At 41.4% G+C, this 143,148-nt stretch overlaps 5 protein-coding genes across 31 annotated transcripts in view; 4 read left to right on the top strand and 1 right to left on the bottom strand.

Annotated features, from left to right (window-relative positions):
• The window catches only part of LOC122179314 (epidermal retinol dehydrogenase 2-like), a 7,776-nt gene extending 417 nt beyond the window's left edge, over window positions 1-7,359 (top strand). The window contains exons 2-6 of the mRNA XM_042870093.1: window positions 2,447-2,578; window positions 3,923-4,022; window positions 5,516-5,660; window positions 6,609-6,731; window positions 7,242-7,359. Coding sequence (XP_042726027.1) covers window positions 2,447-2,578; window positions 3,923-4,022; window positions 5,516-5,660; window positions 6,609-6,731; window positions 7,242-7,335 — 594 coding nt within the window. The 3' untranslated portion in view covers window positions 7,336-7,359. The remainder of the gene's footprint in view (window positions 1-2,446; window positions 2,579-3,922; window positions 4,023-5,515; window positions 5,661-6,608; window positions 6,732-7,241) is intronic.
• Window positions 7,360-41,397: 34,038 nt separating this feature from the next.
• Window positions 41,398-54,439, top strand: LOC122178723 (epidermal retinol dehydrogenase 2-like). The gene is made up of 7 exons (XM_042869067.1): window positions 41,398-41,546; window positions 44,261-44,604; window positions 49,274-49,405; window positions 50,394-50,493; window positions 51,539-51,683; window positions 52,240-52,365; window positions 52,859-54,439. Exons 2-7 carry the CDS (start codon window positions 44,284-44,286, stop codon window positions 52,950-52,952), a joined length of 918 nt encoding a protein of 305 aa, XP_042725001.1. The 5' UTR covers window positions 41,398-41,546; window positions 44,261-44,283; the 3' UTR covers window positions 52,953-54,439.
• An 863-nt stretch (window positions 54,440-55,302) lies between these two features.
• CHCHD7 (coiled-coil-helix-coiled-coil-helix domain containing 7) lies at window positions 55,303-76,511 on the bottom strand. 11 transcript variants are annotated; one of them, XR_006178438.1, is made up of 6 exons: window positions 76,418-76,511; window positions 74,130-74,203; window positions 73,473-73,571; window positions 72,411-72,620; window positions 56,726-56,945; window positions 55,303-56,272 (listed from the first exon to the last, which is right to left on the bottom strand). XR_006178438.1 is itself a non-coding variant. In XM_042869068.1 (4 exons), the coding sequence occupies exons 2-4, from the start codon at window positions 74,181-74,183 to the stop codon at window positions 72,519-72,521; spliced, it is 255 nt and encodes an 84-aa protein (XP_042725002.1). In that variant the 5' UTR covers window positions 74,184-74,203; window positions 76,418-76,500; the 3' UTR covers window positions 72,391-72,518. The 11 variants fall into 11 exon arrangements, 1 of the variants encoding a protein (XP_042725002.1); XR_006178439.1 differs by lacking the exons at window positions 73,473-73,571; window positions 74,130-74,203; window positions 76,418-76,511 and adding exons at window positions 58,495-58,602; window positions 69,590-69,676; window positions 70,027-70,235 and having other exon boundaries at window positions 72,411-72,512; XR_006178443.1 differs by lacking the exons at window positions 73,473-73,571; window positions 74,130-74,203; window positions 76,418-76,511 and adding exons at window positions 58,495-58,571; window positions 69,590-69,676; window positions 70,027-70,235 and having other exon boundaries at window positions 72,411-72,512.
• Window positions 76,512-76,773: 262 nt separating this feature from the next.
• On the top strand, window positions 76,774-132,740 carry PLAG1 (PLAG1 zinc finger). 17 transcript variants are annotated; one of them, XR_006178456.1, is made up of 7 exons: window positions 76,774-76,968; window positions 103,199-103,378; window positions 105,485-105,707; window positions 117,260-117,359; window positions 121,108-121,466; window positions 122,042-126,251; window positions 128,631-132,732. XR_006178456.1 is itself a non-coding variant. In XM_042869158.1 (5 exons), the coding sequence occupies exons 4-5, from the start codon at window positions 121,225-121,227 to the stop codon at window positions 123,303-123,305; spliced, it is 1,506 nt and encodes a 501-aa protein (XP_042725092.1). In that variant the 5' UTR covers window positions 102,902-103,378; window positions 105,485-105,707; window positions 117,260-117,359; window positions 121,108-121,224; the 3' UTR covers window positions 123,306-128,621. The 17 variants fall into 17 exon arrangements, 1 of the variants encoding a protein (XP_042725092.1); XR_006178468.1 differs by lacking the exon at window positions 76,774-76,968 and having other exon boundaries at window positions 102,902-103,378; window positions 128,631-128,792; window positions 129,394-132,733; XR_006178467.1 differs by lacking the exon at window positions 76,774-76,968 and having other exon boundaries at window positions 102,902-103,378; window positions 128,631-129,058; window positions 129,394-132,733.
• A 4,745-nt stretch (window positions 132,741-137,485) lies between these two features.
• On the top strand, window positions 137,486-140,365 carry MOS (MOS proto-oncogene, serine/threonine kinase). Its single transcript, XM_042869659.1, has 2 exons — window positions 137,486-138,602; window positions 139,664-140,365. The coding sequence occupies exon 1, from the start codon at window positions 137,536-137,538 to the stop codon at window positions 138,583-138,585; it is 1,050 nt and encodes a 349-aa protein (XP_042725593.1). The 5' UTR covers window positions 137,486-137,535; the 3' UTR covers window positions 138,586-138,602; window positions 139,664-140,365.
• Window positions 140,366-143,148: the final 2,783 nt, after the last annotated feature.

Here is a 143,148-nt window from a genome sequence, read left to right as displayed (position 1 = left end):
AGGGAGGTAATCATGTACGATGATGACTGTTCTCTTATCGACAAGTAACTTCTAGATTGAACTTAAACTATTTTGTTGTAAAGTAACTGGGTTTAATCTGTTCTGTTGAGACTTACACATTTCCAGTATTCCTTGTAAGGTGGCAACTTCTTTTATATTAGAAGTGTGGTATATGGCAGAGATTAATGCTATGAATGAATTTACTAGCCTTCTAAATTTCTGTAAGATGTCAAGAAACAACAACAAAAAAGGAATAGAACATTGTAAGGGGGGAGGTCCCTTTGTAGCAAACTGCAAACACCTTACCTCATTCAACCTGTTCTATCTCCTCCCCTGAGCAGGACAGGGGAAGAGGGAATGTGAGTTGTGGTCAATCCCTAATGCTTTGTTTCCGCCATTCCTTCATGGTCACTCCCTTCCCCTGCCCTGCATGTATCCGGAACTGCAGCCCTCATGCTCAAAGTACTCTTTTAGTTGTACTTGCTAGCAGCACTCAGGGGCACACATGACCAGCTTTACATGGAAAAATAATTTCTGTTGGAGCAGTTGGTGGTAGAGGTTAAGAACCACAAGTGGCTTCAAAATACAACTTGCACAGTGTGATCAAGGACGTATCTATCATAATAACACACCTGCAGAGATGAACACACTCTGGCCTCTGCTGATCCACAGTGCTCAAGGAAAAAGATCTTTGCAAATTATTTCAGTATTACAGGTCAGGTTATCCTCACCATATGTGTCTCTTATTATTACTCCTACAATTGCAGTCCATAAAAAGAATTCCAATTATTTCAACATTCTTAATATCAAGATCTTAACATTATCATCTCCCAGCAAGTTGCAGGATCAGTCGAGCAACTTGTGATCAGCACTTCAAATGTGATACTTGATCCTTATTCAAAATGATACTAAAATCAAACTGCCATTCTTCCAGAATGCTCTTCTTGAAAGAAAAAAGAAAAACAAACAAACAAACAAAAAACACTTAAGAGTTCACCAAGATCAAATATCTTTTAAAAAATAACATTTTAAATTGGCTTTAATTCCCTGTTGCCATAAATGCTGACTGCTTCCTGGAATGACATGCATCAGAATGATCAATTTAAGTTCATGTAAGTAATATCTCTGCTGGAATTTTCCATTGATGGTGTATATTTTGAAGTAAGTGATCTCTGTTCTCAGTTTAACAGAGACTCAAATTGTTCTGTGCATTCAGACGGTTCTCAGCCTCCAGACACATTAAAAAGGGCTCAAGCTGCAGAACTTGTTGTGTCCATACTAGTGGTGAGAACTCTGACATGCACAGACTGACCTACAAGTAGAAGCTCAAAGAGCTTTTTCAGAGTCCTGAATTGATGTGAAGGTGTTGAATTATTATTAATTCTACCAACATCTTTTCAGGTATTGTTGTGAATTGAACAGTCATATAGGGGCCAGAATTTTATCTTCTTGAAGTAAGATCTATTCAGCCAGGAGCATCCTCTACCACTGGAAATACATGTAACTTTTTATTAGTAATATGAAAAGACTTCAGCTTGGAAACAGGAGATAAACCAATAGCAGAAAAGTTAATTTATTTGGTTTTGTTTGAGAAATTCACTGCAGAATAACTTAGGTATGTTCCTATAATGGAATATTCCTATAATGGAAGCTTTATTTCTAGCAAGCAAATCAGTGTACTGAAGGAAGAGAACTTAGAAAAAAACTGATAAAAAAAATATTAGCAGATTTTTGGAGTCAGAAGTTTCGACCTGGGAACTCTGAGGGAAATCTGATATACATTTCATGAGTTACAAATGCATAGGTGATGTGTTGCTTACAACAGGTTTCAAACCCAAGAGCAAAAATAGCAAATATGCCAGTTTTAAGTGAGAGGACACTAAGAAACTACGAACCTGTCATACAGAAAAAAGCTGATAGAAATGATAATGATAATTTTAAAAAATAAATAAATAAGAATAGACACCTGAATAAATACACAGCGAAGAATAATCAGCTTGAGTTTTGTTCCTGCAGGCTCCTGTGAAAATCAGAAATATTTCGGAGTTCAGAAAGCAATCAGACAAATTCGGAGGTATGGGGAAGGAGGAAATAATCATCAGCATATATTAAATATATTAAATAGAAAGATACAGGCACCATATCTGGCTCAGAAAGATCCTAAGTTGCAGAATGCAAAAACCTGTGGAGTGCACTGGAGGAGACCTTAGTGTCCTTGTCCTTTCTTACTGCTTTCCCTCATGAGCCAAGGGCTGAGAGCCTACAAAGACCTTTGATCTGGCACACTAAAACAGTTCCTATGTGCCTATGTTTCCAGTACAAGCATAAATAATTGTAACTGTCACTAGACTTCCATCATAAATGAAGCACAGAAGGCAAGTACACTTTCTAATATTTTTGTTCATCTTTTTTTTTCTTTCTTTCTTTATTTTTTTTTTTAATTCAGGTTAGAAGAGAAGTTGGGGATGTTACTATTCTAATCAATGATGCTGGCATACTGCACACCACAAAGTTTCTTGACACTCCAGATGATGTTTTTGAAAAAACCTTGAAAGTCAACTTCCTGTCTCAAGCTTGGGTAATGTATATTTTTCTTTCCCAAGGGCCTGAAATGCACAGCCAAATATTTCAGGCAGATTGGAACGCCCGGTTTGGAAACGGGTGGGAAGGGCCTTGACTGGGGAGAATTCATTTTTTTAATCATCCTGTCATTGGATACACATCACATTGACAGTTTGTCCCAACGTCTCTCAGTAACGTTCACAAAAACCTACCTGTTCAGTGTGCTAAACACAAAGTCTTTGTGCACCTCCACTGTGAAACATGTTCTTTCTGTATCAGCTGTGGCTGAAAATACTGCTATGGCTGCTAACTTTTCTACTCCTGATGCTTGCAGACATAAGACAGCACTGTCTAGCATTAAGGACACATACCCATGCTGTTTGTGTTGTGTCAGACTTCAGGTTGTTCTTTCATTCCTAGTCAGCGTCCTCTTGATGTACGTAGAAAACTGATCTAAATAGTATGTGTTTGCTTTGCTTTGTTCTCTTTCCTCTGGGGGAATTTGATGCTATCTGGGGTCTCAGTTGTCCCTTACGTGTCTCTGTGAGGGAGTGCTACCCTTGACCCTCTTGCAGTTGTACTTCACACGCCTGAGCGCGCAGCCTGCATCAAGGAAGAACACAGTGCTGCAAAATGCCTCACCAAATGGCACTCCTCAGTGGAAAATCATTGCAGGCAAAATCCTCTAATCATTTTCCAGCCCACAGCGCCTCATTTTTCCACATACCGGAGACAAAGGTGCTGGGAGAGATGTTCTTCTTGGCAGGTCTGAAGAGACACAGAGCAGGAGGACAGAGACTGTGGGCCCCCTCACTGGAAAAGTGCGTGCCAGGCACGTATCTGCAGTGGAGAACACACTGCAGTACAACTCAGCTATTGAAAAAAAACCTGTAACTGCTCCCATCTTTTTTCATCTCTTCTGTCTCGTAAAACACTGGTGTCCTCCTTAGATAATTAGTACTAACCATCACGGCAGTTTGAAGTAGTGGAAGTAGCCAGGAAGTAGTTTACAAACAGGGCTTGTAGCCAGCTGAAGTGTGCATTGATGTGTTGGCTTCTAGCTCCCTCTGGTGTACACATCTTTACTAATAGTCAAAATACTCGAGCTGTGAGGATCCACGCGCAGAGAGAACAAAAACTTCGTCATTTTTTAATAATACAACTTTAATGCTGACAGATCTTCAGCTGGGGACCTGTCATTCAAAGAAATGTTGCCTCTCCTTTATGAATTCTTACTGCAGGTCACTTTGGTGCCTTGCAGAATTACGTTCCAGAAAGTAAATCAAATTGTAAAATCTAATTTGGAATGCAATACTTTTAATGCATCTATCTGTTATGGTATTTTTTATGTGTCTCTCAGACTTGCAAGGCCTTTCTTCCTGCCATGATCGCCTGCAATCATGGACACCTGGTCACCATGGCTAGTGCAGCAGGACTCTTTGGAACCTACAGATTGGCAGGTTAGTGTCAACAAATGCTGTTAAAAATTATGTCTTTGTGACAATACCTTCTCCTAACGATCTCAGAAATGCTTGGCTTAAGCTGTTTGTACTGACATATTAGCACTCAGGAAGAGCATGGAGATAGAAAGGTGTATCAGCAGGTAGTGGTATATAGAAGAGGAATACGGTGATGTGTTGCCCATTTGGCATGGGAGTCACTGCTGATTTTACTAGCTAACTGCAGCCTGTCTTATCTCTGCAGAAGAAGCTTGTACACGTGCAGCAGGAGGGAGCCCTGCCTACAGGCTGTCTAACAACTTCTGTTACTAGTTTTTCTGCTGATGGATGTTTAGAGTCCTGAAAATATGTGGGTTATACCTGGAACTACACACCTAGCTGGAAAATGTTTTTCAGATTCAGAAGACACTTGGCAGAATTTGCAATAAATTCTTTCAAATTAATTCTTTCAAATTAACTGTGTTTTAAGCTATGTAACAGCTCTGTATTCTCAGCTGTTTCCTTCAGGAGAGCTGGCTGCTACATCCTGCCTATTTCATCAGCATGTGTGTATTGCTCAGACTCTCTCAAGCCTTTCTGACTGTAGCTCTGAAGTTGCTCTGTGAGAATGTGAATTTCACATCAATAAGTGTATTTTCTTTCTTCTCCTAGTTGATGGTGTTGTTTTGGTGTATATTTGCCACCTATTATCATTGGGTCAGATTCTGCGTTGAGAATGGGACAAGTCTAGTTTTTATCATTTAACCATAAGGCCTATGACGTAGGCCTATGACTTGCCCATCCAAATGTTATAACGTTATACACAGCAGCTATGCATATTTAGATTGTTTGTTTCCACCTCCTGTAGGCAAGTTCTGAAGAAGAACAAACCCCCTGATAAAATCAGGCCCAATGTAGGTCACACTACACAGGACCTTGCATGTTCAAGTTTTTATTGTCTCAAAGGAAGGAGATTCAATGTGTTCATCAAGCAGTAAAAATTAGACAGGATTCAGTCTTCCCAGGCAAATAAAATAGTATTTATAGTTGCAAGGCAATATCAGAAGGAGAAATAATGTGTTGAAGCAGTATTTGTGAGTAGGGTATTTAGGTTGTACCACGAGAAATAATTTTTACTGGCACATAATATGTGATATCAAAGAGTGAAGACCATTCTGAACTAAAGCAATGCCTGGCTTGCATATGAGTGTCTGGGAGTGGATATAAAATGTTAAGTAAGGCCATCTTATATCCCTCTACAGTTCACTGGAAAAGTCTTCAGGAAATTATTAATCTTATCCTTAGACACATCTACACCAGTCATGGTCAGGACCATTGACATTAAGAGTTAGTATCATCAACATGTGTAGCGTCCCTAAAACACTAATTCAAATCTTCTAAGTCATAACAAATTAGTACAAGGTTGTAAGTAGTATTACAAAGCATTAAATTCAGTATATAATACTATGGTGTTTTTGAGATATTTGGTATGTTTCTTTGTTTCTCTGCTTCAGATTATTCTTCTAGTAAATTTGCAATCATTGGAATGATGGAAGCCATTGATTCAGAACTGGATGAGGCAGGAATACATGGCATTAAAACTACAATTGTTTGCCCCTTTTTTGTGAATACCGAATTAATTAGAGGTATTGAAACTGAGTAAGTAAAACTTACATTATATATTGTTTCATAAGTAAAAAGTCATCACTATTCTTATAAGGTTGACTTGTTTTTAATTTAGTATTTGGCACACACACAACTGTATCTCTTTGCTAAGAAATCCAAAGTTTTCCTGTAATTAATAGCTGACATGCGTCAGAGACTGTGCAATGACCTTGAAATCAGGGAATGGTTAGGGATACGTGGCAGTATTTTAGGCAAATTCACTTTCCAGCAGAATGGGCACTGCTGATGTTCTTTGCCTCATGTAATTTTGGTACTGTCACTACTATTATGGCTGCTAGGATATTTGTCACCTGTCAGAAACAGTTCTCCAGTATTAGCAGATATTGTACTCCTCTGAGAACAGCTGTGGTATAAGTATCTATGCTGCTGTATTGTTCTAGTGACAGGACAGGCTGCAGGCACTGATTCAGACATTGCAGCAGTGAATAGCAAGCATCCTTGTTTTTTCAGCACTCTGTTCCTGCACCCACCACTCATCATCCTGTAGAGGCATGTATTATGCAGAGCTCCTGCCTGGAAACAGGCCCAATCCTGTTTATTTAGCTGCCAACCCAAAATCTAAAATAAGAAAGAGGTGTGCAGAGGGCTGAAATCTTATGCATAGAACATCATAAACCACAGATGAGCTGGAATTTTTCAATGCCACAGCAATGTGGGCATTAACTTCACTAGGGTCTGAGCTGGCCTTGCACAAAAGTTATTCATCTGTCATTAAAATTTGCAACATCACCAAACTTTTTTCTATTTGCTATGATTATAGAAGCAGGATTGAACAAGCAGAACAAGCAGGATTGGACACTGCTTTCCAGGGCTATTTAAAGAGCAGGAGAGAAATTCTTGCATTAAATGATTTCTGTGTTAGAATACATCTCAAAAGTAAAATATTACAATTCCATAATACTGTATTTCTTGTTTCACTAGGCACCCAATTTTACTTCCTATTTACGAGCCAGAGTATGTAGCCTGCAGGATCATAGATGCAATTCGAAAGGAAAGGATGTATCTGTTTATGCCTCCAACTTTACACCTTTCTGGTTTGAGAACGTAAGAACATGTTTCCCATCTTCTATCATTTCCTTCTTTCCTTTTCCATATGCCTCCAAAATCAGCAAGGTGGTTTAGTTAAAATCTTCCTTTACTTAGCATCCTTGCAGTCAAACCAGCTATAGGTAATCAGTTACAAAGAAACAGTTTTGATAGTTTTTAATGATTTAATGGACTGGTATTCCTCTGACACCTTCTGTCTCAAATATACTTCTTAAGCTACAGTTCAATGTAGAAATCAAAAATGTCCATGGGATGGTACGCTGGGAGCACTGCCTGGACTAGAACTGTCTGCTTACAGTAACTACCCCCACCAATGCTGGGCTTTCCACAAAAGTGCTTGTTTTGTATTTATTTTCCGCATTTCTAATATGGGAGTACCAAATGCATTATTGCCAAACGTGAGAAGTAATGTGCATGTGTTATGAATTTATATTAGTACAGTGCATTTTTATTTCACTTTATTATTATCTTTTTTAAGCGAGGCTAACTTGGTGTTTGTCTCATCAGTTTAATTCCCAGAAAAATCATACTGCTCCTGCAATCTTACCTGGGGGTCTACAACAGCTGGGACAAGGTCATAGGTCGGAAGAAGAAAAATTGAAGCCATAGCATTTTCAAAACCTCAAGTGCCATCAAACTGTTTTTTTCGGTAAAATCAATTTTTAAGCTCGTTCATTCTTTGACAGAAAAATTGCTTCTTGTATAATCCTTGACATCACTCAGCATACAATATAATTCTAAATAATTGTCTTTTAATCACTGATTCTCAGCCACAACCCTCTCTCTCATTTTGTGACAGCACGCTGCTTACATACTTATCTGAGCTCTCAAAAATAGTCAGTAAAACCAGGCATAGATGCTTGACTTCATTTCTTACTCTTTGAATTCTCAGTTTCTGAGCATAATTTCAAAGCACAGGAAAAATACACTATTGTTCATGCATTAAGAAAAGCCATAAAAAAAGTTTAACGTCACTCACATTTTAGGAATCTTGGAAGACCTAAACAAGGTTTAGTGAATGCCCCCTCCCTGGAAGCATCCAAGGCCAGGCTGGATGGGACTTTGAGCAACCTGATCTAGAGGGAGACGTCCTTGCTCACAACAGGGGGTTGGAACTACATGATCTTAAAGATTTCTCCCAAACCATTCTATGATTCTGTATCATCAGTTAGAATAAACAAACCATACAAAATTGTTCTCAGTAGCCCCAGTGTGCTTTATCTTATATTAAGCAACCAAGACACCTTTCATGGACTATATTGCTTTCAGAGACTGAAACTTCAAGGAGATAACCTGTTTGTTAGTGTGAAATTTGTGAATCCTAAAAGAGAAAAAAAGTTCAGGTAGAAGGATTGGTGCAGTTATGGGCTGACTCTTGAGAAAATCTCTTCTTGCAACTGAATGGAAGTCACTCCATCTCCTTCAGCCATCTCTCCGTGTAAATGAAGCCAGAACAAAACAGTCACAGGGGAAAAAACATTCAAGGAGAAGAAGATATGGAATTAGTTATGCCAAAGTATGCTGGTACTTAATAGCTAAAAATCAGGTCTTATACAAGCTTTTGGAAAATGCTAACAGAGTTTACATGACAGAAGATAAATTTCCAGCCCCAAAGAAGCACAACTGTACGAAGCACAGTTATAGAATTCCACACTGAGGAACTAAAGACCCCCCTAATTAATTACGTACTGCCTGGGTTTGTCACCATATTTGTACTTATCTAACCCCATGCTCAAGTGCTTCCTTTCAGCTGCAGGTTTCTATTAAAGGACACACTTTCACTAAACTGTACTTTCTGAAATCTCGCATTTTTCAAATCACACATTCATTCAATACATCCTTTGAAACACCCTGTGGATATTTCCCCTATGAACATTTTGTCTGAGAGCAGCAGAAAGCTGTCTGAAATTTGGCTCTTTGGAATACTAGGTTCATTGATTTGAAAAACTCCCCATCGTTAAGATAAATGTCCTTTTCTTCTGACTAATGAGACAGGAACAAAGTCTAAATTGCTGCCTGTGAATAATGATCCTATTTCCTCAGCTGAAAATAAGTACGTGAATATTGGGATTCCTTTAATCTGAATGAGTGTTGTAATTTAGTTCTCAGTCTATGACTTTGTTTCAGTAACAGTATGAAATAGCATGATGTGTTGCTTGTGAACTTATTGTGAGCCTGCACATGTTTGATATATAAATTCATTTCTTGCATGGAGAGCATGAATGGGGTTTGCAAGGTGAGAGGCAAACAGATGAAAACCTTCTGTAAAATGAGGCTCCCACTTGAAGTAGTGTTCTGTTAGGGACATTGAGATTTGGTGGACTGATGCTCATTAAAAATCTGATGTGTCAGAATTAAATGCTTGCAGCCAAAGAATACATTGGACACAATAAGAATGAAGAATAAGGTATAGGAAACAATGCTTTATTTTCTAAGCTGCATTCCACCCACTCTGCACAGCCACTCTGCAGAGCCCTGTCCTCCATGGCTGCACTCTGAGCCAAGAGCTCTCTTTGGCTCCATTTCTCCTGGCTAATCAGCTTGGCTCAAGAAGGAATTTATAAAGCTTATGCTTTCTAAGGCTCACAGTGATTTGTTAGATCTTCTTATCGGCCTTAGAAATCAGTAACTCATTCTTTTCTGTGAAAATATTTCATTACATATTTGTACAGAAAAGAGATGTGATAGATGATGTCATACAACCATAAAACTGCAAGCCAAAACCTTTCTATTAATGTCCAGAAGACACAATGGGATGCTGTTCTGGGCTTTTAATAAAAAATTATCAGTTTGTGTTTTGAAACACAGTCTCATGCTTGAGAAGCATCTCTGAGATATTGGCAACTCATCAGAAACGTATGCTTTCCCCTTTGAGGCTTTTGCCTGGTTCACTCCACGCTCAAAGAACGTCGCCGGGGAAATGCTGCTGTTACTGAAGCTGCAGCTGGGACTGGAAGGCAGCTCATCCTGCTCTTTTTCTCCCTGGGGAACAATCCTGGTGAAACTGTCGACGAAGAAACAAACACAGCACCCATAGCAGCCCTAGACTGAATCAACCTATGTAGCTGCATCAACAGAGAGGTGATTTGTTATATCAGATAAGATACTGCTTTTCTCTTTTACTTCATAACCCTTAGTGAAATATTCTTTCTTAGTGCGTATTTTGTGTATAGAGACTGTTGTAGAATCATGTTTCTTATAAATATCAGCCATATTCTAATTACAACCTTTCTGAGCAAAGTAGTATTTAAATGTAGGTCATTGTGTAATGTTAGAAATCCTTAAATAAACCTTAGTAGCATCCAAACACAAATGTAATTGTGATCTTTTGGATATTTTACTGTCACTGAAACATCTGACACTGCCTGTGACACTGCCTCAGACATGGCTCAGCTCTCCTGGCCGCACACAGCCTGCTATCAGAAGCTTGCAGTCATTTCAAATAGTACATTATTTTGCCTTCTTAGAAAGGCCTCAGGTGACACTGTACCCCCAAACAACATAGTGCTGGACAGAAGTATTCTGTTAAAATGGCTAACTCCGTGATTATATCCATTTCCATTTAAGCTAAAAGGGTCCCCATAGTTCTGACACATTCCCAACCTCTTGCTGATGGCCAGCTGACTTTTCCCAGTATAATCCTGAGGGAAAGGGACCAAGGGATCCAGAAAAAAAGAGAAGTCCATCTGAAGTTGCCTGCTGCCATCCTTAGCACAACTAAGTTAAAATTGTTGCTTTTGTTTGGAAGCAAAGACTCCTTCCCTGAAAAATGCTGCTTAGTGAGCTGCTTGATCACATTAAGAGGCAGCCTTCTCATATCGCTGCAAGATTCCCTGACTGGACCCAAGGTTGGAGAAATGCAGGGAGTTCTGCTGCAGTTTGTGCACATTTTAATAAGTAATAGAAGTCTATGAGTGTTTGGCACTTATTCCTACGTATCTCAGAATCACAGACTGATAGGGATTGGAACAGACCTTGGATGATTGGACTGGATGATGTTGGAGGTCTTGTCCAACCTTGGTGATTCTATAATTCTATGATCTGTGGGGATCACCTAGTCTGATCTCCTGTTACAGCAGCTTCCCTACAGTGAGTTCCTCACAAAACAGAATGAAGAATACCACCTAAAGTAATTAGAGCCTTTCCCAGTTTTCCCTTCTAAATATTATGAGGCTGTGTGTTTATTAACACACCAATATAATAAGTTCTTTACAGAGAGAGTGGTGAGGTGCTGGAACAGGCTGCCCAGAGAGGTTGTGGATGCCTCGTCCCTGGAGGTGTTCAAGGCCAGGTTGGATGGGGCCTTGGGCAGCCTGGTCTGGTATTAAATATGGAGGTTGGTGTCCCTGCATGTGGCAGGGGGTTGGAGATTCATGATCCTTGAGGTCCCTTCCAACCCTGGCCATTCTGTGATTCTGTGATATTCCTTTTCACCACCAGCTACAATCAAAGTGCTTTCCTGAGCTTAAACAGCAGGAGTACTTCTCGATGGCACTTGTTTAAATTCAAGGTGTGTGACAGAGAATTATGGCACATGTTGCTAAAAATCTGACTGCACAGCACTTGTTTTTATTGATGTGTATTCTCTCACCTGAGTCCCACAGCACTCAGTGCTTTTAGTCTCACTTGGGCTTGGCCAAGTGAAGGCAAAGTGGCAGACTCAGTCTATTGGCTTGGTTGCCCCACTGTTTTATGGTGGCATGAATTATAGAATCATAGAATCCTTAGAGTTGGAAGGCACCTGTGAAGGCCATCTACTGCAACTCCCCTGCGATGAACAAGGACACCGCAGCTACATCATGTTGTCCAGGGCCTTATCCAGCCTCAACTCTAATTCTAGAGAATCCCTTTAAAGCAATTTATTTCTGTGAGCAAATGAGGAAATTTGAATGAATTCCCTATACTGAATGTCTGCTAAAATGCCTAAAAATGGACTGCGGAGCCCGTGGCCGCCTGCAGGTGGCAGCCCCGTCCGCAGCGGGGTTCGGCGCGCTGCAGGTGGCTGCAGCAGCCGTGCCAGGGGCTGAATCCGCGTTAATGCTGCATTAACGGCATCAGCTTTCTATTCATTACAAACGCACCAGTTGCATATATGATTCTATTAAACCGGTATTTTCCACTAACGTAATCTCTTCACGCAACATCGGACAGGCACGTACTCCTCTTCTCCCATCTGTGCAGCGCATAACTGCCGGGATGCACGCACAGCGCCACGGACACAGGCGCGAGCCGCCCGCGGCCGCCTCCTTCACTTCGCTTCGGGCAGGCGGCGGTCCCTGCAGCCGGGGGGGGGATATAGAACTGCTGCCCCGGGCGCAGCGGGGCTTACGGCAGCCAGCGAGGAGCGGGTGTCTTTTATCCCTTTTTTCCTCTATTCTACTTTTTTTTTTTTTTTCTCTCTCTTTTCCTCTTTTTCCTTTTAACTTCTTCCTTTTCCCCCTTTTCCTTTTTCTTCTCTCCATTTCGTTTTCTTTTTTTTTCTCCTCTTCTTCTCTTTCCCTCTTCTTTCTTCTTGCATTTTTCCTTTTTCCTCTTTTTCTCTTCCCCCCTATTTTTTTCTTTTTTCCTTTTTGTTTTCATTTTTCTTTTTCCCTTTTTTCACTTCTTCTCCTTTTCTCTTTTCCATTTTTTTCTTCTTTTCCTCTATTTCTCTTCCTCCCTTTTTCCTCTCTTTTTCCTCTCCTCTCCTCTCCTCTCCTCTCCTCTCCTCTCCTCTCCTCTCCTCTCCTCTCCTCTCCTCTCCTCTCCTCTCCTCTCCTCTCCTCTCCTCTCATCTCCTCTCCTCTCCTCTCCTCTCCTCTTTTCCAGCTGTCAGTGGTTTCTATTTCCCTTTCCAACTGAGGCACTCATTTTTACCATGCAAGTACTCACCACTGGAAAACACTGAGGGGGCAGTTATAAAATGCAGTATAGATCTGTACAGCAAGAAAGCAATTTAAAGTAAACGTATTTCTCTTGGACTATTACAACCCTGTAAGATCACAAACACAGCTGTTGCTTCAATGGTCTTGCCTGAGTGTCACTATAAACTTGCCTGAGTGTGCCATATAAACAGTGTGCAGAAGGGAGCTGCTCTCTATTGAATGAAAACATCTTTACCTTGAAAGCAACACCTCTTTGTGAATATTCAGAGTTTCAGTGAATTTTTTTTTTTTTTTTTTTTTTTTTTTTTTTTTGTGGGCCGAAAGAATTTGGAAATCTGTTCTGTGTGTCAGGAAACTCATGCAGACCTTATAAAGTAACTCATAGCCATTCGTGTTCCTGGCACTGTTCCTCCCCTGATGTGTTTGAGGGCAGCCTTAATAATACCCCCAATAAACTGCCAGCCTGGCAAAAAGATAAGACTGAGCACAGCAGTGGAATCAGATGGGCAAATTGTTACAAAAGCCATGTTTGAAGTGCAGTAAGACATTTAAAAAGATATGCCCAGAATGCTAGGGAATCTACAAGATTAGACGCAGTTCAGAGTCAGGTTTGGAAGTCCTTGGAGACATGAAATACCAGGAGCAGATGAGGCTGCTTGGCACATGCAGAGAAAAGAGAAGGATGAGCACAGAAGAATATAAGGAGAGCTCTGAGCATCAGCTGTGCTAACAGTGAAGGTACAGTCATGAACACATAACATAGTGTCCTCCAAGACATGCTCAAAAAGCAAATCACTGCACTGTAATGTCGTGTGTGTAGGCTCTACTGCAACAGACAGTTCCTATCATGCTTATTCCAATGCAAGTACCCGTTGGATTACACACTGAGGTATCCTGATGTGAGATTTTCACCTGCTGCAAACACGAGGACATCCAGGACAGGGAGCAGTGCTGAAAGATAATGATGTCCCTGTGGTCCATATTCCAGTGCTCAGGAAAGCTTTGTTCTTGCTTCTCCTGATGCAGATGAAGCTTGTGGAGAAGAGCTACTTTACCAAATCCTCAGAAACAGAAGGAATCCTCATGCAGTTAACAGTGCTTTGGTACACCTGCCTGAGGTCGGACACTGAGACAGATGCAGTCATCTGTAGGCTCCAAAACTCTCTGTACAGTATGTGGATATATTTTACTGTCAGATCCAAGCCACAACAACCATGCAGATAGCCTGGAACTAATGTGCAGCTCTCCAGGGCAGAGATACCCACTGTGTGCCTGTGACCATAGGCAATGAAATCTTTGTACACTACCTATCTGCTCCAGTCTTGAAGAATAAGCACTTTCTCCCAACCAAATTAGATCCAGTTTGAACACCCCATCAAATAGCTTTGCGATTCTTCATGCTTTTACTTCAATTTCCAGTTGAAGGCATGAGGATTTCACAGCGCGTTACAGCTCCTGATGCGCATCATGTAGCACAACAAAGAGAAAGGGCTTTCCCAGAAACTCTGGCATCCTTTGCAGTTGCCCAGTCAGGTAATACTGATATGGACCAGGTGTTGTCAGACTGTCCCAGCAGTACTTCTCATCAGCCACAAGCTTTAGCATGTTGGATTTAATGAATTTGCTCAGCACTGTCAATCACAATTGGAGGAATGTATTCCCTACGCAGCCAGAGATAAGCCCGAGGAAAAGGAGCTCGAAGAAGGCAGACAGACCGAAGTGAGACTGCTGAGACTTTGAGCCCTCCCTGTGTATGTGAGTGCACGAACCGTCTGCCTTCCCAGCACAGCGTCTGTATCGCTGCAGGAAACATCACGGAGAGCCGCCTTCAGCTGGCGCGCATTAGGCATGCACTTACAAAAGCAGAAGTCGGGATATTTATACATAGCATGAGTTAGTAAACTCCTGAACAAGTCGGTTACTGTGGGAAAAAGTCATATAAATTTCATCGGGCTCTGGTAGTAGCGCTGCAGAAGTGTTATTTATTCATTGTTAAAGTCTCACAATGTCTGCAGCTGTTCTTACATATTTTATTGAGAGGAAACTGCGAGACTGGAGAATCAATACGGAAATAACTTCTTTTAAAGGAACGAACTCCAACGACAAACTTCGCGCTCGTCTGAGATCCACATCTCTTGTTTTATCAGCAGCTCCCTTTCATTTGCTATTTTAGACATAGAGCACACCACCAGAAAGATCACAGTTGAAGTTTAAGTGGAAAAACGCGTGCACATTTTTACTTAAACGCTTAAGAATGTGTCCTTTCTCTTCACGGTCTCTTTCTTCTCTCTGCCAAGCATCAACCAGCAAATATTGATTGCTACAAATCTAGTAAAAATGTGCAAGAAGACAGGCTGTGAAGTCCACAGTCATTTTCAATCTGATTCACAAGAAGTGTTTTTAAATCTTGTTATGTTTTAGGTGAATAGGATTCCTATAGAAACACACGCTTCGTATATATTTTTCCAGTCCCATGCATGCATACATTTAGTCCAAGAATTTCCATGAGTCTCAAGCAGAATTCTCTGGCAAAATGCCCTCAGAGTGAGAAAACAACAATTCCCCGTTTCTGAAGCCTTTATTGCTGCCTGCTCTGCCTACTCAATGCCTCACTTTAAGTGAAGGCTTCTTCATTTGCAGCATGAGAATGTGAAATACATCATGAAGAACTGTGTCAAAAATACAAAAGCATCATTAAATCTATTGCTCAACAGAGAGCATTAGAGAATATCTAAAGAGAATATTGCAACAACTTTATATTAATAAAGGTATTGTCAAATTTTGTTTTGGTTTATTTTTTTAGAAATAATTAAGGGTTTTTTTTAGATACTGTTAGTGATGGGAACATTATGTACTCAAGGCTGTGTAACAATGGCTCGTCAGCCTGGCACCTTCAGAAGCAATGCTAATCTTCCATTTGCCTTGCAATCTTCCATTGAGTGAGATTTTTGTTGAAGATTCATTCAATGAATGAGAAAAGACTGAAAGCAAATGGCTCTGCAGATCTTCAATGCCAACAATTTATCAATTTCCATTACTTCCACAGCTTGTTTTCTTGGTCATATGATTCCATCTACTTTTGCTGCTTCCTGTGCCACCTTGCAAGCATAAAATGAAAACAAACTCAGAGATATAAAGAAGCACTCGCGAGGTAGGACTTAACCATTTTGATTTGAAATTGAATTGCAGGGGATAAGGAAGGAGACAGTAACTTCTACAAGTTTGAGCTAACAGAAATTCTGTATTTATTTACCTCTGCAGTTTTGCGCCTGGGAAAACAATTATGCTCATTCTGACTTACTTTGGGATTTTCAATCAGCTAAATAACAACAGTGTTCAGAAAGGAAAGGACTTGGAACTGCACAGCTTTAGAAAGCTGTATACCAGGAATCTGATCTTCCCAAGTTACTATCAGAATTACACAGTAATTTAGGTTTACTCCTTCTTTAGGTAATATTCTGTGTGTGATATTCAACATTTTCTAGCTGTTCTTCTTGATATCTGTTAAACAAAATGTTACTGTGAAAATTGCTCTTTTTTCTTTCACATATGCAGTTCTATTCATTATTTTTCAAGAAGTACATAATTCACATTGTGCCCGGCATCAAAACTAGCTGGGCTCTTAGCTCATGCTTACAAGACAGTAAAATAAAACACATGATTTTAGAATGTATTTACACGTTGTGTGTAAAACAGTCAAAAATACTTTCAGACAAGGTTCTTTTTAATTAATCTTTTACAAGTTGTGCAAACCATGTATTCTATTTGTCAGTAAATAATACAGATTTTTTCCTGTTGTAATTGCTTGCCTTCTGTTTGATGAGGTATGCAGCTGTGTACTTTTTTAGACACTGCCTTCAAACAATGTGCTATGAAAATATTTGAATGCAGTTAAATAAAGAATTGAAAAATGAACAAAGACATTAAAATATGCTATTTGGGAGTAATTATGATTTCTTTCTTCTCTTATAAATAATTTTCTTGTTTGATTTTAATATAAATAAGAAATAAAACGCATATTCTCAGAAAGGATTCGGTGCTTTAGAACTTTCCCTATATAATCAGTTATCTTTTTTAAAATTCCTTTTCAAGTATTCTAAACATTTGTGTTTTTTCAGTGACACATAACTTCTCAAATTAGGGTGTGATGGAAAGAAATCACAAGGAGAATTCCTTGGGTTATGGCATTCAGCTGTAAATTCCATGTCATTGTGTGCAGATACACACACATTTATGCAAAGGGTCAAATAACATGCACATTAATTTCACATTTGAATACAAAGAATGTTAGTTCTGTTCACACATTATTCTAGACACAGAAAATTAACAAAAGACAACCCCAGTATGACTTACTTTTCATCCCAGAATAGAGAAACCTCACTCTGGCCAACTTCTGGAACGGATTTCCAGTGTCTCATTCTTTTATTGATCTCCAAAAACTGTAGCAGATGGATGCCTGCCTCTTGCAAAAGCAACATCTTGCCTCTAGGAAGGGCAACAGACAACAGATGAGCTGTATTTACCTCCTGCCAGCATATCTCTCTGCTTCATCATTCCAAACTGGCGCACACATGAAGAAGCGGGAGAGTCGAGATGGCATCCAAATGTGATGGTGTGGCTCCTAGAACATAAAGCAGCTGTAGGCTTCATAGTAGAATGCTCTTGGAAAGGGAAAGAACATACAAAGAACAAGAAGAGTGACAGGAAAGATGCTGTGCTGACTCTGAAATTTAGAGTAAAAAAAAAAAAAAAAAGTTGCAATTAATTGTGGTCACACTTGTTACCTTCTATACTGCCTAAGGCTCCAGCAGCACAATCTTCTGTCTTCTGTTAAGATAATTAAGCCAATGAAGCTGAGAAACTGTCAGCCAAACTGCAAATGTTATGAGGGAGAGCTCAGTAATACTTTTGTTGAGAAAAAAACTGTGTTTTTGTAGAGAAGGCATGTCAAATGTCAGTTCTGCCTCATGTTTGCATGGCAATGTCTGCAGTGGACAAAATCACAGACTCACTGAACTGTAGGGGTTGGAGAGGACCTCCAGAGACCATCGAGTCCAACTTCTTTGCAAAGCAGGCCCTCTACAGCAGGCTGCACAGGTAGGTATCCAGGTGGATCTTGAATATCTCCAGAGAAGGAGAATCCACACCCTTCCTGGGCAGCCTGTTCCAGTGCTCCGTCACCCTTACTGTGAAGAAGTTCCTTTGCATGTTGGTGCAGAACTTCCTATGCTCCAGTTTTAAAGTTTCCATTGACTTCTTAAGGGGCAGAAGTTGAAAGAAAGTGAATTCTTGTAAAAGGCAGAATGTAAAAATACGGGCACTATCTTCAATTATTTTTATTATTATTGTTGGGTTTTACAATCAATACAACATTTACTTTTCTAGTTTGTATGCTGATGTTTTTACTGAATCTGCCTCAGAGCTTCTATCACTGATAAGAAAACTGTGAGCTTGAAAAAAAAAAAAAAGGCATCTGATAGAGGGAGTGGAGTCTAGAATTCATTCAATAAAGCAGTGTTTTTTTCCAGGTCTTAGGCCTCAATCACAAAACCTTCAACAAGAAAAAAATGATGAGTATTCACAGTTTGTATGCCCCAGCCTGTAACAGCATTGCAAGTGTTCAAATGGCAGACTCAAATGTGTTTTAAGAAAAGCTGGTGTCTACTTTCTCAACTCCATTAATATATTGTTCAAAGAAGCACCTTTCTGCTCTGCTTTGCGAGAGCTCTTTGTGCCTCTGTCATTAGCACAGCATTAGAGAATCATTCCAAAGTACATTTAACAGCATGATTTCTTGCTTGCTGCACGTGCTGTTTGTTCTCTCGTCTTAGGCAGTGAAATGTTGTCTTTTGGTAGAATTGGTTTGATTATAAATATTTAAGTTGCCTCCGTGTTTTTGCTAGAGAAGGTCTGGTAGATTTGTCTTGTACTTTGCATGGAAGGTCAGATTTGTGACTGCTGTTATATCCCAAGGTATTTATCACATTTCAAAATCCCAGAGTGGTCTCCAACATTCTGTCTCCTGAATAGACAACTTTTATGACAGCATTTACCCCTACTGACGTGGAGACTGGGAGCAAAGGGGATGGTCAGCAAGGACAGATGAGTGTAGTTGTCAACACGAAGCTCTAGATGCTCTTTGGCCATTGGGGAAACCCTGCTGCGATGAGAAGGATCAAATCTTTTCACTTTTTTTTCTGGAAGGGATTGTAGACAGCTGAGGACAGGTCTGATACACTTAAAATAAACAGCATGGCTGAGGGCTTTTTATTCTAGGTGAATTGTTCTGAGTGCTGAAAAGTCTGGTGACCAAATATATCAGACTCTTGTAGTCCAGCCAGGAAGCAAGTGAAGCATGAATAACTGAGTAACATGTCACTGTCTGCCAGCATGGGATGGGGTCTTCTAGCCAATGAAAGCTCATAGAAAGCATTACTCATGGGTAATGCTATGTCCGAACTTAGCACAATCAAGGAATGCACAATCAAGGAATGCAAAAGGACTTCTAAATTATAGATTTGGTTGATCAATTACAGATGTGGATCGACTAACTCCAAAGTAGACCGCATTTTGCACTCTTCTGAAAGGCTTTCCTCACTTCATGATTCTTGCACAGGCTCTGTTTCACACAGCTGTTTTTCATCCTTGGGTTAACTTTGTCCAAGTACAGAGCCAACGAGACAAAAACAGCAGCATTGTTGTACGGAGCAACTAGCAGATAGAGCAGTGTATTACCTACCTTTTTCTAGGGCTTAAGCCTATGCCACCTGATCAGTTTAGTCTGATGGTAAAAAGATCCAAGAGAGATTGTTCTTGCACTCCACATGTGAGCAGTCTGATAGTATCTGGCAATTACTCATCACCACAAACCTGCAGAATGGACTCAAAGCAGCTTAGCATGTTCTCCAGCATCCTGCCTACCTCTTTTAGAGAAAGCAAGATATTTTTATGGTGGGACATCACAAGCGCTGTGGAAAGATGCTGCAGAATGCTAGTTCTTTACACTGACTCATTTCTATTAATGGAAGCAGCATTTAACCAGTCAAGCTAAAGGCTGTGTAGGTCAGTGGCCAGGCCTGAGTCAAGTAGTCCTATTACTTCTTCCATACAGCAGATGCTGGCTTGCTGGAACGCACAAGGGGCTGTCATACAGTCCATACTGGAGCTTTGCATTGTCTACCATATCATTTTCTACAGCGAACCGATCATAACTAACATTGAAGATTTACTGACTCCAACTGTTAAACACAATGAGCCTCTCAGGATTTACTTTTCCATTTTTTTTCAGCCATGGGTGTCCTTAACTTTCTTATTCACAGCTTACATCAAGTCAAAACAGATATCCTTTAGCATTGCTCTACATTTTGTGTATCTTCATTGCAAAGGAACAGGAAAAAGTACTATCTGTTTACTAGTGAGTAGTTGCCTCTGTGTAACTACTCAGGAATTTTTTGATGAGAAAATGTAACTTACATCAGTAATATTTCCTGACTGAGGAAACTGTGAATTATAGCTGTCCAATGTATACATTGTTGCAATTCTGTCATAGGATTATTAAAGCAAACAAAGAAGAACATTATATATTCCAGAAACATTTTTAAAAACGTGTTTCCAAGTTTCTGTTCCCACTCGTATCAATTAATATCTCTGCATACAATAAACACTGGCAATATGCTGTGAACGACTGACAACAGCAATACAGAATAAAGGTAGAAATTCTTATAGTTAAGGAAAACTCCCACACTGCCTCAGAGACAGATCATTTTGTTTTGATGAAATGAACTATCAAGTGAACAAGGGAGAAAAAATTAATCTTATCCAGATTCAAAGAAGACATCCGACAAGATCAAAGAAAGTGCTCTGATAAAGGCTAAGAGGAAAAGCCCTTGTGTCATTAACGAGTGTTTAAGAAAATAGCAGATACAGGAGCAAATGCCAACTGTCACAGACTACAAGGAGCATCTCCAGGACCTGTGCTCTCATCCAAGGTGTTCATCATATCCAAAATGAGTACAGTGCTGTGACTCAGAAGGTGATGTGATTCGCTGCGGATGCTTCTGTACGAGTAAGAATGAAGCCTGGAAATGAAACACAGAAGAGCCTCAGGAGATTGACTGACTAAGTACTAAAATAGCAGAGGAAAGTGCAGTTAAGTAAACAAACGTAGAATGATACATTAAAAAAAATATAATCCTAACTTTGCATAGAATTCTAATGGTCACATTTGTGAATTCATAATAATGAGTTATTATAATGATAATAATGAATAATAATGAAAAAGTAGTAGCTTCACATTAGCCATTACTATCAGGGAGTGAGGTGTTAAAGATGAAATAGACAGTTCTATGAAAATATCAACTCAGGGTTGAATAATGAGCAAAAAATGAAAGGAAATGCTTATGAGGAAATGAATACTAAACAAGACAAAAAATGTCATGCCACTGTGTAAAATCATTATGTGTGTTATGAATAATGAGGGTATGAAAGAAAGGGTATGGCAGGAAGGAAAATGTAGAGACAAACCCAGAAACATCACAGAGTGGCCTTCCTATAAAGTGGTAGAATAGTTAAGATGACTAAACCTGGTGAGGAGACAGCTGGGAATATGGTAAGAGGCTGAGAAATCTAAAGTGGCAGGAAGAAGGCGAATAGAAAATCTTTGCTGTTTCACCCAATAAAAGATCAAGGAGACATTGAATGGTACCAGAAATGCAGTGCACAGTGGATACAAACATGTATCACTCCACTTTGTTTTTAATCAAAGGGACAGCTGCAAGCTCTTGGTCTAATCATAGACACCGAATGAGTGGCTTTTATGGTACTTGAATCTATGAACAATACTTTGATGTTTGCCATTGACTGAATCATTTTTACTTCCAGTGACTTACCTAAGAAACTAGGTTCTTGTACTTGGTACATACTACTTTGAACATTTTTGTGTTGCAACAATCACACAAATTAGAAGTGAATCTAGTGGCTCAAATCTATACAGTTAGTGTATCTTTTTCTCAGCAATGGGGTGGCCTCAAGGAATCATTCCAGCCCTGTACTGTCCTCAAAACTATGGACACACATTCTCTGGGAAAGTACTGACTGGTGAAGACAAAAACCACATCAGGCAGGATACAAATAACTCCACGTTATAGATGGCTGTGGAAGAGTCCTCAGGCTCTGATGTTTTCTTTACTACCATGGATGCAGACACTGATGGATGAAGAGGAAAATCAAGGTATGATGCATCTTTGCACAGTGCCAGGGAGCTGGAGAAAGCAGTGGTGACTGATCACTTCCTTCTTGTGACTCACGGGATGTTTACTGAGGAATCATTTAAGAAAAACACAGGGCAGAGACTTTTCTGTTCTTATTTATGGAGCGTGTATCAGCAAGTAATCTGGGAAGAGGACTGTAAGAGCTCCATAGCCTTTTCTGTTTTAAATTTGTGCCCTGTAGACATCCATCGACAGCCAGTGATAGCAGTAATTTTTTGCAACCACTACGCGGTCCAGAGTTGTTTGAGTGATGTCACTGTATTTGGAATAATTCCCAAAACACATGAAAAATACTCACGGGCTGTACTAAGCGCAGCTGAACTTTGCCAGCTTTCTTTTCAGGCAGGCGGAGCTCTCTTTTCTTTTTCACAGAACTTATCCCAGACTCACACACATGTTGGCTGGAAGGTACTTCTGGAGGTCCGTAACCCAACTTCCAACCCAAACTGGGGCTATGTTCAATGTTACCTGATCACCACGGCTTTGGTTACTTATTGGCCTTAAAAATCAAGATATCACAGCCTCCCTGGAGTCACTCTACAGTGCTGCACTATCAAAACTAATAACTAAGTTCACCTAATGCCCATCCTAGGCCACAGTCCATGCTTACCTTGTGAATAGATCAGGACAGCAGCTTTCCACAACTTGCTGACCATGCTCCTTTTTACTGTAGCCCCCTATGTTGTTTGCTTTAATCAGCCAGAAGCCAGTCCTGACTCATATTTAAGACACATTTGTCCACTCTAACATCCAGGTCTTCTCCAGCACAGCTGCTACTCAGCCTGTACCTACACAGCCATCTACTGACATAGAAACATGTCTTTCTGTCCATAAAAATGGACAAGTTACTTTTTCCACCACAAATTCAAACAGAGTGGAATTTGTTGACAGAGTTCAGATGAAAGGAATGTGAATTAGCAGATGAGTCTGCAGTTACAATTTCATGTAGACAGGATATACATCAGGATCCCAGTCAGGGATGACTTATTGCAGACCTCATATATCCCTGCTTTTAACTAACAACTGTACGGAAAATGGTTCAGAATAAGAAACCAATAACATTTTCTTACATCTCTTGTGCAAAAAATATGTTGCTTCCTGCCAATAATATTCCTAACAATTTGATTATATTCATCCATGCTACAACCATCTTTTTAAAGAAAGAATGGATTTGCCACATAAATTGCGTGAAGACAAACATGGTATGAATAACCATCACTATAAACTGTTATTTACCTGATCCAGAATGAGAAAATCCTCTAGGTGAGCTTGTGGTTGTATTTGGTTATGCTTTATGAGACTATATGTAATATCTTTGACAGTTGGCTTCAGTAAATGCCATATGACATATACATCAAAAGTTAGATTTGCTTTTGCAAACCAGTCAAAAACCATGTATTATTTTCAGTAGGGAAAAATACAGAAAAGCTAAATAAATCCACAAACCATTCCCTTGGAACTGGAAACTTTTCTGAAAACAAACAAACAAAAATGTGTACAGAAAACCAGCAACATTTTGAAGCCAGAAAACAAAACAAAACAAAACAAAACCTGAATACATCCCCGTAACTTTGAAGCCAAGTTTACTGATAGTAAATCTGCTGCAATGAGCCTGAAAAACCATACAGCAGCCTTGATGGCACTTTTATCCATTTCTGAAGTTTCAGAATGAGCAAACACAGGGCACTGCCCAGATGCTCGCAGTGACAAATCTTGGCTCTCCCCTATCATTTGTCCAGGCTGTAAGTGTTTCACACAGATCTCTCTCCATTAGCGTAGCCATGTCTGTCCCATGCCTATGTTGCAATTTCTGATTATGGAATAAGCTTCTGAGTTCCGTATTCTCCACTTCTATTCATTTTCAAAACAACCAGAAGCAGACCTGCCAAACTTTACACCATTTTCTCCTTCACCCTCTGACACACCAAAGTCCATTTCTCATGCTTTTACAGCAGAACACCAGACCTCTTCCGTGCCATGAAGTCCCACATCAAGCAAAATGCTCACCCTACCACCCTGCTGCATCAGGACTGGGAGAGAATTGGGGCCACAACACTGCTCGTGTCAGCAGTGGGGGACATCAGCAGGACCAAGAGCTGAGCCAGGCTGAGCCTTTAGAATCTAGTGCTACCATAAGACCCAGGAACAGTTATATTTTAAAACTGAAGAATAAACACTAAATGTGCCAGTTGGAAAAACAAACTGAATTTTAACAGAGCTAAACAAATACAAATGCCTTTTCATGAAATTTAGGAAGCTTACTAATTTTATCTATAGATTCTTCTCATAGAAATTTTATCGTAAATTGCCAGTAACAAATTCAGAGAGTAAATTCATTTTAATGATAAAGATAACAGGAACCACTCAGGTACATTAGATATTATTCCTAATATCTTGACCAGATTTCATGAAATAAAAATGCACGTTTCTCTCCACACCATCATAAATAAACTCTAATAGTCAGCTTGGCTGGGAACACTTTAAAGCTTCTGAATTGGTTGTTTCAAAGTTTGTTTGCTTGTTTGTTTGTATTTAAAAAAAAATCTCCATGACAAGTTATTTCTTTTGACTGGTTCAGACAGAAAATTCAGAGTTTCCATAGCACAGACTTAATATCTTTTTTTCCTCTCTTCTTTCTATGGACTAAAATAGTGCTCTTATTTTGTTTTGCACTTTGGTCAACTGGTTATTAAATTTTTGCAACCATTTTCTCTGCTAATTCAAGAATGCCCAGTAGGTGGTCTCAGTGCATAATGCATCTCTTATTAACTCTGCTTTGCTGTTTCCAATTCTACAACTATTTTATTTTAGCTGAAATCTTCCTCTTTTAATAATTTACTTTCAATATTTCAGTGTCAGCTATTTGTTGAGGAACTATCCCTTTAAATATTAGCAAAAACAACAACAAAAATCCTTCTGTTTCTAGAGTGCAGGTAATAATTTGGGAAAAGAACAATCAAAATCCATAAAGTTCTGCTCTGATTTAGAGATATCAACCATATATTTATTGATTCCTTCTCTATCTCTCATTTTACGTTCTTTGAGGATTAGAGAAACATTTTCTTTAAGGAATACAATGTATTATTCAGGTCCAGACAGGCATAACTCGCAAGAGCTTTTACAGATCCCTGGAATCATGGAATCACAGAACGGTTTGGGTTGGAAAAGACCTTCAAGTCCGTCCAGTTCCATCCCCCTGCTGTGTTCAGGGCTGCCTCCCACCAGCTTCCCAGGGCCCCACCCAACCTGGCCTTGAGTGCCTTCAGGGATGGGCACCACAGCTTCTCTGCAACCTGTGCCAGTGCCTCACTGCACTCCAAGTAAAAACTTCTTCCTAACATCTAACCTAAATCTTCTGTCCTAGTTTAAAGCCATTCCCCTTTGTCCTATCACTAATAGATCATGTTAAAAGTCAGTCCCCGTCCTGTTTGTAAGGTCCTTTCAAGTACTGGAAGGCTGCAATGAGGTTTCCCCTGAGCTTTCTCTTTGCTACCTCTTGCTCTCCCATCAATTTCAGAACTCAATTAACTTTTGGGATACAATCGGTTCTCGCTTACAAACAAAGGTGTTGCCCATACTTGCCATCCTATAAACACGCTCCTTTCAATAAAGACAAGTAGGTCCTTTAGATATGAAAAGCGTGAAAAGCATTAACTGACTGAAGATATCAATGACTCTATTTCTTGTTCTTGCGGGAAACACATTTTTTTTAATTTCTAAGATGGAGTACCAATAGCTGTGATTGCTAGCAAAACATTTTGCAGCTTTTTGTATTTTCAAATACATGTCCAAATTAAATGCAAGTATTTAAGACACTCAAAATCATGTATTATACCTATTATAACAGAATAGGAAATGGTGAGATTCACCAATTAGTGAAGTCATTTCTATAACATTGTCTTGATGAGACTCCATATTAATTCTACCTTGTCATTCATCATACAAGAAATCCTGTAACATGAGATCAGCTGTCATTTTCACCGCGACCTTTTATACTGAAAGAAGTGCCGGTATAGCTGTGAAGCATAAGTGCCGATGAAGTATATTTGTCTACCACAGATGTCCCAGAAATCCACGACTCTGGTTTTTGAAGATAATTGATGTATAAACTCAGTCTTTGCCTATTGCCAGTAAGCTAATAAGACAGACAGTCTTATAGTTTCCGTACCATAATGAGGCCTGAAACCAATTTGGCTGGGATCAAGGAAATATGAAGCCTCCAAATATTTCTGGAATTGCCTCACTATAAACTTTTTCAAAAAGGCAGATTGAAATGTCTTATAATAGATCTGACTGTTTGCATCAAGAAGAAGATATTTTTAGGTTTAACAAGGGCTTCCTAAGGAGAATATGGTGCCTGGTCTTATCACATCCTAACAACATTCTCAGCTAAGTTTGGGATCTTTGTTGCCCAACAATGTAGTCTCAGTACAGTCTTCACTTAATGCTTCATTTACATGGGGACACTAAGGAAAATGTCTAGTCAAGACAAATTAACTAGTCAGTGTACATAAGTGAGGCTTTATTATATTCAGAAGAAAGGCAGTTTTATTGCACAGCAGGCTAAGACATAGTTACAATGTTACAGTGCATGACAGCGTCCATATAGAAGTTTAATGCAATCAAGCATATGTGCATTAGTTTATTTCATTTAACATTCCTAAGTATCTCACTGTAGGCAAGTCCTAAGAAAACAGCATTAGATGAAGTAAGAACTTGGGTTTGCTTTTGTCCCCTCCATAGCCTGCTCTGCTACCATGGAGACAAACAGCTCTGACAGAATCTAGTAATCTCATCTTCAAAGAAATAAAAACATTCTTGGTGAAAGTGCCTGCAAATCTCTGTTGGCCCTGAATGTGATCTTATGCCTTTCATTGAAATCCCACTTTAGCATGAAAGGAAAAAAACTACTCCCTGCCATCCCCGTTTTCCTCCCTCCTCTTTCTATGAATGGTGACAAGAGCTCCTAATGTATAAATTCTCCCACAGACAGCAGAACCAGTGGGCCCTGCACCATGCCCCATGCTTCTCTAGCAGCACCATCCGTGCACCTTCTATCTGTCCTATGTACCTTCTGTTCCACAGTGCAACTCTCCCAACTCCTCCCGCCAACACAGGACCCTACATCTTCACAAAACCACAGAATCACAGAATGGCCAGGGTTGGAAGGGACCTCAAGGATCATGAATCCCCAACCCCCTGCCACATGCAGGGCCACCAACCTCTGCATTTAATACCAGACCAGGCTGCCCAGGGCCCCATCCAACCTGGCCTTGAACACCTCCAGGGACGGGGCATCCACAACCTCTCTGGGCAGCCTGTTCTAGCACCTCACCACTCTCTCTGTAAAGAACTCCCCCCTGACATCCAACCTAAATCTCCCCTCCCTCAACTTAAAACTATTTCTTCAGTCCACTGCTGCATTCCTAGCTCCGGCTGTTTAGTTATTGCTTTTATTGTCTCCAGGTCTGTCCCCTCTCCACACCTCATGCCTGCCTGCCTGGACCCAACAGTACCCATCAGACAGTGCAGGAGGCCTGGCTGAGCCTTGGCTGCCTCTGGGAGCAGATAGTGACTCAATTCTTCTTGCATTTCCTTCATCTCTCCTGCAAGCATCTACAAAAATATGGAAATGTAACCTCCATCTCCCTTGCCAAATATTCCTGAGATCACCCAACAGATTATGGGCAGGGCAGCCAAAAAGACGGCCTGACTGGCAGTGTTTTGCTGTGATCAGAAACCAGGCCTGTGAGATGACAGCCCTAGGGATCCAACTCAAACTGAGAACTGGCTTTCCCTGTGCTCTCCACCAAGTAATTTCATCTCACTCCCATTCTGTTACTCTGCCTACGTAACAGAAATGTGAAACAACCTATCTAAAGCTCAGAAAGGTATTTGAGTTTTCAGACACTGGCTGCATAGTGGGAGACTGCTGTTCTTCAGCATTGAAGAAAGAACAGGGTAGGTCTTTTAACTCAAGAACTATGCTATGAAGAAATTAAAACAACATTCAAGAGTTTAGGGACATTTTTGGGGTATATTCTGAATACTGAACATAATTTAGAGGAAACTCAAACTATTTTTGAAGAAAAAAAAAGTGACACATGGAAGTTATTTGCATGGTAGCTAGAGAGACATTAAGAGAAATGCAAATTTAACCCTCAGAATGGGAAGGACAAATCTAGAGCACATTCCACTTTCATGAGATTTAAAAAAGCCTCCTCCTTGCCACAGATGTGCAAACAGAGCTTTCATAAGCCATCACAGATCTCAGCTCTGTTCCTTCCAGAAGGTCATGACCTCTTCTTCCTTCCTTTCCTCTCCTCTCTACTCCTTTCCTTTCCTTCCTTTTTTCTTTCCTGGAGCACTTTAAAACCACATGGTTATAAATGATTTGGATGACTATAGTGATCACAATCTCTTTGCTAACACACCTCTGTCATACATAAATAAGTTGTCACTGGCCTGGGCTCATGTTTCACTCAATGCACAGATCTAACCTGACTGAGGAAGTGGTTTAACCACTGGAATGCAATCTCTGTTTCTTCATTCATGTCTCAGTACAAATGCAATAGGCTTAACTCAAGAAGAATCTCATCCTTTACTATTCAAAGACAAACAAACAAGCTAATTACCCCTTCATAAAAATATGTGATCCTGAGGACAGCTGGGCCCGGCTACAACCCATTGGTACTGCAGGTAGCCTGCAACTACTGAAGTCAAAGCCAAACCGATATCAGTGGTATGTGTCCAGCAACAGAAGATGTGAGATGGAAAGCATCAGATTTTACAGACTTAGAACTTCAGTGCTTATTCATTGGGAATTAATGTTTAATGGGTACAGTTTAATGGGAATTAAAGAGAGCGATTTGTGAATGCTACCCCACATTGTGCACAATGTACCTCGGACAAACGTGAGCACACAAGTGAAAAGGAGAGGGATATCCCCAGTATACTGTCAGGATTTGGCACAAATAAATCAAGTGTTCTTATTTTCTCTCACTGACCCTAAAATATTATAGCTATTTGAAAGCATGAGCATTGTCCCAGTTCCACTATCGCAATGCCTACAGAGAGGGGAAGGATCAGACCAGGATCATTTACCAACTATACACTGTGCGCTGTGTCACTCACACTTCTGCAGTCAGGCAATATTTTGTTAAGATACACACCAAAATCACCTTAGCTCTGCTTTATTTGAGCATTGTACTTTAATTCACATAAATACATTTTGACTTTAAAGATTATGCATACTGTTCTAAAATTACATCTCTGTGTCTGATTCTATCTCATTTCTACATCTATACACGTTTACATGAGAAATATCAAACCAAAGTGTCCCACACAGTTGTGTACTCAAACATTCAAACTGGTGCCCAGAAGTAACCCTATCTCTACTAGATTTTACAACCAGATATTTTATTCTCAGTCACATTACTCTTACACAAAGCCGTACTTTCACAGGCCCACCAGGAACCCCCACAACCCACTCTTCACTGTAGAACAGCAGCTCCTACAAGACCACAGGAGTCCACAGACATACAGCATAATACTTGGCTGTGCAATACTGGATTCCACAGGGAATCATCTCATTTCCCAATAACAGCTCTCTCAGGCTGCTTCAACTAATCCCTCAACCCCTCAAATTAGCATTACCTAACACAGGGGACACAGCTGGATACCAGCAGATAATTCCAAGTGATTATTACCAGTTTCAGGAAGCAGAGCTAAGGTTGCATTAGAAAGTACCCTAATTTCTCACTCTCCGGTTCTCAGAGTGTTACTTAACTGCACATCCTGAAAGAGTATGAGACATTACGAAGCAATCTTGACAATGTGTTAACACATTTTTCTGCAGTGAAACCAGTAGGATTACAGAGCTAATGGTCAAGCTTTTCAAATCACAAGATCATCTGCTTCCTCTTCACCCTTCTGCATGCAAGCCTCTTCCTTTGTGCAGCCATTACATTCAGAAAAAAATAAGACAATTTATCTCTCATAAGACATTAATGCACTGCTGACCCTGTTTTTCTGGTTTAAGAGCTTATGCACAGTATTCTTGTTTGCTATAAAGGCAGTATGCCTAACCAGTTTACATTTTCCCTATGTGAACTACTCTGAAGAGAGTAAAATATGTACATTTTTCTCTAAAGAAGCAATATGAATGTATTAGAAATTGATGTGCAATATTGGAAAATAAACTCCCAGATAAACTTCAGGCACCTTCAGTTTTGACCTGCAACAATTCTAAGTAGTGTGAAATAGACAAAGTTAAAGACATGCAGAAATGGGAGAAGTTTTAATGGATAGCTCTATTATTCATTTTGTGTAAAACTACTTGTGCTCAGCACTTATACAGCGATCTTGAATCTTCATGAGGAACTCCTCATAGGGCTTCTTCATGCTTAGCAATGCGCCTGCTCCACTTCATACACATTTACTCATGGTAATCCTGTTTGCTACCTGTTCTCAACAAATGAAAGAATGCATCATTACATCTATGCAGGAGGTGGCAGAGCACACAAGATGAAGTTCATAGGATACATCAATGAAGAAGAAACAGGAGGAACCAAAGTAAAGAGGAAATTTCTACAACGAAGTAACAGTGATAAAATGTTGAGAACACATAGGCAACTAATGGCTCCACTGGAAAGACTAATTAACAGTCTGGACATTAGAACTGAAAACTAGACAGCACAGGTTCATCTGTTTATGACAGACGACTGCTGGCTCAGCTGCTGAGGCAGTACTATGCCCTTCACTACGTCAGTTTTCTACATGTGATTTCACAGTCATAAGAGGTTTAATTATAACACTTAAAGTATGGAGGAAATTTATCTATGCTACTATAAATAAAACTTTAAAATTAGATTGTTTTGTGAATCCCGTTATCTATGAAATCTGAAGCCTGTGTAATGCATTGAACTTCAACTGTTTCCAGGTTTAGACCTCTTATGGTCCATTCATACAAGGAAATAAGTCTAAATGTATAGATGTGAGATGAAAACTAGACTTTTCAACATAATCCTCTGTCCCTGACTTTCATTGTTTGCTGAAGTGCTGTTAATGTGCATGAAATGTGATTCATCTGCTGTTTTCTGTGCCTCCATCCAGCACGTGTTGTTGAAAGATAGTCATTTGTGACTTCCAGCAACACCTAATGACTATCCCTCTTCAAACAGCAACTACATCTGAATCACAGCACTCAGAAAGCTATGATTTCTTTTTTCCACTATAGTGCCATTAGGAAATAACACTCAGTATTATAAATGTCACTAGGGAATGTGCTAAAGGCTTCAGAGGAATTTTTTAAAAAGACAAGAGCTGGTTTCAAAGTATTTACAGTTCAGTTTTCCACATAGCAAAGCAAGAATGCCAAACACACAGGCAGGTTTCAGGGAAGCATGTGAAGTAAAACCTAATGGATTTCCTTTCCTATCACGCATGAACATCATGATGGTCCGAAAAATGTGTGGCAGATGAAGAAACATAAATCTGTTTCTCTAAAAGCACAAAGCAAGCAAAGCACTGGGTGAATTGCTCTGCAGCACTTCACCTCCTACTACCCATATGTCATTCATGTTTTTTTTACACACAGAAACAATGCTATGGAAGTGAAATAGAACAGAAACAGAAATAACGAAGACTTGGACAAAAACATCTAGCAAATTGTGTGGAGACAGATTTCAATATCTGAATGTTTGGCAGAATGCATGCAGAGTAGTGTCAGTCCTTAATTGTACAGGTTTAGAAAGAATTCAGCCTGTGGGCAAGGTGCTCCTATAGTTTCTTATTAGAGGAGCTTCACACTTAACAGTAATCTTTCAGCAACTTACAGTAACTTAACTAAATGGCTGGCACCTTTCAGGCCCTTTTCCAGTTCTAGTGATAAGAAATCAAGGACTGGTGCCAGTAAAAAGTTGCTGCTACCGTTCTTCTCCTCCCCAGATCCTGTTCGGGCCCACACAGCAGAAAGTTCTCTTGTATTGCAGTCCTGACCTGCGTAATTCAGGTTGGCAAAGATGGTTTCATTGTGCTTTGTTCTTCCTGCTTTAACTACCGCTGTTTCCCCTCCTTGCTGAGACTTGAAGGGGCTGCATGTGTTCGCAGCAGAAGTCCTTCTGTCCGTTTTCCAGTTCTAACAAAAGGAACAAAGAACGAAGCAGGCCCTGTGGGTTGTTAACAAGGGACTCTGGCATATTTTATATCTCTGACGCTTAAGAGGCTTTCTGGCTTTGCCCTACTGGAAACTGATCTGCCACCAGCCTTTTCTAATCCCACACACACTTCCTTCACCTGATACTGCAGTGTCTGCACAACCTTCTCTATAGAAAGCATTTCTTTAGATTTCTGAAGTTTCAGACGATATTTAGCAAAGCAACCGGCAAGGAAAGTGTTGATTTTAAAATTTAAAAGAGGTGAAATCAAAAAGTTGAAGGGAATAGTAAGAAATAGAAAAGCAACAGCGAAGTTAACCAAGTAGAAAGCGCTGTTAAGCTTTAGGAATGCTAGCGGTGGTAATTCACCACGCGGGAATGGTCAGAAGAGCCGAGAATCTCATCTCCACCTCTACGAGCTGCCTTCCCCTGCTCGGTTCAGCAGCTCCTCGCCGACAGGAGCGACACCCGAGCAGTAAACAAACGCGCGCCCTGAGCGCCGCCGGCCCCTCAGCCGGCACGTCCGGGCGCCCCGCGCGCACTGCATTTCCCAGCAGCGCCGGGGCTGAAAGGCGCCGCGTCCGGCGCGGAGGCCGCTGGGAGAGCCGTTAGCGGGGCGCGTCACGGCGGTCGCCCGTGAGGGGGAAGGGCGGTTGCGGGTCTGTCGCCGGGCTGTGCAGGGTGGGGTGTACGTTGGTATGTTTTCTAGAGTGGGAAGGTTCTGAGATACACTAGACAGAGGGAGGGGAGCGAGTTTTGTAAGGGTGTAGCTCAAAAACAACAAAAAACAAAAACAAAAAAACAAGCAAGAGTGCTTCCTCAGTCCCCATTCCCAAGGAGGGCAGTGCCAAGCAGTAGCTTTGATGAGGAGATTCTCCACAGCTGGCTCCCAGCGGAGGAAGCTCTGGTACAAAAGAGATCGATTTTTAGAATCGTTTCTTAAGCTTAGGATGTCTATGACCACCTCACATGCATTGGGGAGAGTAGGCTGCTAGAGAATTAGCGTGCCTGCATCCTGTGGCCATGTTTTCGGGCATTTGCTCACAGCAGGCTCAAAGTTGAGCCCTGGGGACGCAGGCATTATGGCAGTGCATGATTTTCACCATAAATCCTTGTGCAAACCACCTCCTACGTTACCTGAGATTTATGGAACATCGCACGGCTTTTTGTTTCTTGGGGCTCTTTGGTCTTCCATAGGTGAGGCATGGAACATGAGAGCGGTAGCTGGGCCATCTCTTTGACAGCATCTTGACTGCTGTTTTCTCACTCTACCTTGTGCCAAACAAAAAGGCAGGTCACCAAACCTCTGTAAACAAGCAAAGCCACACCCAGAAGTATTTGGGAGTGCAAACAAACAAATGCACACAACATGAAAACAACTGAATCTTCGGATCTCAGGTTTGGTTTTGGTTGCTTCTAACTGCAAAGCATTGGGACAAAACTGCACAAGCTGCCCTGTAGAATTTCTTCTTACAAGATGACTGTTTTCCCTAAATGACCTTTTTATTTAAAAATAATGATAATAAAGACGTCTCTGCTAAATACAGTGGGAAGCTTTTTCCACCTTTCTCACTGATCTTGCATTCCAAATGCATTTTTTTCCATCTCAGCTTCAGATACCTAGAAACTGTCCATTGAAGCTGCGTGTTAGTTTGCTGCAGCAAATTTAAGTCCAGTAAGAAGAGGTTTCCCATTTTAGTCACCTCTGTCACACGTACACATAATCCACAGGTTACACCGTCTGTGGATCACAGTTTGAAATGCAGCAAATAGGTTAATCTAAATTGCTTTTCACTTCAGTGGCAGCTGCAACAATTAGTCACTTCCTTTGATTGCTACAGTATAAATATGGTGTCTCTATACTCTCATACCTTTAAAAGAGGTAAATAAGGTAATATGGACATACTTTACATACAAAAGGTCTTATTCTCAACCCCCCCTTCCCCCCAGAAATTCGCGCAGTTTATCCAGAACTCAAAAAGCAGAGAACCAGTGTTTCAGTAATTATCCAGAAGGTGCTGCAATGTGTGAGCCTGTCAGCTGACTTTTCTCCATTTAACCACTGGGACCAATAAGTACAAAACTATTTTCTGTGGCTTCTGAAGTCCCTGAACTGAATGAGTCTGTGTGCACTGGGGAAATATCCCTTATATGTTTTGCCTGTTCGTATACTATTTTTCTAAGTTCATGCTGCAGATTACCTAAGAAGTAAAATACTAGGTTAATTAGATATTTGTCTAACACAGTATGGCTGTTTTTCCAAAAAGAAGTGTTTTGCAGACAGTACTGTGAAGAATCTGTCAAATCAACTGTGTAACTTAGCTTTATGGAAGGACATACTTCTTTCTTTAAATGGCTGCTTTGAAAAAATAAGAATATTCTCCACAGTCACTTTATAGGATGACAAATACTCATCCATCAAGTAGCCGATTGCTGAATTTCTGAAAAGAGGCTTCTGGGACTAAGCTGCTAAGTGACAGGGTGATTCCTTTTTGTTTCATTTAAAATGTGAGGATGATGATCGCTTGAAGACTACGTATTTACTGTAATTCATGTCATCCATATCATCGGAGATTTTATAATTTTCTATCACATTCATCACTTCTCAACTCTCTTTTGAGCTGTTAAAAAGTCTCTTAAGTGAAAGCTATGGCATACTTCAACCATCCTTATCAGTCTTCTGCTTACCTTTCAAGTTTTTATTAGGTCCTTCCCAAAATGCAGGGTTAGGATGCAGAGAAATTAGCATTCTCTTAGAGTTCAGGACATCCATGCACTATGGATTTAAGACATGGCCTGCTTATTGTTTTCTGTTTTGTTACCTATTTCTTCCCTGAAAAACTGCTATTTTACTTCTCCCATTTGCAGTTGCTTTGGGTTTCAAAAGTGAGCTATTAAGTCAGCCTGACAGATTTTGAAACAAAGTCCAAAGATATGCTGTAAACCAGCAGCGCTATCCAAAATCCTTACATTTTAGAAGGGATCTATAAACAGTCAGCGATCGTGTTTTGTCCAACCACAGCTTTCAAGGAAAGGGAAGCAGGCTGAGGAAAATAACGTTAGTGGAACTATCCTTCAGCTACAGGAAGTTAAATGGGCAACAGTAAAGCTTTTTAAAAATCGTTTAGTTTGGCTTTGAGGTATGGAATTAACACATTATAGATTTCAACTCTAGTACAGAAAAATATTTCAGAAATTAAATGAGCAATATGAAATGTGGGCATTTGAGAAAATGTAAGGAACACATTTCGTATTTGGATGTATGAAAAATACTACAGTGTGTACTAAGATCATATCCTGAATTCAAAAGTAACCAAAGGCAAAAATTCCTGCCTCTACTATTGAGCTCATGTGGCAGGATTCTCTGTGGGTGATGTTTCACACTTAGACAAGTGATGTCTGGAAAACAGATTGCAAAAATCAAAATCTCCCATGGCTATTCAAAACCAGCTGTAGAAAAATCTTTTCATTTAGCACTGTTCTTTAAGGTTTTCTAGTATAAAATACAATGCAAGGGAAAGGACTACCAAAGCAGCAATGAGTTATTTTCCTTAGGGTTAATGGGCAGTACAGATCTCCTGGACAAGCTTCATTTCTTCACAGACTTCATTGGTGTAGATGTATTTTAAAATGTGAGGTTCTGTGTACTGTTGCTCTTTGTTGCTGTGATACCACATGCATCTTTGTCATCTAATGACATGACATTCAGTTGCAGGCATAAAAACTGGGTATAGGCACTAAAGCCAGAAATGAAGTGTAAAAACATGGAATATTTTAAATATGAAGCTTATATATAATATATGTGAATACACCAACTTATTGCAGGAAAAAATATACTAACAAATGCAGGGGATGCATTTCAAACAAATGCAAACAAACAGATGTAACAAAATAAGGCGGAAATATTGTAATTAACATACACTGAAATGTAGTATAACTTACAAAAGTGTTGGGAAATGTGTCTAAAAGAGCTGTTGTAGATTTTTTTTCCTACCTTAATTTAATTTCTTCCTTATGATCAACATAACACTATATAGGTCAGTAGCTGTTAGAAGAGCACACGAACATCCAAGTCTTGCATGCAAATCATCCTTTCGGTTTTCATCAGAATTTTACAACATGATAGCAATACTTGCACTGCGGTAGCATCATGTATACCACGTAGTGTGCGTACCTCCAAGGCACATTCTGCATGTGAAAACCACCTGGTGGAAATCAGGCCTGAATCCTTCAGGGTGACTGGATGAGGCCAGGCTCTTCTCAGTGTTCTAATAGAAAGTTAGGGAGGTAGGGGCTGTGACAAGGAGCAGGACAAGAAGCAATGGGCTGAAACTTGAGTGTGAGATGTTCCATACTAACATGCAGAACTTCTTCATGGTAAGGATAATGGAGCACTGGATCAGGTTGCCAGAGAGGTTGTGGAATCTCCTTCTATGGAGATATTCAAGACTCATTTGGATGCCTACCTGCATGACCTGTGGTACTTCATGATCTCTTGAGGTCCCTTCCAATCCCTGTGATTATGTGATTCTGTAACTGCTCCATTCAAATGAACTGTTAAGAGGCTACAAAAATCTGAATCTGTAGAAGTGGGAAACTGACATTTTGAATTTGAACAAAAACTGGCAAATGCAAGGGTGATTTAAACTCTGCTTCCTCAGAAAACAGGTTTGGTACTCTCCAAAGTACCGAAGTACAAGAAGTAACCAGGGGTACACTGTGAAACTTCATCTGAGGCAGAATGCTCCTGTGAATGCTGTTCAGTGTTTGTTGTAATCACTATTAATGAATTGACATTTTCCCTGACAAAATGGCTTCACCACAGCTTCCTCCTGTTGATTCAGCCGAAGAGCTTAGCAATTACAAAGTGATGGGAAAAAAGAGAAGTTAAAGTCCAAAAGCAGGAATCCTGCATTTTTCTTCAATTTGCAGGCCAACAATTAAGGCAGCACCCTTTACTCCTCTCAAAACCTTTTGCAGCATTATCTCAACCTCTGGATACATGCAGTCCAAACTTGACCATCAAGATGCACAAGCATATTCTTATTTTCACAACATTTATTTGAGAGAATGAGAGGGTACATCTTATTGAAAGGCAAAAAAAACCTTAATGCTTAGTAATCACCTCAGCTGCTAAGAGATTACTTAGAAATTATTTCCTTGAGGCCAATAGAAAACAAAGAAATGAAAGGACGAGGGGGGCAAAAGGGCAAGTTAGCTTTTTAGCAGTAGCTTGCAATGGCACAAATATGGAATAAGACTGAACACTCAGAGAACTGGTGAACACCTGTTATAGAGTGCATTAGAATACATTAAAAGTTCTGTTCCTCGCTGCCTCCAGAACTTTGAAAATTCAGAAAAGCAGAGGAGTAAGGGCTAGGTTTGACACAGAATCATTACGACTTTCACCCTTCATGTTTTCTTCTCCCCTACCATTTGTGCCACACGTAGCCCCTACCTCCCTGACTTTCTGACAAAAAGCCCAGCTGAGGAACTCATCACAGCCTCACCTGGAGTTTTCCTTACAGTATGTGGAGTTTTAAATTAGCTCTTTGAGTGGTTATAGCCTGCTGCTCCCATTCCAATTTCTCCTTCAGTCCCTGCTTATTCCCTTATTAGAACACACTCTCCCACCCACTGCTTCTGTACAGACTCAATTAATTAAAAACTTGCTAACTTTTCTTCTTGTTAGCTGGCCATCAACAGCGCTGCTTCATTTCCCAGCATCACTGCAGACCTGATCTCTTTTGCTAATTCTGCTTCCCTGCTGAGCCTCTTGTATTTTCATGTCAGAAACCTTGCATTACTCTTCATTAGAAAAAAACTTTTTCAAGTCCCAAATGGTAGAAAGATGCATTATTCTATTAACCACTCAGAATTAGATTATTAGGAATTACTTTTTTTTTTTTTCTTTTTCTTTTTTTCATCATCTCCCTTTAAATCCATTCTGACAGCTTATATTGTAAATGATGTTTGGCCCAGACTTCCTAACCAACCACTCACAGTTTTTTGTTTTGTTTTTTTTTTTTTCCAGAGAGGAAAGAGAGAAGTCCCTTGTGAGATGCTTCCACTTGGAATGCAGGAAGGTTCTCTTAGAAGCAGAGGTACTATGAGGAACATACAGTGCAGACACATAGGGAAGTATGAAAAAGCAGTGAGCAGGGGGCTACATGGCAGCAATCTCTTTGCATCTGACTATGGCATGCTACTGATATCTCTGTTCTTTATGTATCAACGTTATAGCTTGTGTATTACCAAATAATATCCTAATGGATATTAGGATCAGAAATAATATCCTAATGGAAGTATCAGAAAACATAATGGTGCTAAATGAGAGCCTGGTTTACAACCCTTAGACATGTACCCAGTATTTGAGCTCATGCTTTAATACTTCTGTATCACACTGGAATTACTCACACCTCATGTTTCTTTCATTTCACGGTTCTAGTTAAAGTGAACCAGCTCTGGAGGCAGAGGGAAGCTCAGCCAATGCTACTTGCTTACTCAAGGGAGCCTTCTGCTGCCACTCCCAGCAATTGCGTGCAATAACCTCTTTGGCACCAATAATCTGAACACCTGAGTAGTCAGAGAGGACCACAGTGTGCCAATTCCATCGCCAGAGCAGTGAGTTAAATAAAGTACCGCAACCTTGGCAAATATCACTTCAAAGAGGTGATGCTACTGTCATTCATTTCTATAATGTGGAGTAGGGTGGGCAGCAGCAGGGCTAGGTACATAAGGCAAGAGGAACCCTCTTGTCCCACATCATTCAAGGCTCTGCAGATTTGATAAAGGAATTTAAAAAGGTATTTGTAGCGTTCTCCTGGGAAGGTGGGAAATGTGGTTTTAAGCCCTTTGCACCATCATTGTCATAACTCTGCATAACAGAGACTGGCACACTTTTTCATGACTAAGGGACATACAACACTTCTACCACTCACAAGAGCTGATTTATTCACCTACACCCACAGTGAGCAGCTGAACTTTGGCATTGCAGACATACACAGCAGGTATTCCTATCTGGGTGAAGGTCACATTGCTAGCATATTACACTACTTCACTTGAACAGCTGCAGTAGGTGGGGAATAATCAATGGTTTAACATCAAATATTTAGTACATTTTGAGTGCTCTTATAAAAAAAAAAAAAATAAAAGAATAAGAAGAGTGCTTTTGAAAGAGCATGGCCTGAGCAAGTCAGGTTGTTGTTCTGTGCTGAGGCAAGGCTGCGTGTCCTAGTCACTGTGCAGTTGCATTTATCTAGCTTAGGCCAACCCTTATTCGGTTTACTTAATCCTCATTTATTGTGACATACTGATAATCAAAATTAAAAGGTGAAGCCAACATTAATGTAATAAGGACTGCCACAGCTTTGCATGAGGCTCTGTGCACCTGATTATGTGGCTCCACTAGCAGCACCACTATCTACTCTACAGCAAAACCAAGAGCTTTATGGGAATTCACGTTGCCAAAATAAAGAGACACCCTTGAAAACAATCAACAGTTGCAGGACACTTAAGTAGTATGAGTATAGACAAGGCAAAGCTCTTACAAAGTCACTCCAACTTATTTCCGTGGCCTTGAGATAAACTTGGGATCCTTTGAACACGCACAGAGTGGTGTAACACACCCTGCACCAACCATACCAGTCCAGTACGGCCCTGGAGTTTTGCCAGCACTCACAATTTGGTCCAGAAATTATGTGTGGCAAAAGGGAGACATCTTCATCTGACACAGATGAAAGTAGTTCAATTTCTGGACTTGAGTCATGATTGACAATTGTACTTGGTTCTGCTCCAACCCCAAACCATGGAAAACGGTAATTTGACAGTCCTGAAAAAGGTATCTTTCAGGCTAAACTTGAACTTTTCATCATGTAGATAAGCAATCTGGAGACATTCAGACATTTCAGTGAGTTTTATTTCAGCAATTTTATTATTTACTTTACAAAATCTGGGAAAGGAGGCAAGGATCCATATTTCTAGCTTCCCACTCCTCTCACAAGGTCAGGCTCAGTGTTAAATACTACTAATTTGCAAGCATTACTACAAAGCACATATTTTATTTAAGTATTTTTGAAAATTAAATGAATGGTTTTCCACACTTCCTTGTTTCAAATGAACCACTGCAAACAATACAATCCAAAAGAAAGTCGCAGCCAAAACCAAATTTCATCGATGTTACTGTTTGGCTATCATCAGCCTCCTGGATTTACTTTATTATTACAATAAAACATTAACTCAGCAGAATATTCTAATTCAGCAGATACTTTCCCTTCTGTGAGCTGATCCTGAGGGTTCAGCACTGCCTGTACCGTCAAAAGCCTGGACCCTGACCCAGCATTATATACCTGAAAGAAAAGAACTTTTGACCCCTTTCAACAGTCCTTCAAGTAGAGCAGGTTGTGAAAGCAGGAAAGGTATTTATTTAAACAGCACAGCAGCTTCCAAACCCTGGCTCTTTGTGACCACAGGGTGCCATTTGTTCCTGAGCGGGCAAGCAAAGCAACCTGTTCGTGCCAGTGTGAATCACAGTACTCCCTGCTCTTGAAAGCAGTCCCTCGAACAGAGCTCTGAACATTTATTTGGAGACGATGGGTCACACCTCAGATTTCCAAAGTTGCCCTGAGACACGTTATTAATAGTGAACACAGCACAGCGATTAGGCAGTATAACGAACCCAGCGCTTCATAAGGGAGCGACCGCCTAACACAGCAGGCAGAAAGCGAAGGTTCAGAAAACCGTGTGCTCTGCGTTTCACAGGAGTGTAACAGCAGCGTAAACGTGCCACTCGGGAAGGAGGGACACGAAGGATCCGAGTGCAGAGGAAATGCCTCCAGGGCTATTTTTTTTCCGGCGGCATTAAGTACCCTATGTCTTACAGACCTTCTCGGAAAGTTGCGAGCGTTCAGTTTTCTTGTCTAAGTAGGAGCGAGAGGTGAAAGCAAGAGCCGCCCCAAAGCGCTGCTCTGAAGGAAGAAACCATCCAGGGCAGTAAACACAGGGCACGAGTCAGCAAACTCAGGCCATCCTAAACTCCCTTATGAGACAACTACAGCACTTTTGGGAAGCCCAGGCATCCTCCATTCACTTGAACCCGCCCGGGGATCTCTCACCCCGGCGCAGCTCACCGACGGCGCCACCTCCTCACGCTCCCCGGCGCCGTCTCCGCGCACCAGCCGCCGTCTCACAGAATGCCGCCCCTTCCTCACGCAAACTCCGCCTGACGAGCTCCCCAGGATCCCACACAGCCCCACCGCTGTGCGCGAGGCACGGAAGACCAGACTAGCCCTGCCCAGCCTTCCACGGGCTCCGACCCGGCCGGACCCGCTCCCCCCACCGCCGACCCGCGGCCCTTCCGGCCCGCCCCCCGGTATCCGGTCAGCCCCGCTCCGGGGAGGGCTGCGGTATAAAGGCCGGGATCGGCCCGCAGTCCCGTTCTCCATGTCGCGCTTCCTTCGCGGTACGCGGCCTCTCTGTTCCCTCAGGCGGAGTTGCCTTCGTTCTTCGGTCCGACAAGCGGAGGTACCCGGGGTGCTGTGGGGGGACGCTGGCGGGGGAGCACCCATGGGTGCCGGGCTCCTAGGGGTAGGCGGTGCTCAGCGTGGGGAGGGGGTGGCGAGCCGCTCCCCGCTTGCTGCTCCGAGCCGTTTGTGGGCTGGAGTCCGGTGTTAGACGGTGGACAGGGGCGGATGGGAGGCTCAGGGTAGCGCGGAATCTTCCAGGGAAGGCATTGCCTGCCAGGTGCCTCGTCTCGGCTCACGGCACCGCTGCGTGTGCCGGGATTTCCTGCCCTCTGGATGCAGTGAGTGAATGCGTACCTGCCGGCATCTGCTCAGGTGGTTGTACCATCAGTTTTTTTAACGCTTTCTCTATTAGCGGTGTATTGGAGCAACATACGGTAAAGGCAGTTTATTTAAAAAAAAAAAAAAAAAAAAAAAAAAAATGGAGGCTGATTTTTTTTTTACGCATTCTGATAGTGATATGACGGGGGGAATGGCTTTTAATTACAAGAGGGGAAACTCAGGTTAGATAGTAAGAAGAAATCCTTTACACAGTGAGACCCTGGCACAGCTGCCCTGAGAAGCTGTGGTGTCCCATCCCTGGAGATACTCAAGGCCAGGCTGGATGGAGTCCTGCATAGCTGAGTTGGTGGAGAGCAGCCCTGACTACGGCAGGACTGGATGGGCTTCCCTTCCAACTCAAGCTGCTCCATGATAGTAGTCCCAGTTCGGTCCTTGCAGCTTGTGGGCACTGGTAGTCTGCAGGGGCTGCTCAGCTGACAGCATCAGCACCTGCACATACAAGTCTGTTTTGGAAACTCTCTGTGGCTGGAAAGCAATTTGACTGATAAGCTGTTGTGAAACCTCTTGAGACTTTGCTACTGCATAGAAGCCCTTCGTACTTATGTGGGGGGGAGGCAGAGAAGTATTAAAAGCAATGTGTGTCACCAGAATGACTGGTGAGGAAATGCAGGAATCTGCTTGTCCTATGTGTGCCAAAGGTATCTATAGCTCATTCACCTGTAAATCTATTCCAACTTACGTGCTCCTATTTACTGCTGTCAGACCAGCCCTGTGCTGTGAGTTGGCAGAACAGGGCTGTGGGCCAGGCACGGGTAGGCTAAGGGAGGCACAGCAGAGGGAAGTGGTAAGCATCTCAGTGAGGGGTGTGGAGTTTGACAACCCCTATACCTAAACCAATTCTACTTCCCCAAGAGAAAACAAGTTCTCCTCTGAGCTCTAGCATGTCTCTGCCCTGTATAAGCCTGATACCTGATCATATCGCTTACTAAATTGCTGACACACTCTGGTTTTAGGAACTGGTTTTAGATCAAACAGAATATTATATTCAGAAGGCTGTTACCTCCCTTGTGTTTTCTATAGGGATTAAGGACTCTTTTGCAGCTCTCTGTAACATTCGTATGTGTTCTGGAGATACCAATCTCCTTTCATGCCAATGAAGTATGTTACTGTTCACCCTTCTAAATTAACTTGGTGAAGTTAAACTCTGTAGCTGCATCTGCTTTGAAGGCTTCCTACGTCTGTTTTAGACACAGCAAATAAACTGTAATGAAAAAATATGTTATTTTTGATACCTGTGAAGTTTAGTAACACCTCTCCCATCTAGTTCTACCTTAGCTCAGATCTGTCATAGCTCTACAAATGTGAATGTCTACTGCAGGTAAAATCATTGCAGTATCTATGAAAATATTGTGCTGTAAAAAATACTTAAATCAGTTTTACTACCCTACCTTTTCTGTGCGAGAACTTCTGTGTATACTTTGCACCGTTTGAAAGGGAATTAGGAAGAGAAAACCCAACATGTCCTTCAGAAAGACGGAACTTGTTTCCTGACCCTCTTTGCTTTTTGATGTTTTTCTGTTACCAAAATTGGTATGGAAACCATGTCCTAATGCTTGCACTGTAAAGCCTTCTGAACTAACTCACTCTCATCTTGCAGTTGTCTGTTCCTTCACAGCTATTGAGATGTTTGTCATGTACCAAAACTTGATGCTCCTGACAATGTAAATTAAAATGCTACACTTTGCAGACTTTGCTCAGAGCTGCAGAGATATAAGTAACTTATCTCTAGGCAATTGTCAAACATGAGTATGTACCTAGATACCAGCGATAATAAAGATGTGATTGAATCAGGCACTTAGTGCTAAAAGTTGAAGTGTAAGCACTGCTAAGCTGTACCTTTAGCTCAAAAAGAAAGTACTAATCTTTTGCACCATAACTAAGTCAAAGATAAAAGCCTGCCTCGACCAAGGGTGTGCTTCTTGCGTAGCATTCATATGCTGGGGAATGGACTTAAATGCCTGCTCAGAGTTACTGTGGTAAGTATGGACTGTGTAGGTACACACATACTTGTGATTCAAGCCTGTTGATTTCTAATTGCCATGCATTTTGGCTTCAGATGTAGCAAAGGGCAACTGTTGCCTTTTTTTAAGGTGTCTATATTCTGTTGGAGCGGAGGTGGAAAGCCATGATGTGAAGGGCGGAGAATTTTCAAAGCAAGTATTTCTTCCCTCTCCCAAATCACAAATCTCTTCTTGCATTTCTGGAAGAGAATAGGAACGCCCTCAAGATAATATAGAAACAGAGTAGGTGAGTCAGACATGCAGACATAAGGCCATGTACTCTCTAGGCTGCTTCTGAGTTCAAAATACTTAGAATAGATTGGAAAATGCTTTTCTGTTTGGAATTGTTCATGTTTGCATTATTTTCAATCAGATATCAGAAAAAATAGCCTCAAGATGAACTTCTTCCTGGAGCTGCTCAAAGTCATTGGACTTTCAACATATTACATGCTGGAATCACTGGTGTTTTTGTTTGTGCCTAAACGTAAGAAGAATGTGAGTGGCGAAATAGTATTAATAACAGGAGCAGGAAGTGGAATTGGAAGACTCTTATCCTTAAAGTTTGCCAAACTTGGAGCCACACTGGTTCTTTGGGACATTAATCAAGACGGACTCCAGGAGACGTGCAGATTGGCTGAAGAAAATGGAGCAGTAAGAATTCATTCTTACATCTGTGACTGCAGCAAAAGGCAGGAAGTCTACAGAGTAGCAGATCAGGTAAAGTATCTCACTTGCAGCTTTGACACTATTCTGAGGTGTTGGTGATCTATGATACACTTTAGCCATGTCAAGTCGAGAAAATGTTTCATTTGACTTACTACATATACTACCTGTTTTAAGAATACTGGTTCTTAAGAGTTGACTTTCGTACCTTTGTCCTTTAAAAATAAAAAGAGCTGGTTCTCTTTCAATGACAAATTTCAGCTGAGTGGCTTTGCATTTGTGCAGCACTTGCTGGTGAAGTACATAGAGACAACTTACTGAAATTAAAGCAGTATTTCAAGTTCTAGAAACATTTTACAAAAAGTAAACCCTGAAGATTGTACCTTGTGAGAAGGATTAATGACTTTGGTCAACTTAGGCTAGATCCCTAGCTGTGAATAGACTTTTGCAAGTGCACGTGAACAGAATTAATAAATAGAACTTGAAGGCTTTGTTAGGATGCTTTCTAAAGAGCTTTGTAAATACGGCTTGTGGCTAGATATCTTGGGCAGGACTTGTAGAAGTGCCAAAAGCTAGAACTCCCTAACAGTTTCCATTATAACCTGCTCTCATTTGCTTAAAATGTTGCTAAACTTAAGTGCAGTTCTAAGGACCTGAGGGCTGATGCTTCAGTACCATGGAGAAAAGCAGCAGAAGAACCTTTCTGGACAAGCAGAGGATGTAGCTACGTGTGTAGAATAGATTGAGGATGATAAAAATGGGGAGATGGGAGCAAGGAGGTGGTAAAGGGGTCTTGTAACCATACAGTGCAGGATTGCTCACTTTACAATATTCTGTCAGAAGTTCACTAACAGCTGAACCACAGGGAAGAAAACAGACTCCCACCACTGTTGTTTTAGATACAGCATGTCCTCCTAATGTAGAACCACACTCAAAGTGTTCTTATTAGCAGCAAGACCTTAGTATTAATCAGTGCTTGATGCTGCTGTTCATTTAGTACTGCGTAGTAGATCCTAGCTCAGTGTGCTTCCTCAGTTTTTGCAAGATGAGGCAGAACTGTTCCACTGTTTTTTTTTTTTTTTTTTTTTTTTTTTTTTTTTTTTTTTTTCCCTCTCCTGTGGTTCAGCTACACACATAGTAGCTTGGAGAGGTGCAAGATGATCGTGAAATAAATTCATGCAGGCAGTATGGAACGTTGTTTTGCATGGTGTATTTCCTGGAATCTCAATGTCAAAATGAAATGCAACTGATCCTTAACTACCTGCTCTGGGTACTTCATCAGCCACACAGAAATCAGAGAACATTTCAGTAGGAAGAAAAACAAAAAGTGCTGGGTGTGTGATGTCCTTATGAATTTCCTGTACCAACAAAGACAGCTTTTGGTGCTGAGAGCTACGGCTTAAGATGTGTTCAAAGTGTCCCTGTTGCACCACCACCCCCAAAAGGAATTTGGCCTTCTCTGACTTAACTCCTTTACTTAGAGTTTAGCTTAACATTAGGCATTTGGGGCTTTGAAAGAGGGAAGTAACTTTTATGGGCTTTTGATCTCCTATTTGGGAGGAAACAGCCTTTTTCTCAGTATGAGATTATGAATTGCATATGGGCTCACACTTGCTTCAAGATCCTCTTGTGTGTTACTGCTTTGCTTATGCTCTATTTTGATTTTTGTTGTTACTGATTGCTTGTCAACGTGACTGTTTTTACTTTTGTATGAACCTTCTTTGCTTTTGCTCCCCTGCACAGCAGAAGCAAGTTTCTCAGTGATGTTTTCTGCTCCCAAATACACATCCAGTGAACTTTTCCCACCTTGTAGGAAGTTATGGGAGATGGTCTTTGTCCATGGAAGGCAGGCACTTTGGGATGCTCTCTGTGGTTCACAGAAATACAGCCAAGTGTCTATATGTAAAGTTATAAATGAAATACAGCAACAAACAGGAAAGGGTGCTCATGCTTGATAAAGATGCTTAACCAGGTCAGCAGTTTGCATAATTTTCAGCTTACCTAGGCCTAAAACAAACACCTGAAGTATCCTTTCCTGCTCTGCATAATGGAGAGGCTTATAATTCTGGAAAGATGATATTCCCTGCCCCATTAATTAGAATACTCAGTAGAGGTGTCCTGTTCTGAGAGAAGAATGTGGGAGCCTGGTCTGAGTGTCCTGGCTCTCTGTCTTGTGTGGGGTAGCTGTGAGGAGGGAACCAGAACAGCCAGGTGTGTGAGCAAGGAGCTGTTAGTCTAGTTAGCAGTTGTTGAACAGCTGAAGTGTATGGGTTGCATCAAGGCACTCAAGTCTGCTTTGAATGCTATCCGAAGTGTGAATGTATTTTGGAAAGCTTGGTAGAGACAGCTGTTCTTAAACAGGAATAAAGGAAGAGGTCGCTTAGGTTTTTTACCCCTAGTAAGAAATCCATTGAGACTGTTATTTGCTGCCTTCTCACAGTATTTTCATCTTCACCTTATGGGAATGCCCCAGGTACCACCTTATGAACATCCCCCAGCTCTGTCCATGCTTTTGCATGCGAAAGCAGCATGACTGCTCATTCAGGTATTTATTTGCCCCAAAGGGTAGGCCGGGGGAGTGAGTCTGTGCTTCCAGGTTTGCAAAGATCATCAGATGTGAGGCAGTGCTACTGCATCATTTGCCAGTGATTCCGGGTCTCTCTGAGTTCCCACAGTTGTTAACTTGTGATGGGGCTGTGTGCTCCTGTTAGTGACTAGACCAACTTGTCCAAGGCTGCATGCAGAGATTATGTAGCCCTGCTCCAGGAATACTTGAATTGTTACCTGATGACCCTCTGGGAGGAGTATGACTGAGGTAGAAGGAGGGCTTTGGCTTATAGAGTGAAATAAAAGCTATTCCATATAATCCTAAGAAGACTGCTTTTTTTTTTTTTTTTTTTTTTTTTTTTTTTTAAATCTATGCCTTTTAACAAACATGGAAATAGTCAAATAAGTGCAGAGACAACAAGGTTGTTAAGGGGATAAGCATTACATTTAAACCCTTGCTCTCAGGCAAGCTATCCTGTGTGGTCTCCTCATGCTCTGTTCAGTTGCTGTATTTGTACAGCATAGGACATCTCATTGAGAAATGAGTTTTCTATGATCTGGAACTCAATGGCCGGGGACATAAGAAGAAGGTGCTTTTCCTAAGCTACTCACCAGCGGAGTTTTACCACTTGATCTGGAAGCTACAAATTAAACAAAAATAGGGAACTTGCCTCCTGTTTCCTGGATAGCAGAGATGAATGAACGATACTTGAAATACCACACTAAATATTTTAATTCTCCTTCTATGAAAACTGGTACAACACCTTGATGATCTCAGCTGGCCTGTAGCTGTACTGTCAGGTTAGTAGACTCTCATTCTGGAGCTGAAATGAGAACTATGCTTCCACTTACTGAGCTAAATTATTTTTTAGCCAACTAATTTTCTGGAACCATTTCAAAAGGTTTCTGGCTCAGTGTTACAATCAAAGCAAATATTCTACAAACAAACTGCTTGTCGTGTGCTGCCCCAGAAGGCTTTTGAGGCTTTTGCATTCTGTGAAAGCATGTGTTTTTCACTCCTCCACCTAAACTGTAGATACACAAATAAAAAATAATAATAATAATAATAGAATAAACACCTTCATTTGGTAAGAGAAACTGTTAAATTCCTGACCTATGAAATTGCTTGAAGCAGTCAAGCTATTTGAATAAAGGAAAAGGCTGTAATATGGAAAATAATTTTATAAGCTGTCTTTCTCACTGCTTATGCACATATGGGATATTTCTAATGAAAAATGACTTTGCCCATTCTAACCCTAATGTGCTGAGGGAGAGAACTCTGATCCTCAAGAAGGGTGCAAGGAGGTCTGGTTTAATAGGAAAGCTTTTGTTGTGTACAAGTGAAGGTATGGCTAGTGGAGAAGCTGCAATCTAATACTTGCAATTGCATAACACTGGCATTCAGAAGAAATGGAACCTGTGCTAAACAGCACAGTGAGCTTTGAAATGTCTGAAATACCATGATGCAATTAAGTAGCTGCTGTCCTGTACAATGGTAAAGATAAAATCCTGGATTGTTTGGACACGGGCAACTTGTGTTACCAGCAAGTAACCCTCTTTTCCTTCTCTTCACTAGAAGACCAGTGGTGTGAAAGCTAGTTTCAATTCTGAAGCCGTATGGCAGCACTGCTTCTGAATACAAGTAACTCTGGAATATGTAAGAGGATTTGAGTATAGAGCAAATCTCACAAGTGAGGTTAGTTTTAGCTATTAGTTCAGCTATTATGGCCCTCATGTAGGTTTTGGTGGACTGATTCCGTTTACTTGGCATGAGGACTTGCATACTGTGCTTGCAGCATGGTACAGAAATAGTCCTAAATACAGAATTGCCTGTTGGTTTTGAGATGGGTTTAATGTAGGAAAGTACTTATATTAGTAAAGGTCTCTGTAGTAGGGATTTATCTGGAACAGTCACAGTGAGAACTGTAGTTCTCTGAAAGCAGACACCTACATGGAGCCATGAGCTGCTGGGCTCCAAAGTCCAGGGGTGAGCTCAGGCCTAAATAGGCATCAAGTGGGAAAGTGTAGGAACCCATAGTATTTGGATCTGTAACAAGCACAATACATTCAGCTTGGTTGAGATGTGTGACATTTCTATTTCTTATATTCTTATGTATAAAATTCAGAAAGCGTGTTTTATATTTATTGCATAATAACTCAAGACTTTTTGTTGTAGGTTAAGAAAGAAGTTGGTGATGTCAGCATCCTAGTCAACAATGCTGGCATTGTCACTGGAAGGAGCTTTATTGAATCGCCAGATTCACTTGTGGAAAAAACTATGGAAGTGAACACAATGGCACACTTTTGGGTAATGCTGTTCTTGTACATACATACACACATAAACATCCTATCCTCCTGACATGTTTTCAGTATTAATTTTGCCATTTGGAATTGAGTAAAATATGCAGAAGTTGAGCCAGAAATGATACAAGAAATTATTTTCTATGCCTTGGAGTATGTGAAATAAAGGGTGAGGAATGGATCTTTTAGGAACTTCTAGGTAGCTAAATGGGAGAAAAACTGCTTAGTATTTAGAAATGCTTTTAAGAACTGAAGTTTGTCATTCTGTTAAATTCTTAAGCTAAGCAGATACTATATCTCTCAATATTCATTGATGTGAAACAGGTCCAGTTTAGAAGTTGCTGCTCTAGCAACAGAAGTGTTGAATTCTGTTGTTGTTTTAGTTACTTTGTGGTTATGATAGTTATTGTAAGGAATACTACATGTCCAGTCAGTGTTCTTACACTAAATAAGTGGGGCTTTTGTCCAAAATGAACAACTTAATGTGCTTTTCCTCCTTTCAGGGCAGAAGGGCCATCTATGCTGTGTTCTTACCATAAAGAATTGTAAATGAGACATTAAAACATGCTTCAGTTTCTTCATAAATAAATTTAACCACAAAGATTAAGTAAACTTAAAAGGAAGATGTGAAATTCAAACTTTTGCCATTTTACAAAATTTTGTATTGAGTCTTCAGTCTTCATTTGAAACAAAATAGTGCTGAGCTTTAAGGTAAAAGCAGTTTTACAGCTAGCTGAAGATGCGTTTTTTGCTTTCAGCAAGTTGTCATCTGTCTACAGTGTTGAGAAAATGGGACTGGTTGGACATGGAACATCCCAGCTTAGTTTAGTGTTCAAACAACAAATTCCTATTTTTTTTTCCCTCTCTTGTATAATAGGCAGGAAGTTCTCACTAAAAGTGCAGGCAGAATTTCTCTACAAATAACACCTTTGGAATATTATAGCAAGTACTTCACTTACTAAAATGTTTCATTGCAACTCTGACTTACGTTGCAGACTTATAAAGCCTTCCTTCCAGCAATGATAGCCTCTAACCACGGACACTTGGTTAGCATTGCAAGCACAGCAGGACTGATTGGAGTCAACCGTCTTGCAGGTAGGGTATTAAAGCTGATGTCTGTTTAGTTAAACCAATTAGTTTGATTTAAGCCCAGCAGTCTACACTCATGAAAGAAGTCCTAACTTTGAGTCTCTGGGTTGCTGTATATAAAGTAAAGCAAACAGTGATACTTTCAAACCAGCTGACCTTAGACATTTTGTTGAAAAAGTTTTCCGGATGCTCAGCAGTGCTGTGAAACAGGCTTTTCTAGCAAGGCAGTAAGAGGATCCAGGAGCTTCATATGGAACTTTGAAAACTGAGAACTTGTATGTTATTGAAATTGACCTACAGACATTTGGTAGCTTAGAGGCAACTTTCTTTGCAGATATGTTCTCAAGCTATGCAGCGTCCTGTATTGACTTCCCAACTCAAACTGTTACTAAAATCCAATGTAGTACAGTGGTAGTTGCACAGTATCTCATTTTGCATTCTCTTCTCCATTCACTGAGGAGAACCTACTCAGTGTTGAGATTACAGCAGACTCAGAAGGAATTCCTGCAAAGTGCATGCAAATGAGGGGAAGGAAAATGAAATACGTGGCATAAAAGAAATCTAGCTTCAAGATAGTGATAATGAAAACAAATAGAGCTGCAAGCTGAAAACACTTTGGAGAGTCTTGAAATTCTAGGTTTGAGACTGAAGAAACCGATTTAATGAAGTTATGTTTTCATGCCGGTCCTTATCATCTGCTGTTAGCAGATTAGTGACTAGGAAGGTGATACACACAGAGATGTGATGAGAAACCCTCTGTCTGCCAGTCCATACCAACAGCTGATTTAGAAGAGGGAAAGTAAAAGAATGAGTCGCATCAAAAGCAAGTTTTATTAGTAGCCTATGAAATTGCTTCTTACTCTGTTGTGTTACAGGATAGTAATTTCCTGGGAGTAGCACACGTACATCGTATCAATACCGTTCTGCAGTGCTGCTGTTTGTTTACTTACTAAAGCACAGAGTTGTCCCTGTTCTCTGTCAAAAACTGGGACTCGCTTTTTTAGTAAGGTTTCATAAATTAACTGCAATTACTGTTCTATTTGTTTTACAGATTACTGTGCAAGTAAGTTTGCGGCCGTCGGTTTTGCAGAGTCCATTAGTTACGAGATGAAAGTTCTGGGAAAGACTGGTGTTAAAACCACAACTGTGTGTCCTTACTTCATAAACACAGGGATGTTCGATGGCTGCAGTACCAAGTAAGCTTCTGTGATGTTGTTATGCAATTTGAACGTGTGGTCTTGTTTCTTTTATGACACTTAGAAGCTAGACTTTGCCCTGCTTGTGTTGTTTCAGGGCCTCTCAAGGATGATATGCTATCTAGTGACTAGGCAGTGTATGTGGCAAAGCTTTCAGTACTTCAATATTCATTTAAGCTGAAGCATAAAACGTAATTGATGTCCCTTCCCCTGTTTCATTCCTTTGTGGAAGTCAAATGCTTCAGTTGTCCTATCTGGTTTCCTTCATTCACCTCCTGAAGTCACTGGCATAGCTTTGCTCAGTACACTTATAAAAACACAAAATTCAGGAGCCAAATAAAAGGCTAGAGTGTCTTAATACATGGCTCTCTCTTGTGAGGGAGACAAAGGAAAAGTAACAACCACCCCTTTCCCTCTTTAGGCTAATATAAAAAAGGTTTGCTGCTTCATATGATTTATGGTATTTCTCTTTTAATTATCTGCAAGAATTGATACCTTCTTGAATAAAATGTCAATCTAAAGAAATCTGTATTAAAATAAACATCCTCCCTTCTAGGTGGCCGTTTCTGCTCCCCATTTTAGACCCAGACTATGTGGCTGAAAAGATAATGACTGCTATTCGACGAGACCAAGAAATTTTGGTACTACCACGCAATTTGTATTTCTTCTTTGCTTTGAAATAGTAAGTTGTGTTCTTCCTTCTTTACCTCTCTTTTTTTCTATCTAAGCTGAAAATGTTTTGACTAAAAACACCAACTAGACTACTCCTGTGCAGTGTGAATGCTCATTCAGTTTTCCACATTTCTGGAGTTTTCTTAGTTTCTAGGGGTTGGTTCTACACAAAACAATGTCAGAAATGTGTGACTGGCTTGCTGCCTCTGCTGGGGTGCAGTGTTACTGTGGGCTGTAGAAACTGGGCCTGCTCCTAAGGAAAGGCATCACTGGAATCTTTGGCCCAGCATTAGGGCATGTCTGTCTCTTGCAAGCCAGGCTGGTGAACTGATTTAAGGTAATGACTAAGGCAGCAAAATGAGTGTAACCTGTATTTTGTGAGCACTGGTGGAACTATGTAAGAGATTATAATTTCTTTGCAAGTATTAGCCATGTGAAGTGACTTCTGTGATTTCTGTATAAAGTACAAAAATCTTCTGAGATCTGTTTCTTCTACCTTGCAGTATCCTACCAGTGAAAGTAGGCGTTCTCCTTGCGGACTTTGCTGGAGCCCTCCATTTCATGGATAGCTTCAAAGGCCGCACGAAGAAGGACTGAAAATTGCACAAAACTCAGCAACTGAAAAGCAGACTTTGTTAAAGGTAGTGGTGGGAAAGGTCTGCTTCTCTAGCAGCTGTGAACTTAAGGTGCCTCACTTCTACTTAATAACATTTCTAAGGAAATTGATTTTAATTAGCTCTTAATCAACAGCTTTCACGTGAGCTTTTTTTATCCAATGCACTGATTTCTTTTTCCCTCATTATGGAAGTAGGAAAATTGAAATGCATTCCTTTGGTAATATCTGTTATAATGCCTTAAATATCATTCTGCTTCACAAACCAATAATTAGCAGTTTGAGGGGAGATAATCTCAGGACTCACAGGTGTGTCTATGGATGTCATGGGGAACAAAAGAATGTAAATGACATTTGTGCTGCTAATTGACTTCTTGTCTAATTTATTTTAAAAGCTAATACTATGCCTGCAACTTTGCAATGAAATCTTTATATCTTATGAGTGCAATATTTTAGGAACAATTTTAACTTTTCATCTCCTATGTAGAGCTTGTAGCTACAAAGCATAATACTACCAGTAGAGATGGGATGTCAAACATCTTGCCAAGCAAGACAACAGAAATACCTTTGCTACTAAAACCAAAGGTAATACATGGTGTAATTAGGGCTTCTCCTGGGACTGTTTCAGAAAGGAATGATGCTGTGTGAATAGTGAATAGGTTCACTAGAACTACAGCTTGAGTAACAGCAGAATGTTTTGCTCCTGAATTGGGAAGCAGGCTGTCTTCTATCTACAGAGACTTGTTTTATTTGCCTTTTCTCTTAGGACTATTCTCAGGTATGCTGTGGAGGAGGCCTTGTCCTTTTTGACAATGACCACTTAGAGGCTCCCTCCAACCTGACTTTCATTAAACCCTCACAAAAAAAAAAAAGGAAGATTATATATTATGCTATTTATATATATGCTGGTTAAACCAATCTCATATCACAGTATTTCACTGGCAATTGGCAATGCCTACAAACTAAGACTATATATGCTTTAGCATGAAATTAACTGCAGACAGCATGGAGAAAAGGGTGATTGGGGGTTGGACTCAATGATCTCTAAAGGTTCCTTCCAACCTCTACAATTCTGTGATTTAAAATCTGTAATTTTTTTTAAAAAAAAGAGTTGTTTTTTCCCATGATGGCCTAGAAACTATTGTCATTTTCCCTGCTTATACAATTAATGATGTTTTCACTGATTGAGAAGAGTTTAAGTTGAACTATTTTGCTAATGATGAGCAAGAAACAAGAATGTTAGAAGTAGCTTTACAGTTATGATGGATAACTGAGAGGTAGAATTCAGACTGATGAAGAAAAAAATTTGTTTCTACTGTTCTCTCAGATCTTCTTTCAGAAACTCTGCTCAGTTTGCAGCTCAATTCAGGAAGTTGAAGTTATCAGAAAATATATACCTGTAAATTCTGTGATGCGTACCTGTAAATGCTGTGATAGCTCTGCTTGCTAGTAATAAAGTCAATCACCAATATACCCGTGTGGTGTATGCACGTCTTGCAGGCTCCTCACCTCCTGATGTTAAGAAGGTCCATTTTCCCTCTTAATCTGGAGGATCCTTCCTAGGAATGTACTGAAGAAGAACATCTCCATAAGGACTTTACAGAATCACTGAGTTTGAAAGGTAGCTATACTAAGAGCAAGGTCAATCAGAGTGTTCCTCAGTACTGTTTCCATACTCCAATAGACTTTACAACCACTGTGGGATGGCCTGTTCCAGTGTGTGTGACTATGCAGTTTCAAAAAAAAAAAAAAAAAGCTTATGTGGAATGTGTGGTTTCCAGTTTTTCTCCATTGCTTCTTGTCGTTTCAATGGATGTCATTAAGAAAAGTTTGGTATAGCTATTTAAAAATTCTGAAGGAAGAGCCATCTGGAGTGGAGCTGAGGCAGCAGTAAAAATTGTATTGATCACATAAGCAAGATTTATGTCCAGAAACCAAAACTACTTCAGCTGCATGATAGCAATTAATGTTAATTTAGCTACCAAAAAAAATGCATTTAGTGTGTTTTTTCTCTTTTTTTCTATTCTTGGTCTCTTTAACAGGCAATTTCTTTAAGCAGGATTATTCCTGAGAGCAAATAGACTGAGACAGCATCCTTGATCTGTAGATGTAGGTGTAAATGGCTTCTAAAGCCATCTCATACTCTAAGTTTGCATTTTAGAGATTGGGGTCTGACGAGTCTAAGTTCCTGTTCTGTATTTGTTTTAAAATAGAAAATGATGGCCCTATTACCTGTTTGTGCAGCTGGAAGAAATGGATGTTGTCATAGTGATCTGGGCAGCTGGAGTTTACCTGTTACATTTCTGAAAAGAAACTTTCTTCATCATAGGCTTGAACAGTAGCAAGAAGTAAACAAGCTTTATTGCAAAACAACACAGGATCTTTATTGCTCAAGTGTTTAGAGTACTAGCACAAGTGTGATGGTTGCTTTGTGTGACTGGAAGATAACATCCTGTCCTGTTGGTGATTTCACCTCCGTAAATACCAAGCACATCTAATGAAATAGCATGACAGGTATGTAAAGATGTGTCTTGGTGAGAGACTTTTTCCATGTTCAGGAGAAAGTATGAGGTATGTGCTTAGGTCTTCAGCTACCATATGAACTTAAGATCACAGATGGTTCTCTACCAGCAAGTTCCTGATGCCAAGAAGTGCTCTTTCCTCCTGCACCCAGCAAGGAAAGTCCTCACAGAAAGATCTCTGTGAGACCCAAGCAAGAAGGTAGAACACAAAATGGAAATGCATCTTAGTTGTGCCAGTGTCATAGCTGACAACAGCATAGAGCTGCCTTTTGAAACACATCAGGCAACTCCCACAAAGAGTTTACTGTTTCTATGACCACTGTTTGAAACTCTTAATGCTGGGACTCAGCCATTGCATTAGAACAAAGTTGACTGGGATGGCATAGTTGGCGTGACAGTCATTGATACAGTGACTCAAAGACAGTTCAGGATGTGGTGTTGTTGTTGCCTGCTGTTACTTTCCCATGTGCAAGTTCATATTCTTGTGGTAGCAAAGATCCTACTATTCACTAATGCTTCAAAGCATGGAAAACACCATTTTCCTTGGTGCTGCCTGTGAATGAGACTGAGGAGAAAATAAAACAAAAAGCTAACAGCTGAGATATAGGCTGTGTTATTACTTATTTTGTGAATTTGGTAATCATTTCCAAGAGCAATACACAGCTGTTTGGAAGCTGGTCTTCACAGTCTGTTCTCATTTTAGGAAGGAACCGAGCAGGTATCTTTTTTTCTGGTAGCTTCTGGCAGTTGATCTTTGGAAGACAGCCATGTCTATTGTCCTGCTGCAGGGCAGGATAGAAGACCACTGTCAGCAGGTACAGCTAGCAGCAACAAACAAGGTTCTTGCAGAACAAATTTTATCTGTTGGTACTGTAAGTGTTGGTGGTATATGGGTGGTGAAACCTTGGTGATGGTGCAGCTCCATTAGGGTGAGTTTGCATTAAGTGCAAACTAAAAGAAGCTTGCTCAGAAATTAACACGGTGAGATGTGATAGCTGAGGCATCTGTTGTGTGTGCAGTCTTTGAAGAATACTGCCTGGAAGTGGGAAATCCTGGTGGAGAGCTAACAAGGTGGGTCTTCCCTAGATTAATTTTAACAAATACTCTTTGCATTACTTACTGATCTGTCTGTGTATTTCTGGCATGTTAATGGTTGTCCCTGAGGCAATGCATCATGTACACTTAAACTGAACATCTGATTCCAGTTATGCTACAGTTATTGTAAAACAGCATACCTGTGTTTTGGGAAGCTCCTAACTAACAATTTGGGTGAGAGCCGACAGTTCCAAGTAAAGGCTGCGTATCCAGAAGGAACAAATCTCAGCAGAATTGCCAGGTGAGGTGCTTGAATTATTTCCTTCAGGATATAACATGATTTCTCTGCTCTGGCATTGAGTCAGCCTGTAACAGGATGAGAGTAAGGCACCGAGTAGAAATCTTCTGTGTTACAACTCCCTAAAAAATGAACGCCAAGTTAATTTCACACACACACACAAAATTATAAGTTCTAAAAAAACATACTGAGCTTCAGGTAATGCACTGATTTTCAGCCTGAAGTTTTTCTAAGCTGTACTTGTATTTCTTTGGTATAGATAACACTGTACAGTTAAGGATTTGCTCCACATAAATGTGCATGTGATTACACTTGAACTTAAGGCTAAGATTACCTGCATCTGATACAAGGTTATTCATGTGATTCTGTCAAGAATAGCATCTGCAACTTGTGGGGAAAAAAATAGCTGGTTTGTATGATGTGCTTGAGTGTTAATTCATCCTCAGGTGTCATTCATCTGCAGATTTCTGAGTAAATTCCTTCTTAAACAATTAAGATAAGCACTTGTTTGAAACAAAAGAGAGCAAGATTAACGTAGCTGACTGGAAATTGTGATGTCCTGTGTTTTCAGTATGGCTTACATCTCTGAAGATACAGACAGTCACAACATGAGTATGTTGTTCTGTAATACAGAGAGCGAATGTAGCACAAATATTACACTATAGTGCAAGTACAGTGTAACACTTGTGGGAGTGTGAAAGGAATACTTGAAGCAGGTAGGGCTTGTGTGTAGAAGTGTTCACCATCTGCAGTAACAGTCCTGTCCCAAGCTCTCTTGTATGCACACTCTTACTGTATTCCAGAAGATAAAATCACAAGCCTTACCATGAATATTTACTCCTTATAACTTATCATTTATTCCTCCCTAAAAGTTCTCCACCTTAGTCAGATGGACCTCTGTATTTTCCTCCTTTTGATAGTGTTCTCTTAATACCAAAAAGAAGCACTAAAATTACACGTAGGTCAAGGGAACAAACAAGGAGCAATGTTCAGAAATCACACCATTCCTTGGCTGAGGATTTTGAAGGAGATGTAACAGAACAATGAGACATGCTTTTATCAACCAAATATGAGCTTTCTTCACAATGCTGAAGTCTTTTTGAAGATTCAGCCATTTTGAAATCCAGGAAATGATCCTGAGGAATCCCACGCTTACGTTCCCAAGTATGAACCATTAGAGCTTCTGAGTGGACTAACTGCAGAAGATCTGCAGCCATCAGGGCTTCACACTCATGCTTTCCACGTAATCTGCCTTAGAAGTTACCCTTCGCAACAGGACCAGTCTCTAGATGGTAAACATCTACAGATATTTTAGATAACATTTTTGCACCAATAAAACTACAATCACTAAATTGTAAAACAAATATAACCTAAACCAATGACTTGAGGTGGCAAAGAGTCTCAGAAGGGGCAGTAGCTTAAATGGTTCCACGCAGAGACCATTTGAGGGCACAGAATGCTGAAAGGTTAAGTTTGTTTGTACCAGTGGAAGTAGCTACCTTTCTTTCCCCACTGTGTAAGAAAGCTTTTACTTCTGGTGGGATGCACTGATAACAACTGCTAATCAGAGTCAGAGTTATCCTCTTACTTGACCCTGCATCTAACTTTCTTTATCCTACATCTAAGTTCCTTCAACCAACTGCTCATGGCACTGTGTCAGTAATGACTTACTCGCACTTCAAGATTTCTGGAAATTCCTTGGCTCTCCTCCTGTTACCACTCCCAAGTTGGAATACAAGGAAACTTGGCTGGAAAATATTAACAACCTTTGTGTTTTGTCTGCATAGAGAAAAGAATTGCTATAAATCGACTGCTGCTAGCTTAGATATTTTAAAGATTAGCAGAATGAATTGATTTTTAAATTCCCATAAAGAATAAGACCGTTCCACAAGATAAATTTTCTTAAAGGAAACAAGAACTTGTAAGTCTATGTTCACGTACATTGTGCCTAATTTTAAGATGAAGTTAATAAAATGCTAAATGGTTAACTTCATCAGTCTGGAGACTTCTGGCACTCGTGACTGATGGTTTGAAAAAAAATTTGAGATAGAAATAATAATAAAAAAGGCAAATCACAGTCAGTGCAGTGTCGATAATACTTGTTTGGCTCTTACGATTTGTATCTGCTGTGATCCAATAAAGATCACAACTTAGCAGTGGCTTCCCACTGAGGGACTTAAACTATACAAGATTATGTAGCACTTAGAGACACTCTGCCCTTGCTTTTTTCTGCAAGTATCTGCATTTCGCATGTGGTGACATTCTGAATATTACCTCTGCAGCTAACAATTCCAAGAATCATCAAGTCCAACATCTACTAAAGCAGGTAAATACAGTTTAATGTTGAAGATGTGGGATGTTCGTGGAAAAATATGTGAAAGAATGTCTCTGAATAAATCTCAGATCTGTTCTGCAAACAACGTGCTTATCAAAAGATGACTCTGAAGGCTTACGAGAGACAGCAAGCATGGTTAGATGAGCAAACCTGGCTTGGAATTGTGCCATGCCCTTGGACCTTCCTACACAAAAATGTTAATAACAATCACACTTGTTCTAAAAACAAGAACAGAGAGAATTGTGCACTTGTTCATTTGTATTGATCCTGCCAGATGATGAACCTTTGCTGCAATAGCATTGCTACAGTGAGAAGTTACACAGATCCATAACTTTAAATAATCCTTTTTGGCACTGCTTTTCTCTGCCCTCCAGGACTGAGAGTTTAGCCAGCAAAGTGCAGCCAGGGGCTTGCTGGAGGATTTTGTCTCAGATGACCCCAACAATGAAAATCTCTTGGGTAAGGGTGAAGAGAGGCTGAGATACTGCTGCTATCCATGTGGGAAGGAGGAGAGCTGAAAATGGGCTTCTCTTGAGGATGGAGCCAGTCCCCCAGAATATACTAAACTATACAACAGAGACCAAAGTAAACAACATCTAGCAAAAAGTATTTGCAAACGTAGATAAAGCTTAGCTCTTCCCTCCGCATGTAGTAGATTCTGTCCTCTTGACAGCGATCTGCTGAGGGTAACCGTGATGATATTTTCTTCAGGTACTGAGGGAACCATCGCTGGCTGGGCTAAGCAGTACAGATATGCACCATAGCAGGTGGAGAAGGAAACATACTGTATGTTGTCAAAGTTCTCAACAATGACTCGGAGATGTTCTCTTCTCAGTGTTTGCTTGCTTGTCAGCAGGGCAGCTGCTGTTACTGCTGCTGAGAGCAGGCTTACATTTTTTCTTCAGGTAAGAAGAAGGTATCAACACGGAAAGGAAGAGTCTAAAAGGCACTTGGACTGCATTAGTTACAACTTACTGTGGTAAACTGGGGTTGGTTTGTATCTCTCACAAAGTCTGTTTGTTTACAAAGGACACTAAGACTTGTTACACCATGGCAATAGGTTCTTCATGCTTTTTTCCTGACAGCTGATTGGACATGTGCAGTCCCTATGCGGGGGCAGAGGTTGGTGAAGTTTTCTATATGGCTTGTAGTTTTTTTTTCTCTTCTCTCTACCATCAGCAATCTGGCAAGCAGCCATTTGAAACTTCAAGATTACAGAACACTCTTCTAAACGTGACCTCTTTTGGGAGATGGTCTCTCTGGTTGGAAATATTCTATTACTTTCCAAGTTATCAACTGGAAAACAATGAAACATCCCTGACCAGTATTCCTCTAGACACACCGGTGAGAAGTCCCCTGTATGGGCAACCTGCACACAAGGAACCATTTATTAAACAGGATCTCAAAATAGATGGTTGAAGTCACAGCAAAATCTGTGCAGATGAAAGCAGCAAGCCTTAATTGCAATGACTCTAACTAGGATGGCAGGGGAATTCTCCTAGCTGCAGAACATTTTCTTGCTGGTCAGCCTTGACAGCTCACCATTGCTTGAGGAAGCAGAGCCAATCTATCACTTTTAGCACTTCAGCAGGTGATTAACCAGCAGCTGAGTCATCCCTGGCCAGGGCTAGCACATCCCAAACCAGGGGAGGGGTGGATTGCTGGGGAAAGGAAGCACAACAAATCTTCCTCTGCTAATTCATGCCATCTGGAAGTGACAGCCTGTGGGCCTGCAGCTTTATTTGCAAAATATTGTTTACGATTTTTATTACAAGGACTATAGGGAATAAGACTTAATTATATTTAACAGTTCATCATCATTACACAAACTGTTGTTCAGCATTCAGAAAACAGGAAGCAATACTCATAAGATTGGTTTCTCAGGTTTTTTTTGTTTTTTTTTTTTCCAGACTATTGTTGGTAAGATGTCAAACAATTAGATGGGAAAACTGGAATGGAACCCAGTGTCATGCAGTTGGAGTGTTTTGGTGTGAGAGGGCTTTTTGGTGAGCCACAAAGGATATGAGCTGTTGCAGTCTTGACTCATCAATTTTGCTGGTGATAATCCAAACTTATACGGGAGGTCTCTTGGCGCAAGAGTTTGTAACAGAAGGGCAACAAACACAGATGATCCACTGCAAGCAGACACTGTGCAGTGCCTGCAGCTCACGTGTTCCAGCACTTGCACAATCACTTTAAGTGCAAAATTACATAAAACCAGCATTAACCCAACCAGAACTGTTCTCCATAAGCTGCAGGGTTAGAAGGTCTAACCAAGTGAGGGAGCCCACAAGCGTGAGAACTGGCGTATGCCTGAAGGTGCATCTATGCAAAGGCAAAAGGATTGGTGAAAGGGGCAGGATCTCCACCATTTGGCAACAAGAAGTTGTCCAATAGCTCAGCTGTCTAATTTAGCTCTCAGTACAACACTCTGCTTCCAGATCTCAGCTGCAATTTTATATATATTTAAATATATATCACTATCAACTACTGTAAAAATAAGTTTCCTTGCACTACAACCAATAATCAAATACATAATGCTGCAAGATAAACATACACAGTGGATTATTCATTAACCCACAATGCAAGAAAGCCAAATTCACAAAGTAACAGTTTAGAACACTTGATTACAGTCAAAACATGTCTTGAAAATCACCTTGATTTGTTGTTTCCAGTGTAAGGGACCATCCATTGCAGTTCCACCCTGACATGGGGCTGGGTAGAATTTCTGCCGTAAAGACTGGGGTGAGCAAGTGGACAAGTTTGTTTTCTCAAAGGAAAAACAGGACAAGGGAATTGATGAGAATGAGGCTCCAGGATTCTGTAAGGGTGCATGAATGGAGGCAAGACAGTCCCACAGCCTTTCCTTTTTGCCTCCGCTTCCCCAGACAGGAAGGGGAGCTGGGAACTGAGTATGTGATGCAGGTTGTGGAGGAAGCTACATGAAAGCATAAAAACACTGGGAGTACAATATCAACAGGTGAATGTAAGGATATGAGATCAAACAGCTGTGCACATCCATACTACAACCACAGCCTGAGATATGCTAAGAGCTCAACACTCACAGGGAAGAAATACTGCCTAAGAGCACAGCTTTCCACATTCTCAGAACCTCATCTGAAGTGCACTATGTGTGCCTGGAGCTACAAATTCAAGCATCAGTAGCAGCATTGGGGATGCCCCAGGCCTACAGAAAAAGAACAGGGCACAGACTGCACCTTCCCTGTCCACATGCAACAGCTGTGACTGAGACACAGACTCCATCCACAGACTTGGAAACTCTAATACCTCAAGAGCAAGAGAAGTTCTAGGTGTTATTCAAAAAAAGTGAAGGAGCCTTGGCCTAGATATGCTTTTTTTTTTTTTTTTTTTTTTTTTAAACTAGAGAAGTCTGATTTTAGACTGGCAGTAACATTGTTTTCTGGAAAACTTTTTTTTTTTAAGATAATATTTAATAAAAACAAAATTTTAAAACAAGATATACTGTTGTAAAGTCTGCAAATACTCTCAAGCTATTCTATTTTTCCATTCAGTATCCTGTTGGCTTGAATTATCCTTATAAATGATACTAAGCTTAATAACATCCAAATAGTTTAAACAGGTCTCAAAGAAGAGGGGAAAAAGTGCTTCATCTTGAGAACTGAAATGTGATTGCCTTGACAGAGAGGAAACCAGCACACAATCATATGCATTCACTGAACACTGACAAATAAGAGTCTTGAGGGTCTGGTTTTTATAGTACCTGAGGAGGAAGAGTACCCATTATGTAAGCTGCCTGTCAGGAATAGAAAAATACTACTTTGGTTTCCTATTAGCATCTCTGCTGAATCAAAAAGTACTGCAGCTGTGCTGGGGGGCCAGAGGTGGACATTTTCACTTAATGGCAAAGCTGATCACTAGAGGCAGAATCATTAAGGCTAGAAAAGACCTCTGAAGATCATCTAGTCTGCTAGCACAACACATTAGAATAGGTTACAAGAACAAAGATGCCTTTCAATAAATCCATTACAGATATGATGATTGTGATGTCTCTGTTGGGATACAATAGGGGTAATGCTGCTAAAAGAATGAAAATTAAAATACAAACATAATTTAAAGAACAGTGAGATAACACTTGAATTTATTTTGAAATGCCCAGTTCCACACAAAGCCCAGTGCAGGAAGCCTGGAGCCACCCCCCTCCCTCCCCAACATACCCTCTCTGGGTGGGAAACCCCAAGGCCACAGCTCTGCTCCTGCCCCCAGCACACACTGTGAACACAGGTTGCTTAATAAGCAACCAATTGTACCATGCTAATAAAAATACGTTTCTTGGCAAAAGCACTTGATTTGGCTCCATCTCACTTGATGAAAAGTGGTTTATTAAATTAGGTCAATTTGCTTACCTAAAGTTCGCTGAAACTGTTCTTGCAATACCACATGTTGAGCATCCTTCTAAAGGCTCATAGAGGAACACCTGCAAGCTGCTTACGTCAGAAGCATCAATCCCTGACTAAATAGCAGATTCTGTTCCTCTCTCCCAGCAATGTGAATGCTGAGCTGCAGATACATCACGAGGAAATACATGTGCATAAAAATCTTTCTCCCTGCAAGTGAACGCCTTATCTATACCTAGCAGAGGATTGCGAAGAAAACCATAAATGAAGACATTGTAACATTTTCAGTTAGCAAATTACCCTGATTTTAGAAACCAATGTCTGCTTGCCACCATTATACATACACCAAGTTCATAGAATCATAAAGTTGGAAATGATCTACAAGATCATCTAGTCCAACTGTGCTCCCATTACTGTTGCTACCACAAGCACTAACCCATATCTCACAGCTCCTCATCCAGACACCTCTTGAACACTGCCAGGGACAGCAACTCCACCACCTCCCTGGGCAGCCATTCCAGTGCCTGACCACTCTCTGAGACAAAAAGTTCTTCCTTATGTCTAACCTAAACCTCCTCTGGTACAGCTTGCGGCCATTTCCCCAGGTCCTGTTTGTTGCCTGGGAGAAGAGGCCAAACCCCTCCTCATCACAACCTCCCTTCAGGAAGCTGTAGAGTGCAGTGAGGTCTCCTCCAAGCCTCCTCTTCTCCAGAAGAAACAATCCCAGCTCATCCAACCACTCCTCATAAGACCAGCAGGAAGTGCCCTCACAAGCACATGGGAACAACCAGCCTGCATTTCCAGACCAGCACAAACCTGTACCATTTGGGTCAGAGAATTGCTGTGCTCAAAACAGGGGTCACCTGCAGGTAACCACAGGTGGCTTCACAACAGATTGTCCAGGAGCCTGATCTCCTGTGGCTGCCAATTAGGGAAGACAGAGAGATTCTGATGCCCACTTGCTCCTGGTGGGGGATTTCCTCACACTACAGAACAGAGAAGCACACTGTGAACTCCTTTCATTCCACAGAAACCCTAAAAGAGCTGAGGTGTTAAGGTATTTATTAACATATTTGATTCTCAGGGTTTTGAGTGTTAAAATTTAGAGGGCAGAAAGCTGAAAAATACTTCTAGTGTGTGGGTAGATGAACAGTGACTAACAAGGGCAATGAGGGATTGAGAAACAGCTGCTGAAGGGCATCACTGCAGATTCTGGCATCACCTAACACCCTGAAAGAAGAAAATGAATGTCCTCCCTCTCATTCCCACATCAGCATACCTCACAGGCACTCCCATGTCACTGGTCCAGTGACAAGTTTACTCTGTAAAAAGCCATCCCATTTGCACTGCCAGTATGAAAGGATGCAGTGCAACGTCATCCTCTGGTCACTTCTGATGCTTCAGGTACTAGGAAAAAATTCTCCTCAAATGAGTGGTAAGGCACTGGAATAGGCTGCCGAAGGATGCAGGATGAGTCACTATTGCTGGAGGTTTTCAAGAATGCATAGATGTAACACTGAAGGATATGGTTAGTGTGCATGGTAGCAGCAGTGAGTTGACAGTTGGACTAGATGACCTTAGATGTCTTTTCCAACCTTAATGATTATGATTCAAAGCATTGGGCACTCACAGGCTCCAGCTCCAGCCAATAAGCATGCCCTTAGGAACCTACAGTTTAAAGAGTCAAAACACTTCTTCCATTCTGTACAGGAGTAGTCAGCCCAGAATCATACACTAACCATCATCTTTAATCTGCTGAAGGAGCTGCTTTTGCCTGTCAAGTAGAAGAGAATTAAAACACAGCATTTTTTGGAGCCAGTAAAGTCTGTTTGAGCCTATCAGCCATCAGGAATCTTAGAGCTGAAGCACTGAAGGCTGACACAGGAGGAAACGGCAATTTCACAAAGCACACTCTACCTAAAGGTCTGCCCCTTTACCCCTTCACTACTTCCCATGCACTGAAGCAAGCACTGTGTTACTAGAATATGCCAGTGCAGCAACTTGGTTCAATTTCACTCCATTGGCACAGGCTGCCCAGCAAGGCAGCAGAAGCCCCATCCTGGGGGACATGCAAGGTTAGGCTGGATGAGGATCTGAGCAACCTGATGCAGTGTAGGTGCCCCTGCTCATTGCAGAGGAGTTGGCCAGATGACCTTTAGAGGTCCCTTCCAACTCAAACAACTGTACAATTCCATGATCCAAATCAGCAGAAGACACCTGAATTCCTGCCACTCAAGTTCTCACGTGCAGCCTTGTCCATCACTTAACCAGTTACACACAGCCAAGAGCTGTTCATCAGTCCATACTGCAAGGAAGTATGATCATTCATAAGTTTGAGATATCAACCTATTTCTACTATTAGTCTAATATCATCTCAAGTGTTATTTCCTTTCAGGACATTTACTATTCCTTTTCTATCTTGAGCATAAGATTTCTTGTTTGTCATTCTTAGTTACTTTGAAATTATGATCTATTTTGGAACAACTCCAAAGCATAATTATGTTTTCAATTTATTTTACATCTCACTGATATAACATGGCTTACAATTGTCTGTACATGTAACATTGATATTTGATAGACAATAGTTCAATTTTAAGTATATGCAAAAAAATGTATAAAAAGTATATGCAAAAATCTGATCCTTGACCCACAAGGTTCTGAACTACATAGTTCAGAGGGTTTTTATTTCTTGAACATGAATGCTGGGTGATGTTTAACTGCTTCTACTGAAAAACAGTTAAAACATTTTGTATTCTTCACTTCCAGTAAGAATAAATAGAGCACCGAATTTTGTTATTGATTGGTTGCCTACTTTCTGCTTTAAATTGCTGATCCATAGCATGCACAGAATGGTGTTTTGCAATAATTGAGAGCCATTAATCTTATTTTACAGGACAATGGATGACATCAATATTCCCTGGCACACAGAGCAAGGTATTGTGCCAAGAAAGTGTTATGCAAAGCATTAAGAAAATAGAATACCATCATCATCCTTGAAGGTACTGAAGTACAGGAATTTAACAGCACTCTCCAGAAATAAAGGTTGAATTGAAGAGTCTTCAAGAAGAAAATACAAAATATATTGGAGAAGGTGTAAGTTAAGAATATTAAGTGCTGAGATATAAAACATAGGTAGTAAAAGATGCAAATATTTCTGTGCCACTGAAGCTGCTAGAAACAAGAGTCTCTTCACTAAAAGCGAAGAAATGACATTGCACAGTAAAAAAAACTAAAAGAGAAGGAACTGTAGTAGTGCTCATAAAGTGGTAAAAACATTTTAAAACACAAATTTGTCATCAACTGAAAGCATTTGTTTTAATAGTAGCTTCAGGAGGTGGACCGTAGCTTGTATCCACTGAACTAACTCAGCTGAAATAAAAGGAGGCAACATGTTTCTCATACTGAAACCGAAACTAATTGCTTGAAAAGTAGCAAATATTGAGCAATTAGAGATTTTCATTCTTGTTTCAAGTCTGCAAATTGCCAACACTTAACTGTCAGGAAATGTTTCCAGTGGACAGCTGCTTATCAAAGTAAAGCAGTAGTCCAAGGGCAGCAGTGCTTGAATGTGCCAAGCAATGGCAAAATTGAATTCAACTAGGTCAAGTTTCAAATAAATAGCAGACTGTAGAATAATTCCTGAAATAGATTAGGACTGGGGCTTCAGATGAAATCTGTTCAAATTGTACACTACACACCTCACACAGCCCTGAAATAGGCACTGTGAATAGGAGTAATCTTTTACAGGCAGTAAAGACCTAAGAGTAAACTGGAAGTCAACTTGGCAGGAGTGGAAAACTGTATATAAAGAAATAAAGAAAACAATTCTAAAAATTAATTTTTAAAAGGATGCTTTTAGAAAACAATAGTGGTATGCCTAACTCCAGTGGCTATGAAGATTTTATTCACTCTAAAAACCGCAACCAAAAGAAACCCATCTTATTTATGGAAGACTCATGCTACTCCAACTTCTTTGGTTTTGTAAAATAATATATAATAAATTGCAATGACTCCCACAGACAGCATAAGAAAGTGTTTGGACTCTATGATCCTTGTGAGTCCCTCCCAGTTCAGGATAATCTATGATCCTAAGACCAAATGGCCTCACATCCCTTCAGAAGACATTTTCTAGGCAAGCTACTGTTAATAACTAGGTCAGCCACTGTGCTACTTCAGGATCTGAAAGACACAAGTATCTGTTGTGGTTCTCAGCCTCAGAAGTTTCAGTATTATTTGTTTCTGCAGTGCCACAGCTGCGTGCAGCATTCTACAGACTGCTGCTGAAGGAGCTGACAGCCCAAATTAAACACAAAGCACCACCATAAAACAAATCAGACTCAAAAAGCACTCGAAGAGCTATCAGAACTTCTAAAAACCTCAAGTTTTCACTGCTAACTGAAAAGCCGTTCAGTTAGCATTTCATATACACAGACATCCCATCTTGGAGTCTGCTGCTGGAGGAAGACTTTCTTTTTAATCCCTGGATGTGAGCTATGGAAACATGTTTTGGGGCTGAAAGGGAAGCTAGAGTTCTAAGAAAAAGATAGGCAGGAAAGAGGTTCCAGGCAGTTAACAGAAATCAGTTGTGAAAGTGAAGACTGGCAAAAGGCAGTCAAGGAAGAAACTGCTGTAGAATGATACCTCCACAACAAACTTGACACCGCATACATAGATGTCAATCCTGAAGTTACAAGACAAGCTAAGAAGCAAATCAATCAAAAAGCAAGAAAGCCAGATATAAGTCAGGAGATGAAATAGTATTGTACATGAGGAAAATCCACAAGACTGAAGTCATAGGAAAATGGGAGTCTAAGGGCAGGATTTGCACTAGCACAAGGAAAAGGCTGACATTATTCAGTGAGATGCTAACAGGGAAGACAGGCTAATTCTAAAAGAGTTTCAGGTTAGCTGCATTTAGTTCAGCATCAAGTGTCAAGTGGGAAGTAATCGTGTGATTTAAAGACTTCACCTGTATTGAAGGTGTTAGAACTGCAGTCACTCACAAAAGGATTTGGACAAAGAAGGCATCAAGATAGAACCCTGAAGAATGGGGTGAGAATTTATTCAAAATCTGATGAGTCTTACTTATCTATAGAAACAGATAAAAACATACTGAAGCCTTAACAGTCCATTCAGTCCATTAGCATTTAGTGGGTATAAATGTAATTTTCTATCCAACAGGTAGCAATAACAATTAAAATATCTGAAGTATATCTATATTATCCATTCCTTTCCATACTTAACTAGTCAGAGAAGACCAAGAACATCCAAAGCTGCAGTACATGCAACGATCTGCCTATCAAAGCTTTACCTACTGAACCCAAAGATGTTTTCAGGACTCTGGAGCTAAATGGCTAACACCTACAGGAGCACCAAGTCATACCCACCATGGGAGCAGAAAGCATCACAGCAGTCTTGCACTGTAGGATTACAGGAACCACAAGACTGTAAAACAAAGACACATCTGGACGTTCACCTGGGCCTGGCAGAAAGCCCAGAGCTACTGCTGGTTCAGTGCTCAGCTCTGAGCAAGAGACCTCAGTGGAAAAAAGATACTCTGGAGGACCATTCTTGAAGGTTTCTCAGGCTACACATAAACTCCCTATCTCCAGCATTTTAGACTCTCACCTTCCTCATCTCTTTATAGTATAGAGGCAACATCCAGCCTTCCCTTCTCCTGAATGAATTTCAGGTTTTAAATCTGTGGAAGAGGCTTAAAAACAAAAACAAAAAAAAAAAAAACACCTAGAAAGACAGCAGTGGTTAGCAATGTTGTTTTCATGCAGCCTCTGTTGTACAACAGCACCATCCAGCTGTCAAACAAAAAAATGAAGCAGTTCACCACCACGATCCAGATTTAGTTTTGTACCACAAAAAACTAAGTTAAAACTAGCAAACAAAACCCACAAAAAGTCTTCTCCTTCCCAAATGAATTGCATTGGTCCTTCATGTTTTGCTCCTGTGTTAGCGCAGAAGATTGCGTGCTTGCTTTAGTGAAGCAAGGAGTCCAACCCGATTTATTACTGCCCAGAAAGCCTGGCAGTCTACAACTTACCTCAGTGCTTGATGTGCAGAATATCAACTCTCAGACACGAAGAAAATACCATTACCTTTGGCTCACAACCAAAGACAGTTAACCACACTACAAAAATTAACCAAAAAATTGTTTCATAAATAACAGCTTATGTTTTTGCTGCCATAATTTACCACTCCACAGCCTCAGAAGTGAAACTAGGAACAATAACCTGAAGTGAATGGAAGAAAACAAAGACTCAAACTTCACTAATGGATTGAATTACATTATTGAATTATTTTTAGAACAAATCTGGGGAAGGAAGAAGTTTAATAAAGCACGTGCAATACACAACTGAATAAGCAACATCCCTCACAACAGATAACTGTTACCTGAATGCAATCTTAATGTCACTGCTTACACTGCTGCCACTTCATCAAAAAAGATCAGGCTTGCCATAAAGCCTGAAAGTAACTTACCTTGTATGTCCACTGATGATCAGAAAGTCTAATAGTAGAGAATTGCTCTTGCATTACACATGCCTTAAGGTCACCCTGCAATCCCATATTTTTGCGTTGTGAAATAGCTCCAGCAGGGAATACATCTCTTCCTCTAACTTTCTGAATTCAAGTCCTATTTCTTTAGACGCAGTATAGCAGATACCTCGAACTGCCACACGTCAACCATCCTTTAAGAGAAGGAAGTGAGCAGAAATCCCCCCAGAAAACATTAGCAGGAAAAAAATGGAAATGTAAAAACCCACTAGGAGTATGGCTATTCTTACACTCACATCTGAAAGAAAGATTCTGGGTAAGTGAGACAGCTTCAAGAAACTTCAACTCGTGCAAGAAAACAGATTTAAGTGCAAGTCCAGAGCCAGAGTGCAGCAAGAAGAAAACAGCAAGCACTAGATTAGTAACTAAAGCCATAAGAGCAAAGACACCATGCCTAAAGATGCAGCAAAGGTACCAAATGACAAACTTGTGCCAAGTGGGAGAGAAGGTGCACTCAGACAAGCAAAGCAGCAAGACTAGAAAAGTCCAGAGATGCAATAAAAGAAGACAGCCAGCTAGCCAAAATTCAGAGAGCAGGAAGATTAAATAAAAGTATGGCCAATGAGGAAGTAGCACCAGTAAGCCTAACTAACAAAAGCAAGGAATTCTCCACTCACATGGAGAACACGGGATCTTGAGGAAGAAGAGTTGTATTAGAAAGTCATTGCAGGACTATATCATTAGAGCAGAGAAAGAACAAAGTTACTAGAAAAATGCTGGAATTGGAACAGGCTAAAAATGTTCAAATTATTACACAGAAGAATTTGTGCCAAACTGGAAAAAACTCCTAAATAGGAGGGTATTGGAACAATTTAGACGCGGTGGGCAAGGGAGAGCCTTCGAATCTAGTATGGAAGCTTCTCCTCTGCTCCAAACAAAAACACAATCACTAACAGCAAAGTCTGAATTTTAAGTAGAGACAAAATAATCCAAAATAAAGAATCTCATGATCTTCACTGAAGAAGGTCTACTTCCCTTGCCAGGAACACACAAGAGAACTTATGACATGGTTTGGAGGCCAGACAGCTATTCTCAGAGAACTGCGCACTCAAGAGGCATAGAGTTACACTCTTTCCAGTAACAAAAAGGGCACGATCAACCCGCTTCAAAACTCAGGTATAAAAGGAGAGCAGCCAAAAAGAGAGGAGGAAAAGTAGATCCCATTAGTTACTAGTCAGTCAAATGGCAAGAGGGAAGGTGAAAATAGCATAAAACTGCTACTAACATAGAAATAGGCCTTGAGTGGAAAGCAATGAGACAAGCCAGACAGAGGGAAAAACAGGAAGCTATGAAGTCTTTCCAAAACAGTCTAAATAGAGAGACAACACTTTTACACCATCCTCCAAGAGGTCAGCCAGAGTTCTGCCAACTTAATCGCAGTATGTCTTAAAAGGTTTTCACATGGAACTTGAGCTCATGACAGTGGTTTTTCCATTTTACAACAGGGTGTGAAGTAGCCAACACATTAGAAAACACCGAAGGTAAAGAAAATAAGTGTTTCTAGACAGCAATCTGATTACTCTTAGTAGTTGCCCAGTTTAGATAAGGAATCAGTTTTAAGTAAGACTGGAGTAGCCTATTCAAACCGAGCTTTGTAGTCTTGTATGAGTAAGCATTTCCAAACCCAGGGCTTCAGCTGTCCAGAGTCTCAGATAGATGTACTATAGTTAAACCTGCTATGTCACTCCAAGTGCATGTTTACATGCCTACAAAGTCCCCAACCCCCTCCAACAGCCAAGTATCTATTTACTATCCACCAAAGGTACTATTCAGCTGAGACTAGTTCAGTTCCATCTTCACCAACCTCTCTAACCTTGTACCAAGCAAAGCCTGGACATCTGATTTATAGCAACCTTCTGCTCACATCAATGAAGAGCTGTAATCTTACTGACAGCTTGCTGGAATTGGGATTTTAGTTCATGAATACTGTTATTTAAAGAAGGGACACTGAAAACAACACATGAAAACAGTGACAGGACTACCCATGATAAGCTTAGAATATTAGTCAGAATAGCTACATACAAGAGATTTTGCACATACTAGTCCTTCATTAGTCTTTCTAAACATACTCAGCCCTTAAAACTTACAACTATTAGAAAAGTTAGAACTTAGAATTGCAAATCTTAGGAGTCTTTACTATTTCACAGCATTTAGCGTTTCACAGCATGTTAGTGTCTACTTCCAAGGTGTCTGGACAAGCTGTGTTGGTACCCATGTCTTCTAGTGAGACACTAAACACCAATGAGGAAGAGTACAAATAGAACTAGTCCTATCTTAGAAAGCTCACACTTCAAAATTTAGCAGCTTACTTTAATCCAAGCTACGGCAACAGTGAAGTCCAGTTTACAAGAGGGCAACCTGCTGCTGTTAAGTCTTCGTATGTACAGTGAAAACAGTAAAACAATGCAAGTTTGTAGTCAGTATGGCTTCTCTACCGATTCCAAGATTTTCTTTCTCTCTTCTGCTGAGGGCATCTCCGGTTTCACACCATTTCTTTTCCTTTGCATCATAATGTCATGCTGAAAACAGAAGAAAGTAAGCATGAGAACACTGATTTCTCAAAAGTCTCTGCCCCTGAGCTCCCGCTGAATAAGATCCTTCAACTGAAGTACTCTTATATACAAGGAGCCAGATACTCTAGATCTGATTAGCTGACAACTAAACGTACTAGTATTTAACTGAAGCTATCTGATAGCTCACCTTGCAGCTTCACATTACAGCATTCCCATGACACAGACGACTATGCAATTGTCTGTAAACAGGTTTTTTTGAAGTTTATACAAGTATTTAAAGGCATAAACGGAAAGACTATTACAGTGGCTAAAGACAGCAGAGAACAGTTGAACTGCATGGGATTGTATCACCCATATCCATGTGCACAGAAGTGCCCAGTCCCTCAAGATCCTTTCCCACCACAATACAGGAGAAAAAAAAAAAATAAAATGAAATCACCACCAAACAGTGAACTCTTCCTGAGCGTTATCTCAGATTGAAGCAAACATGAGCCTAAGCAACAAAAACAGATCAACTTGTCTTACCTCTCTTTACTTACTTTACTCATCTCACTTTCTTTACGTGCATTTAAAAAAAAAAAAAAAACTTACTGACAAAAATATCTGACTGACTTAGAGGGAAATACACTGCAAGAACACTGACTCACAATTTCAGAGAGTAAGTTTAAGTCTTCCGGCACCACATACTAAATATTTAGGAATCTAGCACCTTCATGCAGGCATAAGAACAGCAGTAGCAAGCGGTACAGTCCAAAGAGTTCAGAAAACACCGTCAGAAATAATATACTTGAAACAAGATAAGGAGTAAAATTTAGGGAAAAAAAAATAAATCTATGGTGCTTAAGGAAACCTGCTTACCCAGAATTTTCTGCAGTTTTTGTACTTCAAAAAATAATCAGTACACATATCCTTTTTATAGTTGTTGTCATCCATACATTTTCTAGAGGCATCTGTTTCCTTTAATAGGAAAAACAAGCTTCAGAGCTGAGAGAAGTTACTGTACTCAGTGTCTAAAAATTCTAACAGGTCTCGGAGTATCTACAAAGATAGGAGACAGCTTCTCAGATGAATGAACTATATCAAAGGGAACATCTACCAAAACAGATAATCAGTAATCCCGAAGCAATTACTTCATTTGGAGATTGTAACAAACATAGTATTCCTCAAATAGTAAGAAGAAAGTCCACAAAACAATTGTTTACAGAGATCCATGGTATAACCCAGAGAAGAATATTAAGATTATCCTTCAAGCTTGTCTAACTGGGATTTCAGACCAGTTTTATGGACAGAACAATAAAGCAGTAAGTTGTGTTATTCCCATTTATAAGTAACTACAGACTTATTTCATATGTAATTTACTACACGTGTTTTTCAGTCTTTCCCATTTTCAGGCCCTAAGAAACATTCAGTGCATACTACTGATGCAGGAGTGCTCCCAATAATGCAATTTCTAGAGGAATTACTTCTGCATTTTGACCTAGAAACATACAAACAGAAATCCCAATTTGATCTTACCACTATGCAAGGATTTCTGTCATGATCTCTAAGCTGCTGTGCATACTTGGGCATTCTAGACACTCGTACCCTGGCTAGAAACAGAAAAGAAATGAGTTAAGTATCACCTTTTAATAGTGACAGAGTACTAAGTTTGAATTTCAGCATCTAATGAATGACTTCAGTAGTGCACACAAACAGGTTTTGTGGGTTGGTTTCTTCTTGCAGCTTTTTTTGTTTGTATTTTCCAGTAAGCTTCTTTTGCGAAATTCCAAAGCACCAACAAGACGACAGCTCAGGCAAGTTAACTTATCACCAAGACTGCTTCCACCTAGATAAGTTCCTTCAGAATGACTGAAGGGAGCCACTCTTTTACTGGACTACCACACTGAGAAAGCAAACATCTGGGAGAAACAGTTTTGTGGAAACTCTTCAAACCAATACACTTTAAAAACCTCAGCAAATACAGCAGGGGAACAGACCTGTCCCCACTCCTTAGCTCGACCACATCACACATATGCACATGCACAGAAGTGCCCAGCCTCCCGCTGCACCAGACAATTAACAAAGAGAAATTACTCCATTGTAAGGATGACCGGATTTCCCTATGCCATACAGGACAGCTTGAATCACATTTTTCAGCCGTTCAATAGTTTGAAACAGGCTCTAGGAACTGCAAGCTGAAGATATTTCAGTGCCAATAACCTACAGTAATCCAAGATGAGGACATCAAGAAGAGCAGCAGACCCTCACCTCCCTTACTGCTCCCCATGCATTGCCTTCAGCACAAATGTGGCCATGCAGGTATTTGTTCCAGATAGAACAGTTCTAAGCAGAAATACAAACTAACTTGATCAAATGCTTACTTGAGCCAATGCAAGCAGAAATACACAACTAAGAAAGAAACACCTTTGCAAAAAACTGAAGTACAGATATCCTTGTTCAACCTTACTTAGCCTAGAGACACTGCTGCAGTTTGAGCTTAAGCTTCTTTCTGTTCACATTGGTGACTGAGAAGCACAGGTCTACAGAGAAAATCCACTTCTGCTTGATATCAATTAAAAAAAAAAAAACCAAACACTCTAATGAACTCATGTAGTATTTTAGATGAAGGTTCTTGGTGAAGAAGGAAACTATTCCATGTGAACAAGCCTTAGATTTCCATCCCCTATGAAACTATATTCACAAGGTACTTGAATTATTTCCTTACTCCACACGGCAGTATCTGCTGTTTTAGAAAACAGCATCAGGAGCTTCAGCTTTCCCTAAAGAACTGCCCAAGGTTTGAGGTGCCTTAACAAGCTAGGCAAATGCTAACTTTCGTGAGTGCAAAAGGATTTGGGTGAGAAACTTCTGACTGAAATGGAACCACACATATGTAGGACAGCATCACCATCCCACTGTGAGCAATACCAAAGCAAGCACGTCTGAAAGTGTTTGGAGCCAGACTGACTTCAGCTTAGAACTCCTCTGGAAGAATAACTGTTAGCCCCAGACACACCGACATCACTGCTCGCTACCCAGACCGTTATCACCACGTTCGTTTTGATCACACCGCCGGACCCCACCTCCGCACGGGGCAGCGGAGCGCTCCGTACCCACTTCACAAGCACTCAGGTCGGGCTCCTCGGCACGTACGCCTCTCAACATATCCAAAGCGCTCTCAGCCGAGAAGGGCAGGCGGGTCACACCGGAACGCCGCCTCTGCCCGAAGCGGCAGCCGGGCAGGAAGCCACCCCACACCGCCATCCCCTGCTATACGCGAGCTGCGGCCCCGAGCACAGCCACCGCCAGCAGCTCCTGCGCCGGGCTCTTACGTTCTAGCACACCGGCAGTCACGAGCCACGCCAGGCAGAAAGCCGCTTGTCGCCGCTGCTCCTTAACCACGAGGCTCTGTCAGCCCATAAACCCACCGGCATATTTCCCCACGGGCTCCGCGTTATTTTCTTAAACGCGCGCGGCGCAGCTATTAAGCGGCAAGCCGCGGGGCGAAGCTCGCACACAAAGACCGCAGCCCTGATCGCCTTAACACCGGGCGGGAGGCTACAGGGAGCCGCAGGGCCGCGGGCCGGGCCGGCGCCGAGGGCGCGGGTGGCAGCGGGGCCCGAACGGCGGCAGGGCTGCAGGGCCGCAGCACGGCGCCCCGCTCCCCCCGCCCCGCGGACAGCCCCGGCCCCACCTGCCGCCGGAGCGCCGCGCCCGGCCCCACCGCTATCCGTCCGGTCCCGGCGCCGCTCGGCCGTCGCCCGCGGAAACGAGCGAGCCTCCGAGAACGGGCGGCGGGCGCCCGGCCCGCCGGCGGCACTCACCTCCGTTCCCGGCCGCGTCCGCGGGAGCCCGAGGCGGGAGGGGAACGGCCCCGTCTCCAATTCGAAAGACGTCAGCGGCTCGGGCAGAGCGCTTAAGTACGGGCGCAGCCTACCCCGCTCCCGGCCTCGCGGCTCCCCCCGGCCCAGCGCCGCCGCCGCCCACGCCCCGGCGGCGCTGAGTGGCGGGGTCGGACGGCCAATGGCGGCGGCGGCGGGCCCGCCCCGGTCTTGAGCGGCGCCTCCTTCCACCAACGGGGCGGGCGGCGCGGGCCGCAGGCGCCGGCGGCGGGGCGCGGCCGCGGCGCTGAGTGACGGGGGGAGGCGTCCAACCCGCGGTGCGTGTGGGCGGCGGGCGGTGTGGGCGCGGCGTGTGCGGCAGGCTGGGCTGCACCGCAGCGCATACACTACAATGGCTGCTGGAAGGACGGGAAAGCAAACAATTTCCAGGCCCGCCGCGTCCAGCCCGAAATATGGGGAAAAAATTACAGAAAAATCGGAGAACACTGTAAAGGGTGGAAACGGGGCGCAGAGGGGATGCTGAGGCTCCCGCGGTGAGTCTGCTGCGGGTTTGGGGGGCAAGCGCCGGGGTTTAGCAGGGAAATATCAGGGTTATTTAAATTATGAAGGGGGAGGAGGAGAAGGAGGGGGGAGAGGAGCGAGGAGCGGCGAGCGGCGAGGAAAAGTTGGTGTTAATCATCCCCGCGTCCATCCTTCTCCCCCCCCCCCCCCCAGCCCCCCCCCCCCCCCGCCCGGCCCCCCCCCCCCCCCTCGCCCCGGAGGGGGGAAAAACAGGGAAGGGGAGGCGAGCGCTGCCCCCCGCCCTCCTCCCTCGGAGGGAGAAAGCGATGATTTTCGGCAAAACCTCTCTCAGGAGTTTCCTCCACTCCTCCCCTCCCTCCCCGCGGCGCTCTGGTGGTTCGCGAGAGAGCGGGCGAGGCAGCGCGCTGCCCGGGGCCGGCGGGAGGGAGGGAGGGAGGGCGCGGGGTGCCCGGCGCAGACCCCCGCCGGGGCCGGGGCCGGGGCAGGAGCGGGAGCCGCGCGGCCGCCCCCTCCCCTCCTCGCCCGAGCGGAGCCTGTGCTGCGAAGGCAGTGACAGCGGCGAGAGCGGCGAGAGGGAGCGGAAGACATTAGAGGCGGCGGTGCCGAAAAATGAGGGAAAAAATTAATATAAATTCGCCCCCCGCCTCAAAGCGGCCGAATTTCGCACAGAAATTTCCCCCGCGGACCCGGCTACCCGGAGGGGGTCCCCCGGCCCCGGCGGCCGCCGCTTTGGGGGGGATCCGGAGCGACTTTGGGGCGCTCGCCCCCCCTTCCCCTCGGTTTTTTGGACAAAAGTGGGTTTTTTTTCCGGGGTAAAGCAACGAATTTGCCCGCTCTCCCCCTCCGGGTGGCCCGGGAGCCTTCCCCTGCCCCATCGGCGTGTGTTGGGAGCACAGTGCGGAGCCGAGGAGCGCCGAGCCGGGCTGCGCTGGGGAGGGGGATCGCTAACTGAAAGCAGGAGAGATCCGGAGAGAGAGAGAGAGAGAGCAGGGACAGCTTGTTGTCAGTATCATAAACAACCAAAATGGAGGGAGAACTGAGGCATATAACAAAATAAAAATCAGAAAAAAATGCCAAAAAATACCTAAAAATCGGGGCTGCTCCTCCTTTTCCCCCTCGAGGTGACAGGATAAAACCCCGGGCTTCCCGAGGCCGTTTTCGGGTTTCAGGGAGCAAGGAGTTAATATTTATTATTTTTTTTTTTGTTGATGAATTCTTTGGGAAGGCAAAAGCCTCCTCTCACTCGCCACCGACAATGGGGAAACGTGAAAATCCCTTTCGGGAGGCAGAGGTAGGGGGAGATGGGAGTGCAGAAAGTGCACAACTTTGGGGCAATGCGCAGCGATCCCAGATAAGATAAATGCTGCATGTGCTGCTGGATAACTTCCCTTTTTAATGCTTTTCGGGTGTTTGGGGGGGAGTTTGGAGTTGGGGGCTCCTCTCCTTTTCTCTGCCTTCTTTTTCTGTCCTTTTTATTATTTTTTTTTTTTCGGACCGGAATGCAGTGCCTTTGTAGTGTCACTTTCCTGATCTAATTAGGATGTGTGAGGCAAAGTGTAAACCTTTCCGGTTTATGAAGTGCGTTTTCGTTGCCTTTCAATCTCGAGTTTTCCTGGTGGCTCCCTCCTCTCTTTAAACTGGATCCTGCGGAGCGGTGTGGGGCTGAGGTAATGCTCCACAGGGAAGGCTCGGTGCTCCAGGCAGGCACCCCTCCTGCTCTGCCTGCTGCCCTGCCTGCCACGTCCCTTCACCTGTCTGCGTCCCACCAGGCGGGCGTTCTGCGCTCCCCTCGTTGTGTTTATGTGAAATGAGGATGCCTCATCTCGCCTCACGTTGAAGTTAATGCGAAAGTGCTGCTGATGTTGGTTCCACGTGGGATCAGGGCATTTTAAAGAGACAGCTTCTCTTTTCCTATGGTTCTCAGCGCCTCTGCCTATGGCAGGCGGGTGGTTCGTTGGTTGTTTTTTTTTTTAATGGAAAGGTATCAAATCAGCGCTGGTCTGAAAAATTAGCTGTAGATAACAGGGGGAAATGCTCAGATTCGTTCGGATCGAAGCCATTCTGTTGTGCGTCACGAGGTTTTTCTTGATGTGTTCATGTGAAGGCTGTGTTTTGGAGAGCTCTTTCTGGAGTGGGTGTTGCAGGAATGGAGGAGTCCCATGTTGTTACATTAAAACCTGACCTTGCTGTGCTACCTGTGAGCTCCCTGGGAGGAGACCCTGTGTGCGCAGTGTGGTTTCGTGGCTCTTTTGTAGGAGTTGCAAAGTGCATTATTTTTACTGTAAATAAGTTCAGTGTTACTGGGGACACTTGAGTTTGTTGAACAGCATTGCGGCCCTTGTTGTGCGCTTAAACCTTCTGAGCAGTTCCAAAAGGTTTTGAGAATGGTGCAAATAACTGTAGGTTTTAATTGGCCGAACGAGGGGCTTTTTTTTTTTTATTTTTTTTACAAGTACACCTTGGCTGTGTAACAACATCACTTGGGAGAATCGCCTCTGGCTTTGTCTAAGAAAAGGAAAAATCATCCTAACCGAGGTCTAGTTTCATGGGATACGTACGCATCTGTGTGTGCACGCGTACTTTTCGCATCCGTTCGGGCTGGTACGGTTTTTCACTTGATTTTTAACTTGGAAATGTTGAACTGTCACAGTGTGAAACACTCTGCTTCTTTGGATGATCTCCTATGGATTGTGATTTTCAGGAAAACAAGCTGTTTTAAGAAAATTAGTCTCCTCTGAGCATGGCGATTCGATATCTTTGCGAGGAGTTACAGCGTTTCCTTTGCACGTGCTTTGTTTTTGCGGACTGTGTTTGCTTCCAGGTTAGAAATGGAACACAGGTATGGAGTTTTGGAGAGGGAAGATGGTGCACTCAGCTTGTAGGGAGGCTGCTGGAGCAAATGTTTGCTTTGAACCTCTGGAATTTGAATATCAGTTGTGGCAGCCCTTTGTGTTTGATAGCATGTGTTCGCAAATGGTCCGTACCTTCCCTGCAAGTGTGACCAAAGAGCTGTTGTACAGTGGCTGTTGACTGGGGCAGCCTTGTGGTTGGAGATTTTGGAAGAAAGCTCCAAGTTTTCCACTGAGTCACACTTGTGAAAATTAAATCACATCAGTTACTCCTAGGCTTGAAAAGGAGCTCATTAGGGAAGGAAGATTAATCAGTTTGTGTGAAGGAATGACACTGAACATATTTCCATAACTGTCTTTCGGGGGTGAGCGATCTTTTTTGTTGTTAGCGAGAATTCATGCTTCAAAATTCCTTCCCAAACCCCTTTTTTTTCCTTTTTTTTTTTTTTTTTTTTTTTTTTTTTTTTTTTTTTTTTTTACACTGATCTCTTCTTTTTACAGACTGTGAAGGTATTTTGTCCTGAAATTTGTAGAAAGCTGATAAATTAATAGCAGTACACTGCATGTTGGTGTTTGGTTATTTTTAATGTACCATGGTAGGGAGCAGTGGCTGCACAGAACCAACTGCAGGGAACTGGTTGGTGGTGCTGAGAGCAGTATTTAAGAGCTCTTAAAACAGCACATCTGTGACAGTGAGTGCGAAGCATTAAATATGTTACAGCCCTTTCACCTCCTTCAGAGCTTCTGAATGATCAATTTGGTGATGCTGAGGATAGGTAGAGGCGTCCATCCTAACAATAGGAAAGAAACACATGTTGTGGGGGATGGCTCTTGACCTACAGCTGTGCATTACAAAGTAAATTCAGTGTATCCAACTATAGCAGAAAACTCAGGACATAGGGAGGAGGAAGGGTGTTCTCACAGAATTTGATGCTCTTCTGAAATGGATTTGCTTTTAAGCTATAATCCAGATGATGAGGACAATAGAAGTAGATAAATGCTACTTAGGATTGTTTCTCATGAATAGAATTACTCTCTTTTTGTAGAAAACTGAATTCTTGCAGGGATGATGCGGTGTGTAATAAAAACAGAAATAATTTTCCAAGCTTCCTTACTTCTAAGAGTTGAGCTAATCTTCTCTGTTACACATTGCTTTGGTTATATATGATTTTGCTATGTTTTTTCATGATTTTTTGAAATTAAAACACCCAAAGAAACCAAAACTGTGGGGCAGTTGTTGGTAAAACTACCCAAGTTCCTGCTGGTAAAGTGGGGAGTTGGAAGTGTATTGAAGACCTACTGAGATATTTATCAATCCTATTCACTGATGTTTAAAAGTTATTAACTTCAGTATTCTACAGCAGTACAGCAAATACGGGAATCTGAACTGACACGTATTGAACTTTTCTTGAGTGCTTGGTTCAAGTGTAATTCTTGATGTGTACATTTTACATAGTAATAATCCTGAAAAATGAGTTTTCCAATGTAGAACATTGAGATTTAAATTAAAAAACTTTGTGAGAGTGTGTGGACTTCCAAAAGCCCCTATTTCCCAGGTGCAGCCACTCCTAATGGTCGTCCATCTGCGCACGTAGGCAGTCAAAATGGTGCCCTTCAGTCCCCTCCTTTCAGGGCAGTGCATGTGTTTTAAAAGTAGGGGTTAAAGAGGGCACTACTCCTGCCCTAAATAAACTACTATTTTTAACTGTTTCAGGTTGTTTTGTTAAAAGGGATGTTTTATTTCGGTCTAAAACAAAGTTTCTGCAATTCATCAGTAACCTCTGATGTATTTAAAACTGGTACCTGTGAGCAGGCAAACACCTCTAGGGAGGGTTCTTAAACAAGTTTATCTGTTTGCCTAGGGAAAATATTCTGGAAAATGTGAAGTATGTTGCAGCACTGAGCCCATTCTCAATGCAGTGTAGAGCTAAAAGGAGCTAGCAGCCACCTCCAGCACAGGGACAGAGTGCTTGCTTCAGGGAGGGGGAATGCAGCTACCTGCAACTAGCGAGGCTTTAGCTTGCATGGCACTTGAAGGAAAGGTGCAGGATCTGTCTGCTGAGCTGCTGAGCATCTTTATCCAGCTACCAGATGTTTAGGTAGCCTTAAAGAACTGTTCAAAAATAATCTGAATATGAGAGCGAGGTAGCATTTTCTGTTGAACAAATGTAAAATGTTTAAATTTCTGAAGTGTCAGGGATTTTTTTCTTGCATTCATCTGAGGATTTTGATGATAAGGAATTGTGTGTCCTTCCTGCGAATCAAAAAATCACATCTAGAATTTAATTAAATTTATATTGATTTTTCTAAATTGTGCAAACTTGTAACTCGAATGTAAAACATATTGATTAGCCCTCGACAGAATCATTTGTGCAGCTGCCTATATTTTATTTTTAATTTTCCAAGGAACATAGTAGCCCACTGCCTGCAGTAGAGTAGGTGGCAATTACTAATGAATTTTAGGTGAACCGTTTTCCACCGAACATCAAATGTGAAAAATTCAAAGTGTATGCAGAGTTCTAAGCACCTAAGGCTAAATACAACCAGTGACCATTACTGTGAGCTGAATTTGATTTAAACAGGCTTGCTGAAGTATTTCTTGTCTACTTCAGTGTCAGTGTTTCCTTGGTGTTGTCTTATAGGGATGAATTAGCCGAAATTAACAGAATTGTATTTAAAAGATTTTTTTACAAGAGATAACATGCTTTAGGAGAAAAGTTGTAAGTTATAAGTGATGGGGCCTTCTCACAGAATATATTAAAATTGTTAGCATTAAAATGGACTCTGTGTGTCTTATAAATGGTTGTTTTAGGGTCATGGCATTGCAGCGTGTATCAGTGAGTTGAGAAGACAGCATATGTACAGAGTTGACAGTGAAGAGTGGGAAAACTGAAATATTTCTTCTTGTATTGAAGGAATAAATCCATTCATATGCTAGCCTTCTTTGTTGTAACTTCTATTCATTTTCTAACTCACTGACTGTTTAGGGTGTAGAGATACTTTGTCAAATACATCAAAAACTATGGGCAGACTGATGGGCTCGGTTGCACATGCTCAGCCCTGGCAGCTTTGTAGGCTTGTAAGGGCCAGAAGAGAGCAGAATGTATCCTGATGTGTAGAATTCTTTTTTCTTTGTTTGTTTAAAGGCAAGAAAATGGGGGAAATAAAATAAAAAAATAAATAGATAGATAGATATCCAGGACTGAACTAATGTAAAACTCAAAAGTGACATAGATAAAGGAAATCATTATAGACAAGTGTGGCTATAATCCACAGAGCAGTAACTCAAAACTCTGAGTTAAAATAGCTCCAATCAGTTTTGAGGACCCAAATGGGAATCAGGAAAGTAAAACCTAGAATTGCCATCAAATGCAATTAAGAAATAACGGTGTAATGGAACTTGGAAAAATGCAAGAAGTCTCTGTTACAGTAAACTGAATTGTTATAATCTTCTTTTGCACTTAATGTGCTAAATTCCTCTCTCAGAGGAAAATATCCCTAGAAATCAGATTAGAAAGTGTTTAAAGGGAATTATTTGTTAAAGTGGTTTTTTTTTAGTTTTTTTTTTTTTTTTTTAACTGAAGTTAAGATAACTAATAATAATCTCCTCCATCCCTCTCTAAAGAGTACTTTATTTCCTATCATTTAACTGTGTGTGTTGCACACAGCCTGTAACTTTGCTACATACTGTACAGGTAATTTACCTGCCAGCCTGACACTGGCACTAATTTCACCCTGCAGTCTTCTCTGTGGCTGTGGTTGCGTTACACTGCTGAGAGTGCCAAATCTGAAGTATTCCTCAAGAATCAAGGTGTAGGTGGTTGGTTTTGTCTCGTGCATGTATCAAACAGCAAGGAGAATGTCAGAAAGCTTATCTTCCCTCTTCACTCATTGAGTATGTATTTGTATACTACAGGATATCAGATTTACTAGTGCCTGAGTACTTGAAAAAGCCCTGCAAGTCATCTGATTCTGAATTAATGAGATCTCATTACACTAAATGTTTGAACAGCAGAAAAACCCTCTATGCAAATGGGATGTTACTGGAGCAAGTGCTTGTCACTTCCCATCAGGCTGTTGTGTGGCGTTACATACGTATTTCATATACAGGCACACATATTTGAAGGAAACATCTGGCTGGTAGGGAGGAATGTCATGTCTTTTGAATCAGTTGTAATAGAGGAATTTTTTATTGAAAAGAGACATTTTTTGAAAGAAACCAGTGATCTTATTACCAAAAAAAAAAAAAAAAAAACAGAAGGAAAGATTCTGGCAGCTTACTATTAAATTTCAATCAAGGCTGTATAGTTAGCAATAAAACGTTTACGAGTTTGTAAATGTTAATTTTCTTCAAACCCTTACTGTCATGTGTGGAATTTTCATTTGTACTAATTGTCCATTTTGTACAGCTGCCTGCATTCACAGCTTCACAGTCGGTCTGTATTTGTCACGTTGAGGTACAGATGAGATATAAATACGTAAAACTAGAAATTGCCTGCTGCTATTCTGATGTTTTCATAAAATGATATACTGCAAAGGTGTACGTTTCTGGTGTTAATTATACATTATCACTTGCTGGTGCTCTTGCCCTCACGATTATTGTAAGCAGAATGAGTGTTAAACTGAAATAAAACCAATGTAAAATCCTTGTGGGGTTCTGTGCTTTGCTTAAGAGCCAAATGCAGATGTTGTTCAAGCTTATTTTATTCTCTGGAAGTTATTGTGGTCAATACAAGCATAATTTGTTTCATCTAGGATGCTAAGAAGCTGTGAGCCTCGTAGCTTAGGGAAGAGCCTCGGCATAGTTGATCACAATAGATGCCAGTTAATTTGAACCTAGATTTTTTTTTCCCCTCTGTTACTTGACAGTTTTCTTTGATTCTTCTGAATACTGGGATTGTGTTTAGTCTAAACCACTTCCAATTATACCCCAGCACAAACATATAGCTTATGGCTATATTTTAATCAGTTTCAGAAAAAGTAATAAAAATATTATTGCGTATGCCAAAGGATGGTGTTGCTACATGCTATTTTAAATGGTGTTTAAGTATGGTTATAAGCATACCAGTACAATGAAATCAGTTCCATTCCTAAATAACAAAGTTACATTATTTGTTACTTAAAAAGTTACTGAGAATCATAATATATTAATTATCCCAATTATTCAGGCTGTTTTTAATATGTGTTGAAATAGCTTTAAAAAGTATATATGATATATTTATATCAAACTAGTTTAATTTCTCATTACTTGTAAAATGTATGTTTCCCAGTTGTAACTTTTTAAAGAGGTTTTGTCTTACCTATGCAAGCATATCCTTTCCTTTTGGTTTCAAAATCCAGTTCTTTCATTTGTTTTAAACCCTTTCATTCTCCTGAAATGAATCTGTGTCTCAAAGTGTTGATATCCATCATTTTTGTATTACAAAAATAGTGCTGAGGAGGGCTGCAAAATTAACTTATGCTGGTGATGCTACAAGTGTAAATACTGAGGTGCAGAACGATGTGGAAAACTTAATCATAGTGGTATTTGAATGATGAGGGTAGCCCCAGTCTGAATGAATGTTGAAGTGACCTGTGAGGAAGAGATGCCCAGTTCTGCAGCCTTGTAGCACTAATCAAATTGGTGATGAATGGTATCACAAGAAATGCTCAAACGTGCTCCTAGCGTGAATCATGGGAGGCAAACAGAAATCTAGATCATGCTTTCAGAAATGGGAAGCTATGAAGTCAGTTTCTTTGAAAAATGCTGTTTATAGAGGTATCCCCTGTAGTGTAATGTTATTTCACCTTTGAGAATGTGACCAGTTCAGAATATTTGAAGACAAGAAAGTTAAATCTGCCTTGAGCAATAATTTCAGTTTCTAGTACAGTTTTTATCTGTGCCTCATGTAAAACAAACTTCGTATCTTCGCAGTACTGAAATATTTGTACTGAAAGAAGTGCGTTCAAGAAGCTTTAACTGTGTTGATTAGTGGTTCATTTGATTGGAGCAGAAGGGTGCTTCAGGTTGGGGAGGTTGAGCATGCGTTGTTAATTTCAATTTTTCTGTAGTTGTTAGCCTAGTAAAGACACTGAATGTAAGGATCCTTCCTCCAGCCCCAAGTGAAAAGAGAGATGTAGTCAAGAAGGGTTTCTGATGGCTGGAATTGCTGGCCCTCAGTCTCAATAAATATTTGAGTCCTATGAATTCATGGTTTCAGTGGTACAGTCAAGTTGCAACCTTGAAACTCGTAGTATGTTTGGCTATCATGAGGTGAATTCCAGAGTTTGTTGTTAGATGGACCCGAAAGGTTTTGTCTCAGGAAGTGCTTCAGTAGTGTGCTGGTTTTACTTTTCCCAGTGTGTGTAAAGTTTTCATCAGGAACGAAGCCTTAGAAAGCCTCCCTTCTCAGAGCAAACTCTCAAAGACTTTGGAGATGTCATGAACCTCTCTTTGGGGCTATTCCTCATATAGTTTTAGTTGTTAAACTGTTCTTGAAGGTAAAATTATCTTTCCTTCTAGGCTTCCAGGCTTTATCAGAAAGGCAGCAGTTTGATATCCTGCGGTGGTTTTATCATAAAGGTTTTCAGTAGATAGGTTAACAAAAGACCTTAAAGGTGGCAGAAATTAGCTATGAGTTTGCAAGTACTCTGAAACTGTTGTGTAGTGGTATTTAAATGATACTTGTTTCATTGAGATAGGAAGACTTGTAGTGTGGAGAAGATGGAGCTTAACTCGTGCCTTAATTCTTCCCCAAATACGAATAAAAACTTGCCACCATTTTTGTTGCTAAGAAATATATCTTTGGTACGTGTAAAACATACATATCCAGCCTTTTTGTAACTTAGGCCTTTGTAAGAAATGTAAGAGGTCTCATGGATGGAGATCTCTTATGGATGGTCTGTTGTTTAGGAACGTTGTAAATTCATTATAGGATTTCATGTTTGGGGGAATAGCTGAGAGAGTATGCAGTCAAAGCCAGGTGTAGAGCTTCAGCTGTTCTGCCTCCTTATGGTGGGTGTTCAGACTGGTTCTGTGGAGGCAAAAAATTGTTCTTTTTCTTCCCACCTGTTGCATTCTTCAGTTGTTTAAGAAGTCTATTTCTTCCTGGTTTTTTTGAGAAGTATATTACAGTGGTTGGCAAAGTTATTAAATGATAATTTCTGAACTACACAGTTTGAAGATGGAAGAGGGAAACTTTTTTTCCTTCTGATTCCGACCAGATTTATTTGCATGGTTCCTTGGCCTCTTCAGCAGTGCTTTGCTATAAATCAAAGTAAATGAAGTTGAACAAAAAGTCCATAAAAACTCATGTCCCAGATTCCTCTGGTGGAGCTTAAAATACAGTTGAATGCTGACAACTCTTCTTCACAGCAGTCTCCCAAGATATTCAACCTCTACTTCATTGTCTCCAAATATCTTGATTTCCGTTTTTCTCATTCTACCTGCATCATTGGTTAACATGCAGTAGAAACTGTATTGTCTGCATAAGCCTGTTTGAGCCCACTGCAGGACAAGAGATTTATGTTAAAGTTGACATGCTTCTCAGGGAGCTAATGGTGTTTTCCCATCGTTTTTATTATTATTACAACATGCATTTGAGATTGTTTCAGGTGGCATTCGTGAAAAGGGATGATCTTTCAGGTTGCCAAGAATCAAGCTGTTCAGAATTTTATAGGTTAAAGTTAGTATTTATTTAAGCATCATTTGGAAACCGGTGGTCATTCAGGGTACATTATGGAACAGTAGAGTCATGTGCTTCTCAGCAGGGGATGCTGCTTAATGATGGCACTGCAATGTCCTGAATTTGGGAGGAGCGGACTTGCAGTGAAGGAACAGTCTCTTTCTACAGTGTGAACAGGGAACTGCTTTACTCTGGCTTTTACAAATAAATGAATCTCTGGAATAAGATCCTTCGCTCACTCACACTTCCCTTTTTTTTCCCACAGTATCAGAAATGGACACTTTAGGATAATTTTTACAAATCTGCTGTCTTGAAAGAGCAAGTATGTGTAACCGCATATGAAATTAGAGTGTGTGAAAAGGACAAAAATCCTTCTGATAAAAATCTTGGGAAAGCGTTAACTGTATTGAAAGCAAGGAAAAATAACTACTATAGTAATCTGACGGTATTTTTTTAACCATGTAGATAATGTACAGATGTCATTGGGTTTCATTCAGTGGTAGTTTCAAGCCCTCAGTAAGAGAATGTGTGTCATAATGGTAGATTTATAAAAAACAATATATGATGTATGCATGGAGGAATATTGTTTTTTGTAACAAAACCATCAGAACTTGATAGGAAAAAAGATGTATCTGTATACATCCACAACATTTTTCTGATGTGCAGAGGTTAGACACCAAGATGCACAGGTCTTCAGAGCTCTGCCCTTGTTTGTGGGAGCTGTACAAACCAAAGCTGCGCTACACTCAGCTAGCATATGGTCCTGTGCTTTCTGAGGTTCTTGAATTTCTTGGCTCTGGGTCTTAGAGTTCGGAATTAAACGTGAGATATTACTGAAGTCAGTATCATATGGTCACACCTGGGATTTTAGTCCAGTGGTGGGAGTGTATTTTTCAAAACATGAGCGTAAACATGACATGGCTTTGGACTTCTCTTTCTAGTGCTGTGGAGTGTTCCTAAGAATAAGAGCATTTTGCTTTGTCAGAATTACTGTTTCCCTCTGGTTTATTTGCTTGTAATCAAATTCTGCTCTGTAATTCTGTTACTATTATTTGCTCAGAATCGGGCTCGTATTTTTCCTTCAAATGAACACACGTCGCCTTGTACTCCTGCTGAGATGATTATGCATAACACCTCTGACTCAGCAGATCAAAAGATATGTTTGTTGAAAAACAGAATTAATATTTTGTATTTTTTTAACAGCTTAAAAATAGCTGTGTCGAAAGAGATTATGCTTTTAACATGCTAATCCACTAAGCCATCATACATCATCCTGCAGGGAGTGTTTTTATGCCAGGCAGCTGTCTCTTACCAGAGTCCATCTGAAAGGTTTCAGGTTATCACAGAAATACACCCATAAACCCGAGAGAGGCTTCTTTAATGGAATGTATGATGTGGGCATAATCGAATTGCAGCCTTTTTTCCAGGAATTGTTTTACATGTCAGTGTTGTTTGGCCTGTTTTGAGGCATTCTGGCTATTTTGAGACAAATTGATGTCTCAATTGCGGCGCTTGCAAAAAGCTTTTCTCAGAGAGGGGGTGTTAACAATTCCTAATTTGAATGTAGAATATTATGTTGTGATAGCCAAATATCTGAGTGGAATGCTTTCCTGATTACATGAAAGATAAAGAACGATGTAAATTTGTGCCAGATGGATTGGAGACTGGGAAATGCATCTGAATTTTGGTTGCTAATCTTGCCCACGTTCTTCTGACCCTTTGTTTCTTGAAGTTGCTTTTTCCTCATTCAATTTTTGTAATTCTATATCGTCTGTGTGGAGAGAGGTGCACAAAGGTTGGAAACAGCAGTACTGACTTTGCAGAAACATTTGTAAAGCGCACAAAATACAACTGAAAAGTAAACTGTCTTATCTTTTGACTTTAGGAATCCTGGATGTTACGCTTGTAAGAACAGTAGGTAGGTGTGTGAGATGGAAATTTGACTGTGGGTTTACTGCTGCTGCAGACACCAGTGACTTCTTTAGTTGTTAAATATTAAGAGAAGGAATTTGCTTCTAGTTAGATCTCTAAAATTTGCTGGAACAGCTTAGCAATGACAATTTCATTTTGCTTTACAAATGCTAAGTCAGATTGGTGCAACATAAGATATCAAGTAGTAATAACTTACCAAATGTATCTGTTCTGGCTGATTATAGAACTCTATTTGATGTTATCTGATCAGGGTGCTTGAAAATGTGTTGCTGTCTGACTGGTGAGCTGGGATGTTGCTATGATTTCCTATAGGCAAATAATCTGTAAAGAATATTTTCAGACAAGCTTGGCTGTACTTAAAACTAATAGAGTTAGGTAGGGCTGAAAAAAGCCTTCTGCAGTTTGGGCCAGTATATTTTTAAGCTGGAGAAGTATGTAATGTTATGTAATGTAAAAGATTCCTCATTTCTGATGGGATTAGCTCTGTAACTTAAAGTATGGCTCTGTGGTTGTTGTTTTTGTTGTTGTTACACAAGTAGCCATAGTACAGTGCTCCGTGTTGTACAGCCATTGCAAAAAGCAGTGAGACAAGGAGATGCATGAGAGAGAGGACAAATAAGGTGAGACAGGGAGAATATGGGAAAGAAGGTAGGATGAATTTTTGTAGGGTAAGTGAGGCATTGTAGGGCCTACACCAAGTATGCAGTGACAGCCCAAGGAACTAAGAAACTGGATTGCTGTAAGTCTGTCTACTGTTCGTGTGTGAAAATACTTCCTATAGAGTGTGTATAGTTTGTTGATGATTGTAATGCTTTCAACAAGGACTTTTGTGGTGCTGCACAGAAGTAACTATGCCAGTCTTTATGTAAAGTGTTTTTGAGTAAACTGTTGAAAAGATGACGTTCCAAACAGCCACAGTTTGAAAACCTGATAAGGAAGGAATCGTCGTGAATTGTTTTGTTCCAAAGCTGTATACTTAGTCGTCCTGGCAGATAGCTCTCACTCCTCTAAGGCTGTGCTCTTGCAGAACGGTTAGATGCAGTTACCTACCTTTGAGCTGATTCCTGGAGTTAGCCTAAATCGAATGGCAGCAAAGCAGGACATAAATCACTTTGTGGATCTGGGTTGTTAACCGTACTAGTGAAAAACATTCTTTGGGTCACCAGTTTAAAAGAAAACAAACAAACAAAAACCCACCACCACCTAGATAGTCTTGTGTGTGATTAGGATAGGTATTACTCTGTTCATGCATACGGCCAGAAACAGAGAATGTCTCTAAATTCAGCAAGTGGTGTGTGTTGCTCTAAAGGCAGCAAGTGACTCATGTGACTGTCTTAGCAGCTGGGCAGCAAGATTAGAGAGCTACTATGTACACATTCCCTTAGGGGGGGTCCAAGCTATTGCTAAATGAAGTTGTGTTACTGCCAACAACTGAATAACGGGCATAAGGAATAGTAAATAAATGTGTCATAAGGTTACCTCAGTGGTCGTTTCAGATGATCTTTAGAGAAGAAAAATGTCTCGAGGTTTCTGTTTAGAAGACTTTTATTTTTTTCCCCTAACACGTCAACTTCGTACGTCATTACATATCTATTGTCCCTTTAAGTTTGCAGATATGTAAAAGTCATCTTGGAATGGCTGTTCCTGACACTGCAGGAAAAAAATGAAAGTGTTAGTGAGTGAAGAATCTTATTCCAAAGAAATCCTTTATTTGTAAAAGTGCTAAAAATATGCTTGTATCTTGAAGTATTTTGATTTGGACTGAAATTGGCAAAGCATGTACTTCTTGGTCACTAGCTAATTTGAAGACTTATTCATGATGTTATTCCTCATGTATTTCCTAATTGTAAGAATTTGTGAAGTTTGTTCCAAATTGTCTTTAAGTTTTCCTGGCATGCCAATATGGATTAGTGGAATACGTGTTCTTTTTATTTATTTTTTTTCAAGCTTCCCTAATCGAATTCTTTTTTTTTTTTTTTTTAAGCTCAGATGCTTGCTTTTTACAAGAAAGTTACAAAACATTTCTGAATGCTTTGTCTTTTTTACATATTTACAGTTACACGTAGGTCTTTAATATATTATTTTTGTGTGTAAACTCAAAATTGTTGCCCTGTCAAATACCACTGTAGGACTAAACCTTCCAAGAGCTCCGTTCAGTCTTGAGGACTGAAGGACGTGCACTTGATGGCTGCAGTCAAGTAAATTGATACAGAAATCAAGAAGATGTGAATGTGAAGCTCCCTAGCACCATTTTTAGCATCATCATTCAGGCCATTATTATGTCTTACAGCTGAGAATTTATTTACCAAAGAGGAATTTTTGTGTTTGAAAAGACCAGGTGGACAAGAGGTCAAGCCCTTGATCAATTCATTATAGTAAAAGAGTACCAGACGTGTGTTCCTAGCCATCATTACTGCATCCTGCTGCCTCTAAAAACTACCAACTGATTGGTTTTTTGGTCTGCTTTGGATTTTCTGTTTTCTCTTTTTTCCTACTTAGAAACAACTGGTTTCCTATTTGTTACTCTCTTTCATGTTGATTGCAAGTTCGTGTGACTGTTCCTCAGCAACAGTTTTGATTTATATCTCTAATAAAAATGTTGAACATCATATAAAATTGCCTGAAGTTGCCAGTGCATCAGACAGCTACCTTCCCAAGGTGAACCATCCTTTTAATAACAGTGTACAACACCTTGTTGATCTGGTCTTTTTTTGTCTTTGCATGTGTAGATTTTTCTTTGTAATGAAGTCTCTGACTGTTTAGTGTTTTGAAATCTTCAATTTATAGGCATTCTTTTTTGTTTGTTTGTTAGTTTTTTTTTAGTTGGTTTTGATTCATCCTCCTCTGAATCTTTGGTTACTATTTTTTTCCATGTACTGTTTTCCTCTACCAAAATGCTGTCGTCATTTTTTGGTCACACATTACTCATCAGTTGCAAAAGAAAAGTGTGTGTTCTTGTTTCTTTATTGCTTAGTTGGATGGTGCTCTGTGACATTGGAGCATGAGCAAACGGAGGGGTACCTGTCTGTCGGTAAGGAGTTGCAGATACCATGCAAGCAGACTGTGGCTGAGGATATACCTGCAGAATGCATCAGTCCTCTGAAAAGCAGTAGCTACTTCTATGCATTTATGGATTTGTGCTTTTCTCGATGTGAGCCACCAGAAACATCCATCTTCCAGCAGAGTTTCAGGTTCTGAGCTCTGCTGTCCTGTGCTGCCAGGACACAGACACAAGTCCCCTGAGCTCTGACCTCTCTCATGCCAAAAAACTGCTGCAGCATGCAGATTGCACGGGGCTGCTTCCCTATCCTACAGCATGCTGTGTTTGCTCAGAGCACCTTTCGCATCATTGGAAGAATCATATAAACAGCTGTCCTGAGAGGATATTTGCCTGAATGAGACCTGGGTTGTTTGCTTCTTACAGATAGGTGCACAAAATTCACATGAGACAAATTTTTGCTGCCCCACTGAAACACAAGTGTTCTCTCAGAAGGAGGAATTCTCTTAAGCTACTTCTAGCTAGAAATACAATATGTTTTTCATAATTTTTATTCTTAAATGGCCAAGGGTACAGCCCAGCAAAATCAGTCAGAAGTGTCTCATACCTATGTCAGATCACCTTCTGTAAAAAGGCATAGTTCAGGGAATGTGAGAGTAGGAAAGCATCTTGTTGGTACTGTCCTTCTCCCCTCATGCCTTCCTGCCACTCCGTGCTTAAGAGCAGAATCATCGTGGGGTTGGCTTCTCAGGGCTGTGAGTAAATCGTGGATGCTCTGAAGGAAGTGGAGGTGCTGTTCCTGATGCTATTTCTGTCCTGTGGTGAGAATTTTGCAGTGTTACTGCGGTCGTGTGTGCCACCTACCCAGTGTGCTTTCCTTTGACAGGAAGACCTACAACTGAAGAGGAAAAAAATGATCTGGGGGAAGTTGGTAACGTTTTTTTTTCTTTTTTTCTTTTTTTCTTTTTTTTTTCTCTCAGCCTGTGCTCAGCATTTCTTAGGTCTGGAGTTGCAGTTTCACACCTTTCGATGCACCAGCACAGGCCTGGCAGGTTGTCTGGGAGATTTAAATTGATCAAAAGTTACTCCAGCTTTTTGGTTTTGGGTGTGATCTCGGTGACGGACTTTCTAGTGATGAAGAGAATCTCTGTCGCTGACTTCAAAAAGGGTGAAATCATGGCTCTGATATCCTCTGAATAAGGAAGCCTTCTGGGGCAAGCTCAAAAGTAAAACATGGAAAGAAGAGCTCAGATAGCTGAAACACTGTTCTCCAGTAACTATAGATACTGTGGTCTCTCACAGGAGAACTGCATACAGGAAGAATGTTTGTTTCTAAGTGCTGATGACCGTGTGAGAATAAATAGAACTAAAGGAGGCTTTAGGAGTTCTGTTGCTTTGTTCATGTGTTTAAAAAATATATATAGCATCCATTTTTAGGATTCAGTGTACTAGAGGCTGAAAAGAAAAACACAGCAGGAATCTGTCCCTTCCCTGTCAGGCTCAGAGAAGAGTGGAAGGGAAAGAAACAGTTAAAGCACTCACAGTTGTGTGTATATGTATACTGTTTAAATTTGTCTGTCAATTTAGCAATGGTGGCTGACACTAGGATCTTTAAATCAAATAGTAAAATTGGCAGTCCCCCATTTGCACAAAGTGAAGATATACTGCCATGTGCACTCCTGGGCTCCGCTACGTTTCAGGCCCTATATCTGAAGTCACATACCAGTGGGATGCTAGTTCTCAGAGCTGTATGGATCGCACAGATGGGAGTTCACAAGCCAGTTGGCTGGCTGGAAACTTATACATGGATCTTGACAATGGAACATATTTATACAGTGTTCTGGTATGCTCACTAGCACATTTGATGTTTTGCCTCAGGCTCTGGATGCTTTCAGAAATCCTGCCTGCAGCCTCAGTCTGCACCCTTGCGAATCTGGCTCCTGTGATGCCCAGCTTAGACCATGCGTATGGACTAGACTTGTAGACTTGTACGGTGGGCAGTTGAATGTCAAAACAAGTCAGCTTGCAATGCGTGCCCAGCGTAAAATTCAGACAAAAATACAATAAATGGCTCCTGTCACTTTTCTAAGGGTTGTTTAATAAGGATCAAGTTTTGTGGCATTTTTCAAATAGCCTGTTTTGAGATGACTAAGCCTAGTTTTATTCAAAACTATTGTCTTAATCATCTCTTGAGAACATGTCTTTCATTGCCTTCCCCTGCAAGTGCAGACATTAGGTATTTTTGCAAATCAGCCCTTGGACACACATGGCAAGGACCTGGAAAATGAATGATTCCTTGTATAGTGTTCAGTTTAAGTGACAGAGATCTCTAGTAGCTTCTGAGCTCTGTAGGACAGTGTTCAATTATCTGACTCAAAAGGATTGGTTTCTGAATGACTGAAGGGGTTGTGGAAAAAGTAATGAAGAAACTGGCCAAATTTGGGTAGAGTTCACAGGAATGACAGCTAGACCACTATTTCTAATTTCACGTCTCTATCCCAAAGGACACGGGTTCAAAACTGTAGGAAAAGGGTAAGTGGGAGAAGTCTGCCAGAACTTTCTGATGAAGGAAAAACATCTTTTCCTTACTTTTTTTTAATGGTTCTACGGTTTTGAATGAAAAAAAAAATACTGAAGCAGACACTAACTTGTAAAATTTCAGCCCAAACAATGGTAGTTTGGCAAAGTCATCTGCTATGTTATATAGAGAAGTCTGTCTTACAATGGCATGTGTTTGGCAGCATAGTGAAATGTGATACTATGAATTCTGCAATAGTGAAACATGTTGGATTTGAGTCAGCATTTGTACCTACTGACAGCAGTCAGTTCTTGTGTGAATTAACAGAATTGTCTTGCTTCAAATAAGGACTTGATAGATGACCATATCTCACATCTTACCAGCCCAATGAAGGCCCAAGATGAAAAATGCAACGTGATAAAATGGCTATCAGAAGTTGTTTAGTGAAGATGATTATACTCGTTTGCATATCAAGGCCCTGCATCTGACAGTTGTAAAACCAAATGTGTAGGGACAGGCTTGGCAGGAGACATGTCGTGATAGCTTTTCCCATGTATTCTAGTTGCCAGCAATTCACTGGTCACAGGCTTCCTGAGCCAGACTTAGCGTTTTTTTATTTACTAGACTTTTCCATGAACATTTTCCTGTGACCTCTTCAGCACCTCAAGTGTCTAAACACTCTACAGCAAGAAGTTCCTCAGCAAAAATATGAAGAACATGTGTGCTTCCTTCTTGAGCCCGTGTCCTGGTGATTTCACTTCATGTCTCCAGCTCTTTCCTTGGAAAAGACACTACTTACCAGCCTGTTCAGATTCTCCTGTCATTCTCTAGCCACTTCAGTGCACATGTGCCTGTGTGCCATTTCAGTTGCATCTCTTACTTATGCTTACTGATTCCACTTGCTTTGTGGAGCTTGGTTTCCTTGTCTTCCCAGGCACTCATTGTTAGTTTAAGCTTCTGCTAGTTTGCTAGATTTAGGCCTTAAGCTTCCTCTTCAGAAGTATTTCAGCGAATGCTGGGAATTATTAAGAGTGGAATAAAACAGGTAGCAGCCTGTGGTGTATTTGTCTTGAATACAAAACGAGAGGTATGTGTGAAAGGGAGAAAATGCAGAAGGTGATAAATACGAACAAAGTAGTGAAACAGCTTCCACACAAAGAAGGCCTAAGTTCTTGGGCCTTAGATTCTTCAGCCTGATAAGAGACTACAACAGGGAGAATGCAGCACAGGTTCCATATCACAGGCAGGGAATCATAAAGGTGTAATGAGTGACACAGAAGCGTAGAATGCCTTAGGTTGAAAGGGACCTTAAAGCCCCTCAGGTTCCAACCCCCTGCCATGGGCAGGGTGGCCTCCCAGCAGATCCGGCTGCCCAGAGCCCCCTCTGACCTGGCCTTGAATGCCTCCAGAGGTGGGGCATCCCCAGCATTGATAAAGGATGAGCAAAGTTATTGAGAATTAAGAGAAATAATGGGAGGTTGGTTGAGAACTAGCTAAAAGAAAGCAATTGTTAATAAAACATGAAATGAAGCTGTAGAAATCCTTGTCACGAGACGTCGAGAGTAAAAAAGTTCACATGGGCACAAAAAGGAACTCCTAACAGAGTGAACGAGTGCTTTGAGGGCTATCAAGTCCATCCAAATCAGGATGTCCCTAACTCCCAAACAGTAGTACTTTCCCCAATTACTCTGCACTTGCCCTTCCTCGTAGGCTGCTATTGGCTGATGCTGGGTGGGCTCTGAGTCTGAATGCTGAGACCACAATTGTGCTGTGCTGAGAGCTCAAGGGAAACTGTCCTAGGAGCCGTAGCTGGCTGGCTGTGACCTTGTATAGATCCACTAGTTACGTCATCTTTTGACGTGTAAGTGGTCATTGTCCTTGGTTTAATTATTAAGACATTTTGTGATTTTGTTTTGGTCAGATGTTTTGTTGTGCTACCCCAAACAGATTTTTTTGTGAATATGTATTACCAAATTTATACAGTGTTTCTAGCAAGAATTTGATTGTCTACTGCCATGGTATCTGTCTGTCTCTTTCTTCCCTGGAAGTAGAGATGCTTTTATGCATAATAGTAGGTTTTTTCTTCTCCAAGAGCTCTCTTTAGTGACTTTTAGTAGCTGCTTATATGATGGTCATACACAGATGTTTTGCATCTCTGCTACTTCCAAGTAATGAATCATTAGCCTCTAAGTGCGATACTCTGTCCTTTGCTGTTACTTTTCATCCCATTTCTGTCGCAGCTGTCCTTAAGATTTGGCACAGCTTTTCTTGTGGGTTGTTTCAGACTGCACAATGCTTCTAGTACCTCTTAGGTTTGTATTTTACACAAATTTTGGTAGTGCTCGTGTAAAGTTGTAACAAGAAATATAAAGGAAAATGTTGGATCAGGAAAGACAGACAAGCAGTCTTGGCAGAACTCCATGAATAACATCCTTCCACCTTTCAGAAAGAAAACTGTTTTCATCTCCTCTTGATCTTCTGCTTTTCCTGCTTTGCAATTCTGGAACTGGCCCCTCTCCTCTCGGTTCAGCAAACTGCTTCTCAGGTGGTGGTATATCAGATATCTGACTGAGTTGGACTTGAGCTGTTGTGCTTCCTTTCTATAAAGAATATTTTGTCATTTTGAAGGAAAGTTGGATGTTTGACATGGTTTCAGCTTTTAAAAATCATGTTATATTTTATTGTTGTGTTTTTTTTTTTCTCTTTACCTTCATGTTTTCATTCTTTCTTCCAAAACGTGATCCAAGAAAGGAGCTGCGCTATCACCAGATACAGTGTGGCCAGATAACTTTTTTCCACCTTTCCTCAATGCTGAAATGAGACAGAAACTTTTCGGATTTAATGCTGTTCTGAGACTCTCTCATCTTATCACGTGGCAGTGTTGCTTCCAGTTAAATCAGATGATAGTCCTGAAATGCGGGAGGCAGTGCTGTGTTGGTATGCTAGATTTCACTTAATTAATCTTTCAGAAGCCCCTGTGCCCATCTCTGAGGTTGGCATAACCCCTGAAGCAGAGGACTGTAAGATTCTCTCTTGTTTTCCCTTTAGTGGAAGTGGCAAGTTGAAACAGTTGCTGTAGCTTCTCCTTGGTGAAAGCTTCTCGTGCTTGGTGTAGCTTCTCGTGGTGCCCCATCAATCCTCTGTGCTCCATCTGCTGCCCAGGGGTAGGGGCCTTCACGCCTGCGGGGTCGGGATGCTGCCAAAACTGCTCATTTAGTAGGTAGTAAAACTTCTGCTGTTCCTGATGTCGAGCTGCTGCACAGAACCTGTAGGTGCAGTTTCGTGGTGATCCTCAGCAAGAACTGCAGGAATCCTATTCAGAGATGGAATCCTTTACCTGAGAGGCTGTTCTCGCCTCTTCCCCCATACTGTCAGTAAGCCCCCTCCAAAGGGGGGCTGCATGGAAACGAACTGCTTTTTTCTGCATTTCATTGGACTGCCTTAACTCTCTGTCCCAGTACTCTGTGTGGTCAGACGAGCACCAGTTTGAGAAGGGAAGGGAGCTAGGAGGGAGTACCATTGAACTGTTTTGGTGTGCAGGCCTGTTCAAAATTGCAGAGGTCTGTCAGCCCGTTCCACTCAGCGGGAAAGCTGTACAGACATTTGTCTGTCTCAGTCCCCTGGCTATCGCTTTGGAAGCAGCACAGGAGCTGTTAGCCCTGCCTTAGGGCTGCTGGGGCTCCCCTGAGCTTGGTGTTGATGGCCTGTGGCCGCAAGCCCATGGCTGACCTGCAGCATGCACTGGGGAACATGTCCTCTGCCCACAGCTGCACCAGGGACCAAGGTGCTCGCCGCTGTGCAGTCACCTATAATTCTGCTGCTTGGCTTTGGAGACTGAGTCCAGAGAGGGGAAGGTAACTGCTGAGGCTGTTTGCCAAGCCAGATATCAAATCTGGTGAGGAATCAGGACTTGAGGTTAACTGCCAGCAATTATCTCTGAGTGATTCTTTAGTGTCTTGTTTTCAATTGAAAAAAAGGAAAAATGAGGTCTCACAGTGCTGGCTCCTATGGCCTTGCAATTCAAGGGAAGTAGCAGCTCTCATCTTTGTGAGTTCAGCCTCTTGCTACTAAACCCCAAAGTTTTTGTGACAGCTGATGTAATGAGGAGACTGAAATACAAACCTCTGGTGTTCCAAGCTCCCGTTCGGGATGCAGACTCCTGAAAGCACTTCCTTGCTTTGCTAAGGAAAGCGTTTCAAAAAGGGATGCGCTTTAGTCATCAAACCCTTCTGCCTGTTTCTGTCAGCAGTGAGTTGTTCCTTAGCCGCTCCTTCCCGTAGCCCTTTCTGGCCACTTTGTGTTCATCCTGCCAGCAGATGTTGTCCCCCAGCACCCAGCAGCCTGGCCAGGCAAGGAGAGCCATGTGTTTGGGATGAAGGAGGAAGATTTTCATCACCAGGAGTCAGAAATAAGCTTCTCGTGTGTGGTCGATAATACGTAGCACGCGTGGTTTAGTAAGATGAGCTTCCAGCTCTCTCTGCAGGAGAAAGGGACGCATACCTTTCATTAACTTCTGCAGATTTCTACGATCTGATAGGAGACGGGAAAGAAATTTAATTTCTACAGCCAAGTCTCTGTGTGTTACTTTCTCATGTGTTGCTGATGACGGAAAGCTTGGGCGGGTGCCGTGCTGTCAGACTGGATTACCCAGCACTCGCTGTCAGGAGTCACACTCCATGCTTGCAAGCGCGGCTTTCCTTTTTCCTGAAGGACTGCAGGTTTGTGTGGGTACAAACAGTGGTGGCATGGGCACAAGTCCTCTGCTATTCAGATTTGTGTGTGCAGAGCACTGTGAAATTTGTACTTGTAATGTTATCTCTTAAGAGTAGAGTAAATCCTACTAAAGCAAGTAGTGTAAATTACACCGGCTGTACTTCAGATAAGTCTCCCTACTGTTGTGTGCAATTAGACAGAGCTTTTTAGAGGATTAATAGTTCTTATATTATAAGAGATTGGACTGTGGTAGGAAATGAGGCTTCCACTGAAAATTTTCTTTAAGCATCCAAATGCAAAGATCCCTTATTAAAATGTATCTAGCTGTTTAGCTTTTCTTAGCAGAAGGTTCATAGGTCGTAGAAACAAGTGCTGTATGAAATTTCAAACCCAATGGCCACCTGCTTTTAAAGAAAAACAGAAGTAGTAGCTCATTTCAGAAAGCAACAAGTTATTTAACTTCTGTGTTGTGCTGTCATTATATGCCTCTGCTCATTTGCATCCATCTGTATGCTATACTGTTTGGATTATTCTTTTGTTAATTTTATTTTGAGCTGCAGAAGCCAGCACGGGCACCTTAGGATTTCATTGGCTTGCTTTCTGGACACTTTTTTTCTGAGAAAAGATGGTCATACCAAGACTGAATAACCCTCTCTGTGTTCAGATCTGTCGGACAGTGAGCATTGCCTTGCATTTTAGCTTTGCTTCCTTGCCTCTGCCTCACTTCACTTTGCTTTTTAGGCCCCCCTTTCCTCTTCACGTTGTTCACTGTTTTGTTTCATTTTTTTTAACCAACTTGTCATCTGCCAAATAAAGAGTACGGAAGAGATTGTTTCCTTATAATTGTTCCTTATCCACCTATAATTTGCTTTCCCTTCCTTACTCTATTTTGCGCCTATCTCCTGATCTTCTCACCTTCGTCCCTATCCCTCCTCCCTTCACAGTCTTTGGTTTTGGAAAGAGCTGGGAAATGTGGTTGTATGCCAGACGGGCTTGGTTATTACTTACATAGGGAAACTTCATCCTGTCCAACAAGTAAGCTATTCGTAGCCTTGAGGGATATATCTAAAGGGCACAGAGTTTCCACTCAAAATTTAAGTAGATTAGATTGTGTGTACATATTTGTTGTGACTTGGCAGGTGTCCCAGTGCCTGAGGTCTTAGAACATATACTTTGCTATACTCGAGGCAAGCTGAACTGCATGTTTCAAGAGACGTTCTGGAGCAGTGGGAGGCTGCAAGGAGTTCACAAAGGTGTTATCCTCTCTAGATCTTACGCAACAGGAATCCTGACTGCTGTTCTGTCTAGTCCCGTAATTTATCTTGGTATTAACTTCTATCAGATGCTTCAAGGGGTGGAATAACCGTAAGGCAGAGAGGATAAAATCCTCTTTTAACTCTCTGCTGTTTTGGATTCTGTTCTGGAAGAAGAGGGCTGCTATTATTTTTTCTGAAGCCCTCTTAAAATCACGATACCATTCTGATGATCGCATTAGAGATGAGTGTTGTCTGCATAACTGTATGCCACCTACTGGCACTGCATCTCACAGGCTAATTGCTGTTAAAAACAAAGTATTTGTGCTTATTAGTTGGAAATTTGCTACGCTGTGGTGTTATTGAGTATCTCTCACTGTTGTGAGAACTGTTGTGAGATGCTGAAACTGCATCATCAAGTTAGTCTACTGTTAATTATTTTAATAGTATTCACTCATGTTGTTGGTTTGTTGCTGTTTATTTGTTTGGTTTGTTTATTTGTTGTTGCTTTTGTTTTATTTTTTAAGTGTCGTCCTGAAATTCAGGTGCTGCAGACACGCTGGAGGGAACTGTGAGGTTAAAGCAGTTGTATTTTATGAAATTGTTTGGTATGGCGCTTTTCCTTATAAGGTCCAATGACCAGTTGTTTTGATTATTTAGAAGGGAAAAATTCCATGAGAACTGTTACTGAAAATGACTAACTTGGCATTAGTAATCTGTCATTCTCTTACAGCATTTGATGCAACACTGAAGTTAATAAAGATTGCTGAAATATCAGCAGCTGAAGCGCTGAAATATCTGAGCTGAAGCGCTCAGATGTTTTCAAATTCATATTCGTATGTGAACTGCTTATTACATTTTCTGGTAAATCACTAGTAGTATCTGTAAATAAATATGGTCTTTGTTTGTGGTGGTGTGATCTCAACATCCAGGCCTTTGTAAATAAAGAGTAGCCTGGATATCTAAGAGAAAAGTCAAACAGTTGTTTCATAGTGCAGGGTGACCTAAAGGCAGCTCGGAGCTGGAGAGGTTCCTAGGTTTTTCTGTTAGAGAGGTGAAATCTCTGCAGAATGATGGTAGCACTGTGCTGGAGAATCTGCAGGAGCCCAGTGGGATTGTCAGGTCAGGTTGCATGGGGAAGGGATCCTTGACAGAGAGGTGGTGTGGATTTATTTAAGCGGTTTTGTTTCTTTATTTAAGCAAGGGTTGGAAGCTAATAAAAATGCACTAGCAGATAGGCAGCACATATGGGCCCCTTTTGCTTGAAGTTACAGAGAAGTATGAGAGAGACGCTGCTAGGATTTACCTGATTTGAAATGTACATCTACCTTACTCGTGCTTTGGGCATCTCAGTGCTTTGGGAAGAAATGCTTAAGAACAGCCGCCCAAACACATTTCTGCTGTCTGTTAGAGCAGGCTCTTAGAGGATGAGGAATGATCTGCTTTTACCTTCTGTATGTTGAAGTTTACCCTAACAAGCAGAAAGTTGCATGTAAAAATTACTGCGTTTCTTTTACTTCTGTTAGGCTTTTCTAAGTACAGAAACATAGGATTCACTCAAGCAAATAATGGGTAGAATTGTCCCTTTTGTAAACCTTATAACAGAGGTAGTGAGAAAGCTTTTGTGATCAACAGTCTAGACACCCTATTTACTATGGTTTTGTCTACAGTAGGCTGCTACTTTGAACGTGTTAGTTCTTCTCATGGCATCGAGTGTCCGTGCTGAACTGAATTCTGCAGGTTGTGTCAGAAAAAGGCTGCTTGCTGCAGTAAGGGCAGGAAATGCACATTGCAGTCAGTTAGATTCCTCTCTAAGGTGTCTTTGAGTTACTGCCTTATAATATGCTAGTTTGTTCTCTGTACCGTATTTCTTCCCACCTGGCTCTCTACCCATGTCCTTCTTTACTCCAGGACCATCCTGATTAGTGGTAAATGCTTTATATGTGTTGGCACTTACGATAAAGATTATGAAGAGGTTGGTTGTGGTGATTTATTAGTTACGAAGGGTCTACATTGTCTCTGGAATTGTGTGGCCTCTCATTTGTTCATGTCTGACGCTACTCAGATGACAATCATTGCGGGACGTACAGATACAGGCCAGTGCCCACAGAAATGAAAGCCAAAGGGCACACCTGGAGGTGTCCTCAGGGATGAATCAATAAAAAAGGCTGTAATGGATCTGTCAATTGACAAGGAAACATAACGAGGTTCTTGCTCAGTGCCCTCACAAGTTCTTTGGGCTGGGGTTCTGCCCGTGACATTGCCACCAAATCCAGGAGTGACGTATTTATTTTTTTTCCCGGATGGTGCACAGTGCCACAGCAGAGGCTTGAGGCAGCCAGGTAAAAGCCCAGCAGTAAAGGTCAGTAGCCTCACCTATGCCATACTGTCCAGCCTGGCCTGGGCTTGCTGGAAGCACTGACTCATCAGATGCGAGCAATACCCAAGAAACAACCACAGGATCCCGCAGAGACTGGAGGAGGAAGCCGATCCAGTAAGTACTGCATGCCCAATTGCACAATAATTTCACAGTAGGGTTTGAACTACTTTTTCTGGAGTGGAGAGCTCTGGCTCAGGTAGCGGCCTTCCATTTGCAGTTCCACTCGGCAGTTCTCAAACGCAGGTCAGGCATGTCTTTATTTATTAGCCGTGGGTTCCTCACCCACACATACGTGCTCTCACTCCCTGGCCCCCTCCAATCTTCTGTGCTCCAGCTGTGATTCCTACGTGTCTTTGCTTCTCTTATCCTCTCACCTGAAGAATAACAGCTTTACTATTGGTACTCCTTTCCCATCTCAAATTATTTTATGTCGAACACAGTAAATTCCATGCAGCCCTCACTCAGCTCACCTTGCCTAAAATTACCAGCCCTGGTTTGCTGAAGTACTACTTGGAAACTTTATTGTCAGTTTCCTTGTACCTCCTTCTTCTCCTTCCCCTTGTTATCTTTTCCTACCCTCTGTGTAAGAGACCCACCCCATAATGAAGGTCTCTTTGCCACCCAAGTCTCTGCAGCCCATCCCATAGTTCCTTGCCCTGTTTGGGAAGCCTGGAGATCTCTAGAAGGACTGGAGAGGTGGCCCTGCTCTTGATGCTGATCTCAGGAGCTCATGGCTCTCTCTCTGCTTGCGTAGGGAAGCCGGGATGCTGTGGGGAGGGTTCATGGCTACACACAGCAAGGAGCAAATACTTCCCCACTGAGCTAGAGCCGTGGCACAGCTCTCATTCCTGCTCCCTGGAATCTCAGCTTCTCGCCTGGGTGGAAGGAGAGAGGGTTCAGAGACTGGAGGGAAGTGGTTGTTTGGGGCAGGCACAGATGCAGTGGATGGATGATGTTACATGTGACTCTGTGTTTCCCCCTCCTGGCTGCACCCCTCACCTCAGTACTCCTCAGTGTCATCTGTGACAAATCCGCACTGTTGACATGGGATTTATTAGCATTCTCTCTTCGGTACCAGACATCACAAATAGAAGAGTTCTTGATCACACTTCTTGATGCTTGTGCATTTTTCACACTGTGTGGTTTTCTTTTTCCTTCCCCTTCCATCAACCGAAAGAGCATCCCCCTCCTAAATCTGTGTTTAAAGCAGCTCACTTCTTTGCTGTGCCAGGTCCCGGACATGAGTTGCACTTTTCTGCCTCCTCTCTCAGCTGATCTGATCTCCTCTTGTTTCCTCCTCGCTAATCGCAGCCTTCCCCAGCTTTGGTTATGCTGCCCCCCTGCTCCAGACCTTAGTCATGCTCAGAGTGTTTATAAATCCGAATGCAGCCTCAAATATAAAGCCGTGCTGTTGCTGAGCTTTGTTAGCGTGCTCAATCTCTGCTGAGGGCGAAGCACTCAAGGAATTTCAAACTGCTTTGCTTTCCTAAAACTTTATTTAGTGTAGTGGACTTGTGTATATGTAACTACTAGTACAGATTTGTCTTAATTTTGCAGCGTGCTTTACAGTAACTTGTAGGAGCCACAATGAATGTGTGGGGGGGAGGTTTAATACAAATGTTGCAAGGTAAAGGAGTTCCTTTTTTTTTTTTTTCCTTTTTTTTCTTACCCCCTTCCTTCTAGGATGTGCTCACCTAATCGTCCTGGATGATGCTTTTCAATAGGCAGCCTTACAGTGTGTTATCTCAGCTTACCTGTGTCTGTAGAAATGAAGCCCTTCCATCTCCCAGGGAGTGGTATCCTTCAGCATAAGGACAGCTAGTTGCACATGTGTGCAATTACAAATGTAATGCCCACTGTTTTTTTGTTTGTCTGTTTGCTTTTTTTGTTGTTCTTTTTTTTTTGTTTTGTTTTAAATACAACCAAGACCCTTTGTTTTCAAATAACTATCCAACAGAGTCTGACGACTTTGAGTTTGGAAACAGTAGTGAGCCGCTTACTCCATCACGTATGTCCCAGAAAAACCTAAAGCAGCGTATATAGTATGTGGAAGCAATTTGGAAAGCATCTTGCAGTTTTGAACAGAACGTGGTGAAAAGAAATGTTGGGGGAGAAGAATTTGAATGTGGTTGAGGGAGGAAGCTAGTTAGCATTATTAAAGGAGTTTGTAATGAGTGGGGTGTGTAGTAACTTCTTTTATTTTTTTCTGATTTCTCTTAGCACATAAAAAGCTGCAGCCCGTATGAAGAGGGGAATTATTAGCTAAAAGATAGCCGTCAGATTTCAGAAGATAAATGAAAGGTGGATCTGAACCTTGAAATTGTCAGCTCAGCAGGAGATTGCAAAGGCAGAGTGGTGAAAGGAGGGTCTCCTGCAGAACTCCCAAGAAGATTGAAATGGATTGTGGAATTCTGGAAGGGGACAAGAAACGGGCAATACAAAGGTGCTAAACATAAACAGTTATAACACAACACTGGTTATGTGCTTCACCTCTACCTCCAACACCCAGCAATACATAGAGATGTTCCATGTTAAGACCACTTTGTTAGCTGATTTAATTAGAAGTATTTTCTGACAGTATTTGGGATCTTGTGTGTGTCATCTGGAGGAGCACTCCTTGCAGTACCTACTTTGTTTTTAAGGTCTTTTTTTGTTTTCCTTTGAAAAAGCAACATCATCTATATCAGTAAATAAATCCCTTTTCTGAGTACCTGTTTGAAACATGAACTGAATACATGACCAATGTAAAAGTTATCCCTTCACATTTTAAAAATAAAATTAAACTAAAACCTTTATGATTGCAAATTTTTCTCTAATCTACAGCTACTTTCCCACAGCAGGAAAGGAGCTCAAGCATCTCGTTGGAGAGCACATTAGAGGAATGCACTCTCTGGGGCTCACAAAAGAACATCTCCATGTTTCCATCTGCCCTCCAGGATTTTTTTCCCATAATGTGCATGAAATATTGCTGCATACCACGCAGTCATGAGACTGTTTTTATTCCATCCTTTTTGTCACCATCTTCCTTCCACCTTTCTGTTGGCGGTTGTTCAAGGCAAAGTCTTGCATATGTTTTTCTCCCATCACTTAATGTAGGTTTGGAAATCAGGGAGGCATTGTCTAAACTGTGTTGCTTAAAAACAACAACAACAAAAAAAAAACCCTCTGCACTTGTCTTAAACTGTGGAGAACAAACATGACAGATCTTTCATCATAGACCACTCAGTATTAATAGTGGTGAATGCTTACTGTGATCAGCCATGTCTAGCAGAATGTGAAGGAATGTGCTTGTCTTAAGCCTGTGTGTTTTGAGAGGTGGAGACAGAGCAGGGCAACAGGGATGTGTCTCACCACCTGTCTCTGTGCCAGTGAGGAACCCTGTCCCTGTACGTGACCTGCTGTGCATTGACATGACGTGGAACAACTTCCTTGTGCTGCAGGGAGCCTTACTGGCTTGGCTGCCCTGCCAATAATGAGCCAATTATCTAATGATTAATGGTAAAGCTGTTTGGTGGCTATGTGCTGATGGCACTTCATCAGGCTGATAGGAGCTGCCAGATTAGTTTGCTGTTGCTGCAGCTCCAGGGTAGACTTTATATGGACCTGGGGAACTTCTGCCTTTGTTACTTGAAATTTGTAGCTGCTGCCAACCACCTGATTCTAAAATCATACTAACCTGCTTGGCTTCATTTCCTCTCACTGCTTTCAGTGATCTGGGTCTATATTATGGTTTTTTTTTTTTTTTTTTTTTTTAATTATTTACTAATTTGACATCAAATCTCAAAATCCTTATCAATTCACATGTGCCCCCAAAATACACAGCATGACAAACTGAATGTGCTGCTCAGTGCACTGAATGGGAAACAGGAATAAATGCAGAGCTACATCCTTGTCTCATTAACAAGGATGCTCTCTTCACAAAACAGCAGACAAGCACTGTGAATTCTGCATAATCAGAGTAAGCTGGTTGTGTATATGCTAGTGTCATTGCTTAGACAAAGCTAGTATGGAGAGACCAAATCAAACTTACCTTCAGTGCCTGAGCTGGGGGTTCTGAAGGGCTCACTGATGGCAGGTTGCTGTAGGCAACTGACCAATTTGGAGAGAGATCTGCTTTGTTGCTTCAAATTTTCCCTTGTTCTGTGTTGTCTTAAATCACTCACACATACATGATAATTGAGTACTGCTTGAGACATAAAGCAGCAGAACTCATCGTATCTCTCACAATGTGTTATTTTTACCCTAAGCATTTTGCATCTTCAGTTACTCTTCCTTAAGCCTTTTGTGTTTTATCTCATAAGGTTTTGTGATACGATCATCCAACATCAGAGCTATAGCGGTAGTAGCAAGGCCATCTTGACTAAATGTAAGTGACACTTCATTTAATGTAAAGTTACAGTAATCCATGAAGTTATTTTCTTTTCAGATAGAGCAGTGGTTCCTCAATTGTAAGGTATCTTGGAGGATTTGCAGCTTGGAAATTGCACACTCTTTGTTAGTTTTCATCTTTCTTTGGGGCTGGGATAAATGAAGCAGAGGAGTCAGGGCAGACATGATCAAGGTTTTAATTGAAATAGCACCAATAAGTGATACATCTAAGGTTATATTTAAAAAACAAAACAACAACAGAAAAAAAAACGCTAACAAAAAAAAACCTGACAGTGCTAAACCTTCTCACAGTTTTCAGCCCCAGGCAGTGTTGTTCAGGAGAGGGCTTCAGTGTTCTTTGGACTGCTGCATAGTTAACAGTGAACTCAAGATGGGACAAAAGTACAAAAGTACTGGGAAGACCACTTTTCCTCCCAGTTACTTTATTTATGTTTGTTGTGAGTTGTCTATTTGTCCCAAGTGTAAATTTCCTAACCATCATCATAGGTCTTGTGCTATTGCAGCCACTTTATTGTTTATGTGGCACCAAGATTTTTCACACTCTTTCTCCCACAGGTTTGTCCCTCTTATTTGAGCTTGTGTTGGTGAGATGGGTATTGCCTTTTTTCTCCTTCCCACCAGGCAAAAAATTATGCCACAACAGAGGATTTCTCCAAGCCCGAGGGATGAATCAATGATTGGATTTCTGTAGTCCTATGTTTTCTTTCCATGATTTTTTTTTAATAGGCTTTGCTATTTAAAACCTGCCCCTGCCTTTTAGCACCCTGTTAACATCTCCAGCAGGGCCAGCTCCTTTGTGCTGTCTGCCTAGCAGACCTTCAGGTGAAATTACTGAACTCTTCCATGAGTTTTACGTTTTCAGCTTAAATGATGGGCACAGTACAAAGTAGTGTGAGTAGTAGCTGCTTTTTTTTCTGTGCTGTTCCAGTGCTGACTATCCCTCTCTGGCTAAACTGCACAAGATCATAAATAATAAACATGAGTGGAGTTTATCTTTTGTTCACCAATATCCTTGTGAATTCCACCTTGCAGGCCAAGCTCCAGTAACTTTTTTACGTAACAGATAACTGAAACTGTTAAAAATACCATGTGTTATGTTTCAAGGTAGATGACTGTCTCAAGGAGTAAAGCTTTTAACTTTCTATCTTATCTAGTTGTGTTCTGCAGCTTAATTGTGATGTTGAAGTTACACATTCTGGAGTATGCAGGTTTAGAAAAAAGTTCTGAAATGTAAGTATGTAGAACACGGTTTTGGAGGTGGTCCAGGCAGACCTGCAGCAGGCAAACGTGAGATTTCCATCAGTTAATTTTGGTAGAAGCTGTAATTAAGCGTAGAATTGACGGTGACCATGATTGTCCTGGAAGAGTCAGAGTGATGTTTTCAAGAGGGAATGCCCGTAGGTCTTTGCACAGATGAATGACAGATTAGAAGGTGGGATCAAAAGGTAGAAGTGAAAAGAAAATTCTCTATTACAGGTGTTTGTCAGTTACGTTCCACAGAGGTCTGTGCTGTTCCTTGCTTTCATAAATGATATAAGTAAGGGATGAGCAAGTGGATTAGCCTGTTTGCTGTGAAGAAGGGAAGCATCCGTAAAGAACAGTAGGAGGAGATTGAAAGTTCTGAAGACTGAAACAAAATGAAAGATGAAATTCAATATAGATAAATGAGGATAACTGAGGAGCAGATACAAGAGTTTGATCTCAGCATTACCACAGAGGTTTGAGACGTGGGGATGATTCTGAGTCATTGACTCATTGATCACCAAAGCACTACTCAAATGATAGGAGATATTAGGAAAAAGAGAGTAAAAGGGAAAATGTCATTATGAGAGTATATAAATTAGTGAGAACTATTGGTATTGGGTGGGTAGCTGGACTGGATGATCTTGTGGGTTTTTTCCAACCTTGATGATTCTATGGTTCTATGAAATCCATGGTTCAATCGTATCCTGAGTGCTTTGTTCACTTTTGCTACCTTTATCTCAGAATTTATTAGAACTGGGAGAGGCTCAGAGAAGGATAATAGGGATGATGAGATGCATGGGGTTGCTATCAAATGAAGAATTCTTATGGAAACTGGGTTTTTGGGTTGGGAAAGCAATGACAACATCCTGAAAATTTGCAAAATCAGATATCTGCAGAGGAAGGAAGAGGACTGTCCACTACCTTTTAGAACGAGAATATACCAAGCTAAGAGAGAAGACAACTTCTAAGCCTTTGAAAGTAAGAGCATCTCCATAAAATTGGTAGTGGAGAGACATGTGAGATGATATCTCCCACTGTTTAGCACCAGTGCAGTGGATATTAAAAATGGATATGGTTTCTAAGGGGAGACCGAAAAACTGAAATATTGTTTGGAAGGACAACATACTAAAAGTTGCTAAATTAACAGAAATCATGTTCAGGAAGCTCTTGGCATCAAGGTAGTTGGAAGTCAGAGGAGTGTTGGTGGGAGATATCACTGATTCTTTACCTATTTTGGCTATTTCTAGAGACAGAATACTGGAGAAGATGTACCATTAATTTGTCTCACACACTTGACTCTCATGTTAAGAGGTTTGAGTGTCTTGTTTTACTCTTGAGGCAAATTAAAATAACTACTTATGGATATGAATTAATTGTTAATTGTATTAGTGTAGGATCTCACAGATACGCTTTGGATATGTGTTTGTGTTTACTTGTACATATACAGGATTTGCTTTTCATTGGAGTTTATTGTTAGAATGGCATGGTCCTATATGGAGAGGAGGTTGGTTACTACACAAAGTTTGCTTTCATCAGTTTAAGAATGATTGCAGATTGTTCCTGGTACGTTCTAGGGCTGTTCTGTGTGTGTGTGTGTTTTTTTTGGTGTTTTTTTTTTTTTCAATTCTAAAATATATAGAGGCACTTTTACATGTTTTAAACATTCTGAAACTAATTACATCAACATTGTTTGCATCACAGCCTTTCCAGAGTTTTTAGAAAAATGTCTGTGCAGTGTTATGGAAATTCTTAAAGCATATAAAAACCATGAGCATCAGATGGGTTATCTCTAGTCAGTTCTTGCTTTCCTTGATTTATTATATCAGCAGGAATCCTTTGGAATATTTAGTAACCAAAACTGAGCTCTCAAGATTTAAAGTGGACGTGAGTAATTTAAATACAGAGAAATGCTGGGTAGTGCTGTGATAGTTTTTTGTTGTTGTTGTTTTGAAATTACAGACTATTAAGTCATGATAAAATAAACTCATAAACTGGTAAAATCGTGTTTTACTTTTCCAGAAACTCAAGGGAAAAAAAAAAAAGGCAAACACAACAGGATTTTATGTAATACTCTTTCTAGTGTTGCATAGTATAAGAGTGAGTTATTTTCTAAAATTAAAAAGCTGGTTGTTTACATTTCTTGACTGTGGCACAGCTTTTTAGAGTTGCAACAAGTTTTATAATCAAGGAAAAAACTGTTGTAAGTAGCAGTCACATTGAGATAAATACTCATCTTCCTGTAACTGCCATTATTCCAAGCAACTTACGGAGTTTTTCTCTAGAAAGTTTGCTTTATTAAGTTTAAAACAATAATGGATGCATTTCTTAAAAGTGCATATGCCTACAGATGTTTACTGGTGAGATCTGTTTGCTTACTGCTAGAGGAAAAAAATAGGCTGGGACATTTGTTCTCCTTGCTTAACCAACTTTTTCACTAATTTGAAAGGATGTGGATATTTTTCTGTAGTCGATTTTATGCAATTTCAGAAAGTTTCTCTGCTTTGTGAATGTGTTTCAAGGGAAAAAAAAAATCTCAAAACGAATTTGTTAAAGTTCTGAATTGATGAAATATCTCAATTTTTATATTTTCCTGCCTTTTATGTCACGCTCTTTGTAGCATAATCGTTATTGCCTGTATTAGGCGTATGTGGTATTAATGATAGGACAAGGGGGAATGGTTTTAAACTCAAGGAGGGGAGATTTAGATTAGATGTCAGGGAAATTTTTCACTGAGAGGGTGGTGAGGCACTGGCACAGCTGCCCAGTGAAGCTGTGGTGCCCCATCCCTGGAAGCAGTCAAGGCCAGGTGGGATGGGGCCCTGGGCAGCCTGAGCTGGTGCTTGATCTAGCAGTTGGCAATATTCCTTATGGTAGGGCTGTTAGAACTAAGTGATCTTTGAGGTCCCTTCCAACCCAAGCCATTCTGTGATAGGCATCAGCAACGTGCTGTCACTGACGGTAGACTAAGGCGGTTGCCTCATGTTGGTTTCAGTGCTTATGTTAATTTGTTATGTTTTAGCTGTAAGACTGTTTTCCCCCAAGGGTGAAGTCCTGTGCATTATTATTTTAAGTCACTCTTATGTTTATACCCAAGATCACCAGATAGATAGTTTCGTTGTTTTGCCCACATCATTCCATTCCCCTGCAGTAGCTTTCCTCCTGCTGCGTGCTTGGATTTTGTTTTGTCTTCCTGCAGCCTGCGTGTGCTCTTGCTGCCATGGTCGTTCAGCTATCCCTGCACAGAGCAGACTAGAATGTGAATCCAAACTAAAAGATTCTTCTGAAATTGGCTTCCTGATAATAAGGGAAAGCCCTGAATTTCATGATAAGACAAATACAGCCTTGTATTAAAAACAAAACAAAAACTCAAAACATCATTGTTTCTTTTGTGATTAGTTTGTGTATGTACACATGCTTCTCTTACATGAAATGCTTATTTAAAGTTGAGCCAGTGTCTACATCTTTGAACATCTATTTACAGTATCTCTTATCCAAAACTGTAAAAGGCCAAGTGGCCACCCACCTCTCAGTGTCATCTCATCACCCACTGGGGCCTGCATGTGTGTTCCTTGGTCTTCTCATCTCTTTCTTCAGGCTTGTGAGAGAAGATCAACTTAAGAAACCTAGCCAGTTCTCTGCTAGTGCAAGATAACATACCTGTTGGCTCTCTTCCTCTCTCTGCCATCCTGCACAATGGCCGAAGGCAGTGCTCTAGGCTTTGAAATCCGTCCATCCTGCCGTTTGGCAGTGCCGTGTTTATAGACAGTCGTGCCAGGTGTCTTCTTTGCTTAGGGGTGAAACGTGTGTGTACATGTTGTTTGCTGTTCAAATCTCTTCCAAATTACACAATAAAGCAGACAGAAAATTAAATGAAGTATAATCTTCTGGAACTGCAGACATGAGCCTTTCTGGCCTAGGTAGGCACCCTGGTTAAACCAACTTCTGGTTATCTATCTCACAAGAATGAACTGGGGAGAATCAGCATCTTCCTACCCTTTGTCCTTCTAAACACTGGCAGCAAAGGTGAGCAGGCTGTGCTGTTTCCTTTAAGAAGTGACATGCTGTTCAAATGAGTGTGTATCAGATCACCTGCCAAGAACAAATAGTGATGTAGACACCTGCATCTGTCAGAAGACTGATTTTAATTGAATGCTGAGAAAGACACCCCTGAAGTCATCCATTCTTCAGCATCTTTGCCAGTTAAGCATGAATTTTTATTGCAAGCTTGACCATTTTCATTGGTCAACTTTTGCAGCTGAGATCTTCCCATAATGCAAGTTCGCTGTCAGTAGGAGGTATCTCTGGAAGACTCAGGTTGGAGGCCAGACCTTCTGCAGCTATTTTGAGATGTTTCTCCTGCTGCAAAACTGCAACATTTTTCTACAAAGTCAGAGAGACTGACTACCATTTGTCCCACAGTCAGTACAAGCCTGCAGTAGGCATGGTGGTCCTTGATGATTGGGGGGATGCCTAAAGGCTGTAGATTCCAGCATGCTTTTGCCTGCCTCTTTCAGCAACTGTCCTATCAGAGGAGTTGAAAGGAAAAAGGTTTAAATCCAAATCTCTGGAAACTGAACTGACTACTGACAGAGCAAAGAAGATGGGAGCAGGCTAAGTGGTTCTCCTTCTTCGGTTGCCTTAACCCAGTGGTAGATTTGTTCATCTTCAGGAGCCCTGATGACATTTATGCAATTTGGATTGCCCTAGTTGACACACAGACCTGGTGAGGAGTTTTCTCATTCAGTTTTGCTGCACTGAAGTGAAGGTGCTGCCTGTCTGCCAGTTTAGCTCTTCTGTACCAAGGGATGTGGCTACAGTGTTTCTTGAGGCTTCCTCCAGATCTGCTGCCCTTGCTGTCACTGTCTGGTGCTATCACCCTGGCAGCTTGGTGTGCCAGACTGGGTTTCCTCAGTATTTTTGCTTCTCTGTAGCTACTTATTAATCCCCTGATATAAAAAAGACAAAAAATGGCTACTTACACTACAGTAGGTGTGGTTCTTCCATACACATTTTCCACAGGGACACCGAAAGTGATCTTTTGTCCTTTACACTGAAAGAATCTTTACTCCTTGGTGGCAAATCTGAGAGAGGTTGGACAGGGCTATCCTTGATTTTCTCCATTACTACTCTTAGCAGCAGCAGCAGCTCTTGTCTTTCTTGACTGCACATATTCATCCCCCCTCTCATCCCAAACTGAGCTGTCAGTCCATGTTTCAGCTCTCCTGTCCTCACACCGTGCTCCCAGCGAGGCCATCAGCTTCTGCCCATGTACTTCCATCTCACACTAGGTGTAGTAGTGATAAGAACAGCACAGCTGGGGAGTTCTTTCACTTATGCTACTCATGCTAGCAGTCGTGAGGATTCACAGGCCCAGCCTGGAGGTATGTCAGTATCTTCAGAGAACTTGATCCTGTTCGTTAGAGTACATGCTCACCTGGGATCTGCGTGGACACCCTTTAAAGAATCACACCATCCACAGGGTAAATAACCCCTTTTCATTTTGTTTACTTAAAGAAAGATTTAAAACCCAAGATGACTCTGTAGTACCCTTAAATCTTTTATTCTGTCATTATCACAGCTAGTATTTTAGGACCCTTGTTCTGCTTCACAACCATTAATTTTGAGAATTGAAACTCCATGCGCTGTTCTGCACACAAGGCGCAGTGCCCCTTCCTGACAGATGCTGTGTTGTCAACACTGTGCTCACATTATAACCCTATTTTGAAAGAAAACAACCATGACGACGATGATTTCCTTTATTTAAAATAAGAAATGCAAGCTAGGAGGAGGATTATTAGTTGTGTTTGTTTCATGTCTTCATCATCCTTTTAGTTTACATTTTAGTTTACATAATATTGCATTATATTTTAAAGCATTTCTAAGTGCACCTATTTCTTTGGATTCTGAAGGATGACCTGTGAATTTTGGAAAAAAGAATGACTTTATTATCAAAAGCAGGAATAAATTTAGCTTAGTCATGGGGGGGCCTTTTTTTTTTCCTTTGACTCTTTAGATGCTGTTCATTCAAATATAGTCTAACTGGCAATGATCTGGATGCCTTTAAGGTTAGCAAAGTTAAGACCTGACAGATAGCAGAAGATCTGAATAATTCTTAGAATTATAATCTGACAAATTATAGAAGTTCCCACATGGATTTCAGGCATGCACATACAACAGTGCATTTTGCAGTGTGGTGCTTCTCTGCCTCACGTGGACAATAACTTAAACTTTAGTATTGATTAAAAAATTGTTCTTATCTCATCTGATTGAAAGCTTAGCAACTATAGGCAGTTACAAGAAGAATGGTGCATCTTTGTCCAGTATTCTGCATTGGAGATTTTCTAGCACCAGAAGATTCTGAGGAAGATAGTCTGAAAATGAGCATTGTAGTGGACAGCTTTGGCATTCTGTGCATAAGAAAGTCTTTTAGCAGATTGACTGCTGTAGAGTATAGAATTTAAATATATGTATTTTTTTACATTTGTTTCTGTCAAATGTGACAGAATCTCTTCCTCTTTTGTATGTATCTCTCTGAGCTCTTTGAGAAGGCTTTGGTCTTGTAGAAACTGAGATCCCAGCTAATTGTAGCAGGTACAGAATTGCCCACGTCTGGATTCACTGCATTGCAATTGTGCTTTGTTTGTAAGATAATGGATAAGAGTACCTGACTTTCTCCTGCATTCAGTTCAGCATTTCAACTACATTTGGCATTTACCTTCTTTATTTACTTGTTCCAGTTGCTCCAGTTTCACATGCTTTGATAGTCTTCCCATGCCTCTGATGACCTGTCCCTGAAGCCATCTGCTTTTTGCTAGAGCTCCTTCAGATGTGCAAATTCGACACAATAATCGTTTAAGAGTTGAGGGGGCATTGTATTACTGTAGATAGAATTAAAAAAACAAACAAACTGGAAATAGTCTGTAAATACCAATATTGAATGGACTAAGTCCCTTTGGACATAGTTCATTAAATTTTTATGTCTGTCTGAAATGCTGTCTGCTTATTACGAACTACTGTAGCAGAAACTTTTGGATAATGAAGCTCTTCTGCTGTACAGAGTGGGAGACATTGAGGTAGGCATCATAGGGTAACTAGCTTATAATGGTCTTGCTGGGAGACTGCACAAGGAGTCATCAGCATTTTCTCCCCAGAACGAAGTGGTTTTGATGAGAGTTGTGTCTGTGCACTTTCTTGTTAGTTAAAAACAAAGCTTTCGATTTGGGTTTGAGTACTGAACCTGTTTCTACCCCCTACCTGCATGTAAAAAAGCCCCAGGTAAACTCCTGTTTAGGCTGCCAGAAAGCCTTGGTGGGTTACTGTAAAGCACTTTCACCTTTGATAGGTTTTCAAACACACTGGTTCTCTCACATCCATAGTTACCAGCAGAAGAAGTTGGGGTGGTGCAAAGCTGAACTTGGAACCCAAAAAGAAAACTGTAGTGGAGAGAATGGAAAATGGGACAGGAAAATTGTACAGGGGGCAATGTTGCGTGAAGCCATAGCTCCTACCAGATACCTCCAGCCTGATATAACACCAAGTGTATGTGTGCTATATGGAGCTTTTCTCTGGCATACTTAGATGAGTTGGAGGGAGTAAGCCTATCCCTTAGAATGAAGTGCTGAGCGTGTTTCCATTATATTCCTGTATCATCCAGGAGGCCTTCTAGCAGGAAAAGGGAGATGTACTGCAATTTCATAAAAGGGTAGAGGCAGGAAAAAGGGAGATGTAAGGGAAATTCCAGGAAGTCCCTCTGGATTTGCTCAGGCACACCTAGACTTGCCCTCTATTGGGATTTACCTGTAGCATGTACATCATTAAGATGCTTTATTATTTTTTTAAATTAATTTTATTTTCCTTTGCAGGTCACCTTTTAAGCTGCTATTTCCTGTATAATTAAGCAGAATGAAGGCATTAGGTTCTAGTAGAGTTGGGCCTAATCCAGAAATCTTCTCTTATTCAGTCTTTTCTAAGTAAGAAACTCAATTCTGGGCCCAGTATTTTACATGCTTTGCTGTTATTTCTAAATTATTTGTGGTCTGTGGATTTTTTGTTTTTAACTTTATTGAAAACTTCTTTGCTTTTGTCTTATTTTATTTCTTTGTATTACTGTCCAGCATAGCGTTAGTTGAAATGATGTAAGTATACTGGAAATTGAAGTGCATAATTGCTACTGATAATGCAAGAGCAATTGATTCATACAGTTTATAATTAACAGTACATAATGTTCAGTGCATGGATCGGTTCTGTCCCTGTTAACTTTTCCTTTCTGATTCTTTCCAACTCCCAGTCTTGCCACATTCCAGCCTTTCTGAATATCCTGATTTAGCTGGAGTCTAGTCCATTCTTCCTTTTCTTTTTCAGACCAGTAAAAATGGGAAGTACTGGATTCTGGTTTCCTCCAAGAAGAGTCAGCGGAACTGGTTAAGACCAAAATCTGAGGACTTTAGTGGGCAAACATCAGGTGTGCATTGAACAGAAGCTACTTTATTCCTGCTTTAAGTATATGCTTCTTTAAAAATAGCATTACATATGAGCTTTCATGTAATTTGTCTGTTATATTTGATACTGCATATAATCATTCATCCTGCAGTTGTGAAAGCACCAATAAGAATGAGGATTTTAAGTGATAATTATGTTGAGACACAAACAGGCAATATTACTCATAAAATTCTTTCAGCTGGTCTTTGGAAAGTGTAATATTTGAGGATCAGTGGTTTTTTTAAGTTGTATCTCCATTGCTCAGTCTATATATCCACAAGAAAAAAAAAAAGATGATTATTTACTATTCAGGAATCAATACTGAAGTTCTTGATTGCCTCATCTGTTGAGAAACAGCACTGAGATAAAGAGTGTTTACATGTGTTTTTTTTTTTTTAATAAAACACTGTCATTGCCAAAGATTGAATCCATACTATATTTGTTCTAATAATGCATTGTTAAGGACACTTAAATGCAGTTCAAAATCAGCTTAATTAGTTTTGATCATAGAGAAACAAAACTTGAATTCTTCATTCACACAAATGTGCTGATTACATCTGGTACAGCAACTAAGTTACCCAAGGTTTTGGAGAAGATGGAAGTAACGTAATATTGGCCTGAATATAGGATGGCCTCAAGCCTGGGTGTGATCCTTGCAGTTAGAACAGGAGTGAGAAGTTGTCAGTGCTGTTTACATTAAGAGTTAAACTTCTTATGCTGTTCTACAACAAGCATGCTTTGCATCAGAATCAGACCCTGCGTATCGCCCTTTGCATGACCTAATAATATCCTGAGTCTCTCCAGCTTGATGTGTTTTCATCTCCCCCCCACTTGCCCCTCAGCATTATCAGATTATTCCATTGTCTTGTCCTTGGATGTTCCTATCCATGTGCAGTGCTCCCCACAACTGTCAGTACCCCATGCCTCAAAATTTTGTCCACTCTCTCCACTTTTCACCCAACAGCTAACCTTGCCTGCATCCCACCAGTCCTGCCTGCTTTTTCCCTTGTCACCTGTTGAGCACGGAGGCCACCTGCTGCTTTGTTTCAGCATGTTCAAATTAATCATGCTCCCTTACAGCAAGCAATAGAGGATGTTCCCTTTAGCATTTGCACTAATGCTGCCTGCCCTTCTCAGGCTGGATGGGGATTTTGCAAACGGGTGGTGGCCCATTTCAAGGCAGCAGATGCTTCAGGACACTCCTGGAGATGCTGCTGTGCAGTGGAGCCATGTAGGTGCCCACAGGATGTGAAAACACTATATACAAGCATAGAGTGTGCTGGTATCTTTTTCTTCCCCAGAACTTCATTTGTCAGGAGGACTAGATGATCTCCAGAGGTGTCTTCCAGCCCCTACAATTCTGTGATTCTGTGAAAATGGCTAGAACAAGTTTCATTCTATCTTCAGGCCAATGTACATAGAAGACCAGTGTGTTTGTTTACAGGAAGGCACAATAAATTATGTTACCAGATCATAATTAAAGTGTACATTGAAAAATCTTTCCATCTACAAATTCATCATGTGAATGAGATTCTCTTCTTAATTACATTAGCAGCTCCATTGAAGTCTTTGGAATTGGTCTTCATTTACTCTTGATGCAGAAATACTTTGATTTCAAGTCTCCAAACAACTCTTCAATTTTTTTTTCTCTCATAAGCTAGAAAATCGCTTATGAGACAGAAACTGAAATTAAGCTGATTCTTTGAAGACTTCTGCACATTCCCAGTCATGGAATTGTTGTCCCTAGGCTTCATCCCATGAGTGAGAATGAGTCAGAGGCAAATCTGAAATAAGAGTCCTTACAGAAACACCTTTACTGTTGCTGGGTGTCTTTAAAGAAGTTAGTGGTTCCATGTCAATCTGGGGGGAGGAAATGTGGTCTTACAAAACCTCTTGCTTTAGGAGTGTGGTACAGCTTAATCTGCTGTTCAAAGACTATAGGGTTGAAAGGTAGCAAATTTCCATCTTGGTCTGCCAGTGTTTCTTTCCTTTTACAAAGACAAGGGAGAAGTTATGGGAAGGAGGGAGGAAGAGGCATAGACAAAGATGTTACTCTATATATATGTGTTTCAAATGGAAATCTCAAATCTGAGGCATTCATAAAAATACACATGCAGATATTAAAAAGGCACGTTCCCTTCTTCTCTACCTCCCTGCTGACACAGCCCTCCTGTCCTGTCACAGCCTGAGGAAAACACAGGCCTTCCTTCCTCGCTTTCTTCCAGCACGGCGCTGGGCTGTGGCAGGGGCTTTGGAGCTTACCAGGCCTCCCCTGCTGCCGGCTGCGATGAGTTTGCTTTGCTCATTGGGGAGGTGGCACGACGCCGGAGCAGCTGCTGCCTGGTGCTCCCTGCCTGACTCCTGGCTGCTCTGCTCCACCTGTCCCAGCAGCTGCCGGCTTCCCTGGCCCTGCTGCAAGCGGGCATGGGGACAGCCGGCCACCAAGCCTCAGCCTCTGCCCACAGCCTTGCTGCCGTCCGGCCCAGCCCAGCCTGCTCTTGCGCAGCTGTGCTGGTGGAGGCCGGGCTGGATGGCAGCTGCAGGGCTGTGACACCAGGGCGGGGGGAATTGTCAGTGTTGTGGGAGAAAGGCCTAATGTGGGGCTTTTCAGCCCTGCCCGCTGTTTGCATTGAGTGTAGCCCTCCTGCCGCCCTCCTCTCTGTCCATGATGCCGCAGACCTCGCATTTGGCCCTTCCCACCATGGATAGAGCTGGGTTGAGTATCTAAAGTAGCAGTTGTGCTCTGATGATTCTGTTAGTGACTTCTGACAGTGGAGGATTGTTGAGTGCCCTGTAGTCACAGGCACCGAGTTGCTACCATACGTTACCAGATTGTGAATTTAAAGTCATCCTTGCCAACAGATCAGATGTGAGCATCACACACCTCCTGTAGCCAAAGGCTGCTGGTTTCATTCACAGTTTGCAGTGCATCAGGAGGGGCTAGGTTCCTCCTGAAGGTCTGAGAGCCTTCATCCCAAGCTAACCTCAACCTCCACACTTATGCCCTACCCTTGTGCCTTGCAGGGTAGTTTGAGGAAAATGCAGGTTTCCCATGCTGGGCTGATAAAAAGCCTAATCCATGAAGTTTGTTAGTGAGACATCACAGCTCTGTTAGCAGAGGAGAATTTCACTTGGCATTGGAAATGATTGTAAATGTTTGCATTTTGCTAGAAAAGACATGCAAACAGTAACCAAAATTAGCCGATATACCAAAGAGTGTGAGCTTCGCACCCCCCCCCCAACCCCAAACTGCCAAAAAGCTGCTTTTCATGTAGATTTTCAAACTCCCAGTTGCATTTCAAGATGTACAGATTTTCATTTTGATAACCGTGTATGTGCATGTGTGCGTGCATGTGTGTGTATGTCTGTACAAACACCACAGGCACAACTTTAATTCCTTTGAAACCTGAAGCTGCCAAAAGCTTTCTTCATATGTTCTGAAGTGAGTTCTTTGTCTGATGCCTCCTGAAACCTGACAAACTTTGCTGTTCTCCATCAATGCCTGAGGGGAAGGTTGTGAGGTGTAATTTCAGGGCATATGTGGATCTGTTCATCCTGAGCAATGCATTATAAGAGTTGCAGCAAATAGTGTAAAGAAACCTACAGGTATTACATTAGACCAGCTGAACCTAATTTTATTTTTAACTTTTATTCAGAAGCATCACATAGCAAGTAAACTTCAGAATTTAAGTTTAGTTACAAACTAGTTGTTTCTTATTTTTTTTTTCCAGTCCCCTTTTGCTTTCTTTTACGACCACATGAAACTTGAGAAGCCATCTAAAGCTAAATCATTTAGTGGAGTTGGGCAATTCCCAAGTGTCCAACAAGAAGGCCTGGTTTAGGCTGCGATGGCCACTGTCATTCCTGGTGATTTGTCAGAAGTAAGAGATACCCAGAAAGTCCCTTCAGGGAAACGTAAGCGTGGTGAAACCAAACCAAGAAAAAACTTTCCTTGCCAACTGTGTGACAAGGCCTTTAACAGTGTTGAGAAATTAAAGGTTCACTCATACTCTCACACAGGAGAGAGGCCCTACAAGTGCACACAACAAGACTGCACCAAGGCCTTTGTTTCTAAGTACAAATTACTAAGGTATTAAACTCTATTTATCTTTCAGATTATATTATCTATTTTATGTTGGCTGTGTTAAGCCGTGTAAAAGTATATATTTGTGTACGCCTTCAGCTGATTGCAGAGAGGATGTGTTAATTAAAAGTAGCCATTGGATTGTTTCTAGAAATCTAAATTACATAAGTTTGCAAGCTATTGTCTTTGATTTTGTTTCTTAATTTGTTTTCTGTTTTTGTTTTCTGTTTGTTTGTTTTCTTAATGAGAATAGAATTTGCATTTGTATAAGGAATTGTCACAAGAAAAGAGTATGGACTGAAAATTTTTGGCTATGGACTTTTACACAAGTACTTTCATACTTGCCCATATACCCCTGTTACAGTAGCTAAAACCCACCAAAACTAAAGTGTCGATTTAAGAGAAATGGCTCGTGTTTTGCTATATTTTAATTTGTCAAACTGTCTTTGTAGTGTCATGCTTTCAGTTAAAAGGTTCTGTTGAAAAGCAACCTTAGTGTAGTATTTAGCTGCCATTAAAAAAATGAGCACGTGTGTTTTTTGATCAAAATAATTACTTACAGAATATATCTGTGTTTAAAGGCATATGGCTACTCATTCTCCTGAGAAAACCCACAAGTGTAATTATTGTGAGAAAATGTTTCACCGAAAAGATCACCTAAAGAATCACCTACATACACACAATCCCAACAAAGAGGCCTTTAAGTGTGAAGAATGTGGAAAGAACTACAATACCAAGCTTGGGTTCAAACGTCACCTGGCTTTGCATGCTGCAACAAGCGGTGACCTCACCTGTAAGGTATGTTTGCAGACTTTTGAAAGCACAGGAGTGCTGCTGGAGCACCTAAAAACTCATGCAGGCAAGTCATCGGGTGGAGTGAAGGAGAAAAAACACCAGTGTGAACACTGTGATCGTCGGTTCTACACCCGAAAGGATGTCCGTAGACACATGGTAGTGCACACTGGAAGAAAGGACTTCCTCTGTCAGTACTGTGCACAGAGATTTGGGCGGAAGGATCACCTAACGCGCCACATGAAGAAAAGTCACAACCAAGAACTTTTGAAGGTCAAAACAGAGCCAATGGACCTTCTAGATCCCTTTACCTGCAACGTTTCTGTGCCTATCAAGGATGAGCTGCTTCCAGTGATGTCGTTACCTTCCAGTGAACTGACATCAAAGCCATTTACAAACACTTTGCAATTAAATCTCTACAACACTCAGATTCAGTCCATGCAGAGTTCTGCATCCGCACACCAAATGGTTGCCACATCATTACCATTGGGGATGCCTTGTCCAATAGATATGGAGTCTGTCCACCCTTCGCACCAGCTATCGTTGAAATATCCGCTCAGTTCTACCTCATATGCAGTTTCTATGCCTGAAAAAGAACAGCCTTTGAAAGGGGAAATCGAAAGTTACTTAATGGAGTTGCAAAGTGGTATGCCTTCTTCATCCCAGGATTCTCAAGCATCTTCATCAAAACTAGGGCTGGATCCACAAGTAGGGCCACTAGATGATGGGTCTGGGGAGGTTTCCCTTTCCAAGGGCTCCGTTCCTATTAGTGAACCTCTAAACACCCCGTCATTGGACTTTTCTCAGCTGTTCAACTTCATACCCGTCAATGGCCCTCCCTATAATCCTTCTGTTTCGGTGGGAAACCTTGGAATGAGTTACACGCAGGAGGAGGCACATTCTTCTATGACTCAACTTCCACCACAGACACAGGATCCACAAGATCCTAGCAATAGTATAGGTCTTGGGTCTCTGCACTCATTGTCAGCAGCTTTCACGAGCAGTCTAAGCACAACCACCACCCTACCACGATTTCATCAAGCTTTCCAATAGGATGTACAAAGCTGGCTTGTTACTGTCTATTTGTAGAAATGCCTTAGGTGACCATTTTTAACTTAGTGCCTACTATAAGACATTATCAGTTCTCTGCTTTTGTACAGTACCAATCTCATGAAGCCAGTAAGAAATTTAAATTAACTTTTTAAAAATGTTTTGAAAGTGTTTATTCTCAGCTGTGTTTACTTCATTGTTTTTGTTTTTGTTTTTGTTTTTTTAAAGTCTCATTGTATTGTTTTCATTTTCACTGCCAATTGACCCATTTAAAATGTCCACTAGAAAGTCATCCCAAGCAAACTTTCAACACGCATCCCTTTTAAAACCTTTTCAACCTTACAGCCACTCTGTTCTATTGATGTGGTGGAGCTACCATTTTTACCTTTTATATATTACAGCATTTGCAAAGGATCCATTTCAAACGTGTATCACAAAGGTTCCTGAAGATCAGGGAAAAATTTTCTCCGGTCCCTTTCCAAAAAAAAAACCCTCTTCCCAAATGGTGACATCTGATCTGTTCTATAATGACAAATTTTAATTTTTAAATGAAGATAGAATTCAGATTTTTCTGAAAATTTGGATGTGTATATGTAGAAGTCCATATATACACATGTACATATATATAACATTTTGACTTATATTGAAGTCATTATAAAAGGTGTTAAGAATTTTGCCATTTTCTGGCTTAAATTTTTGTGGCTTGTTATAAATATTGGAAGAAAAAGAATACAGTTTAATTTTCTAAAACCGTGGCTGAACAGAACTTCAACAGAGAATCTCTGCTTGCCTAACTGACAAAAGTTTCAAGTTGAATTTGGAACTGTGTTGTGCTTTCATGACTCTGGTAGAGGAAAACAGGCAAATTTAATGGCTGATCTTGAAATATAAAAGTGTTGTAATTTAGTAATGCAGAATATTTTGTCGCAGTTTTTGTTTTAATTCTTAACTTGCTGGGTTTTTTTACCTTTAGTAGCATAGAAAGAGTACTGCATAGGAATCTTCCAGTAGCGTACTGACTTTTGTAGGCATCGGTCTTCTCCCAGCTGCCACCACCAAAGGGTGGATCAAGTCCAGCCAGAAAGTGTGTATCTATTTTAACTTCAATATTAGTGTGCAGTCAGAGAGTGAATGTAAATTTACAAATACCATTTTTTTGGGTTGTTTTTTTTTTGTTTTTTTTTATTGGAATGAACTTTTCAGTTGTGTTACATGGTGTGTTATGTCCTCCTAAGCAACAAGTTAGATGTTAATCATACTTTCTACACCTGGGTACTTGGTTAGGGACTTTTTGCCCACTGCCAAGATTTAAAGACAGGACTCTTAGGAGTGAAGTAAAAGCATATTGCTTACACCACTTTTGCCTAATGCAATATTTTCTATTCCCCAACCCCTAATAACCAAAAGAGGAAAAAAAGAAAAAAAAACAAAAAACAAAAAACAAAAACAAACCTGTGATGCATGAAAGCAAACTCGAGTTGCTGTAATTCAACAATAACACGCTTTTCCTTGTCATTTTTGTACGAGGAATTAAAATAGAAATTGAGTACATTAGTATCTCTCAAACAATAATGAGGATTCATACGAGGTTTTAAGTGGTTAAACTAAATATACTTCACAGAAACAAAAGTTGCTCCCATTTAAGGAGCTCATGCTCCAGATGTTTTATCAGTAGCTCCTACTTTTTTTTTTTAATTCTAGGAGCAATATGCAGGTGTAGTTTTACTATTTTATACATATATGTATTTAAATTTTATTACTGAAAGATAACATTTTTATAAATGTGTTTGTGTTCCAAAGGCATTAAAATAAGGATGTATTAATAAGGAAAATACCTTTTGAAATTCTACAAATTGCTCCTAGATTTTGGGTTTAGGAGCTTGTTATCTCAAAGTGGGCTTTTAGCTCTGCTTCATGACTGCTTCCTCTGGTTTCTATGAAACAGATCGCTTGCTTACTTACATCTTTAGTTGAATGATTTGTTCAATATTGCTTTTTTTTTTTTTTTTCTCATCATTTTTATAAAGGAAAGAAAAACACAGGTGAACAGAGCACAAGGTGAATGCCACAGAATGTATTTCTGGTTAAAACTCAGCAACCACAATGCACGTAGGGACAACTTGGCTTTCTTCTGAGTCTTTTCAGACAATTTGGGATGCAGAGCAGCGGCCTCCCTTGCTCCTGTGAGCTCTGTTCCACGTGAAGCAGAGCCCAGCCTCTCCCTGTGAGCAGAGAGATGCTCTGCTCGGCTCTGGCAGCGGCTGTGGAATGGATGGGCCGCTCTCTTCTTCCTGACAGTGATGCACACGGGCCCTGGGAGCTTCAGCTCTGTGAGCAGTTTTTGGATGGCCTGGAGGGAGTTCTTTGCTCGAGCGTCACAAATGAGTTCAGTTTCCTCTGCCGCTGCCAGATAGTTGGCCAGATGCTCGCTGAGGGGAGTCGATGTGGCACATCTGACACTCAGTGCAGGGCAGTGCCACCTCTTATCAGTCCCAGCCGCTGATCAGACTCGATGACAAAAACCCAACAAACACTCGGTCAACACCCAGTTCTTAGTACTTAGCCGGAGTCCTTACTCCTTGGTTAGTGCCTTAGCTTCCTGAGAAGGGCTTGACATTTCACTTCAGAGGTAGACATACATTTCAGTGGAGGAGCAGGGACCTCAGACAAGGTATTGAACCTCATTCAGTCAGGGCTGCAGCCGGCGGCTGCGCTCGGCCTGTGCCGCTGAGCTAGGATGCAGGACGGTGCGGAAGCAGATATGACACTGTAAGCAATATTAACACATTAGTGCTTTTGGATATTATTTAGGCAGAGTCAGTATTGGCAACTACTAAAACGTCATTTTTTAAACCCTATTTTCTAGGTTTCAAATTGGTTCTTTGAGGGAGGGGGGAGGGCTGGCTGATCGTGCACCACTCTTTGTGCAACTTCGAAACTTCTAGTGAGGTTTGTTGGTTTCTGTTTTGTTTTGTTTTGTTTGTTCTGTTTTGTTGGTTTTTTTTTTTAATATATATATTTTTGTGTACTTGTTGCTTGTGCTTAATTTAGTAGTAAATTGTGGAATAGAGTGATTTATTGTTAATTTGGCAGTAGCGGTTTTTTAAAACCATATACTGACTGAAACATGAGCCAGAGCTGATTGCTTTATTAAGCTAATAATGAATGTTAAGAGTACATATTTTCAGGATCATTTGCCTAGTGAGCTAAACATGTATTATAGGCCAATATTTTTTAAAATAAAGCTTGGTCAACCTCTATGTTACACATATTACAAGATATAGCACTTTCAAAAGAAAACCTAAACCTTTTAAGAAAGTTTCTTACAGGTTATGCTTTTTATTATAAAACCTTTTATTATAATTTGTTTCAAGTGCCATTAGATTACATATATGTAGGCCTTTGGTATAATGCTTTGTGTACAAAATGGTAGACATTGTAATTTTAAACAGGTACATTTTTACAGTGTTTTCTTATCAATTTGCTATATTGCACAGAACCAGTGTGTCTTTCTTAAGGGTTTTACAATGGTTTTTACTAGGTTTACATGTTTCAAACTACACTGTCTTCTACTGCCATTTTGAATACCAGTCAAAAAAAAAAAAAGAAAAAAAAAAAAAAAAAAAAGAAAAGAAAAAGAAAGAGTTTGTCCTCACCAATTGTAAATTGTGTCCTCTGGAGTTCTGGGTGGTAACCATTGCAAAAATATTTAACACGCAGTATTTGATGCAGATTTTTTTATCATATGCTCTCAACGCTATGCTGCTGTCTGAAGTTAACTTAGGGCCTGATCCTGCATCCGTAGACGTCAAGGGGAGCAGGGCTGCATCCTTCGTTATGTCTGTCTCATACACTGGTTTAGCAGCTCATCCTGTATTCTTCTCAGTCTATAGATAAGCCTCCGAAATAAATGTACTTACCTGGTATGTAGTAAACTGTATAGACTTAGCTGCCCATTCTGCATCATCCCAGTGTACAATTAAAACCATAGGCATTAGCATTACACTCAGCGTACAAACAATGCCACAGTAGTTCAAAATGTGTTTGGATAGTCCCAAAGCTTTATGTAATAAGGGTGTCTTACTTTGTTGGAAGGCAGTGTCTTTTGATAACAGTTATCTAGCCCTGGAAGTGACACAGAACTATTGCTAATCATATGTAAACACTTTTCAGTATAAGCTTCAGTGGTACAGTTGAACCAGAGTGAATGTTTATCTCCTCAGAAACACTCCTGCAATATTGTTATATTGGATCATGCTGCTAATGTAACTTGGGATACAACTCCTCTCATGGTGCTACAAACCTCCCTGTCTCATTCAGATGTATTTTTACCCATAGAAAAAAGGACTATACTAGACCTATAGTTGTATGATATATTTTTATACTGTGACTTAATTTGTCATTAATGAACTTTGTACAACACCACAATGTATTCATATGCACTTGCAGAAGTAAAATGTTGGACATGCAAATTTAAACGCTGACAAGCCCAGCTCTTGTTCACAAAAATAGATGATTTAGTTAAAATTAAATGTGGGCTTTTTATATGGTGTGGAGTGAAGAACATGCTATATATTACTAAAAGCTTCTGAATTTAGACAAAAACTGGGAAAGAGTATATTGGGGAATGATGACACACCCAAACCTGACTCGGATTGCTGAAATTCTATTTTTTAGATAGTGGGAAAATTGTTTGGACTCGAATGCTAAAATCTTTCAATGATAAAATTTTTGAGTCAAAAATAGAGAAAAAAGAACACAGAAAACCCTGCATTCCAGACAGAATTTGTGTATGTTTCTTGCATTTAAAAATTTGCTATCCTGTGATATGGGAAATTGAGTTGCTTATCATGTATATGTACTTTAAAATGTATTCACAAACTACTGTTGTATTTGTATAAAATATAGACAAAAAGATTGCGTATATATTTTTGTGTATAAGCTCTGTAAAATAGCAATCACATTATGAAGCTGCAGCAGAACTTCATTTTAAACATTCACATCCAAAGAAACAGACTATTTATTGTCCACATACCCTGATTATAAAATATACCTTGCTGCTATTAAACAATAGTGCTGCAGCTTCTTGTGGCCTACAGTGTTATGTTTGCTGTACAAAAATATGTGAACTCCACAAAATATATCAATAAAATTACAGAATGGTTTTAGTTAATGAATAACTTATGCCTGGCATTTCAATAGATAATCTCGGTCTGCATGCTTGGGATGACAATAAGTAATTTTACATGCATCCAGTTTTGCTGGGTGTAGTTACTCTGATTTTGCAAAGGTGTGACTCCTTCTGACTGATGACTGGTAAAATGTCAGTTTTTCAGAAAATCTAGCACGCATAAGTTTCTGCGTTTCATGATTTTACCAAGGAACAGATTGGATGATGCTGCTGTGTCTGTGACAAGACAGATTCTAACCGAAGAAAGCAGTTGCATTTGCCATCAAACTGCCCTTTGAAATGCTGTGGAGAGCTGGAAGGTGAGTTTGGGGGTCTCATGTGGGAGAAATGGGTGAGTGATTCGCTCCATCCCTTCAGATGAATGCAAGTAATTTATCTTTATTGTTATAGTTTGTAGGAGAAACTGTGAGACTGTGGCATGTGTTACAGGCACAGTGTGTGGGTTGCCTCTCTGATACGCTTCCAGGAGAAACTTCACTGTTTTGATATCACACACCTCCTGTCTGCCCGTGACATTGCAGAGGAAACCTTGCTGACAGATCTGACTGATGCACTGAGCCAAGAGGTACCGCGGAACCAGCAGCCTACCCACAATTGCAGAAAGTTGCAGAAAGTGTCTTTTCCCCATATAGCCGTTTCCCCAGAATGAACTGTTTTCCAGGAAAGTAAAAGACTTAACATTTGCTGTGAAACTGCTTTGAAGTCACATTTTATTGCTCTTCAAAATATATATTTCTAACGCCCTGCTCTTCCAATTCTTTCATTTTTAGATTTTTTCCTGTTCACCAGTCTAAAAGAAAGGATCTTTCCAGAGTCATTGACTGTGTCATACAGACACTTTTGCTTTCTTGTGAGTCCCAGCTGTTTCCTCTGAACTGACTTATCACTTCTGTGTCACAGGTTTCTAACTGAGTTGGCCGTGGTGTGGTAAGAGTCAACAGCTCTACCAATGGAGGAAGAGGCAGTTCCTGTCTTCAACTGCTTCTTGTCCAAATTTGCCTGAAAGGTATAGAAGGAAGGTGAAGACATAAACTGTAGTGCAGCACTGAACTGTCTGAGATTCTGCAAAGCCCCCATCGCTCCCCTGAGAGAACTCCTTCCTGTCTCACTCTGGTAGATGGTGTCATCCACCATAACAGCATTAAGATGTTCTCCTTCCAAACTGATCCCCTCTGTGACAAGTGGGAGGTGGTTGCATGGATGGAATCTGTGTTACATTCAGACATCTCTTTGCAAGATTGCTCCAGAGCTTTCTCTGTTAAATTCTGGAGCGTCTCCCAAGACTTGAAGGAGTTGGGTGTGAGGTTGAAAATCCTCAACATGACAAGAACCTCTGTTCTTATGCCTCATATAAACTGGCACATCTTCAACAGGGAAGGGAATTTTTCTGAATTCCTTTCAAAATTTTCTTATTTCTTAAAAGAGAGAGTAAATTCTTTCTTCTGTATTAACTAAATGGGTAAAAAGCCCAGGTGTCCCGTCTCAATTTCTGGAAGGCTAGAGCTAGGCAAAAAGGCAGAAGTTCAGGGTTTTATCAGTATACTGAGGGGCTTTCAAGCTCAATGAATTCTTTTTCACATCTTGCATCTTCCTTTGGCAAGAAAAGAAATTATGCTTTGTTAAAAGAAACATTCGGAAAAATGATTGGAGCTGTACAAAACCACAGCCATTCATCCCTTCCTTCTCTCTGCTGTAGCCGTCCCTGTCCAAAACATCTGTAAGAACATACAGAAAAATGGTCCCTCAATATCATCTGTATATCTGGTCTCTCTGCCCTGCAGGAATAGAAGAAAAAGATTATGCTTTCTCCCTTTGCTCTCCCTTTTTTCCTTCCTATTAGTAAGTGTGCCCTAACATACAGAATGTCTGGGGCTTTTTTGACAGAGAAATCAAAAACCTGTGACCCAGAGCTTCTGTCAGGTTTGCAAGAACTGAGCAGCTACATACTGTTGGCTTCCCTCCTTTGCAAATTAAAACATGTATTGCACCGGATCGAAATGCAGGTTTGTGGAGTGGCAGTTGCTGTAGCTGGCACAGCAATGGCTTGAGATCCCAAACAGGCAACAAGCAAGATAAGCTGGATTACAAAATTTAGTGTGTGCTTACAAGTTTGGGAAACATAATAGAGGATTAACTACTGCTTATCATTACTGGCTAGTGCCCCTGGCAAGTAGACAGCAATGTCTTACTTCCATTTTTTGAACAACAGTGGAGATAGTGATGTTGGAAAAGACAGACCACAGTCGTGTGAAATAACAAGTTCCTGGTCACGTGTTATATTCCAGGTATTTCAACATAAACATTCTCAACTAATAATAAGCACAGTGTGTAACATCTTGCCCAGTATTTTTTTATATACTTGCTTGTTGCAGTGACCCACATGTCTTCAAGGAATCAATCTTTTCTGATTAGTAAGTATTTTAAAAATGTAATTAATAGTTGTGTTTTTCCATGCCGTTGCCGTCCCACAACTTTGTCTCTTTCAGGGATGTTTGTGTCATAAAATCACCAGCTGCAAACCTCGTTTGCCACCCGGTGCACCAAGGATACATCAGCTAACAGCAGAACGCTGTGGATTCAGGACTGTAATGTATGCTATGATTGGTTTGAAATTCATTTGAATTGGGAGTTTGCCCATGGCACTGCTTTTCACTGTTGCACTGTACAAAGAAGAATGGTGCAGTGTAATTTCGTATAAATCACTCGGTGGGTGTAAAATAATGCAGAGTACCAAAATAGTGACAGTTGCTGAAAATCAGTATATTGCCTACATTTTTTTGTGTGTGTGTGTATATATATATATACAAAAGTGTGTGCGTGTATTGTGTGTATTTATGTGTACATGTATGCATGCATGGGGAAACCTGGAAAAGTTGAGAAATACATTTTGATTCACTTCAAAAAATGTAAGCATGGAACTTCAGTGTTTTTCAAGCCCAAAGTGAATCACGCAGTTGGTAGAGGTATCTCCCATTAAACACAGTGCTTGGTTTCCCAGACATATTGGAAGAGTTTCTTCCAATTACTCGATTTATCTACGAGAGGCAGCAGTTTATCTGCAGGGTGCACAGCCTGCTGTGAGGAAGGTGTTTGTCAGCTATGCCTGTGAAGCATCAGATAGAAATTCAGTAGAAGAGTTCTGTGGGCTGTGCCTTTGAGTTTAAGCTCTGGCTTATTGCCTTTATTATTAAATGGTTGCACACGTGGTCATGGGTACATACTTAAGTTCTTTCAGAAGTACTTACACTGAAAATGAAAATAGAATATACATTGTGTATGACTAAGGGGACATAAGATAAAGGAGCAACCTTCAAACTCTAACACAGGAGCAGGAATTATCTAACACTGAGGACAAGTAAGCATAGACTAACTTGCCAAACTCACTGAAATCTGTCCCGCTGTGGCCTAGTGATCATCACGGTAACGGAGCTGAGTGTAATCAGTGCTCAGGCATTTTGTGAGATGCTGGGATCCACTGCCCCTTCCACGTACCACCTGCAACAGCAAGGGTTCAGTCCCAAGCACCAGTATTACATCTGCTGTGCCTGGGAAAGCAGCTGTCACGTAGCACTAACATTGTCCCTTAGGTCCTTTGCTGCGTGCGATTCACGTTGCTCATTGAGCACAGAAGCCATTTCCTAGTCCCCAAGTTACAACTCTCAAATTCCACCATTGCTCTTTGTTATCTTCCCACAACCCAGCAAAGCTGTTTGTTAGCAGTGCTACAGGGGCAGGACTGCAAAAGCACTCTTGGACAACGTGGCTGGAAGCATTGCATGACGTGCCTTGCCTTATGACAGCAGTAATCCCACAGGGGAAGGCACCCATATCTGTGTCACCTGAAAGTGTTCTGTGGTCCGGAGTTTCACCTTTGTCATCCTCACACCTGAACTTAGACCATCTCAGCTTGTCTCAAGGTGGTCTTTCGCAACTGTGATATTAACCCACAACAGTAGGTTCCCAGTTGTTATCCCTGGTCCATCTGTGGTCAGAGGGGCCACAGTGAATGGGCTATGAAACTCCCCTGCTTTGCTTCAGGTGCCTCCAGGTAACACCTCAGAGCATTGCAGCAGAGAGAGCCTCTGCTTGGTGCTTTGAAACCTTTCTGGGATGAAAATAAAAAATATCAAGCAACTGTCTGGCAGTGTGTGTGTTTGAAACTTGATCTTATTATTTATAAACGAGGATTTAATCTTTTAAAATGGTTATTACTATGGCTCTATCCTAAAGAAGTGCTGTAAGATCACATCACAACACCCACAGATGCACTTGTTGGCATTTAGATTTGCCTCTCAGCACATTAATGAAAACTTGTCTGCATTTGCTACTACAAGGTGTCATTTGCAAAGTAACCAAACTCTAAAATACAAACTGTATTCACTTCTGGCTCGTCCTGGCAGTTAAATAAACAGTTGATTGTGGCCTATCCTCAGAGCAGGCTGTATGTATAGACTGGCTTCAAATGATGATATCGCTTACGCCTGCACAATTGATTTTATCAGAACTGCGCTCATGCAATTCAGAATACCGTTAGAGGCCTGTGAGGTGTGATTGGAAGCAGCACTTGCACTGTGAAAAAAGTGAGAAGGAATGTAAGTTCATCTTCAAACCCGAAAGTGAGATCACAGAGACTGTCAGCAAGTGGAAAAAAAAGAAAGCTTTGATTTAGAAAGGGTAAAGAAACCTCAGAAGTCACAAAGACAGGCTAAGGAGCCATGTTGTTTTCAGAGCAGAATAAGTACTTAGGAGATAAATGTAGGAATTCAATAGAAACACAGTGCTACCTTAATACTGGAAAGCACTTTTTAGAAGCCACTGAACACTCAGGCCTAACAGGGGTTGGTGCATTTTTCACTGAGCAGATGTGCAAATAATAAAGTAATGGTCATGGAGAAGAATTTAACTATATGCTTTAAGAACAAAGGGGACAGACTCTGCAGCAGGGACTGTAGTGATAGCACAATGGGAAATGGGAAAGACAGAATGAAGAGAGATTTAGACTGGATATAAGGGAAAAGTTTGTTACAATAAGGGTGGTCAGGCACTGGAATAAGTTGACCAGAGAGGTGGTGGGTGCCCCATCCCTAGAAACATTCCAGGTCAAGGTGGATGGGGCTCTGAGCAGCTTGATGCAGCTGTAGGTGTCCCTGTTCATTGCAGGGGAATTGGACCAGATGACCTTTAAAGGTCTCTTCCAATTCAAACAGTCCTATGGTTCTATGAAACTCTGAGATAGTACTGACCCTTAGTTCTATCCTTTTTATGGTTTAGACAAAAATGTGGCTGTAAGCAAGCATGAGAGCAGTGTGTCTTGATGAAACGCAAACTCCTCTTTACAAGGAAGGACATGGGCATTTGGTACGTACCTGCTGTGGTGTGCTGCACCTGTATCAGTGTTAGACTGCAGCCTTTGGTATCAGAGTTGTCCTCTGTTTTGCAAATCTATGAACAGTGGTAGTAACTAACACTACTGGCACATGGAGTTCTTGGACTACTGCTGAGATACCCATGGGTGATGCTGTGTTCCTCAGTTTGAAGCATGGCTGAAGCTGAGAAGCCGCTGCAGCATGAGAAGTACATTTTATTGTAGAAGTGTGGCACAGAAGCCTGGAATGTCAGGATCCTGCCACAAGTTATTGGCACTGCCACATACTGCAGCCCTTAGGGCACAGGCTGCACGCTTTGCTCTTGTTCAAGGCCTTTGACATGGTCCCCCACCACATGTGGATTTGATGGGGGGGGCCACTTGAGGATAAGAAATTGGTTGAAAGGCCGCAGACAGAGGGTGGTCATCAATGGCTCTATGTCCAGGTGGAGGCTGGTAATGAGCGGCATCCCCCAGGGTCTGTCTTGGGACTGGTGCTCTTCAACATTTTTATCAGTGACATCGATGATGGAATCAAGTGCACCCTCAGCAAGTTTGCTGACGACACCAAGCTGAGTGGTGCGGTTGACACGCTGGAAGGAAGGGATGCCATTCAGAGGGACCTCAGCAGGCTGGAAAGGTGGGCCTGGGTGAACCTGATGAGGTTCAACACAGCGAAGTGCAGAGTTTTGCACTTGGGCTGGAGGAATCCCAGGCATCCATACTGACTGGAAGGAGCGGTCCTTGAGAGCAGCCCTGCAGAGAAGGACCTGGGAATCTTGATGGATGAAAAGCTTAACATGAGCCAGCAGTGTGCTCTTGTGGCTCAGAAGGCAAATGGTATCCTGGGCTCCATCAGAAGAGGGGTGGCCAGCAGGGACAGGGAGGTGATTGTCCCCATCTACTCTGTTCTTGTGAGGCCCCATCTGGAGTACTGTGTCCAGGTCTGGAGCCCCCAGTACAGAAAAGACAGGGAGCTGTTGGAGAGGGTCCAGAGGAGAGCCACAGAGATGATCAGGGGACTGGAGCACCTCCCCTATGAGGACAGGCTGAGGGAGCTGGGCTTCTTCAGCCTAGAGAAAAGAAGGCTGCGGGGTGACCTCATTGCAGCCTTTCAGTACCTGAAGGGAGCCTACAAACAGGAGGGGAATCAACTCTTTGAAAGGGTTGATAACCGAAGGACAAGGGGAGATGGTTTTAAGTTGAGGGAGGGAAGATTTAGGTTGGATGTCAGGGGGAAATTCTTTACAGAGAGAGTGGTGAGGTGCTGGAACAGGCTGCCCAGAGAGGCTGTGGATGCCCCCATACCTGGAGGTGTTCAAGGCCAGGTTGGATGGGGCCCTGAGCAGCCTGGTCTGGTATTAAATGTGGAGGTTGGTGGCCCTGCCTGTGGCAGGGGGTTGGAGATTCATGATCCTTGAGGTCCCTTCCAACCCTGGCCGTTCTGTGATTCTGTGATTCTGTTACTTCTAAAAGTTCATATTACATGTTTGTTCTTACTGACACTTACAGCAGCCAAAGCTCAAGACATGCTGAAGTTCCCTGCTGGTAAGGACTGGTTCACACAGCTTGCTTTTTCCTTATGTTGCTGCAGAAATATCAGCAACATGGCAACAGCATGTCTGAAGGCCTCCCTGGGTGCCCAGTATGGGTACGCTTGGGGAAGGCATTGGGATGAGGGAGGCAGCCAGCCCAGCATCCTTCTTCTGGGCAGGGACAGTGGAGCTGAACGTGGCTGGGAGGTAAGGTGAAGCTGAACGTGGCAAGGGTGTCCTGCAGTGTCTGTGTCTCAAGAGAAGAAACTGGGCCGTGTTGAGAGCACAAGAAAATATGTTCTGTAAAAGATAAACGCCTGGTTGGTTTCAAATTGGCTCTAACTGCATTTACAACAAAAATAATTGGATGTCCCCCTGCTCCAGCCCTCAGCAGTTGCCTTGAGACAAGTCAGCTACAGTCAGTCTGCTTCAGCCCCAAAGTACGCCCCTCTTCCTGTTCAAGAGGTTCAGTGTGTTCCCAAAGAGTAATACATTCTTGCCACGAGAGGAGAAAAACAGAAAGGTTTTCAGCAGAAAAGGAAAATTACTGAAAAAAGACATGGAGTTAAAAATAAAAAATAAAAAACAATGGAAAGTCTGCCATATTATTCTGAATGAGACTGCAGGCAAAGAAATTTGGGAAAAGTCCTAACACTAACCCTCTGGTTTTTGTTACGGTGTTCTGCAACATTCAACATCTCATAGAATTATCCTGCAATTCCTGAGCAGCTCATAGACTTTTTGCCCACACCTGGCAGCACTCCACTGACTCCTCTCTCTCACCCAAGCTTCCCTGTTAAGCTTCTCTGTGACCTTAATGCTGGAGAAAAGGTTGCAATGTGTGTACTTTTTCCATGAGATAGGTGAAGTTCTTGGAGAATTTATAGCAGAGATCACTTCTCTGCTGTATTTATGTACTATATGTCACATAAGACCGTGCCAGAGTTAGAGCCTCTACGGCTGTTGCAAAATAAACCTTAAGAAGTCATTTCCGTCTCCAGTATAGGTGGATTTGCTTATCACAGCTTTTTGTTATCATCACAGCTCACTTACTGAGAATGCATTTCTTGTGAAGATTTTTAAGTGGAGCCATCGTGCAGGCATACAACCCCAGCACTGCTGGGACCTGCTGTCTGCGCTGGTTGCTTTGCAGCATATTTAAAACTGCAATGAGGCTCCTTGTTGGTGTCCTCCACTGCCCCCAAGTGTCCCAGCACAGCTGATGTCAGAGCAGAGCCCTGTTCCTGTGAGACCCTCTTGCATCCCCAGCTCTCCGACCTCTACCTTGATAACAACTCCCACCACACGTTAGCACCTATTTATCTAAATCTCCCTTAGCTGATCTGTTTCACATCACTGGGTGATAACCCAGGTTTTCTGTTCTCATTCATCTCACGTTGACATCCAGATGAAGGACCTGAAGGATAAGGAGGTGGGAAATGGAAACCAAACTTTCAATTGATTTGTTTGCAAGTATGGAAAGATACTTGCTAGAATGTTCAAAAGCATTTAGCTGTACAAAATGAAACCCTGTGCATAATGCTCATTGCTATAGCCAACGCACAATATGTGATGCTCATCAGCCAGTCCTTTTGCTACTGTTAGGCTTACCTAACCACCCAGGAAGGGCAGACTTCAGCAGCCAAACCCCTCCTATCACACACGAGTTGCGGGTCCCCTTAAACTCACTTTTAAATTTAGTTATGCCTGCCATAGGCTTACCAAATGCTAATGGTTACTATCTCAGCTGTGTCCTCTGAGAAAATGCATCTAACAGTTACCATTGTTCTCTATAGCCCCAGCAAAATGCACTCAATTTATTTACTGCCAGGCCCTTTTGCTAGAGGCATTCATGGAGCAAAGTATCTTTCTCATCTCTTGTGATTAAAAATCATGCAAAATACACGTGAACGAATACATTTTAGTTTAAAATCCATATACCTTTACTTTCTAGAGATTTACTTAAGGGTGAAAAAAAATGTTCTCAGGTGCACCTGATTATAGGGTGAGCTCATTGAGACAGATGCGGATCATTAGGGGTGGGAGGGTAAAGTTGTGCAGAGAGAATAAAAGAGCTTTTGGAAGACACCATGAAGAAGCTTTTTAGTCTACTGTCCTAGTAACTTTTTCTGGCATCTTATTATGCCATCACCTATTCCTTTTAATAGCTTTTTTCCTTTGGAGCTCTCCCCATCTGCAGACTTGAGACCTTGCAGCAGCCCTGTAGTTATTCCTGGCAAAGATGGAAAAACCTTCCTAGAAGGGACCCCCTCACCCAGGACCCGCCGCCTGCCTCCGCGCTTGGCCTGGTGCTCCATTGACTGGGATCAGCTCTGCCTCCTGCAGCCCCTGGGATCTGGGGGTTTTGGGGCTGTCTACAAGGCCACCTACCATGGTGTGACTGTGGCTGTGAAGCAGGTGAAGAAGAGCAGCAAAAATCGGCTGGCATCCCGACAGAGTTTCTGGGCTGAGCTGAACGTAGCCCGACTGCAGCATGACAATGTGGTACGTGTGGTGGCTGCCAGCACGTGTGCTCCTGCCAGCCAGAACAGCCTGGGCACCATCATCATGGAATACGTTGGCAACATCACCCTGCACCATGTCATCTATGGCACTAGAGATGTGTGGAGGCAGGGCGAGGAGGAGGAAGGAGGATGTGGGAGGAAGGCTCTGAGCATGGAGGAGGCTGTGTGCTACTCATGTGACATAGTGACTGGCTTAGCCTTCCTTCACTCACAGGGCATCGTGCACCTCGACCTGAAGCCTGCCAATATCCTCATCACTGAGCATGGAGTGTGCAAGATCGGAGACTTCGGCTGCTCCCAGAGACTGGAGGAAGGCTTGCTCCAGAGCCACCATGTTTGTCAGCAAGGGGGCACGTACACCCACCGTGCTCCTGAGCTCCTCAAGGGCGAGAAGGTGACTGCCAAAGCAGACATCTACTCCTTTGCCATCACCCTCTGGCAGATTGTCATGCGGGAGCAGCCTTACCTGGGCGAACGGCAATACGTGCTCTATGCAGTGGTAGCCTACAACTTACGCCCTTCTCTGGAGGCCACCATCTTCCAGGAGTCACCGGTGGGACAAAGGCTTCAGAGAATCATCAGCTGCTGCTGGAAGGCTGATGTAGAGGAGCGCCTCAGTGCAGTCCAGCTGCTCCCCAGCCTCAGGGCCCTGAAGGGGAACCTCTAGGGGAACTCAAGGTTACTCTCAACTTCTTTCCCTCCGCTTTTCCTTCGAAAGTAATGACTGTAGCCTCTTTGACTTTTGATATTTTTATATTTAAAAAAAGATGTTTTGTTATAAGAAAATAAATAAAGACATTGAATGAATTTGTTTTTTGAACTACAGAGGGGATAGAGAGGCAAGGAGCAAGGTTTTGGTGATAATAGTCTTTTTGGTTTTTGTTTTTTAATGGTTACTTTTTAGTTGATTTCTGGTGTGCTGTGCTGCCTCACTAAGAGGAAAAACTGGGGACAAAGAAAAATCATTTTCAAGTACAAAAGAGTGCTGTTTCTGGATAGCATTTTGTATATAACATTCTCTGGTATTTCCAAGTTTGAGACACGTGTAGTTCTTTAGATTAACTAGGCCTGGGCATTTGAGATTTTCATAGACTAATACAGAGCACCAGTGTTTTTTGTTGTCTATTCCTGTTCTTAGATGTAAATAAACTGTTTCTGAAGTGGAAAATGTAAAATGCCTTATCTCCCTGTTGAAAGGAGGGACCTTATTACATTTAATAGCCTCTCTTTAACAAGAAGATGGAAAAGAACAGCTTGCAAGTTTCCAGTCTTTCCATACTACCAGGTGTTTGTTGGAACTCACTGGCTGGTATATTGTAAACTGCAGTATCTGAAGTATTAAAGAGCATCTCGTGTGGAACAGAAAGTTCCTAGAGCTTGGAGATAGAGTAAATTTAAAAAATATATATGTATATGAACTGACAGGGAGATGCACAGGTGCAGAAACCTCAAACTGGGGAAGGAGTGCAAGAAATTACTCTCTCTTCTTAATACGTGGGTCAGTACCAGATAAGATACCAAAGAGATTGTAAAGGAAGATTGCTTAAAGCAGTAATAATAATACTTTGCTAGTGCTTAAAATGTATGTTTTTGAACAAACCTCTGCTCATGAATGCACTGTTTCTTATCTAATGTCTTTCCTAATCTGGTTGTAATGTGTCTGGGAGAGGAACTGCTCTAGGCAATGTTAGAGACAGAGCTCCAGTTTTTCACTTATCAAAACCAATCATTATAGATCTGTCTAGATCTCAGCCCTTATCTGGAACTATAAAGATCTGGCTGCTGTAGCTGATACTGTCATTCTCAAGAGCTATACTTTATAAGAAAGTAAGAGTGAAGTTTTGGTCCAGTTGTTTTTCTTTCCTCCCCCTTTCTTCCATTCTGGGGGGGAAAAAAATCCCAAAGGCATTGAGCCATTTTCCTGGTTTCTGACATGCATCTGTTCACAGCCCTGTGAAATCCTGGAAATGAGCAACTATGTATATTTGAGATGATTCTATAGGTCTTTATGGTGTTTGGGTTGTTCCTTGAAATCCATGCTTTATAAAGCAGAGCTAAGCTTAACTCTCTTTCTTTCCTGTTCCTCCTAAGTAGAACTATAAAATGCCTGCTGGAACTGAGAAAATGTTGTAATTTTGTTTGTTTTCCCAGTCAAAATAATTATGCTATAAAACCAGAACTTGTTTTACATGTTGTATAACTTTTCTTGATTATAAACAGTAACTATCTTACAGGAGTTGTTATAATGAGCCAGTTCCTTTTTACAATGATTAGCTAAGGGCGCATAAAATAAACTGTCAGATAAAGCCATTGGTGCCTCTCACATTAACTTCAAGCTGTAGTGGATTCTTTCAGGGTAGAGTAAGAACTCTGCACGCTACTTAATATTTAGGTACATTGTAATGAGCTGTCATAACAATGTTGTTTTTTTTTTTTAATAAAGGGCTTTTCCCAGAAAGAATAAAGATCTGTCAGAGCATGTAGAGCTGGGTTTAAAGAAGTGAAAGCCCATCTCAGATTGAGTCTGGTGAGGGTTGTGAAGAGCAACAGGAAGGTTTCTACAGGTACATCAACAGTAAAAGGAACAGTAAGTTGAATCTGGGCCCACTGATTAATGGGGCAAGGGAGCTGGTGACAAAAAATTAAAAAAGGGAAAAAAAAAAAAACGGGGGGGCCGCCGCCCGCAACACTGGGAGAAGGACAAGGTATTCATCTATTGTTTCTTCACTTCAGCTTTTAATGCAAAGACCTGCACTAAGGAATCTTGGGCACCATTGAGACCAAAGGGAAATATGGAGCAAGGATGACTTGGTATAGGAAGGAACAGGTTAGGAACATTCAGGCAAACACATCATACACAAGTTCATGGGCCTTGATTGAGTGTATGTACATATCCCAAGGGATCTAGCTGATGTCGTGGTTAGGACAGTCCAGTCTTGAAAGGCTGCGGCAAGTGAGGGGGGCTCTGCCAGACTCACAGAAAGCAATGTCACTGCTATCTGCAGATCATCAAAAATGAGTGCCTAGCAAACTACAAGACAGTTCACTTCACATCACTCCCCCAAGTAAATGGTGAAACAACTGATCCTGGAAATGATTCCAAGCATGTGAAGAACAATAAAGTAATTGGGTGTAGTTAGCATGGATTTACAAAGTCCAGCTGGAGGTCAGTCACCAGTGGTGTACCCTGAATGTTAATACTGGGGATAGTATAGTTTAAAATCTCTATTGATAATGTGGATGACTGGACAGTGAGTACCATCAGCAAATTTGCAGGTGATACTGAATTGGTTGGAGTGGTTGATACAGCAGATGGGTTGTGATGCTATTTAGTGGGACCTTGCCAGGCTGGAGAAATCCATTGATGGGGATCAGTGAAGGGAAATGTAAAATCCAGTAACTGAGGAAGAAGAGACCGAGACACCATTACAGGCTCAGGGCTGACTGTCCAGGAAACAGCTGTGCAGGAAAGGACCCAGAGTTTCAGACACCAAATTGAACATGAACTAGCAATGCGCCCTTGTGGCAAAGGAGGCCAACAGCATCTTGGGCTGCACTGCGAAAGGCATCTCGAGTTCCTCCAGAGCATCAACAGATGAGATTATTCTGCCCCCACCGCACCAGGCTGCCCAGGGCCTCATCCAACCTGGCCTTGGGCACCTCCAGGGATGGAGTGCCACAGCTTCTCTATGGGCCTGTGCCAGTGACTCTCTGAGTAAGGAATTGCTTCATGACATCTAATTTAAATCTCCCCTCTTGTACTTTAAAACCAGTTCCCATTGTCCTTTTACTATATGCCCAAGTAAAAATTTGATCTTCTTCCTGTTTAGAATCTCCTTTTAAGTACTGCAAAGATACAGTGAGATCTCCTTGGAGCCTCCAGACTGAACAAGCCCAGCTCCCTCAGCCTGTCTTCTTAGGAGAAGTGCTTCACTGCTGTTCCTCTTCATGGTCCTCCTCTGAACCTGCTGCAACAGCTCCACAACCTTCTTGTGCTGGGGGCTCCAGGCCTGGAGGCAGCACTCCCTGTGGAGCCTCACAATGGAGGGTAGAGAGGGACAATCATCCCATCGAGTCCAACTGCTTGCTTCACACAGGATCACTGGAAATTCAAACTGTGCTCATGGTTGTAAGTCAGCGTAAGTGTTAAGGGCACCTCATCCCTAATTTATCTTCTGCATTTCTGAAGCTGATTGCCAGCAGCTGATGAACCTAAACATGGGTTCTCTTAAAGGCCTGGAGAACGTGCTACAACCAGATAATTGCAGTTTATCAACATCTGTCTGTATCTGCTGAGCATGATATACTTATGATATACCAGTGCTGATGATCCTTCCACTTCCAGTGTGGGAGGCAAAGGTCAAAGAAGGTAGGAGAATTTTTTTCTATTTTATCACTGCCTTTGATGGAAGGAGGGTGCTGATAACAGTGTTTGACGTGACGCAAAACATAAAAAGGAACATCAGTTTTTTAATCTGTGGTCTACATGCCTCAGCAGGGTATATATGAAGACATAAGGAGCTTGAAAGGCTGAACAAGCGTTCTTGTCCTGATCAGCTCAGTAGGGTCTTGCGAATTTGGAAGTATGGGGCCCACTATTGCACAGATTCAGATAATGCAGCATCACTGGTGCTGCAGTGTATCAGTGGGCTCTGCCATCTGCCAGCCAGTGTGCTCTGTTCAGTGTAAGAGTGATACTAGGAGTGGGCCAGACCTTCTCCAGTGAAAGTGGCCAAATCATCTGGGCTGTGCTTTTCAGAAGGAACAGAGCCTCATTTGTCCCAGTTGGTAAATGCCAGATCTCTCATGTCTTACCATCAACTCAGTTCCTTAGTTTGATATAGTTATTTTTCTTGGAGGCTGAAATATTCTTATGTTTATTTAACAGCATAACTTTTGGCACAGCAAAGTGCCATTTCTGGGATCCCGGGATTGCTGTGCCATGCCACAGTGGCTATCTTCTTACTGTGAGCTCTTTTTGTTATGTTCCCGGTTCGTAAGCGGGACCCCAGCACAAGCTACCTTTCTGGCTTCCAGCTCTGCAGCATTGAGTTAACTAGTCCAAACCAATTGGGTTAGCTGCTGTCTCATAGCAGTCCTGGGTAGCCACAGTCTGCATGGAAACTTCAGCTAGTTCCCATCAACACCCTAGTGCCTAACTACCACATCTGGCTGCCTTTACTATTTCAGACACCTCCTATTAAAAAGGACACTGTGAAATGCTTGCATT

The sequence above is a fragment of the Lagopus leucura genome, unplaced genomic scaffold (assembly GCF_019238085.1).
Source record: "Lagopus leucura isolate 7727_CA_CO unplaced genomic scaffold, USGS_WTPT01 Super-Scaffold_100002, whole genome shotgun sequence".
Lineage (NCBI taxonomy): Eukaryota > Metazoa > Chordata > Aves > Galliformes > Phasianidae > Lagopus > Lagopus leucura.
Note: the sequence above shows the minus strand (reverse complement) of the source record. Positions and strands in the feature narration are given on the sequence as shown.

Excerpts from the sequence above, each read along its gene's own strand:
- PLAG1 (XM_042869158.1), top strand. The coding sequence starts at position 121,225 with ATGGCCACTGTCATTCCTGGTGATTTGTCAGAAGTAAGAGATACCCAG. Across the intron at positions 121,467-122,041 it reads TCTAAGTACAAATTACTAAG|GCATATGGCTACTCATTCTC; the intron begins GTATTAAACTCT and ends CTGTGTTTAAAG.
- CHCHD7 (XM_042869068.1), bottom strand. The coding sequence starts at position 74,183 with ATGCCCAAGTATGCACAGCAGCTTAGAGATCATGACAGAAATCCTTGC. Across the intron at positions 73,572-74,129 it reads ACAGAAATCCTTGCATAGTG|GAAACAGATGCCTCTAGAAA; the intron begins GTAAGATCAAAT and ends TTCCTATTAAAG. Across the intron at positions 72,621-73,472 it reads AAAACTGCAGAAAATTCTGG|CATGACATTATGATGCAAAG; the intron begins GTAAGCAGGTTT and ends TTCTGTTTTCAG.
- MOS (XM_042869659.1), top strand. The coding sequence starts at position 137,536 with ATGCCATCACCTATTCCTTTTAATAGCTTTTTTCCTTTGGAGCTCTCC.
- LOC122178723 (XM_042869067.1), top strand. The coding sequence starts at position 44,284 with ATGAACTTCTTCCTGGAGCTGCTCAAAGTCATTGGACTTTCAACATAT. Across the intron at positions 44,605-49,273 it reads TCTACAGAGTAGCAGATCAG|GTTAAGAAAGAAGTTGGTGA; the intron begins GTAAAGTATCTC and ends TTTTTGTTGTAG. Across the intron at positions 49,406-50,393 it reads ACACAATGGCACACTTTTGG|ACTTATAAAGCCTTCCTTCC; the intron begins GTAATGCTGTTC and ends CTTACGTTGCAG.